This window comes from Hyalella azteca, unplaced genomic scaffold, assembly GCF_000764305.2.
Source record: "Hyalella azteca isolate HAZT.00-mixed unplaced genomic scaffold, Hazt_2.0.2 contig15610, whole genome shotgun sequence".
Classification (NCBI taxonomy): Eukaryota; Metazoa; Arthropoda; class Malacostraca; order Amphipoda; family Hyalellidae; genus Hyalella; species Hyalella azteca.
The window spans coordinates 74145-214217 of record NW_025945453.1 but is presented as its reverse complement, the minus strand read 5'-3'; the positions used below and the strand labels follow the sequence as shown (position 1 = coordinate 214217).

General features: G+C 36.2%; 5 protein-coding genes across 5 annotated transcripts; 3 read left to right on the top strand and 2 right to left on the bottom strand.

Moving 5' to 3' along the window:
- Positions 1-24477: 24477 nt before the first annotated feature.
- Positions 24478-37103, top strand: LOC108679206. Its single transcript, XM_018167806.2, has 12 exons — positions 24478-25914; positions 26058-26224; positions 28222-28401; positions 28704-28858; positions 30761-30892; positions 31660-31827; positions 32205-32291; positions 32716-32793; positions 32946-33011; positions 33809-33897; positions 35698-36793; positions 36975-37103. The coding sequence occupies exons 1-12, from the start codon at positions 24551-24553 to the stop codon at positions 37101-37103; spliced, it is 3711 nt and encodes a 1236-aa protein (XP_018023295.1). The 5' UTR covers positions 24478-24550.
- A 12161-nt stretch (positions 37104-49264) lies between these two features.
- On the bottom strand, positions 49265-51904 carry LOC108679205. The gene is made up of 4 exons (XM_018167805.2): positions 51758-51904; positions 50980-51156; positions 50392-50571; positions 49265-49630 (listed from the first exon to the last, which is right to left on the bottom strand). The coding sequence occupies exons 1-4, from the start codon at positions 51891-51893 to the stop codon at positions 49389-49391; spliced, it is 735 nt and encodes a 244-aa protein (XP_018023294.2). The 5' UTR covers positions 51894-51904; the 3' UTR covers positions 49265-49388.
- Positions 51905-71794: 19890 nt separating this feature from the next.
- Positions 71795-82178, top strand: LOC108679208. The gene is made up of 13 exons (XM_018167808.2): positions 71795-72342; positions 73032-73220; positions 73358-73490; positions 74104-74312; positions 74770-75132; positions 75316-75426; positions 75954-77554; positions 77909-77997; positions 78111-78864; positions 79328-79434; positions 80174-80300; positions 80917-81090; positions 81711-82178. Exons 1-13 carry the CDS (start codon positions 71819-71821, stop codon positions 81890-81892), a joined length of 4563 nt encoding a protein of 1520 aa, XP_018023297.1. The 5' UTR covers positions 71795-71818; the 3' UTR covers positions 81893-82178.
- A 495-nt stretch (positions 82179-82673) lies between these two features.
- LOC108679209 (CSC1-like protein 2) lies at positions 82674-110050 on the bottom strand. The gene is made up of 18 exons (XM_047884562.1): positions 109708-110050; positions 108319-108401; positions 105341-105379; positions 100813-100956; positions 99661-99852; positions 98511-98741; positions 97730-97810; positions 96492-96618; positions 95550-95716; positions 94532-94627; positions 93284-93434; positions 92602-92795; positions 91588-91779; positions 90632-90768; positions 89423-89706; positions 88940-89111; positions 88380-88510; positions 82674-85619 (listed from the first exon to the last, which is right to left on the bottom strand). Exons 1-18 carry the CDS (start codon positions 109933-109935, stop codon positions 85188-85190), a joined length of 3081 nt encoding a protein of 1026 aa, XP_047740518.1. The 5' UTR covers positions 109936-110050; the 3' UTR covers positions 82674-85187.
- A 26493-nt stretch (positions 110051-136543) lies between these two features.
- Positions 136544-139319, top strand: LOC108679207 (E3 ubiquitin-protein ligase TRIM31). Its single transcript, XM_018167807.2, has 2 exons — positions 136544-137414; positions 137894-139319. Exons 1-2 carry the CDS (start codon positions 136686-136688, stop codon positions 137894-137896), a joined length of 732 nt encoding a protein of 243 aa, XP_018023296.1. The 5' UTR covers positions 136544-136685; the 3' UTR covers positions 137897-139319.
- The last annotated feature ends 754 nt before the right edge of the window (positions 139320-140073 follow it).

The following is a 140073-nucleotide window of genomic DNA, read 5'->3' as shown; positions in this document are numbered from 1 at the left end:
GCCCCGAGTTCCGGCATATGGTTATGAGCCCCGAGTTCCGGTATATAGTTATGAGCCCCGAGTTCCGGTATATGGTTATGAGCCCCGAGTTCCGGAATATGATTATGAGCCTCGACTGACAAGAATAGCCCCGGTAACTATCACCCTGTCAGTCCGACAATTGATGTTCGTAAGCTAATGGAATCTGTTGTGATGGATAAGATTATCGATCACTTAACTGTTAACCATCTTCTACCAGACTGTCAACATGGTTTTATTGCCGGTAGATCCTGCACCACTAACTTATTGTCTACGTTGAACGATTAGACTCGCCTGCTGGACGAAAGGGAGTCTAATCGTTTGTACCTCGATTTTGCCAAAACATGTGACAGTGTTCCGTACGAGCGGCTGTTGCATAAAGTGAAGATTTTGGGAATAAAGAAAAACTTACTCAAATGTATTAGAGATTTTCTAGTAGGTAGACGACAATGTGGCAGTATTAACAGAACTCTATCAGTTAATCATCATCAGTGGCATCAGTGCGCTGTGTTGTACCACCAGGAAGCGTTCTTGGGCCTGTTTTGATCGTTGTTTTAATAAACGATCTGCCAGAAATTGCAAGATGATCTTAATAGTTTAGTATCAGACTAGAAAAAGCTATGGAGAATTATATGTTCAGACTTTCAATGCGTAACACCATCCGAACTCGGTGGAAGTCTAATAGATACGTATTTCAAATTTATCGTCAGTTTTGAAAAAATCCGGTCAAAGGACCTGTTTTTAGATCTCTTGTGAACAAGTCACAAAAAGCACAAGAATCTGCGACAGGCGACATCAGGCCTATTCTTCAGAGCCGACAACACTATGATGTGATATGATATGATATGATATGACATGATATGATATGATATGATATGATATGATATATGATATGATATGATATGATATGATATGACATGATATGATATGATATGATATGATATGATATGATATGATATGATATGATATGATATGATATGATATGATATGATATGATTTTCAGCACCAAGTGCACCTGCTGTACCTGATATAGCAGCTACACGTGCAACATGTTACAATATTTTAGAACATGCCATGAAAAATAGTTTCTGTATTCAATTAACCACTGAAGTAATAAAAGTAAATCATCTCAAATTTGTACACATCATTATAAAGAACCTAATTGTGGCGAATGAATACATAATTAAGTTAAAATTAAGGATTTTCCACCAATATCTTTTTGCGTAATCTATTTTCAGGCGTTCTAATTAAGAAGCAAGTCAAGTCAGCAATTGGTGGTCGTTAAGAAGTACGCGTAATAGATCTCTAACAGGCGCAGTTCTGGCACTCTAATTAAGAACTGAGTGCCGTATATTGCCTCTGGGAAGCTTGCTCTCCATTTACAAAGCTCGAACTCTGATTGCTGAAACAACGCAGCGCCCGTTCAAGTTACACACAAATTGCCTGCAATTATGAGAATGATGATTATGTCTTGGGTTGTTGTCCGCTAATTTTTCACAACTCTTAGGTCGGAGGAAAGTTTTTCCTAGCTCGAGATGTCATGTAAGTAAGATTTCATGGATTAATTAATCGTGCTGTCACGTTTGCAATGATATAACGTATTAATTGTGTTTTCATGCTTCTTGCACATTTGTAGACGCGAAAAACTTTCATCGTTATCCCTAGAAGTTCGAGATGAGTTTGACTGATTCAGTGAGCTCCATTTTGAGATGGAATGCAATAGAGAAATGAATCGTATCCGTTGAAGCACTGATGTCATGATGTTTAAAATATTTCAGTGTAATTTCAACAGTCTTGAAAGTGCAAACATTGCAAAAAACATTGTTCCCCATAATAAACGAGTGACTTAAGATTTCGAATTAAAATAATCCTAATCCTAAAAATTAAATTAGTTATACCTAGAATAATAAGCTATAAAAGACTCTTTAAAAACCTTTAGTACCTACCTTAATTTCATTTTGGTGATTGCGTGTCATTATCTATGTTTCGTATTATTTGCACTAATCATGCACGGCTTCAATTAATCAGAAACATTAAAGTAGTGCCACTTATAATCATGATTATACGTAAGTAAAGACATAAATTTCAAATCTGAAGGATTGTCAGCCACAAAGGATTGTCATCTACAACCACTCCTATAGGAAAACATTAATAGGGTTCAAATGGTAAATAGAAAATCGTTATTGTAATTCCCGTAATTTGTCCGTCACGAAGTCACGATTTTGTCAAGTTTTGTCGTTACCTGGACACTCGAAGCTGCCACGGCCTTCATCTCGCAGAAGCGCTTAGCAAATGTGAACGCATCTGCTGGAATGGCGGCAGTTTCGCATCTGCCGAGATTCTCCAACTCATTATATAGAGAACGGTTTGCTAAGCCTTTAGGTCACGAATAATTGATATTAAGACAGAACATGAAACAAAAGGCAATAGATATATCGTTTCTGAAATTTCGGGCAAAAAAGTAATGTTCAAGCAAAAGTGTTTATATACTGTACATATAATTATTTCAGAATCTGGATTAGAGATTTATTTTGGTTTGACATAAAAAGGAAAAGAAACGTAAACCTCCAAGTTATTGACTTCCTAAGGTATAAATCATCTATACATTCAAGGCTAAATCTCAACTGTCTGCCAAATAGCGGAATGTGCATCTCATCAAAAAGCTGACTCACACAAAAATCAAAATTAATTTGAACTTTTATTAATAATACTATTTCTACAATATACTTTTAATTTCACTTCATGCCAGAATGAAATAATCTAATAACTAAAAGTTTTGCTCAAGTTTTGACCAATATAATGGAAGTAAATCGACATTTACTGTCACTTCTCGCTCTGTGGACACTGCAAATTAAATCAACATCCTAGAAGTTCTTGTGAAAAAGTCTTCATTTTATTTCAAACTCGAAATTAAAAGTTCTATTAACAAGCGCTTCCCTAGTTTTTATGATTTGTTTGAGATATAAAATGCACCAAGAGTTCGAAAAAAAGAAAACGGTATGTATATTCACTATATCGTTAGTAAAAATATTTTTAGACCAGCTCCATCATCTTTACAAAAATTTATAACTTAGAAAAAAATTATGATATACGTAGAATTTTTAGTCAAATTGCAAATTAGGCAGTTTAATAATATTGATAGTTATCTACAATGCAATTACTAATTATCTCGATTCGAAAATCTTGTATAATATCGTATAAAACAAACTGTACGGATAAATGAAATGAATAGAAACAGAATCAACAGATGTGCTGCTCTATAATAAAGATGCGAATTCTGCAACGGCAGCCTTGAGAATCTGCTGAAATCCTTTGACGCAGAATTCAGTATAAATTTTCATCAACGGAAATCCCAAACTCGTAAAAAGTTTACAGCTTTTAAGACGCGCTAAATCCTCACGGAATTCATTTTTAGCGCATTTTCTCATTTATTGAAAAAAATGCGCTATTTTGCTCGTCATGTCCGTCCGTCCGTCTGTCTGTCCGTGACTTCACGGACGGACGAGAAAATGCGCTCTCTGTCACTCACTGTAGTGAGTACTGATTTGCATTTTGTATTTCAATCTTCGGCATGATAGGTCACAATTTCATTGAAATAAGAGCTACATCGAAAAACTGAAAATGAAAATTATCTATTCAACAAACAATTATATTTGTCATTGGGATCGAAATTGTCTTGCAATCAGAAAATAATTTTCAAGTCTAGCTAATAAAAAATTAATTATTTGCTTCGAATTAAGCAAAATTTGCTGATTGAAACAATCCCCGTTTCAATCTAAAATTTTTTTCTAAAAAAATTCCTGAAAATGAAGAAATGAGACAATGGCAAATATTAACATATTCCTTAAATTTGTTTACCCGAAGTGCCAACTCTACACAAAAATATAGGCAGGGAATATTCCTAGAAATAGTACATAGTTTAATGCCTGGATTATTCCGAATTTTAAATTGTATACAAAGTTGTGAACGGCTACGCATCGATGCACGCTAACGTTCATTTCATTAATCATTGCTGGCAACGTGTCTACCGAACGCATCATTTGCTGCCTCTGCATCAGGGAACGCAACTTCCAGAAGAAAATATAAGTTTACTGAAATTTTCAGCTATTTTAAAATTTATTATTCATCTTTTAGTGAAAAATTTCATATTCTGCTCGACAGAATAAATGTTACTGAGTAAAAATATTTACATATCTATTAATTCTACCCGAAAAATTTTTCACTCATCTGCAAGATAAAATGAAATAATAACATTTAACATTCTTCTATAAGGCATGAGAGAAAACATAGTAATTGTGTTGTTGCGCAGAATGTCGACACGTGAACTAGAATCCTTATCAAATTGATAATTTATCCAGATAGATCATGGAAAATAAATCTCCGGAGTCTGACGCCGGAGTTCGAAGTCCGTACAAGGAGATCGCAATGGGACCAGCTTCAATTTATTGACGTGGAATCAAGGACCAAAATAAAATCATGAGAATAATTTATGTAATAAATACAACCGATTGGTTTCTGTATAAGCGATTCATGCTTTTTATTTCAAATGTTTTTATTATACTGGAAATGAAATGAGTATAATTTTAATTTGTTTGGTGGTCTTGTAAAAAGAAAGTTTAGAAAATACATTGTAAATTATATTCTAAGTAATTATATAATACATTTTTAATTAGACTTGAAAAATTTCTTAATGTCCATACATAATTTTAGTTCCGGATATATTTAAAGTCAAAGTTTCCAAAGCCATGCTTACTTTTTTCTTGAAATTTCAAAGTAAAACGATTCTTTTTAAGCAAAAAAATGATTTATTATTTAAAGCTATTATATACAGTTATTTTATTAATACAGAATTATACTATTCACTTTAGTGGTAAAGAAATTAATAAATTGTCTCAAGTTTGTAACAACATTGTTTTGCTTATTAAAGAAATTCCTGTTATATATCGTTCACCATGAGTAATAAATTTTCATAATTTGGAACAAATGCTCTTCTATGTGCCCTTTAGAAAATTTTTGGAATTGCTTAATTCTAATATTTAGTGATTAGAAATTTCGTATTTATGTATAAATGACTTGAGATTCTCAGTTTATTCAAATAATCTATATTCAGATTCTTCTTATTAGTATTGGTCCGGCATCCATGGCTACATTAAGCGCCAGGCGGTTACATATTTTTCCAACCTCTGTGAAAACAAATAGACTTCGTGGGACCTTAAAAACCTGAATTTACGTTGAGCTCTCAGCCGTTTTATGTTATTTTTCAATTTATTTTTAGCGATGGTTGTCGGCACTTCAAGGTCTTTACTTGCAGCGGACAGTTCTTCTTGTGTAGAAAATAAGACAAATGCGAGACTCAAAATGTAAGTAAATTCGAATAAGAAAGACACGTTCACCGCGCCTGAACGATATTGGGTCTGAGATCAATGGAAGACAAGATTTTATTTCAACAGGCAAAATATTATGATATGGACGATCTCTCTTAAAGGGAAATAATAATTCAACAAAATACTCTCTCAAAGAGGGATGTTCTATGAAAAGAAACAATTTGATTTCTACCGAAGTTTTCTCAAACTAAATTACAAACGAAGATATCTTGTAAATCGGGTGTTATTTCATAACAATATGAATATTGATTTGAAGCGGTCAAAATTGAACACGACCAAGCGTTTTCTTTTCACTTGGTCATTAAAAAGTTAACGTACTGATCTTTATTTTGTCTGAACTGGATATTTCCGTCAATTGCATTGGATTTTGAAAAGATGAAGTTGATTTTTTCGAACAGAAAAAGTCATATTGTTCATTTACTGCGCGGAAATGCAGAATGCACAATTAAACAAAGAATATTGATACAAAAAACTTCCCTGAAGAAAATCCCTAATTTTCTTCAGGGTCAAATTATAAAGTTAAATTTTTCAACTAAAAGGCCACACTTGTTATTATGCTGATCTTCTTCCAGCCAAGCTCGATAATAAGCCGACACAATCTTGAGCTCAAGGGTATAAAAACTTAAGATGATTTGAATAATTTTCATGGAGGTGGCGAATATTCACCACGGGCGCGTCAATCTCACCCTATAAGGCGATTTGTTCTTAAGGGAGGCAACGCTGCGAGCGAAGAGTCAATATTTTTGTGGAATGCTTTCAGCGGCGGAGGCTGAGATAGCCTTCAGCGACATCAATTAGCAGTTTATTTATATATTGTAATTATTATAATATAAAATTAATGAACATCTAATTATTTCTTTTGATACATTTTCTCATATGTAAAATCCCTGCGCTGGTGCGGACATATGCTGGCATAATTACTATATATTATACATGACAGAGTTCCACAAATTAGCGCACTGTTCTAACGAGTTGCTCTGAGTAGCTGCTCCGCTTATTTTGTTCTCGTTAATCAGAGGAGATCTTGAAAACTATTTCACAAATAACGCTTTTTAAATCCTAAAAAATTATAACTAATGCACTTTCGAACAAAATCGCTGCATGTAAATGCAAGTAAATTTCATGCAATTTATTTTGAAAGCTTATAAAATTTTAACGTTAGCTGATGACCGATTCAAGTTCAGATTTGTGCCACCATTGAAACGCACCGGAAAGATGAGGTGTAGAAGCTGAATGAAAAAGTGAACGAGGAGGCTACATTGTTTGGTTCTATTAAAAAATTCCGTGGGTTCAAATTTAAGATCTCTATCAACTTTCCAAACTATTAACGCTTTGTAAAATTCGTCATTTCATATCCAGTATGAGCCTAACATAGAACCTGACTCTTAAGTCCGAAGACAAAACCTAGGAAACTAACTAGGTCCAACTTTTACATATTCAGTTAAAAGAACTGCAGTTAAAAAACTCGATCTCTTTGGCGAACTCTTAAAATTTTATAATTTTTATTTATTTTATTTATATAATTTATAAACAAGGGAAATGAGAATGTATGTGAAAAAAGTCAATTACTTGATATTTCATTCGTTATTTCATTCGCACTAAGTTTTTTTTGTATTTTTGTCCTTTAGAAAATAATCATTGAACTTTTCCTGTGTATCGAGAGTGAATTGTCTGTACTAAGCTTATTTTTGTATTTCTGTCCTTTGAAAAATACGCATCATTATTATCAGACGCAACAGTGCGTACTGAATTGATAATTTGCATGCAAAATGAGCTTTGCAGTTATCCTTGGTGTTTATTGGTGAACAATATCCACTGAACTCATTGAGTGCGCGCACAAACGAGCGGAGTGCATCTAACTGATCCATTGCTTCAGAAAGTAAACTGCATTCATCAAATTTGCCGATGCATCACAAAAAATGTAAAGCGCAATAAGGCATAAAAAATATAACTCAGTACTCACTGCAGTGAGTGACAGAGAGCGCATTTTCTCGTCGACGAAAACGTGAAGTCACGGACGGACAGACAGACGGACGGACATGACGAGCAAAATAGCGCTTTTTTCCATAAATGAGAAAATGCGCTAAAAGAGACACTTTCTCAACAACTCAATTGCTTTTGCGCATGAGTAAGCCTGGCTTACCGAAGAGAACCTAGGAAAGATGACACTTTGTTAGAATGCTCTTATTCGTGATGGTTTACTTATTTCTGGTGTCGCATTGCTGGTCAGCAATAGGCTTTGCAATTATTTCTCTCTCTATGCTCTATTTCTGTAACCTTAGTTACAGTTTGTCTAGAAGATGTTTGTCTTGAAATTTTTGCCGAATGCAGCGAGCCGTTGACCTCCAAAAATTCTGTGCTATCCTGGAATTTATTTTAGTTTAATGAATGAGTCCAACAAAAAACCAAAATAATTTCCATTGATTTGAAGATGAAAGTGGAATTTTGGTTTCAAAATTATTTTATCGTGAAGAGCAAGCTATTTCTACCTGGCATCTAGAATTTTCTCTTTTTATGAAGAAAGTAAAAAGTATTCAGGAAAATTTTAAAAGTCGATTTAGTAGAATTAACCTATTTGTTTAGTTTTCATTCAAGCATTAAATTAGGATCAGCACAATAACAATAATCTGATCACTGTGATTATAAGTGAAATATTTTGTGGGCACTTTAATTTGAATTATCACTTTCATTTCATCTGATAATTGTTCCCCCAATACTGCGACATCACTTTTATATTTAGCCTATTCCATGTTAGGCACTCAGTTACTTCTAATTGAAAAAGCAAACGATTTATGCCTGAAAATAAAAACTTTCGTTGGTGTAGTTCGTATTACTCTCTCGCTTCGCGCATTTTTCACTTTACTACGCGTTCTAAACCAAACGAATTTATTGGATTTAAAATTGCTGCATTGTTAGTCATAATCGATTTATTGCAGACATCAACGGTAAATTTCTCGGCCCTCCCACCAGTTCCAAAATCTATTGGACTAGAACAGCTGCGAATAATTCTGTGCAGCTGCCTCATAAATTTAGTGTTTGCTCTAGAAAAGTGATGAAATTCTCGAGGTTTCGGTCTCTTGGGCTTCAAGATTTTTTGGCCTTTGCTCGGGATTACGAGGCACAGTCAGATTACCAGTAACCGCAAGGGAGGCGTTCTCCGTTGTAGAAGCAATCAAAATATTCATGTCATGAAAAGAACGTGACCCGTTCTGAATATAATTTTTAAAAGAAAGCTTTGTCATCATGAATGTTTGGACGGTGGAAATTCATATGTGTAAATCATGTTAACCCTTCATACGAACCTTTGCCCTCTACCAAATTTTGCGCAACGTTTGCGTGGTAAACCAACATTGCATCTTAGAAGAAAATTTTACAGTGACCAATAAATTCTGAAGCAGCTAAAAGCAGCGACTGTTCTGTTTGTGAAAATGTATGCAAATGATATTAGCATAGTCGCAAATTCGGCCCAAATTGCACCATACAATGCGACGCCATAAATATGCCAACAAACTTAATGAGATGAAGTAGCGGTTTCAATGAAATTAATTGTGAACAGACATTGCAGTTCTCATCCACACCATGTCATTGCAGCCAGTCTTGTTGAAATAAGCTCTTGTTTTCATGTAATCCCTGCAAATGTACTAATTTTGTATTCATTTTGTTTGGGTTTGAGAAGTCGAGTGCTCCTGAAAATTATGATTGATTAAACTTTTTAATCAAGTTGAAAATTGTAACTCACAATAAACTCTGGTAAGGCTAAACGCAGTGAAGTTTGAGTTTTGATCTGTGATACATTTTGTGCAGCCGACATTGTTTCACTTGACGCAAAATATCACCTAAAAATCTAACTGTTTAAAGCCGAAATTCCACCGGCAATAAAAAACGTAAGAGGATTAACTTTCAGCTCGTTACAAACCGTTTTCGCCAGCTGCAGTTCCCACAACTTTCAGGCAAATATTTCGCTCCCAGAACTGTTCATATTCATAATAAAAATGCATATATCCTCGACATTTTTTTCAAGAATCGGAAGGCGTAAAAATATTCGCTATTTGTGTAACCGTCCAAAATCTTATGGCAAGATACTGGTTCCGGCAGCAGAATTCTTACAACGATTTTAAATCACGCGATGCAATTGAATTACATATTAACTCCACAAATTGTTAATAAATCATTGCTTGACTCACTGCAACTCTTTTTTACGTAAGATTTACCGATATTTTGCTTAACAATATTCCAAGATTATTTATTTGTTCAACACAGAATCGTTCTTTGCTTCTCTTGCCGTGGTTGACATCATTCGGCATGATCGTGGTCCTGGATGTGGTCTACATCCCTTACTCCTTCTACTTCATTCTCGTGAGTATTTTAATATTCACTATATATACTCTTGTGAGTATACTGCTTATTCTAATTATTTAGAATATATATAAAATTCACATTTGTATTCTAAGTATTTAGAATACATATTATACTCAAATTTGTATTCTAATTATTTTAATACATATAATATTGACAATTGTATTCTAATTATTAATGATGCATATTGTTCTCACATTTGTATTCTAATTATTTTGAGCACATATTATACTCTCATATGTTTTATAAGTATTTAGAATAAATATTATAATCACATTTGTATTCTACTTTTTACAATACATTTTGTGACATAAAATGTTATATATACACACTAAAATAAATTGTAATCTTGTGACCTTCTAATTGGAAGAGAAAAGATGAGTGCATCTGAAATTGCAAATACCAAACAAATAAAAGTAGCCTTAGTTAATTTTAATTTTCAATTTTTTTACTGACACAAAATTAATTCCAGCAGAAAGTTTTCATGTTATCATGCGTAATAAGCTCAGCGAAATATTAATTTATTCGAACATTTTACGAGCAATTCAGGAAGGCACTGTTCGACTTCGTGTTTTATGTTAACCTTTCCAATCATTTAAAATAGTACCGGTTTAATACTGTAGGATATCTACTGCTAAAAATCAGAACCGCAACTTGATCGAAAAAACTTTTGAAACTTTCCATATCGATGCAAAACAAGCAATCGAAATACGAAATAGAAAGCGAAAACTCAGAACAGATAAAAGTGTGGTGCTAAAAAATCCTTGCAAACAAGTCCCCACGGACGAGTTTGCTGCACAAATTCCAGAGTTTGGAGCGCCCACTCGATTGAATGCAAAACTTGCGTCCTTTAAAGCAGAGCTAAAATTCTCTGGAGAAGAACTCGAGTCAACAGATCGTTCCGCTCGCAAAAAACAGAAGACTGTAAATTTGTATTACTTTGTGGAATTTATTTTTACATAGATGCTAAATTGAATTTTTATTATCGTTTAAATATTATAAAGTACGTCAGGAATACCTGAGTTCTACTATTCGTAAATTCTGGATTTATCTGCACTAGATTACCACAAAGAGCCAATAATTGTTACGACGAGAAAAACTTGAACTACTATACGAGATTTGTTAATAAATATAGCCATATTAATATCGAATAGTTAAAAACACATGCAATTTATCCTCTGGCTGGCAAGTAAATATTTAACTTGACTTATATTTTTCGACCAGTAAGATCCACGCGGTGTCTGATTACAGTTACGTTATTCTGACGCTGCCATTTTCCAGTCACCGAGTCATCGTTCTATATATAGCAGCAATAGGTTTATGTAAGGAATTTGTTATGACAAAATAGTGGTTATCCCGACTTTACAACTAGATTGCGGACCGAAGTTGACTAGGAACAGAATATTATAGTTAGTATAGGGTTGTTGACTCTCAGCTCCTCGATCGACGAACGTCTTTCTCTGCTGTGTACCTTATTGGTACTGGATAAATGCTGTTGTTGTAGTGAACTATATCACGGAAGGGAGTTATATGTACCTAATAATGTACCCTGTGGAGTGAAGAAAGCTGACTTAGAGAATATTATTACAGTCTACAAAGAGCATTAAAAAAATAAGAATAGTCAAAAGAGTATTTAAAAAAATTGTATCTCAGACGCCAAAATTTTACGATTTTTTAATCCAGGATGTAGCAATATCTCATCAGTCAATTTTAATAACATGATATATTGGTTATAGATAATTTCTAGTCATATTTGTCATTTCTCTTTAAATAATAGGAACTTTTTAAGCATAGTAAGCGTATTTGACAAATTATTAAAAAAAATTGGCTCATTCAATGTTGTGATTTTGAATAATTCTCGTGAGTATGCATATTATATCTCTGGTCATACGTTCTTGTTCTTTTCTCTGAAATTCGAATTGTTTTACTCACGTCCTCTTGCCAAAATATGGCTACGTCATATGGTTACAGATAAGGATTTTTATATATATATATACCATTGACGTCTGTTTGATCTGAATTATCTATTCATTTGCCTAGTTCAGGTCAAATAGAGATGCAAATTTCGGCCAAAAATATATGCATTACGGTTGTTTTCATAGATACAGCTTGCTAGTGTGGTTTAAGCGTATACAATTTAACTTGAAACGCTATGTTATTTAGCATCGTTAACTCATTACCCCATCGTATACGTAGCATCAAAAGTCCCTATGACACGTTTTTCTGTAAACACAAATTTGTCAACTTCTAAAAAAAAAATTTCTTGTAGTTGTAAGAAATTAAACCCAATTTTGCTTCAAAAATTTTTTATTTCATATATTATTGATTTATATTTTCATTAAATGTTTTTTACCTTCAAGTGTGTGTTTGGTTACGTGCAAAAAAAATTTATCGGCTTGTTTTTATAAGCGGTTTTATGACTACATAAGACGGTCTCAGATACTAACGGATGCAAGGTATAGAAGAATTTAACAAATAATCGTCAATGTGATCAACAAATTTTAAATTCTTGATTAATTCGATAACAATTACGTAAAAGGAACTACTATTAAATGCGCGTGAGCAAGACTGCCCTCGGACTGAGGGTCTAGCCGCGGTAAATCTGATAGTTGCTTCAACATTTATCTTCATTACCCTCAGTATGATATATTAAACTCATTTATCATGAGCTTCCTCTCATGTTGAGTGACATTTAAAGATAAAAACAACAATTGTTTTGTCATTGCAATGAGACAGCGGGATGTTAAACTTAGACCTTGCCAGCACAACTTATCACGGCCATTGCCCATTATTTTTTGGGACCAGACAGTAAAGATAAGAACTTTTGACGTTGAGTGCTGTTAAAGTTTCCGGTGTCTGACTGAAGAAGTTAAAATCGCAAATGAAAGCATCAAGTTCCTCTATGTAATGTATAGTTATTACTTACTTTTACTTTGTTTGTAGTAAACAATATTATTATCCGAATTCGTTATTGTTTCAAAGAATTTATAGCCTCGTATAAGTCCCGAGCTGTATTTTCCAATCGGAGAATTTATTTTGGTAAATTCTTTTCATAAAATGTTATTTCCAGTCCATATTCATTAAAATAAAATTTAATTAATGCATTTTGATCTAATTGATATGGATGAAATATTGTTTTTACTTCCACAGTTTTATGAGGAAATAAATATGAAGTATATGCCAATGATGAATTCAATTCTTTACTGGATTTGAACAAAAATCACATCTCAGCATATTTCCTATGCACGAAAACAACATGAAATTGCACAATATTGGAATTCAATGCCGACTTTCCTTCGCGAGAAGATTGGTAGACATTCCTGGATAATGAATCAAAATAAAATGTCAATATTTCATCCCAAAAGTAATATTTTGAAACTTTAACTCGCATTGCAAACTTCAAGTCTGATAATTGAAAAGCTGCTCGCAACCTAACGCCGTGTCTTCTGGCAAAAACTTCGATATTTTCTGAAGCAAAAGTTTCCAATGAGTTCAGAAAAACTACAAACTGAAGTTTGAAAGAACATTCGCCTCGCAGAAGCCAAATTAAAAAAAAAACATAATAATGTCAATTGAATTAAACTTCCCCCACTAACAGAGAACTTCATAAGAAAATTAGAGTTACATTAAAATAAAACAGAGACTTAGACAGCTGTTCGTTCAGAAAAATAATATTGAGCTCTGCTGTAAAAGTCATTTGCTTTAGTCTCAAGTAGAAAATGTGGGAAACGTAGAAGAATAAAGCCGTATTTTGTTCGATGTTCTCGCTAATGGACGACATTTTTAAGTTACGGCCGCAATTCAATTATGCTTGTCATTTTGCAAATGGAAGCAAGATTTAAAAGTAAAGGCATGGTCGCCGGCATTGACATGTGCCCGAAAGTCTTTTAAGCGTCACCAATTCAGCCAAACTCGCGATTCGTTCATACGCTATTTTAATATGATGCAGATTTGTTCGATTCAGCCTTCTTGATATTTAGATCTGTATGGAAAACAAAATTTGAAATTAATCGTCTGGGATTGGTATTTTATTCCAAGTACTTAGGATTAATAATAGATTTTTTTCTGCAGAATCTGCGCCAGTTGACTCGTGATGTGCTCGTTGTTCAACTATTGAACCTTCTTGGTCTTGCCTTAAACGTAAGTCAGTTGAATTGTTGTTGCATGAACAAAATTAATAATTTGATCCGAAAGTCCAAATTGTTTTTCCTCCAGAAAATTTACATGTTTAGAATTAAAATTAATTAGAGCTTGTTCTTCTGCAAATTGTTAGTGAAGGTTAAACAAACAAGCTTTAAAAAAAATTGTTAGTGAAGGTTTAAGTATGTGATATTATAAGTCTGAAATTATATTATAATATTATAACATTATGCATGTGTCAGCTATGGTTAAGCTTGATAAATGCTTTTGTTTATGACTTGAGTCTTACTAATCGTTTAAAGTGATGAATAATATCACTAGTGGAATGTAATTGATACTTTCGATACTTGGATTGTTGCACAGGTATTTTATCATAATACTAACACTCATTATTACCGTGAATTAGAATCACGTGTTGTCACGTGATATAATTTATTTTGATATAATTTAAGGCTAATAAAATCACATACTTTAACCTTCACTAACAATTTTTCAGATCACAGCTTTCGTGCAAACGAACAAGTTGTAATAAATTTTAGTTCTAAAAATCCAAATTTTCAGAATTGGAAAAACAATTTATCTGTTAATTGTTGTTATTTATAATTGTTGGCAGATAAATACTTTTGTAGGTGATATTCCTTCATTTTACTCATCAAAAAGTACTAAACATACCCGAAAAAGTCTGTTTAATTTCCGCAGAACTTTATTATATTTTCATAGGCATATCAGTGTGATGCAAGGACAGGCATTTCACAACTAATAACCTATTGCAAATAAAACATTAATGACCCTAATAACAAATATAAGAATATTTATTACCAATAAATAACTTATCGTTTTCGGCTTATCTCCACCACAGAGCTTGAGCATCTCTTGCGTTGGTCTGCAGTTCAGAAATTTCTGGCGATCAGAGAGCAATCAAGAAGATGATGAGGTGAGGATAATTTATTGCAAAATATTAACCCGAGTACCTAATTTAAATGATAATATATTACTATTTAAACCCAACCTTAACATATTATTATACCCAATTTTAAAGTTATGTTGTTTCCTTGTCATGTTATAATGAAATTTTTCTTACCTTCAGTTTGAGGAAATGAAAATTGCAGATTTAGTATTGCTTAAATGTATTGTATTGATATTTGAATTCAAAGTGAAAATGCATGTGTCAACTTTTTCCGGATTTCTTGCTATGTTAAATAAGCGACAAAATTTTCATAAGACATAATAATAATATCATAATAAGATATTCATAATAATAATAATAATTCATAATAATTCGTTTCATAATAAGACATAATTTTTAGTTTCTCTCCGTTCAGATAACTTTTAGAATCAGACGTTTTTTTTCATGCAAAGTGTGTTCCGAAAACAGTTTTAAGCTAAGCTTCACTCGGCAGGATTTAGTGAATAATTTCTAAGCTTCATTCATTTTTTCCGTTAAATAAAGCGTCGGCAATCAGACGATGACTTGGGAGCCTGTACTATTAAGTGTAAAGAACAGGAACTACGGTTTAAATAAAAAATACTGCAACAGAATTTGATTTCTAACATTTTATTATCGAATTATAACGCGGATACAAATTATTGATTGCACAATCAAACAAAACCTTTCATTTTTAACATTTATTTTATTTAGCTTTCACATGACATGTTTAAGGAAAACATTGCCTGAACATTAATATATTATATTATTTCTCATTCATAGATATTCTCTACGTATGCATACAAATTATTAGCATTTATCAGCTTTAATCATTGTTTCTGGCCGTACTGTATTTGTTCCAGGTTAGGCAATCTCCTGACCAGCCGGAGACCGCAGTACATGAAAAATTGTGTGCCGACAACGGCCGTGCAATCTCCGTAGACTTGTGCGACGACGACGACATTCCTAACAGGCGGACGCAGCGAAAAAAATTGGATGGCGCTAATAAAACAATTGAAGTTAACCGAGAATTTTATGTGCATGAAAAAGAAAATTTGCGAAAAGATTTGATTGGTGATTGTGAAAATCGAATAATTGGGGAATGCGATGAGAGTCGAAGTAATGGTTTGATAAATCAAGATGGTAGTATGAGTAGGTTGATCAATGATGGCAGAGGTGATACTGCTTGTTTATCAGTTAATAAAAATGCACCTGATATCGCAAATGGTGTTAAATCTAAAGTTAACAATAGTTCGGGAAATTCAGTGGGTCAAATAAATTGTGATCAGCTAAACAGAGGTTTTTATCAAGTAAAACATGGCGGAACATTCAGTGGTCGATCTGATTTCAAAACTGTTCAAGAAATCATTTTAATGCATCCTAGTAAAGAAGATAGAGGAAGCGATGCAACTGATGGTGGCTTGGATAGTTTAAGGGGAGAGGAAGCTTTAGGAGAAAAAAGAAGCAAAGGTGAAGCTGAAGACAATTTTTATGGGAAGTATCCTCTATTGCAAGATGTGGAGTATCACGAGAATGGGAGTCGTGGCAATACAATGGAAGATAATATTCATGGTTATGCGTGTAATAAAGAAATTAATTCCGATCATTGCACTCTTAGGATGCAGGGTGATGAGGCAATTGTACTGCCCGATGTAGAGAAAGCAGAACAATTGTTGCATAACAACGCAACATTATCTTCAAATGAGAATGATGCTGAGAAAGATAATTTTAATAATTTTCACACAACTTGCCTTGATCTTGAAATTAAAACAAATTCTAGTAATAAGTTCGGAGAAGAACGCTTCATCGGCACCAGAAGTGTTGACGTTGCCATTAATCTTCCCGCTAAAATATATAGCGAAACTCGAGATAATTATGACGGTACAGCGAATAAATTGATGTTAAACAGAAAACCTTATTCAACTGATATATTCTAGAACATATAACCTTCTCTTAATGCCTTTGGGGAGGAGGTAAGCGCTTTTGGACTTAAAACTTTCATGGGCCCTTGAAAGATACGATAAATTCAATTAAATGTCTGTACTGAAAATTTTGCTACTGCATTATTCGAAGGCAAATTTTTGCGCTGGATTATTCTTATTTAATTTGAAACATAGGAAATGAAAACAGTATATATCTAACATACTCTTTTAAAATAGTTACTGGCATTTGTTCTAAGTTAAGATCTAACCTAGAGGTTTTTCTCAGTCAATTGATTTGTCAAATAGTTAAATAAATTTTCTATAATTTTTTCTCAAAAAAAAATTATTTTCTGAAATGTACCGAGAAATGGTCTCGATGTATAATCCAGGTGTCTGATTTACAATAGACCACGCAACAGTAAACGAATGTATTTCTGTTACCTGTGATTTACAAAGTTATTATCCACAAACGCTGTGAAAACGATCGTGTTTGGACAACTGAAGCACCCACTTAACAGGCACAAGGCATCTTCATTTACATTTTTCTGCAGCATCCCACAAAATTGAGACATCAGAAGATCATAAAAGTGTCGTCATAAATTCTTTCCGCTTCGACAGAGAGGCTTTTTATTGTCATATCGTTCCCTTTTCTAGTCAATATTCAGGATGGAAATGCCCATGGTGATGATAATCATTATACGCGAATGTTATACTGAGCGCACGTTACTATTCATGTGTCGTGAATATTGTAGCAACAACAACCATGTTTAGTATTGAATAGCCAAGGAGTAAATGGATGAAAACTATGGATTGAATGATGTTAAAAGAAGGTAATGTAAAAAAAAACCTATTCGATCTGGCAGACAAAGCATTTGTTTCTACCCATGGCCCGTTCAACTCCCATCTGCTGGTTCATTAATTAATGACCCAAAGGCAATTCATTTCATGAGTAAAAATCATCATTTGTCAATTGATCCATCTACGATAATAAAAAATATTTGGTGTTACAATATTCAAGAGGCTTAAAATTGCTGCCTGAAACTTAAAACTAATTGTGCTGCAAGATTAACTTGAGTGATCACATGTACAAATTAGAACGAACAGCGAATTAAAAATGTAGAAAATTTGCTAAAAATGAACCACAAGCAAAGATTATCCTCAAACGAATATTTAACTTGACTGAAACACTCGAGTACTCTACCTGATGGAGCATGACTATTCAGCCCCTATTAATTAAGATGAGTTTTACTCGAATAATTTAGGAGCCTATATTGGCATGAATGAAATCATACGCAAGAGAAATAAAATTCACGTTCAAAGGAATGTCGGCAATATTATAGACGGTTAAAACGTGGTTCCTGAATTTTAATCTCCATTTGCAGTTTTTCTAGATTAAATCAAACATAATAAAATACGAACAAAAAATGGTTATTGGTTTTGTCACTTTTGATTAAACTTTTCGATAATTTTAGTGTAACGACTAAAAATGTGCGCGCCGCTTGACGTATTGAATACAAATCTAATTTAATCTTTCTTTTTATTTCCCTCACAATTTTTTCATTCTATCCACAATTTTTACCAATGTATTTTTCGAATTTCTGGCTGTCTATTGCCTAAAAAATATTCTACCTCACCATAAAATATTTGTCAACTCGTCCATCGAGTTGCAGATGGCGGAATCCTCGAGCCACCTGCTGTCTTCCATCTTTCTTTATTGACGAGCCATCTGTTCACACGTGGCTCCATCTAAAAAAAGTGTGGCGTCATGAAACTTAACAATTTCGAAAAATTCTATTTAACAAAAAATTCTCTAAAATTGGTTGAGAATGCAGACATGCACACCTTCCCATTTACTGCTTTCGTCTTTTAATATGCCAATGTGGAAGGTGCTATTTAATAATTTAATATGCCATCAAATTTGCAGCATGTAATATGGAAATTTGATAATATTTCGCAATAAACAATTTCTGCTGAGGCGTGAAGAAATTATTTGAAAGAGCAAGCTTGGAACCGTAGGATACATTTTAGTTTCACATAAAACACATAAAAAATACAATCATAATATAAATGTAATAGTTTTTAATAACATAAAATTTCATAATGAGTGAAATCTTACACATTCTGTTCAATCAGCTGATACAGATTAAGTGTCGAAAGAACAACAGTGTTGTATAACAAGGTTTCATCAGACAACTATGTTTTAATGTCAAGCGAAATTTCAAGGTTTTACAGCCTTCTTCATTAGTAATAAAAAGCAAATGAGAAAGCGCAACGAAAAAAAAATCCCCCCTTTGCCCTGTATTCATTCGAGGATGAAGAAGAAAAAATTGACGCCTGCCACACTCTCTTTTCTTCATTATAATAATAAGAGACTTTTAAATCAGTTTTTCAAAACGTCGCAACATTTCACCATGAAATGACAAAAGGGCATTTTCCCGGAAATAGCTGCTGGGAGGTTATTTATTTCCAAGTATGAAACTCGCGATGGTCGAACTTCGAGTGTTTTTCCCTTTGATCTCAGAACTTTTAGTCATAATAAAGTCAAAAAAATTGTACATTGCCATTTACTTCTGCAAGCAATTTCCGTTGCATGCAGCAGGCACCTGAGTGAGCATTCAGAATTACACGGGAAGTTTTCACTGGAACTTTTCACGACGCATGCAAACAGCAAAGTTTGTCATGCGCTCGTTGCAACTTCGCCGGAGACGAAGATAATACTGGCATGAGCTCCATACCCAACATTATTATGTGAAAATTTGCCTCCTACTGAATTAATAATATTTCGGGATTGGGATATTATTCCTAAAGTGAAGTTGAAGTTTCGACACTTGCGAAACTTCACGATACCCCCATGACATAACGATAATTCCGTCTCACCTCGATGCTTAAACGGCATAACAATACTTACATAACATTATTATGCCTGCTTTCATACTTACTTTCATAGCATGGGGGCACTTCCATAACATTAGTATATTTCCATACATAAGGATTATGAACAATGAATTGTGCTTTAAAAACTCAGATATCATATGCGGAGAGAAGCAATTCAGAGAAATACAGAGCAACGCAATGCAACATAATGCAGTTGACTGCGTGGCAGAGTAATATTAAAGAGCATTATCATTTCTTACAATACTTCTCAATGCTGCGCAAAAATGCAAGTTGTTTAGATGCATCGCAACGTGATGAAATAAAGTGAAATTTATTGCAATATATTCTAAAGCGGTGCAATATTGCGCAAATTGCAATAGATTTCTTTATACCTTAAACGCTTGTCACTCTTCCACAATACGCAACGCAATTAATGCTGAGCAATATAGCGCAAAATACTGCATCAGTGTGCAACAGTGTGCAACAGTGTGCAACAGTGTGCAACAGAGTGCAAGTGCAACTAAGTGCAACAGAATGCAACAGAGTGCAACAGAGTGCAACAGAGTGCAACAGAATGCAACAGAGTGCAACAGAATGGAGCAGTGTGCAACAGAGTGCAGCAGAGTGCAACAGAGTGCAACAGAGTGCAACAGAGTGCAACAGAGTGCAACAGAGAAACAACAGAGTGCAACACAATGCAACAGAGTGCATATGTAGTGCTGTGTAATTAGTGCAATTAGTTTGTTATCGAATTCCGCACTGATAGCTGAAGAAAACTGAGCTTGTCAGACACACGAATATTTAAGTTTATTTAATATGCATAATGTTCATGTGCCCATATCCCTCCGCGAACATTTTTCGGCTCTATATGAACTTTTTAATTGCAAGTCTCAATTCGTTTTCCATAGAATTTTTTTTTCTACAAACGGCGAACGAGCATTTGTTAGCTAAATAATATTTTAGAGCAGTTCTATAATTTATTCGAAATTAAACTTGCATCTGCATTTTCACAGTCATTATGAGGATACCTTAGATTTTGTCATAACAACAGCAAAGAAATATATTGAGTATATTGACTTCCACGTAAACACGTAAACAGCCTCGTTAACGCATCGTTAGCATCATTAAAAATTGTTACAGAAAGCTGTGATAGATTTTTAATTTCGGTGATAAGTTTAACGCCAGATCGGTACTTGTATAAGTATCCGCAAATATATTGCTGATGCTAATATTTGTTAACTCGACCTAAATTCCAACTGATTTAAACTTTATTTTTATGACATAATTATTTTTTATGAGCGCAAGCGCATTCGTACATAAGAAGTTTTGATAATTTCACAAATGAAGTTCGATATAAATTCCAGCACAAAATTTTACGAGTCATTGCTGAAGCGAAATTATTATTTCAGCTGTCTCATTTTGAATTTGTCTGGGAATATTACTATTCAAATTACATCTGATTGTAAATATGTTTTTGGTTTTCATGTAATGCAATTCAACTTATTACTGTATTTGTGCTGTGATTTGTCAAGCATTCATCATGGCTCCTCAAATCATTTCAGAAATCGCAACGGTTTTTCCCATTTGAAGATACAGCATGCAGATATACTTTTTTCTGAATGGAAAACCCGAAAAAAATTCTGTGCGAAAAAAAAACACGTGCATGAATCCCTCTTCACGCCATGAAAATCTCAAATTCTGGACATCGCTGGACTGAAAATCATCAATTTCTGGACATGGTGTTTCAAATTCGGAGCAGCAACTCGGGTGCGGGTCTCCGGATTGGCATAAACCGCGAATTTTGTGTGTGGGTAGCTTCGCAGAAGCTGGCTATATCGTTCCTTATTTTTGGCTAACTCGAGACTTTTGTTCATTGTATTATATCACTATAACATTTGCAAAGAAGAACTGTTGATGTGTAAAATATTTCTTTAATGTAATATTTGAAATGTTCTTGCTAAAATTAGAGTTTTTTTTCCATACCGCAAAAATTTATTTTTTGTACGTTGTTGTTCATTGCAGTAGTTTTTATGCATTTTTGTCAATTTACTTCAAACTTTCAAAGTTACAATAGTTAGAGTATGTCAACACAATTCTAAGATAATTAATTGTTTTTCACTCAACTGCTATAAAAAAGTCTTTAATTAGTAACTTATTGATCATTAAAAATAATTGGGCGAAATTTTGCAGACTATAATACACGGATGCTGCTTCTTAATCGCGATTGTAAAATGATAAGGATTGACTGTATATAATTTAAATTAATTGCATTATTCCTTGAAAATAATATAGTCTCTGGGCACCAAAAATTAATGATAATTTACAATTCGTCGCGGGCAGAGCCGAGTTCAGTCTCGGCATCAGCGTGCAGGCTGTTGGAACCTCGATGGTTGCCAATAGGATGGTCAATAGTTTTCAATTTGAAGGAGCGTGTTTTGTTCATATTTTCTATTAACATTTTCTTATTATTAGATGTTTAAAGAGTAAATTAGTCATCGTAAACTTGTATGAAGAACTCATTTTGAAAACTTGTATATTAATCTGTAACGGTGCGAAATGGGTGCGAAAATTAATACGAAATGCATGCTAAATCCATGTCAAAAAGAGGAAGTTTTTTAATAAAATATAGAACGATTTAAAAATTTTGCAACAAATATCCAGGTTTCCGTGGGCTGAACAGAACAAGAATTTGTTTTAATCTTTTGGTGGCTTTTAAAAAACACGCGAGGACTCAAAACTTTGTATACGTCACGAGTCTCATCAAGTTTGAGACGCAGCTAATTAGCTAATTACATTGCAACCTCAACTAAATGCACCCCATAAAAACTGATATGTTAACAATATTTTTTTTTTACATGTGTCCTCGTTTTATATCTGGATAATTTAATCTGCTATTAAGCAAATTAAAAATTTTAACAATTGAAAGGCAATCTGATTAGAATAATATTTACTGTTCTGGGCCCATACTTTCTAAAAAAGTTAAGATATCGTAAGTTCATCAGCCAATCATTGGCGGCCTTTCGAGCAAAATCCACCAATCATAGACAAGAAAATAGAGCGTAAGTACTTACGTTCACTTAGCGAGTTTTGAAAGTATGGCCCCTGGACTTTATGCTAAACTTTGTCGAATCAACTAATAAAATAAGTGTCTTTAATAAGTCTTAATATCAATAAAATATTACTTGAACACAATCGACATGCACGAGCTAAAATATCTGAGGGGCTAGCTGAGAAGAAAATTTCGTTTTCATAAGACAACAAAAATTTACTGCCTTGCCATAATTAAAATTACACATATAAAGTAATTATATAGGAAATAATTGCATTTATTTAAATACAAGTGGTTAAAATATAGGAACCAATGATTTAAGAATTAAAATTAATTTTCTAGTAATGAAGATGAAATCGTCTGCAATTAGATTTTTCAAAGATCAGAATGAATTACATTTATGTATAAAAAACGACTATTTTAGTTTGGTGTTGCTGAACATTGCCCGGCATGACTTAAAAGAATCGATGCTATTAATTCACCTGTTATTTCACTTTTTGAATCTATAGAATAATTAAGTAGTTTTCACAACTTTATATAAGGTTCAATAGTTCATATAAAGATAGTTCATAAATAAATAAAAAGTACACCTCTACCTTAGTTTCAACTCACCAGAGGGCGCTGTTAAGGATTTTCTTGTCAAAATGTACAGCCCAATTGTTAAGACGACAGTAAGCCTAGTAAGCCATAGCTAATGATCTGAGCAGTAGCGAATTACCCCTAGCAGAGATCAGGCTTGAAGATGATTGTAACGCCAAAAGTTTTGAAACCGATTAAAAAATTTTTAAATTAAATGAAAATTGCCTTCACAGAGCCACCATTCCTGTTGACCTATCGATGTCAGCTGCCCACGCAAATGAAACACGACGGAAAATACTGTTGAGTGACTCGTGAAATCTCAGCCTACGCAAGCGAAATTGGACAGCGATATTGTACCGACATCTCTTGTTAGCCGAATATTTTTTCGAGCATTCCATAGTTATGCAGCGATCTGATAACAAGGATAATGGTGCTTCAGGTTACAAGGGGATCGTGAGCTATCGATAATTTCAGTGAGCCATAATGTTTCGCGTTCTTTGAATTTTGTTCAATTTAGTTGCGTGTGGTCTCCACTCTTGACAATTCAATTTAGTCTGTGTTGGATTGAAAATGTATAACTCTAGCAATCTACACGTCGCCCATGATACAAGAATGCATGTAATGAAAATCCCCTACTTGAAATTTACAAATTTGCTGATATATGAACAGTCTAAACGAGGATTAATCCGCTGAGAAGAGAACGACTGAAAATAAAATCCTATAATGAAAATTTCTCGCACCTTATTGTGCTTTGCTGCTAATTGAAATGACAACCTGAATATCTAGAACGTTATTTCACAAAGAATATTTGATTTGTGACTAATGCAGGATACAGCCTCTAAGCTGCAATGCAAGGCTTATTTGTTCGTTAATTTTATTTGTGCATAGTTAGCGTCGTGTGGTCAAAGAGATCTGAGGCTAAGCTAGCCTAATTTTATAATTTCTTCAAATGGGCTCTAATAGAAATTTCCGGCTTATAATGCAAATTTAGTCATTTTGCCATAATTAATTTAGCGTCTTTGACTACAAATAGGTACATGAATATGAGAGGATTTTGTATTTTCGATTTGAATGATTTCTATATTGGCCTACATTTATGCTATTTCCATCATCGTAATCTCGAATCCACTTGCAAAAAGCTTCATTGTACTTGTATCGTATGAATTCGATGTTCCGATGATGGGTTTATATTTTACTTCTATCTTGCATGATATTTTTGACGAATTTTTCAGATTTCGTGAGCTTAATGGAACTCTGAATAATTGAACATTTTTCTTAAACAAGTTTTCAGCCCTGAGAAGATATGACTTTCGAGTATTTTTTGGCGATAATTGCCGGATTTGCTCTAGTGTTCAACGAAGGAAGAGGACAAGCCTTTAATAACTTCGAACATGTCAACTCGGAAAATTTACGTTTTGGGATCATAGACCATGACAATAAGCTTTCGGACCACCCTGGAGAAGTGAAAAATACAAACATAGTACAATTTTTAGAGGCATTCTCGAATCCTGAACATATAGTTTTCCGTGGATCCAACGCTGGATTTGAACCTTCGTTTCGGGGTGCATTTGGAAGCAACACGTACGACGAAAATTTGAATAGAAACGACGAAGAAGCATTAACAGATGACGATTATTTCATTAGGTCTGAAGGTGAGCCTTCTAGACCCAATTTTGTTTACCCAAATACAGACCAAGCTTATGGAAACGCAGATTTTGAACTTTCAAGTTACGACGAGGGGTCCATGCTTGATGATCCAGTTTTTTCAGAGCTTCACCTTTATGATGACGTCCAGCCTAGGGAGATCTTGTATGCGAGCGAGCTCTCCACTTCTAAAAATGGTATGGATCAGCGCGAAAAGAAAGTTACGCCCTCCAATCTGGACCCGACGACGGATAATGTACCTGTTCTTTGCCGCCCTGCCATTGAGGTCCGTGAGCCTCTTTCACTTGCACCAAGCAATGTTTTTTGTACGAAGAACGGTAACCCAAAAACACAGATCACGCGTACGATTGGAAATTTTAATTCATTTGATACAAATTTTGCAACGCGCATTCCGGTAGTAAGTGTACTGAATGAAATGGAAAACTTTCCATCTGAAAATGGGCCATTGCCAACAACCGTCTCGCAACTCGGAAAAAGCACGGTTCTGAAAGAATTTGTATTCCCCGAGTCGGTTGAAAAGATAGTGGAAGTCTCCCGGTTAGTTACTACTAAGAAGTCTGAAGGAGAATTTCTATTGGTACCCACTCCAGGAGATTTCAAGTTGGTAAATGCCAACTTTCATGCCAATGCTGGAGAGACTGTTCATCTTGATACCGAACCCAATAGATCGAGTACAAGTGAAATAAAACGAGGTAGAAAAGCTCCAGCTTTCAACCAAGAAGAAGACATTTTCAAACCACCTCTACAAGAGGATTACTCCGTTTCATTAGATGAAGATGAAATTAAAACTTGTAGTAAAGGGTTGGAACCTTCTAATGAGAGATATTCTGAACTTGGTGGAGTAAATGATTTGGCGAAACTTGACTGTGATAATTCAAAAATTACTGAAATGCCATTGCCGCTGATGCTGCATAAAGTCGATTTCGTCTTCAATACTTTGGAAGCCATTTTACGAAACATTTTTGGAAGAAGACGTTTGGATTTGGATAAACAAAGTGAATTGTGAGTATGCATTCTCCACCGTGACTATATATTACCAATTAAAAATGTTTGTTACATGCTTGGCGTTGTCGTCAGGTTGTTTGTACAAGTATAAAAACCTTTTAAAAGTGGCACACTAATAGGTTTTGTTTATTTTGTAACAGTGACATAGCGAAGAAGTGTTGGCTGGAGCTTCTAGAAGAGAAGTTGTTGAAGAAGAGGACTAAGCATCGTCCAGATATCATGGATACCGTCGGTAACTTCCTGTCGGTGTCGAGGTTGAACAGGTGCTACGCCAGCGTTGTGGGTCTGCTTAGGTCGCAACCTCATGGTAAGTGAGGAATGGTATATTTTCACATGGAATAACTTAGAATCTGAGGCGAACGGCGAATTTTTCTTTGTTGCTCCTAGCGTCCTCCTAAACGCCATTCGGAAGAATTTGTGCTTTTTTTTTGTAACGTGATTCAGTGTATTTATTTTCTATTTATTGCCCAATCGGCATTTTGTTCTCTGCTCGTTGCTATGGACATGAATCATTTATCAGCACACTGATTTAAACTTAAATTGATGTTTAATCATCAGTTATTCATGTGCACTTATAGGCGAGTTTTCTCTTTGCTCTTATTTTCTGCGAAAAATTAAAGTCCACTCAATGTTTTTACGTTACTGTTTCAGTCTAAACTCCGGTGCTTACCATACAGTGTTAACTCGTTTCATTTATTCATAATTGAGACTCGTCGATTATAAGCTTAAATTTACTTATTCATCGTACGTCGCTCCCGCGGTGAGTGGAGAATCGATGTTCGAGTTTTCTTCCGATATCTGGCGCTTTTCAAATATTGCTAGCAGCGGCTTTGTTAAGATATTAATTCTCAGCCGTGGCTAAGATATTAAGTGCATTAGGCACATTAAAGTTTCTCTAGATTCCCTAGAGTGACCACTTTGTGGCGCAGGATATTGGGGACATTGTTTCTCTTATTTCCCTGGAGTGACCATTTTGTGGCGCAGGATGTAAAACTGTGCTGAGAGAGATGACATGTCTGTATCCTAGTGAACGTGTGAGAATAATGCATTACATGTTGCGCTTCGTTCGTTTAAAAATTCAAAACGGGTTGAACGCACATTATGCGTTCAATACAAAACATGCCCTGCTAACTCAAGTTTAGCTCGTCGGTACTAAGTTGATTTGTCTGAAAAATTTGTCAATTAATTTTGGAGAGAAGGGTTAGGCTTGAATTTCTCACCCCCACTTTTTTAGAGTGACATTTTATTTATTCATCATTAACTTTAGAGTGAATTTCTATTAACACGTATGGGTTTATTATCATTTTATTTTTTTCACATTTGCCACTGGCTTTTATGCAAGTTATTTTTCTCCAAGGATACCGAAGAATATGTACGTTTTGTTACAATATTTATGTTTCGTGACAATATTTACGTTTTGTGACGATATTTACGTTATACGATATCAATTTCCAACGGAAATGATGCAGGTTTCAAAGTAATTCGCATAATTTCCGGCACTTATTCATACTTTGAATTATTGATGATTTTTAATGGTTTTGAATGCATAAAATTAAACACTAACTACAATTATAATATTATTTTGTCAAAGATGTATCAAATTTAATGCGTATAACTAAATTTATTATAATAGAACAAATGAGAAAATTTTGACCTCATTAGCTAATATGGAAAATGTGTGCTGCAAATTTCAGCCCACGATTTTTGAAATTTTATATTAAATTAAAGCTGCCGCGTGAATGCGTTCTGAATCGAGCGAATTTTATCAATGATGGAAGTTTATTGCGTTTGAATCTGTATATATGAGATTAGCTTATTTTAATTGTGATGGTGTATTTTTAAAGCCTTTGATTTCTGTGGGAACTGGTTCGTTGAGCTTTCTTTCGTAAATAAGTTTATATTACCACTCCAGTGAATAAATCTTAAATTTTGAGTACTTGATCCATGTCATCGTTTATAAAATATTGAAAGCGTTCAATGGATGTAATAAAATATTTTGCGAGTATCTTATCTTGAAGATTTGCATTTAAGAAAGAAAAAAAGTGCTCCGCAGATTTCATAAATGTGAATGACAATCAATACAATCAATGAATATACAATCAATGTTGTATATTCATTTATAAAGGATACATAATCAGTTGAATGATGGAAAAAATTTTACGTGATTGTGAAATTGTGGGTGAGCGGTTTTACTATGATAGACATTTTACAATGAACTTAATGCAAGCATTAATGATTACATAGAGGCTCACGACGACTGAAATTTAGTTTAGTAATGACCTTAATATTTTGCTCTATGTGCAGCCAATAAATATGCCGATTACATGAAATTTCTAGACTCTGCATCATCATTTATTTCTTTCACCAATAAAGTTGAAAACGTCCTCGCTAAAGCGGTCATTAACGAACAAAAAATTTACAAATTTGAACCTCACCAAATGAACGGAGTTCGTCGTGTCAAGTCTGGGTTGACATCATCCAACGGTGAGTTATATGATGTAATAAAAAAATCAGATTGTTTTTTATGTATTTAGTCTATGGTGCAAATTTGCATGCGATTCAAGGCTACTGTTCTATTGAATAACCTGCATTTAATTTACCGTCAGATGAATTTGCGTCACGTAAAAAGTAATTAAAGAGTTTGCTTTTGAACACTAATTGACCGGTATTGACGAATGGCACTCTCAGCTTTCGTTGTCTCGCTTTAGCTGCTGTCTTATTCAACGTTAGGGGGTTGCCAGGGAAATATTTATCATGTCATGTATTTCCGAACCTTCGCCTCACAGCTTGGCAAGCCAAGCATATGCTACCCGTGGCCTTGGTTGCTCTAAAATCTGGAGATTTGGCCTCAGCGTTTCTCTGGCTCTCATACATCGACCAAGTTTACCCACTGCAACAAGATGACAAGTACAAGAACCTTCTGGAGCACATTATTCATCAGGTATTGTATTCAGTATTTTGTTTTTATTTGTTCGCTGGGCTTGATTATCAGCAGACATTTGTGTCATTTTTCCGAGTTCGGGCGACAAAATGAAGAACTGACTGAGATTTGTTGAGCGTTGGTTCATTAAAACTTTTTATTTATAGAATCCGCCTACCTTGAGACTCTTGAAAAAAGGTTCACATCGAAGTACATCTCATAAGCTTTGTTCTTGGCAATGATTGCACATCGCTTGTTCGTGGTTAAAAATTTTGACTATGTAAATATAAATGATCATAAGACTTTGTTTAAGTAGGCGCTAAATAATTTGAAGTTTCCGCAAAATCAGGTATTGGATACGTTTGAATGCGTTTCGATACATGAAATTGTATTGATGACACAAGTACAGTATTAGGGGAGAATGAAGCCTGGAAATGCGATCTCTGGCTCCGATCATGAGGAAATGCAGATAACTCAGAATATTTTTTTATTCCTCTTCATCGATTATTTTGTATATTCTTGCATAATATGCTGAAAAACAATAAAAAATGAAAAATATAATTATTTATTCAACAAAGAATAATTGGAGCTTGACTTCAATTGAATTTCTTGGATATTCTAGCGCGTTAATATTATTGCAAACTGCCTTATGAATAATAGCATAAGCTTATGTTAGCCAGGCGTTGCAAGGGCAAGATAATCCCTGGACTTCCAGAATCCCATTATTCAGAATCCCGTCATTCAGAACATTGCTAATAATTGTGAAACTACAGTAATTTAAGCAAAGACAACTCCGTTAAACCCATGTTCACCACAAAATTTCCAGGCAATTCGCGCTTGAAATTTAAGGGAAACTTTAGCTTTTTAGCGCAAGTCTTCAACACGGAAACAAACAAACTGTCGAAAATATATAACATATTACTAAATTATTTGTTAAAGTTTCGGTCGACAGTGTGACATCCGATGGCTTTGGGAAAAGATGCGATGATTTTGGGAAAACTCGTAGCCAGGAACAAACAACCGGTCACATTTATAAAATAGATTACTAAATTATTTTTTAAAACTCCGGTCGATATCCGATGGCTTTGGTTTGGTTGAAACTCGTAGCCGGGATAAAGCAGTAGGGGATTCTGAATTGAACCACGGCTATCGTAGAATCTCCAGTGGAAACTCACCAGATAACTTGAACCCGTTGAGGCGAGAAACATGATAACCAAGCTTGAGGAATGTCTCGAATATCTCTTCTCTCTGTGCCAGCCTTGGGCTGAACACTGAATAGTGGATGGCCTTTCAACGAAAACTGATTTTCATTTGTGTACATTTAGAATTTAATTCTGTGTGACAACCACTAGTGAACAGTGAGAAAATTATGTGTAATTTATGAAAAATTGCACATTTTTATCTTGCATCCAAATTCTATTAAAGCGAAGAGATCAAATGAAGACGAAATCTTTCGCAACTCTGAAATGATACCATAGTTCATTTTCACGAATGCAATTGCTTCAATATTAAGTAGTTTCTTAAAAATTTTTTTATCAAAGCGGCCAATTTTCATCGAGTCTTTAAGAGAAATATTTGGACACGATGAACAAGCATCAGTTCAGAAATATATTTTTCACGCATAGTGCATATTGACTAGCAAAGAGGCATGGTAATTTGGATTTGTTGGTAATTGAAATTTAAACGAAGGCCCCGTATGTCCTCACGCTTTGGGATTTAGTACATTGAATATTTTAAGCCACAGTTATTGGATACTTTAAATCCAGATACCTTTAGAATTCTAAAAAAGAGCACAGCAACACTGGTAGGGAAACAAAAATTAGATAGTCTGGGGTTAAATGGCTTCATCAATCAGAAAATTTTCACAAAGGCTGCTCGAAAATGTTGTTAATTAATAGTCCATGATTTTTTCCCACTGAACAGCATGATCACGCACTGCTGCACGGAGACGTTCAGAACACCTTCACTGTCCCTCTGATGTCGCAGCGGCTGCAAGTCAGACAGCACCTCAGAGACAGTCATTACAATGCGCTATGTCGAGGACATGGTAATCAGGTATCTAATTTCGGACTCGACATAACCGAAAGGACTTGGAATACGACATTTTAATTAAAGCAGATATGAACAATCCACTTTACAAAATTTGTGTGTCCATAGCGTTTACAGTAACACAGTGAACTAGCTCTAACTTTGCACCTTTTGTGTCAAAATTGTTTCGCATTCATTAATTATATTGTCTTTCCATAACAATTTTTCAGAAGATTCTTGAATAAATTCAAGAGCGTTTCGAATGTTTTCGGAGGATCACCCGCTTGTTTTTTGTTCCAAAAATCTATCACCAGAAGTAAGGTTTTATCTGCCTCCTCTTTATTTTAATTTATGAGACGAGCGTGCAAGAGTATGCGACTTGCATAAAAATGTTTGGACATCGACGACTTTTCCGAGTACTCGCCTTGTTCATTTGAATGTGACTAGTGATATCGAAAATTAGTTGATACCTTTCCATAATGTTCGTTTGGTGAAAGGGTGGCTGCAGAAATAATTGTACTGATACTTAATTATGTACTGAGATTTTATGCTCATTATTGAGGTCTTATTTTGCTTGGATTCATTTGACGGACGTGGTGTTATTATGCAATATTGTGCCATCTCTAGTGTAAAAGTCGCAAGGAAAGTTGTTTAAGTACAAGTACGTTCAATCAACAGTTTGCATTATCTTTTGGAACGGTCTATCACCCTAAATTTATCTGTTCTATTTTCACAATATTTTCTCTAAAGTTGAGACAATGATTGATAAATAAAAATTCTTCCTCCTCGCACAGGCTGCAGAAGAAAATAATTTCAGGGTTTGTCGATATTTGTCGGTGCGGCCACATTTCTTGCTGGCGCCACTGAAGATGGAAATTCTAAACGCCAACCCTCGCATCGTTCTCTACCACGACATCGCTACTGCCGGCGACTTCCTGAGCGGCACCGAATCTGCTGTCAAGGTTTGTCGCAATATCAGTGACGTTCTAACTTAACATTAGTGTAAATGTATTGCAGCAATAAAAAGCGATGAATGAATAAATTTATTCTGATTTTTAACTTTTTTTTTTGTTTTGTAACTGATGCACCTTTTTTTATTGGTTCAATATTTTATTCAAATGGAGTAATAACTATGAAACTATCTATGAGAATGGTATCACAAGTTCCGCTAGTGGCAAAAATGGAAATAAAAATGGCCGAGCCTTGGGACGATGCATGAAGAATTTTCAGAACATCTGAACAATTTAGACGTGGATGTACAAAATAAAGTTATGAATTTTCTATGCAGCGAGGTCGATGTTAATCTTGTTGTGGAAATCTATGAATATATTACTGGCAGGTTCGTTCCCGTTACGCTGGGAAGCTCGTCAACCAGAAGATGTGCAATGCCAGTAATTGCATTTTGTCGGGGTACATACGTGATCAGGTAATTGAGTTATAAAAGTAAAGGAAGATTATTTGTATTGTATCCATGTAGTTTAGAGGGCTTCTAGATGGCACATGGCCATTTGACATTAATTTAGTTCATTCACCGTACGTAACGAATAAATCGTTTGACCGCTAGTTATGGCTGCTTCTCGGCAACCGTGAAATTAAGATCACGCGTGATAGCTTGTTCAATGGAGATCGAATGCTACTGGTATTCGGCATTTGCTTTTTACATTTTCAATGAACATCGGTAATTCAGTAATTGAATTAATTTCATCTAGAATTTTGTACTTATCTCTTAATCAGATTAAGAAGTCAGTGTCAGACATGACCGACGCATGCAGGCTTGAATTTATAAAACAAGCTCACTACTTAGCTGTCACTACTACTAGTAGCTTTGACTACGTCAACTTGATTTTCAGATGCCAAGGATAAGCCTCGCTGTGGCATCTCGACTCGCTGCAATTTCCAACGGAAGACTGAAAATCAACGACTTTGAGGTAAAATCTGGAAATTAAAATAATATCAATTGATGGAAATATTTTCCTGTCTTTGTTTATTCTTTAGTGTCATTTGGTTGCTTTCATGATGGATTGTCACTGAAATTGATTTTTTTTACCTCTGTGCTGAATCGTTCATTTTTCATTCGCAGTTCGAGTTGATATCTCCAGGTTTCAACAGAACTCTTCCATCCATCGCTAACGGAACGATATTGCAGGTAATAACTAATGTCGCAGTGTATTTTAATTCCCTGAAAGCAACTTTTACTTCTTGCTCACATAACGCTAGTTAAGTATAGATTTATCGCGTGGGAATTGGAAAAGATTCATCGTCTTGCAAATTTAATTATGTACCTGCACTCCTATTAAAATGAGTTGCTTATTAAAGTTTGATAAATAAGTAGTTCTTTCACATATATCATTTGTTGATGCAATGATCAATTGTTGGCTGACTATAAAACGTTATAAATCTATTCTTAAAATAAAAGTTGTTTACCCAGTTTAGTTACACCAGGTTATTCAGTTATGTTTCATTTGAAATTTAAAGCGTTTTATCTATTGAAATTTTAAAGCGCTAGAACGAGTAACAGTTGTAAACGAGTACTTAATTAGTGAACAAAATTAGAGAGACACATTTCCTCTCCAGGGCCCATACTTTCAAAAAAAGTTAAGAGATCGTAAGTTCATGAGTCAATCATTGACGGCCTATCAAGCAAAATCCACCAATCATAGACAAGAAAATAGAGCGTAACTACTTACGTTCACTTAGCGAGTTTTGAAAGTATGGCCCCTGGTGTCTTCTCCGTAGTCTATGACAGTATACATTATAAATCTTGAAAATTTTTATTTCGATCTCAACGTGTTTCTCCATTTAACCCAAATAATTTCATATCTCGAGTTTAATTTTGACTAGGATGTTTATTGTACAACTGTCGTAATTAGTAATTATTTATATAACTGGATAACTTTCATATTTTTCACTGGCACCAATTTTCCAATTTTTTGTGAATTTCAGTGCCAAAACTCGACTACTTATGGAAAAAATGGAGACGACGTATCTTTTTGGACGATCTTTGTGAGTACGTCCAAGTTTGAGCGACCTTCGTAAGTTACGTCCAAGTTTGGCCGGTCTTCGTAAGTTACGTCGAAGTTTGGGTGGTCTTCGTAAGTTACGTCCAAGTTTGGGCGGTCTTCGTAAGTTACGTCCAAGTTTGGGCGACCTTCGTAAGTTACGTCCAAGTTTGGGCGACCTTCGTAAGTTACGTCCAAGTTTGGGCGACCTTCGTAAGTTACTTCCAAGTTTGGGCGAGGTCGCAAGTTACGTCCAAGTTTGGGCGACCTTCGTAAGTTACGTCAAAGTTTGGTCGACCTTCGTAAGTTACGTCAAAGTTTTGGCGACCTTTGTAAGTTGCGTCAAAGTTTGGTCGACCTTCGTAAGTTACGTCAAAGTTTTGGCGACCTTTTGCAAGTACCAGACACTGGTAGTACCGTGTACTGCAAGTACCAGACACTGGTAGTACCGTGTACTGCAAGTACCAGACACTGGTAGTACCGTGTATACACTACATCCCTCCATCCCCGCATCTCTCAATCAATTAATCATTACCCCTGCTCGCCCTCCAAACCATCATGTTAATCTTCAACATGAGCTTTGAGATTTTATCCATTTTAACATCAGTTTGTGCAATTTTGACCTCCGCTCCCAATGAATCATCTCCCGTCAAAATGCTGACAACTGTATAGTTATTGTACAATAGATTATTAAATAACCTCTAACTTATTGACTCAAATGTACCATATTTCATTAGCTGCCATCCATATGATTTGTAATCGGTTGGTTACCTTTCCAGAAGTCGAACCTATATTTTGTCTCCATGTGCCATCATAGTTGTAAAACCATATTATTAAACGTTAGTAAACTGCATGAATTTGAATTTGTTGCTTCTCCTAAATTACTTATAAAGCATCATTTCTTAGTTTCTTGCTATTGATGGTCAGTAGGGCCGTTTTACTGTATATAATACCGTCACTTTGGTTAAAAAGTGAACGTTTTTGATGAAATTTAACCCGAAATAATGTTGAAAATTAATTGCAAAAAACGTCGTTTATTGTCCTTCCCCAAGAACGATTTCATTGTGCATTGTGTGTTTGCTCGCTAAGTTCACCAAGCCTTATAGCAAGCTTTATACCAATCCTCATTCAAAACTATTATTAATTTGTTTCTTATATTTCTTCAGTTTTACAACAGAAAGATGCCTCTTTCGAGAATATCTGCCAGCGAGCGAACAAGTCCTCTGCACTCGACAATCGACATGTTCGAACCGTGACGTCCACTCGTCCTAGTGACACCGAGGTAATCACGCCAACTTCAACAACCATTTCAACGGCCATTACTGCAGAAAAGGAATCCATGCCGACGAAAGAAGTTAATTTGGGATCAAAAAGTTCTTATGGAGCCGTTCCTGAAAATTTGGGACGCTCATACCTAACTTTTTCCACCGTTACCGTAGATCACATTTATCAAAGTGTATTGGGAATGCGTGTTCCACCTATCGCAAAGACGATTCAAGCCTCTTCCTCAGTGGAAAATGATTCCAGTTACTCCAGAATTCGGGATACAATTAACACTCCTAGACTTACCATGACTCCTAGTTTTAATCAACCGCTAACCTCTCACGAGTCTTCATCATCTCATGGCGAAGAAAGATACATCTCGTATGAGAATAAACTTTCTCTATTAATGAATCCTGCGACAGTTAAAAAAAGTGAAAATAGTTACTTGAGTGTGGCTTCATCTCGTTTGTTGAAGCGTCCTATGTTACCATCAATGGACACTGGAGTTACCAACATGATTCATTCCACGATTTCAAATAAGTTCACACCCTTGATTGCATTCATTGATAGGACACAACTGCTTATTGAACCTACTTCATTAGACAGTGGAGCTGGTGACCATCTGCCTCCAAAGGATGCAGTGAAAACGGAGACTTCGACGGCCAACAGCAGGTTGGGATCAAGTATAGTGGATGTGAATAAATTCTACATGCTGGCAAGTGACACTGAACGATCTACCACAACGCAGATCAAAAATAATGATTTAGGAGGTTCTATAACTACGCGATTAGTGTTAGATTCAGTATCCGGCCACATCAACACCCCCGCGAAAGTTTCACTGTTGAACCCAACACCCGTTTTCTTACACGGAAGAGCGGTCGAGTCTCATTTCCAAACGACTCCCATTCCCCCGTCTTTGGGTTCAACCAGTGTGCCATCAACATCAACTCAGCGCACGGGTTCAAAGTCTAAAGATAATTTCATGCCGTTAAGCCCTGTTACAGAGAGGAACAAATTCTCTACTGTAACCGTGCTTGAATCTCGAAACGTCAGCAACGAAAATGAAAGCTCATCTAATCTTTTGGATGAGGGGACAATGAGCGTAAGTAATCAAAATCGTAGCATTCCGGACTCGTTTCGAGAGCAAACCTTAAGTCGTATGGGTGAAAAGACTGTGAGCGCAAATAATCATAAGCAGAGCACTCTGGACTCGTTCCGAGAGCAATCCTCAAGTCGCATGAATGAAGAAACTGCGAGCGAAGATAATCACAAACAGCGCATTCTGGACCGATTTCCCGTTTACGACCATAACGGCAATGATGGTACGACTGCAAAAGGAGAAAACTCCGTTGAACAAGACGTCAAAGAAAGTACGGATTACACGCAAGTTTTGAAGGGCAATTACGATATAAAAGTATCATTCGATGCTTTTGATTCTGCAACATCTATAAATGACTTATATTTTAGGATTTCTGTTAGGGATGGCGGTAATATAATGGTGTCTGTTGCTGAAGACTTGTGTGAAGAGATGAGCGCTCGGGATGACGATCATGATGAACAGAAGCATCAGGCTACTGCTAACATTGCCACCAAGACCTGTTATGAGGATGTCAAAAGAAGCAACAGATTTCACGACGGCTACATGAATGGGCACCTATTGCAAAAGGTCGGTGGTGATGGCCCGAATGACGTCGGAGAGGGGCTCCAATTTAGAATGGTAGATGGAGAAGGCCCGAACGATTTTAATAGCGGGCTCAAATTTAAAAGGGTATTTGGTGATGGCCCGAATGATTTCAGTAGAGGGATCCAATGCAAAAAGGTTATTTGTGATGCACCGAATGATTTAGGAAGCGGGCTTCAATATAAAAAGAAAGTTGATGATGGCCCAAATCATTTCCGAAGTGGGATCCAATATGAAAAAGGAGATGGTGATGGCCCTAATGACGTCGGAAACGGGCTCCAATTTAAAAAGGTAGATGGTGATGGCCCGAATAATGTCGGAAGCCGGATCCTATCTAGAAGAGTTGAAGCTTCCCAACATGAATTTGCGCATGAAAATCGAAAAGCTCATGTTGAGCCACCAACAATTGGTCCCTCGAAGAAAATGAACTTATTGGCATGTTATTTGGTTTCTGCTGATCTTAACTGGTGTGTCGAAGCATCATCTATAACAGTTACTCCTGAAGTTCCGCAGTCACCAAATAGTGACAGCAAATTTTTATTTGAAGGTTGAAGATTATCGCGGGAAGATGCATATCATCAAGAATTTAAAATTTTGTTAATATTATTTCTTATTGATACAATTACGAGTTTATCTGGTCGTGGGCTCTTCCGATACTTTTTTCGAGTAATTTCTGCATAGATATTTTCACTTCAGTTCCTTCGGATTCCGATCTACAAGACCATTTTAACCAGCCGCACAAACAATTCATTTTTCAGTCGTATCTAATTTTCGAGGAAATATTCGCTTTGCTTACCATCAATACTAAATTTATTGATGGGGATTGGAAGAAATAAATTTTCGTACTGAAATACTTGCTTGATGAATGCGAAACTGATTTTATATTGTGTTTTCTCGGCGCTCGTCCAATTTCAATAAAAAATAAAATCCATGCAGAATGTATATTTTTTTACCCATTTCGTTAATAACGTATTATGAGCGGCTCAATCTTGTATAATAATTATAAACTATCGAGAAAGTTCAGCCTCAATTTTTTTTGCAAAGCTATCGTATTTCATAGTTGCTGTATCACCGCTCCACCGATTAGCCAAAAATTTTCTAAAACTTTTTCACTTAAACAATTTTAATAACCCAAACAACGACTAATCCATGCTCCTTGTTAGAAGTAATGTTTAATTTCACATAGCCATTGGCAGTGCTGGGCAGCGCTACTTTGAAATGTAGCGGCCGCTACCGCTACCGCTACATGCTCTAAATGTAGCGCAGCTACCGCTACCGCTACTGAAAATGTAGCGGCCGCTGCATGTAGCGCGCTACTACATGTACTACGCTACATGTAGCGCGCTTAGTTGTTACCTCTGGTAACAACTAACATGTTGACACTAGTAACAGGCTGAGGTTGACAACATTAGACCAAAATCTTTCGTACCGTTTTATTCTGTAATTTATATTATATTATGTATGTATCATGCTGGTTTTTAAATAATATTTAATACTATTAAGTTAAATCTAGAAGCTTTATCTATAAATGTAGCGGTAGCGCTGTAGCGGCAAAACCTCGTATCGCTACTTAAATATGTAGCGGGCGCTTTGCTGGTTTTTAAATAATATTTAATACTATTAAGTAAAATCTAGAAGCTTTGTCTATAAATGTAGCGGTAGCGCTGTAGCGGCAAAACCTCGTATCGCTACTTAAATATGTAGCGGGCGCTGCCGCTACCGCTACAATTACTTAAATGTAGCGCCGCTACCGCTACTAAAAATGTAGCGGACGCTACATGCAGCGCGCTCATGCCCACCTCTGTATTGGAAAGAAGAGCTTAGATCAACGTCCATGAGGCCGAAGTCTGTAATTGACTTGTAGTTGAGTCTAGCCTGCAGGCTTGCTGGAGGTGGATGAGGGGTCTGTAGTAGCACATGGGTCTGTCCCATGTTTGAAATTCGCTTAGTTCAACCATGGATCTGTTCCACTAATCGACGATTGAATGATGTTGTCATTTGTCCATGCCACATTCGTGCCCGTCCGACCAAACCTAACTCAAAAGTTTACCTCAGCTCCGGCCAGCTCTACTAGGTGAAAAAGCTCGAAAAATGTTTCCCTTGAAGGTTGTTAAAAGTAGGGGTTTGTAAGGCATGTAATGGTTAAGGAACATTTATATGCTATATATTTATAAGTGTTTGTTCACTGCTATACCTAAGATAAAAGTGCACAGAGTAAAGTATTTTCTCCATTTGATGTTTCGATATTCAGCCAAGTTTTAGCCTCAGTTGGTCCTAGTTGAATATAATTTAAATTAAGTTATCGCGATTCGACAATTTTATCGCGACTGTCGTCTAAGTAAAATTTCCATAATTTTGATAGAATTATCTCATTTGTCTAAATGATTTTTGGCTGTAATTAATGATTGATGTCAAGTCATCGTTCAGTGGATCACTTGTGAATCAAGTTCTGACAAGTACGTGAATCAGCATCAGGCCATGGGCTTACTTCTTCAGTGCAGACACTTCAATTCTATTCTAATAAGGAGATAATTCCAATTGGGAGATTCTTTGGATCTGGAGATTCTTTCATAACCTGATTGTTTCAATGACCTTCTTCTGGACTTAAGATAGAGGCGTTCGAGGTAGGCTTTCAGTTGATATTTGAAGTCTTTGCCAGGGGTAAAGAGCTGCGAGCCAAAAGGGCACGCATGTAAGTTAATTATTAAGTTAGTAAGTTAGCTCGTCTCTGTTGACGGCGAGGCTACCTAGACCTGGCACCGCCTCAATAGGTGCCTTACTCATGCTCTGCAAAAATTTAGGTTTAAACTTTTCATTCTTGAATCACTGCTGCAAAATAATTCGTCGGGAATGTAAAATTATCATTAGGGGTTTGTTAGTTTTGATTAGAAAAGGTGAACGGTATTATATCTAATTGATAACTTTTTTGGAAAAGGATGCATAGTGAATTATTAGGTAAGACAACTAGTTCTCTGCTCCGAAAAAATAATTAACTGTGTAATATACAGTATGTTGTAATGTATTAAACAAATAATGTTTGTGGATTTTGAAAGCGAGACCGAGAAGTTTGGAAGCTGGAAACGAATTATACAAGTAAGTTGACACCTTTAGAATTGCTAACTTAACTGGCTGCATCCACGATAATATTCAGTGGAAAAACATTGTATGTGTATTTTACTTCTGATAAGAGTGATTGCCATGTCAAAAGAGGAGTCTGCAGTCATTTGATTTTCGTAGAGGACAGATTTAGTGGAGAATGAACAGTCGTAATTGACTGCTATTCTTATTCTTCTTTGAGAGCTGAAAGAGCTCTGGAGACTCGTCCAAGGTGGCCCCCTGACAGAATAGTGCTCAGGATTCACGCAACTGTGAGCAAAAAGCCAGAGATAAGACATTGCAAAGAGCAGCCATGTTAAGAGACTGGAGCTGTTAGACGGTAAAATCAATGAAAAATATTGCAAGAGATTTCTTTGAGCGATATATGCATATTTCATCCCAGGTTAATGACTACTAACATGCCCTGCACTGTGCCTTACATGAGTATTGTGGACTCGAGTGAAGGTCCAGCCTGGACAGCACAGCCTGGAGCTTCTTGTTGTTGACTGTAGTTGGGTTTTGTTCTTTGACTGTAGTTGTAGTTGACTTTTGTTGGGTTTGGTTCTCCGACTGTTTGTCAACTTGGGGTGAAAGTTTTACTCCCGGCTGTGTTTTTTTTTCTGGCCACAAGGAAACTGCTGAAGCAAGTTTAGTTGACGAGACACTGTTGCCTGCAGAAGCCTACAAGAAAAACAAAATTACTTCTAACAACTTTTCTTAGAATTATAGTTTCCATAGCTTTTTTATAAAAAGATACAAGTCACTGATGTTTCAAACCTATGAGTTTCAATTCTACTATTCTTGGCCCATCACAGGGCTTTGATTTTGTATTTTATTTGTTGATAGAAATTAGAAAAACAGGATATGCTGACTATTTCTTAAATCAAATTTTGCAATTCAAACAAAATGCCTGAAAATTCACCATATTGTCAATGGAAACGTTTAAAATCCTATTATCAGTTTAGAAGCGCCGTGAATAAAATAATAGTATAAATTTTCGACATTTCGAAATTCATCAGTAATTTGCGACTCCATCAATGAAGCATTTAGACCAGTACTTAATTTGTAATTCCATCAATTAAATGATATTAATGCTTTATTGCTTTTGTCGAGTCTTAATTACATGGACAGAAATCATGACGTTTTTGAGTGCACAAACCAAACTTTCATTATAAATAAATCAAATGAGTACTCAACATCAGTTTACATTTTATACAATTTACACTTAACAAATATTTAACTATCCCAAAGTCCTCATCGTCGCAAATTGGGGCTGACAATTCATTAAGTATATATATATAGTGTTCAATTAAGGCAGCTTATTCGCAAATACATAGTTCATGCGCTTAAAAAATTTTCATTTCCCTCTGCTGTTATAAATTTACGCGTCGTGAAGATACTATTTTTGAAGCTTAGGAAAATTTCCAAGTTCACATAGGAATTTGCTATTTTTTTCGTTTGCGGAAGACAATAAAAAAGTTAATTTAGTACTAGAAATTTGTATTCTATTTAAGTTCTTCATGGTTATAGATCGTATTTTCCATATCTATACACTAAATACCGACGAGGTTTATTGCTGAATATTACTATATATCATTTCAGAATTCTTAATTCACGCAATTACGTATACAAATTATCAAAACTTTATGCTTAATTAAAATTTCCTTTTCAGCTACCAAATTGGCAATTTGGATTTCCCGTGACCAATCATATTCCTGCAATGACTTGGACTTCTAAGTAACATCATATTATTGCAATGACTTGGAATTCCACGCGACCAATCATATTCCTGCAATGACTTGGACTTTCAAGTAACATCATATTCCTGCAATGACTTGGACTTTCAAGTAACATCATATTCCTGCAATGACTTGGATTTTTAAGTGACTTATAAAATTCTTGCAAATACCTGGACTTCCACGCGATCAATCATATTCTTGCAATGACTTGGATTTCCACGAGACCTATGTTTATGTAATACTTACGCGATGACTTGCTTAAAACCGTGACGCTGGCATCCTGCTCATGAATTTTATGATCCATCAATACGTGGGACAAAGATACGCTGGCAACCGCGACGATAAATAAACATTTTTGAGTTGTGTCTGGTTCATTTGGTTATATAGTGTTTTAGGTGTGGGGTTAGAATAGATTAGATTAGAATTGTTCGTCATTAGAAATTATTCGTAAATTAATTTTCACAATCATTCTATAGTTTACTACAGCTTGTTTAACTCTTTACCGCCTGACATGAGTAACTGTAGCAAAATTGTCACAAGCCTACTTTCCAAAAAGGATAGCCGTTCGCGAGTTATACGTTAATATGTGCACAAATTCCAGTGAGCCGAAAATGCAACACAAAACAGTGAACAATTCTTGATGGAACTTTGCACATGCACTCATAAACGCTTTCCGGTGATGGTTGAAATTTTTAGATTTCGAATTCGCACACAAGTTACAGAGCTATGAAATACTTTTCTTTAAACAAAAACCAACTCAATGGCGTGGACATATCAGTAGAGCTGAAGGTAATTAAATGTAATTTAATTTTCTTTTCAATGCAAATAATTTGCCTATGAGTTGCTCGCATAGCAGTAAACCTCGCAAATGAAGTCGAAATCAGAAAAGTACTCACAACCTAACCACGATTGGTAGGTTGCTATGAGTACGTTTCGAAGTTTCATTAAAAATTGTTACGTATTTTGTGAATATTTTATTTTACTATGGGCTCACATATAATTTGAAAACCGGCTGCTATACCTGCCTAACTTAATCATTTTATAATCATATATTTTCAATTAACATTTTCTGTATTAACTTAAATATGAAGATATTTTTGTTGAATTCATTAATTTTGTTTTATGGTACTTAACACTAGTACTTATAGTCTTGTTACATCGCACACAATAATTTTTATTAAGCAAAAACATGACCACTAAGAATTTGCTCAATCCAATTAAAGTACGTGAACTGCATTACGACCAATAAACATGTCAAGGAGTTCAGTAAAACTACTGCACAGTAACACGCCAATTAAAAGTTTCAGTAAAAAATATCAACATTTCTCCATGAAAACCATGTGCACAGAAATGCAAGTTTCGACAAAACTGACAATTACGAAATAACAGTGCAGCAAAAGTCACGAAAAAACCCAATCGTGTTTGATGGTCATTCGAACAATATTGTATATTATAGTTTGGACAATACGTTTAAATAATACTCCTACAATCTAACTGGTAATGAGACCAGATGTCACGTTTGGTGACCTCATGTAACGGTGATGGCTGCAAGAGGCACGCGACACATTGGTAAGATCTAGCTGACGTTCCATTCAAGTAATGCGCAAATAGTGAAGAAGTAAAAAATGAGTGAAAAAAGACATGAAATTTAGTGAAAAACTGATGCTATAAATATTTATGTGCATCTTATTCACTAATTTTATTAGCCCTTTTTTCGCAGCGTCAAAAAAAAAAACGTAAATATCATGATTGTGCATCGGGACATGGATCGCTCGCTCGGCCGTCTACGTACATGAGTACTTAATTACTAAAATATCAGAACATCAAAATATTCTCCTTAACTTCATTGATCTCGAGCTCAACATTTCCAGAAATTTCTCCCGGCAAGAAGTAGGGCAAGTAAATGTTTCACAGAGGTCCATATACCTCGACCTCATTTATCTCCAAGAATCTCTGCCCCGTAGTGGCAGTGCGTTGTACGGATACAAAGCGAGCACAAATCGGCGTAGGTAAGTCTGGCACTGCAGCGGTCCCGCCACGAATCTGGACAGGGATAAGCGATCGTTGCCTTCTTATCATCCAATTATTATACTTATTTCACGTATAACATATTTTAGATGCTGCTGTCTCATTACTTAATAAAAAATTTAAACAATTTATTTTCATGTAAATCAGATGAGTACGACTGAGAAAACCACAACATTTTTATTAATTAATAGTTTAATTACAAATTGTAATCTATTATTTTGTATGCAGTTATAAACAAATTGTAATTATAACTTCTTCCGCGACGCAAGCGATAAGAATAACAAAATGAATGGAGTTCGCACTCTATAGCTACCGACCGAGATGTTGATGAACCTCGTAGGGTCGAAAAAGTTTCTTCGAGGCATAATCCGCAGTCTCTGGATCAACATTTCTTGCTCGAGATCTATAACAATGAAGGGTGGGAGCGGATCGCCAGTTGCCGAGTGAAAAAGGTCATCGACAGTTGAATTTCCATTAGTCACGTGTTCTGGTCCTCTGTAAAATATAAATTTTACAAATCACCCTTATCTAAATTTTGAAAGAATTCATACAAAATGACAAGCGTTCTATTCTACTCTTCTGCCAGGTTATTTAAAAAAATTGCAGCTTGGTTTGGTAAAAAAAAGATTAAAGATTATGAAGCCTCCAAGCCTCTGTTATTGACGTCTGAGTGGTGACCTCATTGAAGTATTTAAGTATTATCATGGTTTACACGAGGTCCCAGAAGGGGTCCTAAAATTAGAAACAAGGAGCAACACCAGGGGCCACAGCTATAAACTAAAAAAACTGCGATGGAACACATCCATGCGACAACATTTATTCTCGCTTCGAGTCACCGACATGTGGAACAGCCTCCCTGATAGCATCGTTGACGCTCCGAGTATGAACGCCTTTAAGAACAGACTAGACGAAGCTATGCAGGAGCATATGTTCAGTCTTAAAATGCCTAGCAAATTACGGACCAGGCAATAAGACTAGACGAAGCTATGCAGGAGCATATGTTCAGTCTTAAAATGCCTAGCATATTACGGACCAGGCATGAAGTCCAGCAGCTATCTCAATAAATCGTCAGTTATAGAAAGATCGGGTTCAAAAGGCCGGATCCCTTGTGGAATCAAGTCATTAAAAGTACAAGAATCGGCAACAGGCCATGGGCCTATTTCTTCAGTGCCGACACTTCTATTCTGTTCTAACAAACCAATTAAATGCTCCACTTTTGTCATTAAACATTATTTTACGCTCACTCAGTCGACTTGTGCACAGACGAAGCGATCACGGACTTCATGAGAGCGACATTCTTGCGGACGACAGTTTCATTGCGGCGGAATATGTGCGAGCGTTGCTGACCATTCCCTGCTTTGGGGTCTTGAACACCTGAGACGCCGGCCAGCAGGAAGAAGTGTAGTGCTGGGAAAGCCACACTGGCTCGTTCTCGTAATACTGGGCGTCGCACACCAGAGACACCAACAAAAGGGTCGCAAGGATTAACATTCTTGGAAGGAACTCAGTTAATGTTCGTAGTCTTCAATCTTCTGTAGCCTTCACACTCGAGGTCCTACGCAAAGGCAAAAAATAATGCATTGCGAGATAATATACGTAATATTTATGCTCATAGCACACATACAAAGTATTCATACATAGTCACTCATTTATATATATGTGTTGTACACACAGTATGATCGCGCACAGTATATATGTCAGCAGGTGATTCGGAAGTGTACAGTAGTATGGAATTCCAATCATATGAATAATTCATTTATGGATTAATAAAGTTATTTCTTTTAAAACTTCAATTTCGATATCTACATATATTAAACCAAAGTTATTAATATTGTATAAATTCTTAAGCTGGCATCAGGAGTAATACCTCTTCACTCCGTACTGGCCAGTGAAGTAATAAATATATTCGATCACTGCAGGCCAATGCTCGTCAAGAAAGGCAGACTCCATCATTACCGTAGTTTGTACCGAAAGGCTGCAGCAATAAACCTGAAAACTTGAACTTTAATCACGAATTTCTGCTGAAGCCAAATGGAACCCTCCATCAATATCGTCGATATCATCGGATTCTTGTAAAGTTATCATCGATTCTTGTAAAGTTATCATCGATTCTTGTAAAGTTATCATCGATTCTTGTAAAGTAGGGCTAAATTATATCAAGTCCATGAAGTTTATTTCTAATAATAAACTCGTGGGTTTACTAGTCATTTCTTTCTGAGTCATAATTGTGAATGTGAAATGATTTATCTGACCACTCATACTTGCATATACCTGAATATTTTCATGATCATATTCAAGTTGAAAATGACTGATTGTATAATTATTTATTATTATCATATTCAGGCCGTATTATTTTGAATTTGTCGGCAGTTTTTATCAATGCTTTATTTTAAAACATTTTATTTGTTTGCATTTGTATGTAAAAAATTGATACATCGAAACAAAATGGCTTAGTTGAGCCCACTGCATGACGCCACAGTGCGAGTATCCAACATTTTTGTACATCTGACCTCTTAGCCCTCTACCGCCTGACATGAGCTGACCTCCTAATCCTGGTTCTTAGTCACATTATTTAATTTTAGTCCTATTTATTTATTTATTATATTCTCATTATGGGTATGTTCAAACATTGAAGCTTCTTACGGAGATCTTAGTAAGAATATACATAAAATACTTTTTATTTCCAAGACAGAAGATTTGATTCTCGTTTTCTATCATTCAAATGAAAACAATGGCATCAGCGATGAAAATTCTATTTAGCTCACTCTTCCCTGCACTATCACTGATGTACATGGTCTGTATTATGATTACAATATGTATAATTATATAATGCATGACTTTGAGTCTCTGTGTAGATTTTACTGGCATGCGCGTCCGCTCATGCCCCATGCGCGTCCGCTCATGCCCAAGGTTTCTATGAGAGCTTAAGTTTGAATTATTTTGTATGCTAGATCTAAAAAATGTCACGCATGAAGTAGTTGAATTAATTCATCCATGCAAAGTTCATAAAGGAATTAAACCGCTGAATTATCTCATTAGTACACGTTTGATAACTTAACGAATAAATTCCTTATTCGGAACACAAATTTAGCAACGGTAAGGCCTATCATGACTGCAATTCGACACATGTTCCATGCGCATATTCTGAAGCATATAGAATAGAATAGAAGTGTCGGCACTGAAGAAATAGGCCCATGGCCTGTTGCCGATTCTTGAACTTTTCGTGACTTGATTCACAAAGGATCCGGCCTTTGGAACCCTCGTTCACACTCGGAGCGTCAACGATGCTATCAGGGAGGCTGTTCCACATGTCGGTGACTCGAAGCGAGAAGAATATGAAGCTATGCGTGTCATTTGTGACATGCGGGTATATGGAGAACCGAAAAACGCATAACGAAAATCTTTTCCTGATCGTTTTTCGTACCGATTAATTTTTATTCAAGGTAATAGGATTTTTCCTCCGGATTTTTCATTCGATTGGGTATAAATGAGTTCAACATTGATTGCATCCAATTATTGCAAATTTATTAACATGGGCCGTGAATATGTAACAGAAATAAGTGTTGTTAATTTGATCAGTAACTACCTCTATTAGAGTATAATATAATAATATAATAGCGGTTTCAGCGTTTAGTAGGCCGTAGGCCTGTCGCTGATTCTTAACATCGCAGAACATTCACAGCTTGTTGCGGGCTTGAACTCGCAACTCACTGCTACAATTCCGCTGTGCTTAACCGCTCGGCCTCCTCGCCGATTCTGACCAGAAACTGGCGCACAGAGCTGGGATCGAACCCGCGCCTCTCTGCTCCAATCCTGGTACTCTGAACTGTAACCACTGGGCCACCGGGTAAAACGGGTAAATAGTAGGTGGCCGTATGAATAGTGAAGAATACATTTTTTAAGTATTTATGTGCTCTTTTACACACTGAATTATTTATGGTAATAATGCGCCCCAATTAGAGATGATCACCAATTATTTTCGTCCGTAAAACCAATGATGAATAATGAAATTATAAATGTGAACCTTCTGAAAATGATAGGACTTTGGTCAATGTTACTTCAAATTACAGAGAAAGAAACTAGATTCCTTAATTAAAATCTCGAAATTCCACAAATTATCTAGATTGAATGTAAATATAAACAAAATGAAGTTCAGGTAATTGTGAAATTGATGAACAGTTTACAACTCATCTCTCTCGACTAACCAATTTACAGAGGGACATGAACAAAAGCTGAGTTATTAGTATTTCGTAGTCACAAGGCTTACGATCCGGTACTAAATAAATGTAAATAAATGGATACGGACGCTATCTTTACATTTATACCCTAACGTGCACATCTTACGGAAATGCTCAGTACCGACATCTTTCCGTAGCTATTGTATGTTGTTTATTCAAGACAGGAATATTTCTGGGTAATACTGTATCTGCAATTAATGATCGAATAGTACCAGAATTACATATTTATATAGTACCGGAATTACATATTTATATTGCATTTGGTGCGTGTCTATAATACAGAGCAATGAAAATATTAAATCTGACAAATCGCTCAAGATAGATTAACCATGATTATATAATTATTATAGATTGCACACATCACACAGAAAATAAGTCATATTGACATATTATTATACTGGGCAGATGAATTTTGCCCTCATTTCAACATACATACGTCGATTCAACAAAAATTGTGTCCATAAGTTTTTGCTTGGTCAACCAATTATTACATTTAAATTGAGTTTTTTGTCATGACAACTATTTTTACATACTTTATTATTGATGTGAAATTATTTACAACTGATCAAAATTCAATAGGTCAAGTTACTTAGTGCTTCGAAAGTTCTAGTTACTGTGGGTAAATTAATAATTAAATCTATTATTTGATTATTAATTAAAATCTGTTATCTATTAAGCACTTTCCGTCATAAATGAATTACCTCTTGAAATAGCATTTAATAACTCATTAAAACTTGATTTAAACCCTGAATTCGTTGTTGTAGACCAATTTTTTATTCAATTTCTCACTTCATTTATATTCTGACTGTACAAACGCCAAAGAAAGATTTTCGCCAAAAGAAACTGTACAAACGCCAAAGAAAGAAAGAAAGATATGTTGTGACCTTATGAATTAATGATGAGTTTAGGACTCCGTAGTTCAAGGCCAAGCTGATGCCCCGCCTTCGTCGTCCTCAGATTTCCTCTTCACGAGAATAATTCAATTTGAGTGTTGCGTCCACAGATATATTTTTACTTCACACGATTGATCCGCTACAAATAATGTTCCTACGGATACACTTCCACTTCACACGACTTTTTCAGCACAAATGTTGAGCCTATATATAGATTATCATTTAACACGATCAAAGCTTAACCCTTTACCGCCTGACATGAGTAACCGGAGCAATATTGTCAGAAGCCTACTTCCCAAAAAGGATACGTTCTAGTGAGCGCAACATGACTTGCACTGATGGTTGCCGCCACGTACGACAACTTTAAAATGTTCTCGGTTGCGTACAAACGTCCTCAGTTTGCTACACTCAATAGTTATCGTATAATTTAAGTTGGGAGTTTTATTCCCGGAGAGTGACATACGGCAGTGGAGGGTTAAATGTTGTGCTCATTGATAGATATCTACTTCACACGCATAGTTCAGCGTGAATGTTGTACCTACGAATGGATTAGACTTCGCACGATTGGTCCAACACAAATGTTAGCCTAGGGATGGCTATTCATTTGACACACAGACGAGTAGCGGCTACTACATGGATTGTCTTTCATGCCTGTTTCAGCTCCATTTCCAAAGAGACGCGCACATTCGGTTCCAGTTCCATCAGGTTCGTATTTTGTCCAGTACCAAGAACCGGTGGTAGAGGACACGATGCGGCCATCGAACCAAGCCCAGGTCTGGTTTTGAGCGTTTCCGAAGTTCTTGAAGCCAAGCCAGAAATCCATTCGTCCTGGTGTAAATCATAGATAACATGGTTATTTTGTAAAAGATAATCAAAATACCAATCAATTGTTTCAAAGTCAGAAATGTAGGTATTTCATTCATCGTGACGATGCGGAGATTCGTGAGTGCTTGGGACAGCATTTGAAATCAAACATGACTCTACGAATCCAGCTAAAAATGGTCAACTCCGATTAAAACAGTGATAAACAATGCATACCGGTATCTAATATAATATTCAGGTTATGATCAAATGAACGTGCACATAAAATTGTTATCTTAATAGTCATCTTTATAACATTGTAATCTCTATTGTTTCGTCGTTTTGCACGGAGCAGCTTACGAATTTTGAGGTTGAAAGGAATTAAAGTTACTCGAAACTGTAAATTTTACTATATTATTATTACATTATTATTACTATATTATTACTATATTATTACTATATTACCGTATACTATATATTATTATTATTTACTATATTATTATCACATTTCATGCTGATATTATAGGCATTATTATGTTTTTTCGCTACGGACAATGAATATATAAAATTAAGTATGAGTATCAATAACTTCTGTAGAAAGCTCGCTGTGGGAAAACTAAATTTGCCATGATGTGACCAGCAAGCCTTCATACCAAATATTTTTACAAGGTTGAATTTTTACAATGTCATCGTCAGAACAAGTGAAGGCGTTGTCTTCACGTAGACTATGCTGTGATGTCAGCGAATTTGAAATAATTAACGTGGAAACAAAAGAGTGTGTTATTTACCCAAGGTTTTCAGCTTCATGTATTCTATGAAGTTGTGGAAAATTACGTCATCTTCAGGAGTGTACAAGGCAGATCCAGGAGGGCAATTCTCAGTTGCATTTTCAAAATCTAACTTCTCCTCTACCACCAAAATGCATCCAACGCCAAAGATGAGTTTGAAAGGTGCGTCACACTTGAAGTCTGCGGTAAAAAAAATTTGTTTCATCAGTACAAATGAAAATTTTAAGTATCTATTGCGATTTTGAGGCATAACGGGCTTTAACAACATTAATTCTTAATGTGAATTGGAATTACAGTTACATATTGTCTACAAATTGCATCCCGCAAAAAAAACACAGTCAAATGACTTAATTCTATTTTACAGCAATTGTGGCTAAAGTCACCGTTTGATTTTGTCCTTCTAATCTTAGTTAAAACACGTATACTCGACCTTCAATTGTAGTGATTGCTTGGCTCGACGTAGCGTTGATTTTGTCCTTCTAATCTTAGTTAAAACACATTTACTTGACCTTTAATTGGAGTGATTGCTTGGCTCGACGTGGCGTTGATTTTGTCCTACCAATCTTGGTTAAAACACGTTTACCCGACCTTTAATTGAAGTGATTGCTTGACTCGACGTAGCGTTGATGAGACGGGCCGCGTCGACCACATTGACACGAGCAAAAGTGCACAGGAACATTCCGGTTGGGTTCGACATCACGATTTCCGGAGCGGTGGACACTGCAGCGCATGCGGGGTTCACTAAACACGCCATCCTGCATTGACCTACGGCAAACAAAACTGCGGAATTGACTATACAATGAAATCGTACAAGGCAATAAGGAAACAATTACTGATTGATAAAATTTCATATCATGTGATGATATGAATAATGTTAGAATGTAGAAAGCATTAATGTTTTTTAAGAAAACCACAACTTTATTTACGGCTTTTGAACCTGAACGATAAATAAAATTTCGAAGCAGGCGTGAAAAAATTCGTCTGACAAAGACAATGAACGGAACTTGAACTAGTGGCTGACAGTCGTTTAAAGGACTCATCAATAATCAATAAGTATATGAATTCATGATTTGCTTCAATAGCACGGCAAATAGAATCTAAATTAACGTTCGCTACAGTAAAAATATAATATAATCAGAATACGTTTTGGTCTTCAGCAGCCAATGGAAAATAAAGTCCACAAAATAATGTCATAAATTAACGTGGTTTTCCAATTCAGCCTTATTAGAAAATGCCGGCGTACTCTATCAGTAACATATAAGGGGGTCTTAATTTTGGACTGTGCAATAAATGCATTGTGTAGATTTTAATAAACTCAACTTACCATAATTTTCAACACAACATCAAAACATTATAGTTTACTTACAGGCAGTTGCAAAAGTGGTATTCACTTGGGAATACCGGGGCGGTAAAGCCTTCCCAGCGAACGAAGCCATGAATCCGAGCGACGTAGCTGGGGCAGCCATCGCAGCAAGGCAGAGCAGGGCCCATGTGGCGGCCATATGCCACTAAATTGAGAATTACTGCTACTCAAACTGATGATAAGAAAATTAAATCATCAAATGAATATTCTGCTGGTAAATTTTTTTCAATTTTATGTTTCTATTTAAATTGAATTTCCATGAGAAAATAATTAAAACCATTATTGAAATAAATGTACTCATAAATATTGATGACGCCTTTAAGGTTGCTTATAATGAATAGGATTTCACTTAGTTGTTGTGGATTTAACCTTTGAATTCACTTTGAGGATGACAGAACGATCGAGGATTTGCTCAATCTTTCTGTCACCTTCACTCGTGGTCAAAATTATCGATCGAGTTCGGACGCAATCATGAAATAAATAAATTAAATGGTCAATTTTCAAGACAAAAACCCACGAGCACGTTAAATCATGAAACAAATAAATTAAATGGTCAATCTCAGGTCAAAGACCCACGAAAACGTTAAATTGGTACCCACTTTATATTTTAGCAAAGGTCTCAATCAACGATGAAATCGAGGTACGTACGTTTCGTCAAAATAAATAGTAAGTCAATTTTTTTTTCCTGGCAGGAAAAAACTTTTCCTGACCAATGAGTTTTTGAAACTCTATAATTTGTTCGTGCAAAACAAAATTGTCAAGCCCTTGTATTCACGGTGACTAGTCGCCGGAGACTAAAGCTCTGGTGATACTCAAGTAATGATTAGCCAAGCCAGATCCTTGATAAAAATTTCATCAAACTGTATTCCGAGTCAAGTGAACTGAAACGTGTGTGAAAGAAAATTATAGCTTTGAAATGGCCAAAACTAGACTCTTTCTGTCCTGCAATTTCAACAAAATCTATAATGCCTCACTGCTAATGTTCAAAATCATTATTGAAACGAAAAATTTTATTGCCGATTGAGGGTTTATTTCGTGACCTCACTTTGATGATCACATGCAGAGCATTAGAGCTGAGTAGACTCTCAAGGACGTGGTCGTTGTAGTAAAAGCATTTGTTCATGTCACGCCACCTCATCACGCAATTTTCTGTTTTGTGGTCTAGATATTCTCCATTTACACGTGACGCACACTTCATATCTATTAGGTTTATTTCAGTTATATTATTTTCATCCACAGATATATTTCGGGTCACAAAATTTCCCAGTAGATATTCGAGTTTTTATTGTAATGTGTTGTTATGTGTATAGATTCATTCCTCTCATTTTTATCATCGTTATAAAAGTACATTAAATGTCACGATTGTGTATTATGTGCGTCATTTGGGGATGAATTTATGACTTTGAAATGTTCTTAGAACATTTCCATGAAGATTCCAGTTCTTCTTGAGTGCGTTTTAAATGATTTCGAATGATTGTAAAGTTTAACCCGAGAATTCTTTTAAGATAAATGACTAATCGATTCTTTCTTACTATTCACTAAGTAACTTCGGAGCTTAACCGACGTAAAAGGTTTTCCGATATTCCATGATATTTCAATTCATATTTCTCATTCGTCGTTCGGAACTTAATTGTACATGTCGGTATATATCTGGACGTGCGTCATGCAGTTACGTCCAGATATATTTACCCAGTGAAAATTTACAGTCGCGGCAGCTTCTGATTTGGCTTACCAGAAGCTGGGGCGACTCTAAATTTTGTTACCCAGTGAAAATTTACAGTCGCGGCAGCTTCTGATTTGGATTACCAGAAGCTGGGGCGACTCTAAATTTTGTTACCCAGTGAAAATTTACAGTCGCGGCAGCTTCTGATTTGGATTACCAGAAGCTGGGGCGACTCTAAATTTTGTTATGGTACTGTATATACCGACAAAAATTATATCGTGACTTGGTATTATTTTATACCGAGTCACGTCCAGCAGAAAATTATATGCCTGATATTCAACTATTTTCGCTCAGAACGAAAACATGTTCTCATAAAAGTATAACTAATACAAGATCATTCTACCAACAAATGCATATTTCAAAGAATAAAAATCTGCCTTTTACGTCACATGAAGTCATCGCTCTGTCGCATTTTCAAGAAGTGTTATTGAACAGGTGATGGTAAATTGTCATTGTAATACTGAAATATAACTATTAATTTGTTTACGGGAATCCTATGTGACTTGATTTATAATTTATTAATTTATTTAATTTATAAAGACAATCAGTGAGTTTATAAAGCCAAATAGACAATAAAAAAAGCACGTATTCTGATTACGTGTATTATCATTTCATTTTCGTCAATGCATGAAATTTGAGTCGCCTTCTCACTAGAGTTATGCAGTGGTCATATTTAATGTGTGATATTAAAATTTACAAATTTTCAAATAGATAAGATAAATCTTACGCACTAGTTTTTCGTTTCTTCATGAAAATCAAATTGTCACAAAAAATACAAGAAAAGAAGAATGTCATAGGTATTAGGTGTTGCAATGAGGGAACTTAATTCAAGTGATATTGAATATCCTTTACATATGACAAACTTGATATGTTCTGGAATGGTTAGTTCAATAATAGAAATAAACTTCTACCTTTCATTGTTCAATAATGCATTCATAGCGTTCATCATTTAAAAGTAAGCATTTATTGGTACTGCATCAATGGGGTAAAGGCTGATGGCATTTGCTAGAATTTATGAAATTAAGAAATTATCAATGCAACAATCCATTATTATTTTGAAAAGTGTAATAGTGTATTCTTATTTTATTTTCGACCTTTTCCGCCAGTACATTCACACCACGAGTCTCCATAGATGCCAATTTACAACCAATATAAAAAATTTTATTAAGCACGTACACAAAAATTTGTCTGTACTAAAATTACGAATACTTATATGCTGTAGACGATTCCAAAGCCATATCAATATATTGAGACAAATTGGAATTAGCATCCAATTAATATTTATTTCAAAGCAGAAGTTCGGTTGTATTTCTTAGTGACCGTCACAGGAGTTGAAATAAATATACAAAATTAACGGATCAGATTTTTTTAATGGTCGATTTATTGGAGCGCAGATAGCGGTTCGTTAGCTCAGAACATCAGATTTCATAAGCTTAATAAGGTCTATATCTGAAATGATAGAGTAGCTTTCAGTTGTAATTATTTGCCACGACATCGCGTTATCGTAAATTTAATTGAGAGTAAAGGTCACCGAAGTATAAATAAACTCTGTAGATTAAATTAACGATCCCCACAAATAACGCAATAACAACAAGTCCTGTATGTCATCACCCACAATACTACTGCCTGTGCTTCCTGCGTACACCAGTGAACGCTAGGAAATAATGGAGTACTCAGGCACAGTAGAGCTGCTCCCCGCAGGGTTGCAAAAAAAAAAGTTTTTTTTTTTCAAGTTGCCCAACCGACCCGGGTTTTATTAAAAAAACCAGGGTTTTATTAAAAACCAGGGGTTTTATTAAAAAACCCAGAGTTTTATTAAAAAACCCAGATTTTTATTTAAAAACCCGTTTCTTTTTAAACCGACTCCTCCGCATTGTATAGGCTTGTTCCAACTTTCGCAATCAGTAAGGCTTTAACGCACTTAATTGCAGGAACTTGAGAGCTTTACAATAGATAGCAATATTTGAGCATCCATCTAAATTTTTGTTACCATGAAAAAGAACATAAAAATGCCTAAATTCTCTTACTTTCTAGCAGAGAGATGTCTTTCATCATGAGCACAGAGTTTTTGAAATGTATTCTATGCGATTCAATCATCGACATTGTCTTCAGATTAAGCGTTAGTAATAAATTATACCAGGTGTTCATTGTTCATTATACAATTGTTCATTAGTCATTAGATGATTACATTCTTCTCGTAGGGCTGAAATAGAAGATGAGAAAATTATACAGATTGCGAATCATCGATTGTATAACCCAGATAATACATTGACATCATAATTATACCATAGAATAGATGAATGAAGACATTCAAACCCTCTGCTCACTCAAAAGAATTCGTCGCATTATGACAGCAAGAGTACTATATTATGGTTCTCATTATAATATAATAATATAGCGGTTTCAGCGTTTAGTAGGCCATAGGCCTGTCACCGATTCTCAACATCGCAGAATATTCACAGCTTAATGTGGTCTCGAACTCGTAACTCACTGCTACAATTCTGCTGTGCAACCGACGGCCTCTTTGCTGATTCTGACCAGAAACTGACGCACAGAGCTGGGATCGAACCCGCGCCTCTCTGCTCCAATCCTGATACTCTAAACTGTAACCACTGGGCCACCCTGCCACAAATACCATAGAGACCATACTGCACATCAACTGCCACCTCTAAATTTGCCAATGACGGAGTACAGTTGAAATTCACTTTCCTCGCACGAAGAAATAATTCATATTGTAATTCATTTTTTTCGATCCACTTTGCAGTAAAAATCGAAAAATGAGCTGTTTCGTAGCATTCTATCACACCCCACCCATGCATCTTTGTAACGACTCTCATCTCGTGCTTGTCTGCTTGAACATCCTGATGCGAGTGTCTGTGGTCAATGCCTAGGTCGCGAGTTCGACCCACATCATTTCGCCAGAAAAAATCCCTGTTTCTAAATTTTCCCTCGCTCCTTTTACCATATTGTTCATAGCTATATATTGATTAAATATGATTTTATGATCTCTCAAAACCAAACTACAACCTTATCTTATTGAGCTTTGTCCGTGGGAAATTTAGTGAATCGTTCGAAAGCCATTTGTTAAGATCTTGAAATAGGGGAATTGCGTTAATAGGGGAATTATTATTGTCGTCACTGAGTGAGAAGGACCTTTCCGTCTGCGCTTCTACACGGTGATTGACGGACACTTCCTGATTTGAAAGCTCATTAAAAACAAGACTAGTAAAGGTATCATTACAATATAAATCTTATTGAAAAATACATGACCGAATATTTTTATCACCACTAAGTTTTAAAGATGAAATCCGACAAATGCCGGTCCCCATTTTCAATGGGACCGACAGTTAGTCGATTTTTTTTTTCAATCGACAGTTGTCGATTTTTGAAGTTGCGTTAGACTCGCTGGAGCACGGGTATGTTGCCGATGGCTTAGCGTATATTGTTCTTCAAATGTGGTAGAGTACTCGGACAGTCATTATAACAATTGGTTTGAGATAAACACCTTAAAAATAGCACGGAGCCAAATCAGGGGATCGCGCCGGCCAAAGGAGGTCACTTCTCCAGGAGATGAGGTGATCTGCAAAATGTTGTATCAGAAGGTGTGGAGAACGTACAAACGCCTAACTCTTTCTATGTTTTCGGCAGTCTTGTAGCAGTCCGCTGACATCCAGAACCTCTTGCATTCACATGTCCACTTGCCCTAAATGTGTGTGTTCCATTTCCGATCAGGACCCGACCTGGAACGACCAATAACAAAGTACCCCTCGGCAGGAAACGTACGCTACTCACTCGTTCAATGTATAGTTGCAGCTGACTATGTGGGACACAAAACTTCATAGTCGTGCCTATAATATGAAATATTTTTTGCTATTTTCCAACATCTGGCTGCTTGACGCAAAATACAAAACAGGAAGTTTTTGTGAATCACCCTGTATTATTCCTAGCTTTTTGATACCTTTGAAAATTTAAACTGATCACTGTTACAGAGCCTAAAATAGTAAGCACACTCTGATTGCGTACTCCAGTTAAACTCGCAAAGAAGAACTAAAAGTATCTTCGGATCGTTAAAGTGATTTAACTCTTGTGCATGGATCTGAAAGTGGAGTTTCCTTTATTTATAGTGGAATGGTATTAGTTATCATAACGCAAATATGGCGCAAAAATCTAAAAGATTCAAGAGATCTAAGTACATGTAGGATATGCACTCGGTACGACGTTTTTGGGTTTAGCAATATTCCGACTCACCGACAAAAACGCGGCCTGTCTCACGGACCTCTCTGACAAAAACGCGGCCTTATTCCATGTACGATGAATTTCTTGAGGCACGGCCGTAAGACCGGCCGTGAGACAGGCCGCGTTTTTGTCCTAGAAGTATATTCCGAGCGGTGGTTCCAAAAATTCTCAACCGCACAGAGGTTGAAGAGATTTCGGCCGAAAAAAAAGAATTATTTCCGACGGCACGCTGACTATGATTGAGAAAGTGTTATCGGCGATTCGGATGAAGAGAAGAAATGATGTCCGACAGTACGCTGATTATGATTGAGAAAGTAGTTTTTACATTCTAAAATATCCTAACGAACGCGAATAATGTGCTGAAACCTTAACATATATGTGCATTGGGTAATGCAAATTAGTGGCTAAAATAGGTTTATATTTAAGTACGATGCAATATAAATAAATTATTATTTAATATTTACCACTTCCAAATCCTATTCAGCACGGAATTAGCGGATCATGAAAGAAAGATCAGATTTTGGGTAATTACCCAAAATCTGATCTTTCATGAAAATCTGATCATGAAAGAAAGATTAGATTTTGGGTAATTACCCAAAATCTGATCTTTCTTTCATGATCCGCTAATTCCGTGTTGAATAGGATTTTGAAGTGGTAAATATTAAATAATAATTTATTTATATTGCATCGTACTTAAATATAAACCCATTTTAGCCACTAATTTGCATTACCTAATGCACATATAGGATAAGGTTTCAGCACATTATTCGCGTTCGTTAGGATATTGGTGTCTAATAGCTTCCTTGCGGCATAGACACCAAGCGGCAGACATTTGGTAATTTTCTAATCTACTAGCCGCTAGTACTATCCCCGTGTACAAGCACCTAAGCACGGAACATGAATAAAAATTAACAGTACTGGAAAATTTCCATCAATTTTTATCCTAATTTAATTTGAATCATCGATATGTATATTACAATAAGATTTTTTCAGATAGAAGCGAGAAAACGTCCAAAAATTCGATTAGTAAATGTGATGAAATTTTATAAATATTCATTTTATTCGAAATAAGCATGATATTCCTGATCTTTTTGAGTAACTTGGCAGAAAAGCTTTCATAATTATTATGAATTGAACGATGTTAGAGTTTAAATCGATTTTCATTCTGGTACCCTTCTGTAAGGGCTAGTTTATACAAAGTTGCAAGCTCTAATGATATTCTTTGTGCGTTGCGTGTTGGCAACACTCATCACGGTTAATATTTCAAATGTGGTTTACATGTCTTGGTACTCTGGAACGCAAGTTCGTTAAATTTAATTTTTCTGTGATTATTTTTCTTATCTCTGATGCATTCAAGTGCCATATAGTCTTTATTACGCATTTTAATCATTCGATGTTTTTATATTATCAGGATCAGTTCGATTTTTAAATAAGAACCAAAACACTACCAGTGTACCTCAGACTCAGTAACCTCACCGGCTCATGTCAGCTGAACGTGAACTGTGGTTACCTACAGGCTACTGGGCTACTTAGCTTGTTAGCAGCTACAACCATCAGTCCATCACCATGCATTTCTGGAATGGTAGAAATCACTGTCGGAATAGCTGCAGTTGCAGAGCTCTCAAATTTTGAGAGTATGCTCCATAGTGACAAACCAGAGATTTTTTAGAATCAGTTCATTTTTAATTACCTCATTGACTCAAGACTTAAACCAATTTCTTATGTAAGATAATGCTGGTATCCATGATACTTTACTGGTCTACTTATAGGACTCAAAAATGAACTTAAGGCAGAGTCTAAAAAACTCTCTGCTTTGCCACTATGGACTATGCTCTTAGAACTGTCATCTTGATTTAAGATTATCTTCCAATAACTTCCATTAATTTGAAAATACAAAATCAAGTTTTATTTTTACTTTTTTTAGCACAAAGTGTTAGCCTACTCTTTGTCTTTGTGCATCTCATGATCCCAGATTCCCAGCGCCAGCTAAGAAATTAATTATAGAAATTTCTCAAAAAACAAGATGGTGCCAATGTGACTGTGTCATCATAGCCTAGTTCAAGTTTCCTTAGTTTATTCCCAAACACAATTAAGCTAACATTTGAGCAGGTCAGCAGTACTTTTAAGGGGGAGGTCTCCATAAAATTTTCGGATTTGGCATTTTTCGGTTTTTAGTAGGTATCATCTTAAAGCTGACATTCTGCCCTATCCAACTGTACCACTGCGATCTCTGTACGTGAATTTATACGCTCATGACGGCTCTTTAGAGGGGGGCGGGTGGGGGGGTTCCTTCACTAATTAGGTAGATAGCTACAAGGTAATTAGCTGCTGAGCATTATAAATATAGTGTCTGATTGAGTTGCGCTTTAGTTACTACTTACTTGTTTAGTCTCATCTTAAAGCTGACATTCTGACTTCTGAAAATCTGACCTACCTATTCAACGGTAGTCGGTAGGTACTAGGTAGGTACCACTAACCACTGCTGTATGTGTACCTACATCAACATACCTAAGCATACATGACTGCTCTTTAAAGGGGGCCGGGGGGGGGGGGGGTTTCTTCAGTAATTAGATGAGGCAAAATTGGCTGGCCAGCACTAGATATATCACTGGTGTTTTCTGGCATCAAGGCTTAGTTACCCGCCTCACTTTGTACGGAGAGGTGTACCTACTGCATGTCCCTGCTATGTAGCTTGAAAACCCTAGGAGATTGATTTTTACAGTACCCCCTTTCTGACCGTTTTCTATGAATTTCATGTTTTCTATCAATTTTTCCAAAAAAATCACAAGAACAAAATGTGATTCTTTTGTGGTTTTACACCTATGTGTGAAGTTTCAGATAGATCCGTCCATAAACAAAAAAGTTTTTCTGGAAGGTAGGGTGGTAGACCTCCCCCTTAAAATTGAATAGGCCTACCTTGCGCACTGGCGCACAGCCGCACACTGATGCTAAAAGTGGCTGTCTGCCATTTTGCCAGCATTGTTTACATTTGAGCATACCTATCTAGTTTGTGCACATACCTAGGCTACCTAGCTGAGCTGCTGAGGTACTTTTGTTTAATGGGAATATGTTTTTCAATTTCAAATTGCCCATTGAAATTTTAATATCGTCAAATTACCACAATTGATAGCTAGCCTCCTCTTTATTGCTAATTGGAAGAAGAATCTAGAGCAGGCTGGAATTCTAAGAATGGAAGTTCACTTATTAAAAAGCTTTCCACCCAAGCTGAAAAGCTTTCCCATTCCCAGTCCACAGTGCTCTTCCAGGTGAATGACTAAAGTGACTATAAATGAAAAGGTGGATCAAAAGTGGACTGTGGACAAAATGTTTCAATTTTATACTAGTACCTGTACATTAAATTTGTAAAAGAATTAATTAGATGTCACTTGTTTGATAGATATTTTTTATTTGTCTTTTATTTATTTTTTTTTTAAATTTTCCAGGCCCTTTGTTTGTAATGATCAAGTTTCAGTCAAGTATTTAGTTAACTAGTACTGTAGACTTACATATACCATACTTGGGGGCGGGGCTTATGGGCACAACCAATCACAGCTTGAAAGCATCCCCAACAACCAATCACAGCTTGAAAGCATCCCTATCAAGTATCAAGTATCAACCAATCACAGCTAGAAAGCAGATAACATTACAATTCCATTTATCCAACTACAGCTGGAAAGCTGAAAGGGGCTAAAATCACAATCCTATCAACCAATCACAGCTGGAATTCTGGAAAGGGATAGGATATGTAAATAATGGACTGAAAGTGTAAAGTTCCTGGCCTTTCCAAGCTTTCAGGTCCTGCTTTCTAATATGCTATGTGTACTAGTTAATTTATTATCCCTCTAGAATTCCACACTGAATTCTAGAGGGCCAATGGCCAATAAACTGATAGTAATACTAATATGTGAAAAAAATCAAAATACCATTGATTGTATCATTTGTATGACTCAATTCACCTACTAGTGGCAAACCAATGATTTTTTAGAATCTGTTCATTTTTTATTCTCTCATTTACTCAAGACCAATGAGTCATGACACTTGTGCCAAGACTTTAATGACATAGAACTAATGCCTTATGTGTGAATAAAGACAATGCTGGTAATGTATCCATGATGATGGTACTTTGCTCAGTTTGCTGGTCTACCTATCCTATACTCATAAGCATGGTGGCAGGGAATTATTGTGAGTACTTATCGGTCCACCGCCGTGCGGCGGTCTTAACCCTTCACAAGGCCCCATGCCCTTGGCCCTTGGGCCCCTCTTGCAAGTTGCAATGGTCTAAACTCAACAGTTCGACCCCATGGTCTCATCACAACTCCCTTTAGAAATATGTGGAGTTTCGAAATTGATAGTAATAAATCAATAAATATTTGAGCTGGGAAATTCCTTAGTTACTTACGTTGGTTCCACAATGATATCAATGACGTAAAAAATGACAATGACATTGGTTAAGCCTCGGCCATGATTCTAGCTCTGCTCAGTCCTTACACTCTTACCTCGTAATTCATGATGTTAGAACTTCAATATTCAAATGTTGACACCACTGTCAAGTGTCAATATCACAATCAAAATTATTTCACAATCAGAAATATGTTATTATATCACAATCGAAAATATTATTCACAAATAACCATCCATTTAAATGCCAAACTGGTCCCATCTTCACGCTAGCCATATGGCTAGCGGTGACGTCACATTCAAGAACACGTGGTAGCTACATTGACTGAGACCAAAAAAAAGCAATATTTCGCTGTACCACAAACAAATAAATGTAAATAATTAGTAATGGAAAATGTGTTTCTGCAACATTTTGAGAGACTGTGCCTAAGCAGAATAATATATTGTTATTATTATAGTTATATAGTAAATATACTAACAATAAAATAGTTCCTTTGATGGCCATGTGTGTTTCACAGCATTCCAGATGTATGGCTTATGAAATAGTTTCTGTTTTGATCGGTAGTCTGCAATCTCTCCAAAAAGTTTGCCACCATTAACACATGGCATGCTAGTTGCAATTTCATCTAGGACTTGGAATGCATCAACCTGTGGAGTCAAGGGTGATATGAGTCTCACACTCTCACTATGATGCAATATGCAAGGACGATTTAACAAGCCGCGCGGGACGCGGCGCCGCCTGGCAGCCTGCACCTGCTACGTTTATTGAAAGATGATGCAATAGGCAAGTAGCTATGATGCAATACAAATGACTTTGCTGTCATTCAATGATATTAGGAATTTTAAGATACAGCATAGACCTGTCACCCATCATCCTGTGGCCCTCAGGTAAAGTTTTTCTAAAAAAAACAATAAAAAACATGTTTTTTTTAGGCTGATGTTTTTTATTAAAAAAACTTGTTTTTTATTAAAAAAAACATGAGTACGTCGCATCTCAAGTTCAGACCCATCATAAAATTATTGTACTGGATTTTAAAATGTTCATACTAGATTTTTCTTTTGCCTCAAGCTGATATTTTGGAACTGATTAAGGAATCACTTTTACTAGTCATACCAACAGCCAGCCTGCCTGGGCAGCCAGGCATGGCTGCCAATCAGAATTTTTTATTGACCTTCACTAACTCCTAGTCCTAAGACTAAGAGCTGTGTTCAGCTGGCATTTAGCCATTTACTTACATAGGAGATTGGGAACAAAATTTTTAACAATATCAAATGAACTGAATTGTGCCTATTGTGCTGTGTCAATGCTAGTATCAATTATTTATACTACTATCACTAACATAGCTCAGCTACCAAGTGTCAAATTGCAAAGTAAAATTGATTTTCATCATCCTTTGAATTTTGAGTAAGTACTATAGGTTATGGGTATGAGTTGACCAGCAAATAGTTTCTAAACTAGTTTCTAGTTTCTAAAAAATTTAGAAACTAGAAACTTCTAGTGAACTAGTTTCTAAAAAATTTCCAAGTTTGACACTACATCATTGCCTTGGGCTACTTATACTTAATAGTACCTACTCAATATCAATAAGAAACTTGAAAAGGTGAACTTTTTAATTTAGTTTGCCTACAGTTACTGAATAGTCCTCTGAGCGTGGCTAGAGCTTTTCCACCAGTCATTATAAGCTGCAAGACTCCTGCTGACTGTTGGAGTAGTATCATGAATTCATAAGTTACCTCCTTCATAATTGACAATGGTGAACAATTGTCATTTTTGAAAATTGGTTGGAAGCTATCCATGAAGGCAGCAAAAATGCCTGTGCTTGCTGCTTGGTTAATTTTACCCATGTTGATGGCCTGTGTTGAATTTCCTTCATTGAGATGTGAAAAATGGCACAGTTTCACCCAGGGTTGGCAATGATTAAATCAAAATGATTAAATCATGTGATTAAATCACTTGATTTTTTGTAAAAAAATCATGATTTTTTTTATTTTTTTTATTTTTTCGTATATTTAAGTATTTTGAGTCAATTGAGTGGCAGTCTTTAATTTAAATTGAGGTATTGTTATTCATGGTTTAGTATAAATGTACTATGAATGGCAAATTGGTATATAAACTTGTTGCCTTTAGTGTGCATTAGGTTCCAATAAATTGAATGTTTTTGGTACAGAGGCATCAAGTGTGCAATACATTTTACGTAGCTAGCAGCTTAGCTAATTCTTAATATACAATTTAAATGTGTTAGCTAGCTTATACAGGGTGGGGCAGAACTGATTAAACAGTTTGGGGCAAAATAAAAGAGTAATGGAATTACATAAAGAAGAAAGTTTATTTTCCTCAACATTAGCAGAACATACCATTTAAAATACTTATGTTTTGAAAACAATATCAGGAAAATGGGGTTTGTTAGCTGCATCACACTGTTGTAGTCGTTCTCAGAATTTCCTACAGCACGTTCACACATAAGGCGAGGTATGGCCATAAACTCTGCTACAATAATCTGTCCCCTTAGCTGTGGTAGGGTGTGAGGGCAACTTCTGAACACCCTTTCTTTTAGATGTCCCCAAAGAAAGAAATCGCAAATGCTCAAATCAGGTGACCTTGCAGGCCACTGCAAATCACCCCTAAGAGACACCAGACCTCCGGCCCTCCGGGAAACATGCATTTCAAAACATTGAGTGACATTCAGGCTGTGTGAACTGTAGCCCCATCCTGCTGGAACCACATGCCTCCCAATGCTTCATTTTCATCAATGTTTTCCATCATAGGCTGCAAGAAATTTTGCAACATTGCAGCATAGCGATCGGAATTCACTATCACGGTTACTCCCTCCTCCGAGAATGACTCGCACAGTGTGTTGCAGCTAACAGCCCCCATCTTCCTGATATTGTTTTCAAAACATAAGTATTCTAAATGGTATGTTATGCTAACCTCTAGGAGAATAAACTTTCTTCTTTATGTACCTCCATTACTCTTTCGTTTTACCTCAAAACTAATCAATCGGTTTTCCCCCACCCTGTATCTTGAGAGGTTGAGATTGTATTGACCTTTTTGGCAATTAGAAAGATTTTCCACCCTAATACAAGTATTCAAATTAAAATATTTAATTTCAATCTTTAAATATGTGAATTTAAAACTAGAAACAAAACAATTACAATTATTAGACTATGTATAAAATAATTTGAATGCAGTGAATGGATATAAAATATTTGAATTGTGCACATGTTTATTTCAAACAGTATTAGATTTTCTCACAACTTAAGTCTTGTTTCAAGTCATATGAGGTTTGTTTGGTTATCGTTCAGTTTATGTTTAGTATTGGTTTATTGGTCTGAATTAAATGGGAACCACGCAGTCAGTCATTACTAGTCGGTGTGTATAGAGGGTAGAGTCTGGACATAAAACTAGTAGATCTATTGATAGTGCTGTGCACTGTGCTATCAGCTACCTATCTGTTATGTGACTCTTCAATGTTTAGAAAATCTGCATTCCTGAAGTGTTTTTGTATATTGAAGCCAGTTAAATGGTCAATATTTAGCTCATTACCTTGCTCCATACAAACTTTACAGAGCTAATGAATAGAATTACCAATAATTGTTTACCCAACAATCCCTAAGTGGTAAACACCACCTTGGCCTGTTGGCCATTATTGAAGGCAATGAGTGCCCTTTTTAGCCATCCATTATGATCCATATTTTTTTATTCTTAGTAGACTAATTGCAACATAAAAATATAACACTTCAAAAACACAAAAAAGTTGAAAAAATAAAAAAATCGAATAAATGAAAAAATCATGTAAAAATCATTGATTTTTTATTTTTTTGATTTAAAAAAAATAAATAAAAAAATCACCAACCCTGGTTTCACCTGCAATTTTTTCTGAATACTGCTGCATAATACTGATACTTGGTGTGCAATGTTAAAAATTAATTGATAAAGTCATCTTATAGTCATGAAATATAAGTAAGGAGTAGGGAAATTCCAGTCTTATTGCCATTAATGCCCTCAGTTTCATTATTAGTTTTTTGACTTTTAAAAAGTATTGAATAAATTTATTTTAAACATGTGTGAAGATGTTATTGGGGGTCAGCCCAACAACATTATTTATTTTTTATTCAACAACATCTATTCATTATTTTCTAACGTATTTCATTGAATTTATTTTGACCTACAGGCTAATTTGAGATATATGGCTATGTTTTAGTTGACTGTATGCATGATTGCTTGTGAGCATGGAAAATTCATACTTATTTCTACAATAACACAAGATCAGAATCGATGGCATTTAATGTTATGTACCATAAAACTGAGTGACATGGACTGTTGATGAGGTGACTTGGACCATTTTGATTTCAAGAAAAGAAAACCCTCTAGCTGGAAAATTTCTTGCATTTGAAAAATTATGTTAATGGCTCAAGAAGTACTGTAAGATAACCTACAAATGTAAAGAAGGTGAATTTTATATATTGTGTGAATATTTTTGTCATAAAAAGTACCAGCTCTAAAAATTGCCCCAGTCATCCCCTCAATGGTTCAAGGCTCAATTCTGATGGCTCAATTATGCACTCATGTGAATAATAAGATAGGAATAATTCATCTAGCCTGCATCTTGTGGCTCTAAAAAGGGCAGAAAAACTCCTGTCATGGCTGCAAATATCCTACTGTTTTGTTAAGTATGTTGATATTTGAGTGGTAAAGGAGCCTAAATATGGACTGGACTGGCTACATGACCAAAGTCAATTGCCTTGGCTCTTAACTGTTTTTATCCCTGTGATATCATAAATGATAAGAAATTGAGTTAAAGGTCCTTAATTTTATTGTAAAATGCACATGTTTTTTTTAGTAAAAATGTAACAACACTTCTCAGAGGTCAGCACCATACAAAGTACAGGTTACGTGGGTCAATATTGTCTTGATGTGTTGCACAAGCATCAATTCCTAGGATAAATTGATTGAGCTTAAAAAAATGGCCTAGTTTTGTAAGTATGAAAGAATATTTCCTGAAAACTAGTTTCTATATAGTCAGATGGGGTAAGACAGGACTGAAATCACTAACAAGCCTTTAGCATCTATACCATGAATAACTAAAAAACCCTAAACCTATCACAAGGTGTAGTAAGAAAGGACCAACTGGTAATTCTTATGTTACAAGGTTTTTAATAAAAGTACAAATCTGATATTCAATATTATCTATCTAGAAACACATTATTTGATTAAACAACCACTTGTTACTGTTTTGTGTTGCGGGAAGTCAACTCTAATATCAGTCACATTGAAGTTTTTGTCACGAGAAAACTTTGTTAAGCATAATAATAGTGGGTTGGCTTTGGTTCATTGTAGAGCACTGCTAAATGCTTCATGTATATTCCATTTGTGTCATTGTCTGAAAATTGTATCAAATTGATAATAAAACCAATGGATAATAACTTGAGTGTCAGACGTCATGTGTTTTCTTGCTAACTGCATTTGTGGTGCACTTCTTCAAACATAGCTCACGTCCTCTCACAGAGTTGTGATCATAATTATTTTTCATGTTTCACACAAGGATTTTTCCCCCAGCCAATCTTGCACATAGTTCTGCAGCTCACTAATGGGAATTGACATCCCTATTTTCTATATCCCTTTGAGGCAATTTGAAATAGTGCACAAAATTTCTCGAATTAAAAAAGCTAACAAGTTATAATGAAGTTTGAGCAAAGAATAAAAATGTTGACCAAAATACTCCATGTACTACACAATGATATATTCATTTAAAAAACTATTTTTGATAAACTGTAGGGTAATAGAGGACCATTTGTGGGGTAAGACAGGACCATTTGTGGGGTAAGACAGGACCACTTGTGGGTAAAACAGGACCACTTGTGGGTAAAACAGGACCATTTGTAGGGTAAGATAGGACCACTTGTGGGTAAAACAGGACCATTTGTAGGGTGAGATATGACCACTTGTGGGTAAAACAGGATCATTTAGTGATCCCATCTTACCCCATGTCCAGTCCTTTTTACGCCATTTTAGAATACATGTCAGGCAGTGATGGTAGCAGGTAGAAATGCCTAGTATGTCTCAAAAGTTGCTTATTACTTGAGGTTACCTGCCTACATCCACAAACCCGACCAAAAATTTTTTTATTTGACAGAGCTTATTTCCCAAACAGGGTTAACTATTTGTGACCCTTATTTACATAGGTTTTCTTTAAAAATTAGCCAGAAATTCATTATTTGCAGAAGAGAATTGCCACAAACACTGAAATGACAGGCAATGATTGTTCTAACATATTCCTTTGTCAAATTGAATTCAGTGCATTTAGAATGCATGCCATGGGCTGGTCCTTTCTTACCCCATGAAGGCTGCAATCCTGTCTTACCCCATTTGACTATATGTGCCTTCTTTGGAAGTTGATATTGACATCCCAATTTCTAGCAGATTAATTTTTACCAATCATTTCGCATTTAAATTGTAGAATGCTATAAATTTAAATTTGTTACCAGTTGGCTATTTATACAAGTGTATCAGGCAAATTTACAAGTGTAAATTTGTTACCAGGCTATTTATACAAGTGTAGAGTGTTGATGATCACCAAATTATTCAGATATATATTGCTATAACAATGTCCTTTAAAATCAATTGCATATATAATTTGAGCAAAGATTACATAGAAGCAATATTTTTTATTACAGGGATGATTATTGGAGAAAAAACTGTTGAATTAATTTTGTAATTTTTTCTCCACAAGCTACTCCAATATTTACTTTCAGTATCCTTAACATCAAACCCTCTTGCCTACAAGCTAGTTTATTCACATGTTCAACCTTACTCTTAGTCTGATCTGAGCCATGCTTATGGCAGCAGTCCTCCAATAATTTCTCCTTTGCTAGTTATTTACTCCAGTAAATTTTCATTAGGGTTTTCAAAAACCAGCAATAAATACATTTTAACATATATATACTTTGGCAATAAATTGGGTAGATTTGGCCAAATTATCTGCAAGGACAATCTTTGGTTGCAGAAGGACACACACGTGTCTATGCTATACATATGAAATTATGCCATTTTCAAAATATTTTAAGTATTGTGCTATTAAATAAGTCACTATATTGCCTGCTGACAGAAATGATATATTGCTGTCTGAATGATAAGAAATGTATTTTGAGGTCAAGAAATTTTGCAGTGCCATTTTAAGTGTCTGTTTCTAACAGGGTTGGCGATTTTTTTGATTTTTTAAAAAAAAATCAAAAATCAATGATTTATTTGATTTTTTCATGATTTTTTTGATTTATTTTATTTTTTTTTTTTATTTTTTCAACTTTTTTGTCGTTTTGAAGTGTTTTTTTATGTTGCAATTAGCCTACTAACAATAACAGTATATGGATCATAATGGATGGCTAAAAAGGGCACTTATTGCCTTCAATAATGGCCAACAGGCCAAGGTGGTGGGATTTTTGGTGGCCTGTTAGGGATTTTTGGCCAAGGTGGTGGGCCACTTAGGGATTTTTGGGTAAACAATTATTGGTAAGTCTATTCATTAGCTTTGTAAAGTTTGTCTGGAGCAAGGTAATGACCTAAATATTTACCAATTAACTGGCTAATATATAAAAACACTTCAGGAATGCAGATCTTCTAAACATTGAAGAGTCGTATAACAGATAGGTAGCTGATAGCACAGTGCACAGCACTATCAATAGATCTACTAGTTTTTTATGTCCTATAAATCTACCAGACTCTACCCTCTATACACACCGACTAGTAATGACTGACTGCGTGGTTCCCATTTAATTCAGACCAATAAACCAATACTAAACATAAACTGAACGATAACCAAACAAACCTCATATGACTTGAAACAAGACTTAAGTTGTGAGAAAATCTAATACTGTTTGAAATAAACATGTGCACAATTCAAATATTTTATATCCATTCACTGCATTCAAATTATTTTATACATAGTCTAATAATTGTAATTGTTTTGTTTCTAGTTTTAAATTCACATATTTAAAGATTGAAATTAAATATTTTAATTTGAATACTTGTATTAGGGTGGAAAATCTTTCTAATTGCCAAAAAGGTCAATACAATCTCAACCTCTCAAGATACAGGGTGGGGGAAAACCGATTGAGAAGTTTTGAGGTAAAATGAAAGAGTAATGGAGGTACATAAAGAAGAAAGTTTATTCTCCTAGAGGTTAGCATAACATACCATTTAGAATACTTATGTTTTGAAAACAATATCAGGAAGATGGGGGCTGTTAGCTGCAACACACTGTGCGAGTCATTCTCGGAGGAGGGAGTAACCGTGATAGTGAATTCCGATCGCTATGCTGCAATGTTGCAAAATTTCTTGCAGCCTATGATGGAAAACATTGATGAAAATGAAGCATTGGGAGGCGTGTGGTTCCAGCAGGATGGGGCTACAGTTCACACAGCCTGAATGTCACTCAATGTTTTGAAATGCATGTTTCCCGGAGGGCCGGAGGTCTGGTGTCTCTTAGGGGTGATTTGCAGTGGCCTGCAAGGTCACCTGATTTGAGCATTTGCGATTTCTTTCTTTGGGGACATCTAAAAGAAAGGGTGTTCAGAAGTTGCCCTCACACCCTACCACAGCTAAGGGGACAGATTATTGCAGCAGAGGTTATGGCCATACCTTGCCATATGTGTGAACGTGCTGTAGAAAACTTCCGAGAACAACTCCAACAGTGTGATGCAGCTAACAAACCCCATTTTCCTGATATTGTTTTCAAATCATAAGTATTTTAAATGGTATGTTATGCTAATGTTGAGGAAAATAAACTTTTTTCTTTATGTACCTGCATTACTCTTTTATTTCACCCCAAAACTGTTCAATCAGTTCTGCCCCACCCTGTATAAATAAGCTAACACATTTAAATTGTATATTGTAATCAATATGTAACAACTAGTCAAATAGTTAAAGACTACTCATAGCCTTATAAGAATTAGCTAAGCTGCTAGCTACATACAATGTACTGCACACTTGATGCCTCTGTACCAAAAACATTCAATTTATTTGAACCTAATACACACTAAAGGCAACAAGTTTATATACCAATTTGTCATTCATAGTACATTTATGCTAAACCATGAATAACAATACCTCAATATAAATTAAAGACTGCCACTCAATATTTTTAAATATATGAAAAAATCAAAAAATCAAAAAATCAAAAAAATCGTGATTTTTTTTATAAAAAAATCAAGTGATTTAATCACATGATTTAATCATTTTGATTTAATCATTGCCAACCCTGGTTTCTAACTTCAACAATGCTATTAATTTAGTACATATATATACTGATGAAATAGAAGAGTGCTATTTTATTATAATTCTCAGACCCAATCATTCAATTTTGCACATTTCTCATTGTTATCGTTACATGACAAGTAAATGCCATGATGATGGGTGTTGTTAATGGCTGCTATCTGTAGCAATGTTTGTTTGAAAACACATTGTAGTTCTGAAATTGCTGAACAATATCAAAAATTTGTTAGAGGTATTTGATTCTCAACTTTCAACTCCTTGCTCTGATATTAACCATAACCTATGTAATGAATTATCACCCAATAATCATCATTGCCTATTGCCCAAGAGCTCATGTCAGGAGCTTGAATACTCCCAGGTATGATATACTTCACCCATGGCTTTAAACTTTATTCTGATATATTTTTATGTTTTGCAGTCCACCTTCATATGTAGCATAATGTCACTCAAACCTTTTCCAATGCTGGATTCATCCAAAAAAGTTGACCCCTTTGGTCCTGCTGCTGAAGAAAAATCAACAAACATCCTGAAGAAGTGCACTAGTATGGACTCTGCAAAAAGTCTTTTGATAGCAGGAGACTCTGCCAAGAGACTTCCATTGCCAAGTGCTTCTCCATGTAGCACATTTGATGCCATTGGTTCTGGTAAAAGGTCACCCCATGTTGCTGTGAAGCGAGGGGCACTCTTTGGTGGTCTGCCATCAAGAACTGTAGGCAGGGGCTTTAGTAGCCAGAATAACAGGAGTGAATCTTTGCCCACCACATCTACTTCAGCTGAAGATAAGCTTGCTTTGGACCAAGCAAAAGGAAAGTTGGAAGTGCACAGAGCCACTGCTGGTGCTTCAGATGAAATGAATGGCTTTGATCCTCTTGCTGATGTCCAAGGCCCTAGCCTTGAAATGGTGGAGGCTGTGCACAATGTGGATGAGTCACCTTATGCTAACATGTCTCAGTCGTCTAACTTGTAAGCAACATTACTGTGTTGAATTCTTGTTAATATTACATCTGGTTTGTTAATATTACATGACGTTAAAGGTACCGTACTGGACATCTTTGAAATGCCTCATCATTTGAGTTGAAATTCATAGAGATAATATTGAAGCAACCATATGTTTATAAATATTGTTAATAAGAGAATAATTTATAGATATTTGTTAGTTCCTGTGTCATCAATAGAAACTACTGAAGTTTTATTGTTGCCATCTTTTATACTAAAAATTTCCTGAGATCTGATGCAAATGATATTACTGTAAGTAATTTAGCCTATATATCCCTTCAGTTTCTATACATTGACGAGATTGTTTGATGCTTAGAAAATAATAACATTCAACAAGATATATTAAAAATTTTGTAGTCTGAAATCTGATTCTTGTCATGATAAGATTTTTGGTCATTAATTCATTGCTGAGATAATTATTGTATCTTCGTCTTGCTGTCTGCTATGCAATTATATGATGCAATATTTGTATTAGTTTTGATCATAGTAATACCATTTTATCTATTATCAAAAATAACAAGGTACAATTTGAGTATTAAAATCTGACAAGTCGAGCTAAAAGTTAAAGTTGAAGTAATGCAAGTGTAATAGTTTAAGTAATGCAACCCTTGATTCATTGAAAAAATGCATTTCATTTAGGATGTTTCTTTTCTCAGAGCAAGAATGAAGCTTTCAGACAAGAAAGCTACAGGACTGTATGTACGAAATGTTCCTCTAGACATGAAGCAAGAAAGCTTGACCAACATCTTTCGTCAGCATGGCATGGTTCTCAGTGTCTTCATCAAAAATAATGCGAGCACAAACCATCCAACCACCTATGCTATTGTTAAAGTCCCATCAATGAAGTGAGTAATTTGGACTCTTATATGTGCGTTTTATCCCAATTTTTTTGTGGACAACCAAGCTGCAGTTCTTTGGCATCTAATTGCTTCATTTTAATTAAATGTTGTGTATACATGTTTCTAACTTGAGTTTTCTCCAGGGAAGCAATGACCATGTTGCAGAAACTGAATGGAACGCCTCCATTTAAATTCAAAGTAGAGCTGGCACTTACTGAGGAGGAAAAAAACTCCAGAAAAATGACGCAGTACTCGCTTATGACTGCTAACACACAGGTATTTATATGAATTTGCTCATGTCTCTATTCCGAAGCTTTGTATAAATGGTGGTATCTAAAATTTATGTTCATCTTGTAACTGTATCAAGTTTCTCATTAAGGTTGTAGAAAGAGAAATATTGTTTGAAATTCAAGCTCTTGTTTCTCACTTGTGAGAGTAGCCTTGAACGAATTTAAGTCTTGTTGGTTCTGTAGGTACTAGGTAGCGGTTGTAAGTGTGGCTCAAAATAATGAAGTCTGAAATGTTGTCACAATAAAAAGATTAGTTGCCCAGGAGTTTTCTTTTGAAACATTAGGTTTGATCTTGGTTGGACCTAGGAATGATCTTGGCTTATGAAATTAGTTGAGCAGATTGTTTGGATTAAAACTGTAGTTGTTGTGTTTTGGAATTCACTTTTTTAAAGGAACCATTCTTATATCATGATTAAGTAATGAAAATTTTATTTCCATTTTAGCGCACTTTCTCATTGATTGAAAAAAGGCGCTATTGTGCTCGTCATGTCCGTCCGTCCGTGACTTCACGTTTTCGTCGACGAGAAAATGCACTCTCTCTCACTCACTGCAGTGAGTAATGAGTTATATTTTTTAAAAATATAGTATTGTTTGTCCAGGTTGCAGCTGAAGTGACTGCCAGAGATGCATGCAGGCAGGAGTACCTGAAAACCATCCCCAAGCCTGAACCGAGTATCACTCCTGCTGGCGGTGTGGGCAGAGGCAAGAAACTTGCAGAAGTCGTGTCAGGAGGGTCTGTGAAGCCGCTTAATAGTGTGAGCAATCGCCAAGACGTATCAGAAGCCTCGATGTGCCTAGAAACCCCCAGGTGAGTTGAAGGATGATCACGTAATACCGCTCTTAATAAACCACGAAAAATTTGCTAATGAAGGTAAGTAAGAATATAAACGCTCTGACGTGAATCTAAAGTTTAAGTGTTGTGCGGATCACTATTTGTTGAAATTACAATGTAGCAAATACAAGCCGCAAGATCTTGCTAATGATGACAAAACGTATGTTAGGAAATACGATCATGAAGAGGAATGTGTTTTCAGGCTCTTTTGTGTTATATATTGTTGAATTTGGTTCATTTAGCGAAAAAATCTGTTTCTGTTTCACTTTCATTTGGTATTACATTTTCTTTGTCATTTGATGCTGGCTATTGGTAAGCATGAAATCTGTTTCCTCTTTCGTGTTGATTTTCTTAGTGAGAATTGTAGCGAATTCGAACTGAATGATTTTCAAGTTTGTATTTTTACTATCTGATTCAAGTTTTTTTATTACAGCTCTCAGAACTTCACTGATATTGAAGCGTCAGAAGCAAACGCTCAAAGAGAAATTTGTGTAGACGAAGATGATGCTTCAAAAACCGATACCGTGTCTCCTGAAAAAACGTCAAAGCAAGAACATCGAACAGCCACGCAAGCAGCTGCCTCAATGCCACCTTCTCCTGTGGATGCTGATGACAGTTTAATCTGTCGAGGTCGGGCCAGTCTGTCGGTCATCGCCGGAGCCGGGCTATCCGTGGAGAGGAGTGGCAAACACGCCACTAAAACTTGCTCGACTCCAGATGAGTCGTACCATGGATCTCGCGGCCACACTCCATGGCGGCGCAGAACTAGGATTTCACCTTCTAATCACTGCATCAGGTGAAAAATTAGGCGATGGATTATTTAATGGCGGTCTTAAATCGTTTTAGTATCATGGAATTATCAAGTAAAACTAATTATATATTATATAGTTTTTAAAACTATCGAGAGTAATTTTATTTGAAGAAAAATCTCAAGCTCCGAATTCTATTAAGTGGGTAAAGAATGTTGTCAACATTACAGGTGTGGAAGTTCAGCTACAATGCGCTGCTCTATTTGCAAAGGCAGCTACTGCTCGACGAGTTGCCAAGCTCAGGACTGGCGCCTCCACATGCGAGAATGCATTCCACCTCCGTGAGTCTAATTCATATAAAAGTGAAACTATTAAATTTCTTCTGGTGACCGTTAAGCCGATGAAACAAATGTGTGTAGAATTCGTGTTCTATCTATTCTGACTATGCCACAATTTGTGCAATTATAGTGTGTCACTTGACTGCAAAAGGTCACGCTAGGTGATGATGGGATGTATTATGTGTAGAAATTTCTATCGTTAGGTATATATATCTCGTATGCCCGTCATTCTACAATCAAATGACCACCCTTATAGTTGTCAAATTATTTCCCATTTTAATTGACAATTCTGCATTATAGCACTGATAGAGTATCATTTTTCTTTGTGATTTTTATTATATATCCGTAGAATGGTTGCAAATAAGCTCATATCGTTTATTTGCGTATATAACTGAATAACATTCATTCGATCGGTTAACCAAAAATAATCACTCTTTCATTTAATAGATTATATATTCGGCCAGTATATATATTTCAAAATTTGATGGGGTTATTACGGATACCGATTTTGATGCTGAATTCATCTGCAGACCTTTGGAGTGCATCGAAGATGACGATAGTGTTTTGAATCTTGGCTGCTATTCGCCTCAAGTGTACGGTTACTCAGGCCTCTACCAATCACCTTCGCCACAGCTGGTAGCATACGCCATGCAAGGGAATACAGTCAACCTTCGACCTCAGCTTAAGGAGTCGTCACTCAACAGCCTCCAAGAAGTGGAGCACACCAACGCTGTGAAATCATCTCCCTCTAAGGACGTCCAAGCGCATGTTAATCGCGATGTCACCATTGATCTACCCTTACCCACTTCCAACGCAGAAAAAGAACTTGCTGTACGCACTGAAGGTATCCAGAAGGCTAAGTTGTCTGGAATTAAGCAAGCTGCTGAAGCGCATGCGACAAAAACTGATGCGTTCAGAGCTGGAGTCGATAAATTTTCTCTAAAAAACGTTCTCAAGCCAGCGGATCAGAATCGTAATACCTCAACTCAGGCTATGAAAATTAGTCCTCACGATCCGCAATCAAGCTTGACCACAGTAGGAAGCCTATCAGCAGCTTCTGTTGATGACCTGCCATCAAAGTGCGTCGGCAATGATCTTAATGAGGTAACGGGACTGTCCATCCTGCAAGAAGAAACAGAAGAGGAAAAAATAAGTGTAGACGAACTTGACGAGCAAAGTGTGGAAGTCAATGACGAAGAGATGGCCTCTGAAATTGACAAGATTGCCGAATATCCGGGCTCCGTTCTCGATTCTCTTGTCGTTGACCAGGTGTACACTGGCATGGTCACCTTTTTGAAAGATGACGTTTTCTCGTTGATGATGCTGGATGACAATGAAGAAACTTTCCACAAGTTTTCCACGATGCTTAACTCGCTCCCCTCTCAAACCGGATTTTTACCGGAATTTGGTCGGTTGGTGGCTTCTAAAACCTCGTGTGAAGATGCTTGGTGTCGCTCTTTCATCTGCAGCGTTGATGCATCTCAAAAGTGCTACAAAGTTTGTCATGTTGACTTCGGATATCTTGACGTGGTTAGAACAGTAAAGCCGATCCCAGTTGCAGATTTCGTCACTATGCCGGCAACTGGAATCCTTGGCAAAATGGATCAACATGACCATGCTACTCGCGTTTCTGTTGGAGATTTGATTCAGTTTGTGGTGATTTCCAAGGCCGAAGAAAGCACCACTGTTAAAATTTTAGACAAGGACGGTAAATTGGCTTACCATTGCCAGTTTTTTTCTTGGTGGCACGTTATCAATTTGCTGGAACTAGAAGAATCGGGTTCCACACGCGCACCAGATGATCTCGACGCTAATGCGACTGTGCTTCCTGTTAATCAGGCTTCGTCTGCTACATCTGAAGGAGCTGACCAAGAAGTTGCTAGGGTCACTTCTCACTCAAATGCCAACATTTCACAGAATCTTTCTCCCTCTACCTCCTCTCTCGATTCTTCCAAGACAACCAATTTCACTCTATCGGATCTTCGATGCCTGTCGTTGGACATCGGAACTGAATACACTGTATTACCGGTGTGGTGTGAAGAACATTTTCTGTTCGTTCAACTCGTGGCTGAAGAATTACTCTCATTATTTGGGAATCTAATGGACTGGATGAATGGAGAATGTGAATTGGGTGAGTGTTGATATTTCTCATTGTTGGTTTACCATGATGGTTAAATAGTGTTGATATGTCTAATTGTTGATTTACTATGATGATTAAATGGGAATACTCTTTGAAGTATTGAGGCTTTTTATCATAATTCATGTCTTGAAATTCTTCATAAAACAATTTAAAAGTAAAATTTAATTATTTTCATTGGTAGTCGAATTAAATTTAATTCAGTCAAGCTAGAAGCCATATAAGTCATATTATAACCTCTGTAAAAAACATAATTTCAATTAAAAGTGTGAAATAAAATATTTTACTGGAGTTGATAGTTCAACTCGAAATTTTCTCTTACTTGCATCTCTTGTGTCTTTTATCCAGTTAGTGCGCCAGAAAAGGTGCGTGCAGGAGAACTGCTCTGCGCGTACGTTCCTGACGACAAGATGTGGTATCGTGCTCTTGTTCTCGAGGTAACCGATATCAAATTTGAATTGGTCTTGGAACAAATGCCTTAAAACGTGTGTTTTAGTCTTGTATGTTCAATTGATTTGCTTTCAAATTGCTTTTCTTATCACCTGTGCAGGCCAATTTGCCTGCCTCGAGTGTGGTGAGTGTGTATTTGGTAGACTTCGGCAGCTGCTCTGATGTGGATGTATCTTGCCTTCGACCTTCCACTCGACGAATTTTGGACCTACCAATAATGTGCATCAAAGTGGCTCTTTGTCATGAAAATGCGGTTGCGTCGAACCAGCCCGAGCGAGCTTTGGATGTTCGCTTGCATGTCTCGGACATTTTTAAGAACTTGGTGGAGTCCGCAGTGAAGCTGCGAATGGTTATTTTAGAGACAAAGGCTGGAAACTCGGGACATGCTGGACCTGCAGCGCGCTTCTCGCACACGTGGCATCTTGTCAAGCTATTCAATGAGGAAAATGGCACGCCCATTGTTGTAGCATCCGTGCAAGACGATGATGAAGTCGAAGATTCCGTGGATGAGAAAGATGGAATTTTCCAGGATGACATTGCTATCAAAGTCAAGCAGCAACGTGAATCCGATCTGGGAGGCTCTGTGGAAGCAGCTTCATCTGTAAATGAACCGGCAGATGTTGGTACCCCATCGGCACGAACCCCTCTAACGGTTGTCAAACACTCCGAAGCCGCAAATAATGGTATAAATGAGCCTGCTGTGAAAACGAGCCAGATTTCAGAAGCTGCTTTGGTGGACGTCAAATCTCAAGATCGTTCAATGCTGAAAGAACATTCAAAAACACCTGAAGATTGTTCTACGACGTCAGGTGTCCAAAGCAATGAAGTCAAGCATCTTTTAGCTCCTGGTGAAGGTACTGTTTATTTTCTCTCGTTTCTCTGTGATATAAGAGTAGTGTTCTGGACGATTTCTTGTTATTTTTTATTAGAGTGTTTGAGCAAATTATCATCTTACTTCGTCTTTGAAATGCTGTGCGTTTGCGCCATTAATTTGTCTTCATTTGGATTTGATCTGAAATGGTTAAATATTCAATACTTGCATGTCGATGAGGCAACCAAAGGGAAGTTCGTGGTTCAGAGTGAATTACATTTACGTATTTTAATGTCTCATGATAATTTATTCCTACATGTAGACGAGATCCCGAGTCGCTTGTGCTACCAAGGCTTTGAAGGAGCAAAATGAATCCTGATATTGACATTGCTTCATTCGTGCTCTGAAAGTTTCTTGTTTATGATTTTCGTTCAGGTAGTGCGATTGACCTGGCTAATGATTTATTTATACTTTCCTGTAAATTAATGTGTGCTATTTTGATGCAGTGTTTTTTTATGAAAATTGTCCCTGCGTGGCTATGGAGCCCGGCGAAAATGTCGAGTTGATCATTCTTTCTGCACTGAACACTCACACCATCATGGTGGTGCCTAAGGTAATATATCCTTGAAACATGGACAAAATTGTCTCACTTGATTAGATGTTTATCCTATTAGCAGAGTTGGGCAGCGCTACTTTGAAATGTAGCGGCCGCTACCGCTACATGCTCTAAATGTAGCGGGCTCTACCGCTACAATTACTTAAATGTAGCGCCGCTAACGCTTCTGAAAATGTAGCGGCCGCGACATGTAGCGCGATACTGCCCACCTCTGGTAACAACTAACATGTTGACACTAGTAACAGGCTGAGGTTGACAACATTACACTGAAATCTTTCGTACAGCTTTATTCTGTAATTTATATTGTGTATGTATCATGCTGGTTTTTAAATAATATTTAATACTATTAAGTTAAATCTAAAGGCTTTATCTATAAATGTAGCGGTAGCACTGTAGCGGCAAAACCTCGTATCGCTACTTAAATATGTAGCGGGCGCTACCGCTACAATTGCTTAAATGTAGCGCCGCTACCGCTACTGAAAATGTAGCGGCCGCTACATGTAGCGCGCTACTGCCCACCTCTGCCTATTAGTTAGTTTTGTTGAGTTCATAGTTGCGATGTTTCATAAGAGTAATAAGAGTTTTGGTTGCGCTGATAGAATATATGTACATGTCTGAATTGGATTATGGTCAAAATTTCCTCAATTGATTAGATTTAGATGTTCACTCTATTAGTCAGTTTAGTTGAGTTCAAAGTTGAGATGTTTTAGAAAGAATAAGAGATTTGGTCCCACAGAAAGAGATGCACCGCTTAGAAGAGATCGAAGAGTTGTCGACGAGCATGAACGAGTACTGCAACTCGCTGCGAGCTGTATACTACGAGCCTTTAGACGGCGAAGTGATACTCGCTAAATTCTCGCAAGGTTTGTGCGCTATTATTATCAGCTTTTATTATTCATATTATGAAGTTCGTTGTGCGTCTTCTGATTTTTATTGCCCACAAATTAAATTAATTAATTAAAAATTTTCATTCATCGAATGCGCATTAGTACAAGCTGTAGGCTAGGTTTAAAAGTTCTTATACCACCAACGAATTCAAGCGAAATTTATTTATTTGTTGCCGTCGAATTCGAGTTTTAAAAAGGCGTTTTTACCGAAGACATTGGGATTAATAATTTTAAATACACTATGGAACATGTTCTGTAAATTTAGTAGCACCCAAGACAACAGGTTAATAATGTGTTATTCGTTATTACATTGAAAGTGTTCTCTAAATTATTAGAATTCGAAAGCTAGCGACTCCTTATTTTGAGTAACTGTAAAACTGTTGGATTTTAATAATTTTTAAGGCGCATTTTCTTATTTATGGAAAAAATTCACTATTGTGCTCACCATGTCCGTCCGTCCGTCCGTCCGTAACTTCACGTTTTCGTCGACGAGAAAATGCGCTTTGTCACTCACTGCAATGAGTAATGAGTTATATTTGTGTGTTTTGGCAATTAGCATTACTTATATAACTCAGTGGGTACTGATCAACAGACGGGCTATGGTACCGCGCGGCGTGCCTAACAAGCGTGCCTCAGGAGGGGGCGGCAATCGTGCAATTCACGGACTACGGCAACATAGAGACTGTGCTCTTCGAGGCCATCGTACGAATGGAGGAGAGATTCGTGACGCCTATTCCGTTCCTTGCCGTGCAGTGTGCTCTTGAAGGTGTGGTAATACCGTCGGGAAATGATTTGTCGATAGAATTGAGAGATAATGTTGTTTCATGTTTTAACCGCGGGCAATTGTTATTGCTTTCATTTAGGTTTAGGTGCAGAATGATGAGACTATTCATGAAAAATTTCTGAACATGAGGGTAATTGCTATTGCTTTCATTTATGCTTAGGTACAGAATGCTGAGATTATTCATGAAAATTTCTGAACATGATGCAAGTGAGCATCTGGTTTATCTACCTGATGCCCTGCTCTATATCGCGCATAACATCGATGCGTACGGGCTAAGTCAAATTGAGCAAACGATTGTGTTCGTGTATGCCTTTTTTTCATCATCAATATACATCTTGGTCAGATGGAGCAAATGATTGTGTTAGTGTATGCCTTTTTTCATCATCAATACATATCTAAGTCAGATGGAACAAAACTTGCGCAGGAAAGGTGTCACCATCCTGACCACAGAGATGAAGGCATGCACCTTAAAAGATTGTGTTCGTGTATGCTATATTTCGTAATCAATATACATCTTAGTCAGATAGAGCAAAAGATTGTGTTCGTGTATGCTATATTTCATCATCAATACATCTTGAAAACAATATTTTCAAAATCCCCAGGTACCGGCGACCAACCAAGCAGCGACGTAACCGCCGCTCGCCTCGCCGAGCTGCTGCCGGCGTTCAGTCCCGTGACGGCGGCGCGCGTGCTGCCTCAGGACCCTGATTCGCTCGTGTACGTCATCAGCATCCCTGCCGTCCTTGAGGCCTTGAAATCTGAGGGCCTCTTGGCCACACCGTAAATGTCAATTGCTTTCATAAGAAAAGGATTTCTTTAGCAACCATGTCTTAGCTTGCTGTTTCATTTTGCTGTAGATTTGAAACGGTATTTCAATCATTATTTCATCATTTGCATAAGTTATATGCACTTCTGCGTTAGCGATGAAAAAATTTAATTTACTTGGAAAACACATTTTTATTTTTACACGTTGAGTGCTGCAAGACCTACCAGCGCTGTCAGATGACCTAAAGAAGGCCTAAAATTCAAATAATACTAGTAAATTTGTAGGTTCCGGTGCAAAAACTGAATTTTCCTTTTTTCCGTAATATTTACATTTTAATGCGAAAGTACTGCCATCATGAATTTTTGTTGATAAACGCAATCGAAAAACTCCAAATCGCGGAATAGTCTGGAAATGAAATTCCTACAACCCACAGGTTTGTCGTGCCGCACTCAACGTGTTAACCAAATGCTTTCTATGTGCAACGCTTGATAGTTGGCGCTGGTGACGCGCCTCTGAATGGATATTTTTTATTATTTTTTTTACTCTTGTCTTAGTTGTTCAGTTAACTTTAGTGTCAGTTTAGTTTTACTTGGCAAAAATGGTTGTTCATACCTCTTAAGTGTTGTCGCGGCGCTTGGATATTCTTGCCAACATTGAATATCGCTGGATATCATATATGTAGGTTATTATGCAAGTTTTGACGGAAATGTCGACGTTACATTTTGTTTTGCGTCAAGTTTCAATTAGAGGAATGCAAAAAACACCGATTTTTTTTAACCAATTTGGATAATGAAAGGAGTTGCGTAGCGTTGATGTATTTACGATTATGCGTGGCAAGTGTATCTTCGAGAGGAATAACGCGGATTTCTTACAGCCTGAACGAGGTTAGAAAAGAAAGGTTACATGGTAGTTAATTAATCAGAGCTATAGAGAGCGAGTTTCAAATTGTTGACGTCCATGTTAACGTTAATTCACGAAACAGACGCGGAATGATCAGGTTTGTCGAATATAAAAGAAGCACATACAATCTACTGTTGCAAATCGGGAAAATAAGGTCACTCTGAAAAATACATATTCGTCACAAAACGCCAGTTAATCCTAAATTTTTAACGCAATACTACTTATGAAAATGTTGACTACAAGCGCTATACTAGTTCTGCAAGTAAGGAACATTGAACGGGAGAGCGGAAGCAAATGCAGAAAGATAAAGTGCAACTAAGAGCGCCTTTTAACATAAAATATAGTGTCATTCAACATAGCATTGTACAGAAGCTCTGGAAGTAATTGTGTTATGAACGGTATTCCAACAACGCGCAGACGTGGCCAAATCCATTCATCTCCATATTTTTGCTCGCACTTGAATATGCTTAAACCTATTATTAACATAGCGTAACACTCAAGACCAAACAACATATGCATTAATAAATATATTAAATTGTTGATTAAACCGAGTTCCTCCAGAAAAGCCGGAAGTAGTCGTTTCATACACTATCTTTTGCAGGCTAACTGGGCAAGATAAGCTTATATATATATATATATTTGGTACTAAAGCATTGCAAAAAAGAGAACACACACTCAATCAACTTGTTATTTGTAAGCTATAAGACATCTTTCCTGAAGGAGTTCCCATGTGATCCAACGTTAAAAAAAATTAGGTACGATAGTGCAAGTATTTATGCCGCTTATAAGGTATCGTTGTCATGAGAAATTATTGATACAGTCTCTTGTTAAGAATGATTTCAGGTTTGAAACGATGTGCGCTCATATTTTAATTTGTACATTCAAATGGAAGGTGTAAAGGGAAAGGGACACATCATAAACTGACATTTATGATGATGAATATTTGAGCAGTTAACGAATTATTTTCACGCTAAATAGGCAAAATCAAGAATCAGGAATTACCTTTGTGTTAATCATGTAGAAGAATCATTGCTAAATTGATCAACCTCGACAGATACAAAGGAACAAGTTATTGAAACAAATATCAATCAAGGTACTACCTAAATAAACCCGTAATCAGCTCAACACGCAGGGCATTCTTCCTTCACGCAGTGACAAATTGAACAAAATTCCACTGCAAGAGGCTAGTTCAGAAATAAAGTCCTTAAGTGACGTTAACTACTGTATGCTGATGATAATAACGAGCGATTTTCTTCATAATATGACGGAAAAAGTTCAGGGGTTCATTATGACATTCGAAAGTAATTTTTACAAATTTGAATTTGGTGAAAAGAAACAATCTTTGCATGTATTGGGACACAACGAGTAGGATTTAAATATACATAATTAAGTCCAATATATATAATTTTCAGTCGCGTAGTACTAACTACATAAACATGAATTCCATTGTTAACTCGGCCAAGTAAGTTCTTATCTTTAAGTAAATATTTGGTCACTTTTTTTATTTAATTTTGATGATGGCATTAGGCCACATCATGATGCGCTAGAGTAGGATTTCCCTCCGGACAGTCTAATAAAAACCGGATGCTTATTAATTATGACAAGACGAATAAGGCTGACTTCTCAAGAAAAACACCCGAAAAGAAGTCTTATGTTAGAATCATCAGATCATCATGGATGGGAGAGCATAGAACGCAGCACTGTGAGCCATAAAATACGAGGCAACCAGGCACTTGAAGAACGTTTCTCAAGGTTCGCTGGAAAATTCTATCTCTCTGGAATATGTTCCGTGTATCAAATTTTTATAGAATAGAAGTTCGCAGCAAAGTCGTCAATTTATTTGATAAGCGTAGTTAAAATCTTCGTTCCAAGAGGTCAGATTAATAATAACTTTCGTGAGCGTCTTTATAGTGAATATAAGTTAAAATAATTCGAATCTAACAAAGATCGTGAAGACAAACTTTTTGATTCTACGAGAAAAAGGCAGATCAGGCCACAGCACTCTCTCTATAAAGAACGATACAGCCATGAAGTTAAATGCAAGATTCAAAAGCTACAGTTAACAGAATGGCAAGAATTGTTAGCTGCACTTTATGACCTACGGTAAGCGTCAAAGAACATGGATATACTATAGCGCGCACACACAGTTCATGTTGCAAATCGAGTTGAGTTCCTAAACTCTAGGGCATGGAAGAGGAAATTGTAGAATTAACTCTTTTGAATAAAGCTGTTTTAGATTAAAATGTTACTCCACGCATCAGTTTCAAACTGAGACTATAAATTTTCTAAAGCGAGCATTTCGTTCGAGCACACGCATTTATTTCACTTTATCCACTATATATTTCTAGCTCCGTGAGAGTACATAAACGATTATTTAAATTTGATTAGCTTTAGGAGTCACACATAACGTAAGCTACACGGGAAGATCGCCCTGTTCAGTTAAAATTACTTTTCGTCTCATAGGTTCATCACTTGCATCTTCAGCAAATACGTCTAAGATGCTTTGACCTTTACCAAGCAGCGCGGTTTTCATCGAAGCACGAGGATTGCCGGGAGGCTTAGGAAGACTAGGCAACGGTCCTACATCTTCGCCACCGGTATTTGTTTCAGAAGAAATAGGGGTGGTTTTAATGCCACGATAATTTTGTTCATTGGTTGATTTTGACTCTGGCTGAGAAGAAATTTTCTTAGCGTCCCGTGATTTTGGTTCCCGTTGGTTCATGCAATTAACACTTGGTGGCTGATGCCTGTGGTGTGGCTCACAGGTCGAGGATGAATGAATTACGGGATCATTGCTGGATTCAGACGAAGGGACGTGTGTTGGCTGATCTGACGACGAGAGCACCTGTTAAATGAAGAACAATTTCAGTTATATGATAGGGCATGCAGGCTTATTCTTAACCCTCTATCGCCTGACATGAGTAAGGGAGCAATATTGTCATAAGCCTACTTCCCAAAACGGATACGTTCTAGTGAGCGCACAATGACTTGCACTGATGTTTGCCGCCACGTACGACAACTTTAAAATGTTCTCTGTTGCGTATAAACGTCCTCAGGTTGCTACACTCAATAGTTTACGTATAATTTTAGTTGAAAGTTATGTTCCCGGAGATTGCGTACAAACGTCCTCAGGTTGCTACACTCAATAGTTTACGTATAATTTAAGTTGAAAGTCATGTTCCTGGAGAGAGACATACGGCGGTAGAGGGTTAATTCTGTGGGAAGTATTAGATCTTTAATTTGAGCTGTAAGCGACTTGTTTTAATTACATCCTATGTTTTATGAGAAAAACTGCATGAATACATGGGTCTAGATATTATTTTTTAATATTTATTTCTTCCTTTTGTTTTATCAATAGGTCCACCCAAAGGTGTACTCGCGAACAATATTCTCAGATAATTAAATTATAAAAAGGCTTTCATGTTTGTACAAGAAAGGGTATCAAAATAAACTTTACGCATCGGATTTTGAAAATATTAATATTGATAGGCGCCACGTGACTTAACAGCACGATGATTTAAGTAAAGTTTGATAACTCGGATTACAAATTAAGATTTTCTTCAGTCAAAGAAGAAGATATAGTTGTATTAAATTAGAATTGTAATACAAAAACTGTGAACGAAGTTTGAAGACTACATTTACAATGCAGTATAATGGTTTTAAAAGATGGCTGAAAGACTTTCTAATGCAGTGTAATGGTTTACAAAAATGAGTGTTAAATGTGGGCTGTAGATGATAACCAAACATGTATCAGGTTAACACGTAATGAGAATCAATATTATTGAATGTGAAGGAAAACGAAACATGTATCAAGTTTACCTTCAATAACGACGAGTATCACACGAGTGACATGATCACACCATGCCGGACATTGGTAACTGTTAAAAAATTAAAATAAAGCAAAACTGGAGAAAACAAGAAATGGTTCAGCAGGCAAATTCAGCACGAAAAAAATGCTATATAAATATGAAAAAGGAAATAAATTTTTTTATAAAAATAATAAAATGACAAATAATTGGATATGATATTGAAAAAGTTTCAGAAACGAAAATTTTCTGATATTGGTTAGATCGTAACATTGAATGGATCTGAAATTGCATACATCGGCAAACATGGAGAAAAGCGTCGATAAAGGCAAGGGTAAAAGCATGCAAACACAAGACACAGGTTGAGGTAGAAAAATAATGGCATAACAAGCAGGTTCACGAGTTTCAGGATTGAATTTAATTGTATACCAGAAAATACGAGAAAACCAGATGCGAGAAAAATTAAGTCAGGCTGAATACACTGTGAAATTTTCATACTTATAGCAATGGATTTTGCTACTGGGGGATTCTTAGAAGTAGCAATTACGTCTTTAGAACAGCAAAAAAATTTTTCATGCAATGATTTGAAGTTTTTAATGCCCGTCCAATGAACTCTAAATGTTATCACAGCACATTGGTTTTGGCAGGACCCAGAATTTTAGCTCCCAACACTTAGGTGGCAAAAAAAAAAGACGCAACAACTTTCTAGCAACATTAAACGGTAAAAAAAATAATATGAACTTCACACACCTAATATTACAAGCATTTGTATTAGGATCTTATGAGGCACGTTATTAAGTTAGTATTTAGACGTAGCACATTACGACACAACAAATAGCCCATAGTTTATTTTACTGCAGCAGCTACCCACCGCTAGAGGGAGAGTGGGGAGTAGAGGGGAGGGCAGTACGGGTGAACTAGAGGATCGTACGTACCTCCCCACGGGACGGGGAAAATTACGCTTCAGACTGAAAAAATTGTACAGGACAAGCAGGGTGAGGGAGAGGAAGGGTGAGGGGAGGGGGAAGGGTGAGGGGAGGAGAGGAAGGGTGAGGGGAGGAGAGGAAGGGTGAGGGGAGGAGAGGGAGGGTGCGTGTGGAAACTAATAACCAAAATTTGAATTTCGGCAGCCATTACTGAGGAACGAAATCAAGTGACTAAAAAATTTGTCTGTCAAATGAAAAACCGGAGGTTGGTTTACACTAGGCTAAGAATATAAGTAAATTAGACTTGGTTGGAAAGAACGTGGAAATAATCTTAATAAAATGAAAATAAATTCATATGCAGGAAATTTAAAAAGGTAAGCAAAACTAGTGAATAAATTAGTGAAGAAGAATTTCCACTGATAATCTACACTATGTAAGAGAATGTGCACGCCTTCTAGAGGAAGATGTAAAAAAATTTCAGAGGTGCAAATAAACAAGGGCGCGTAGCAGGCACTAAAATATGATGCCGATGTATAATAAATTCAAACTAGAAATAAAAATGTAGCAATCAGAAAAACTCGACCTTGACCTTTACCAAATAATAACGTTAGGTGCTAAAATATGATCTGTTAACTAGCGCTTACGATTACCGTGGTTAATTTAGCGATGAGAGTTCTATTTTAAAAATCGGCACACTAACATCGCTAATAGTTACATCTAACAAAAATTTGGAACGAACAAATCTGGTCAGATTTTGCACGCGATCACTGCAGGGTTAAATTCAATATAATCCAGGGCGATCACTGCAGGGTTAAATTCAATCCAGGGCGATCACTGCAGGGGTAAATTCAATACAGTATACATATAATTCACCTCGTTCCTGTTAACAGTAAGTCCAGCGTCTCCAGACGCAGGTTCGAAGTCAGTTTCTCCGCCGGTGCCGTAGGTGCGAGCGCCAAAGAAGAAGCGGTCTTCTTCGCACCCTGACGCTGCGGTAGCCGCTCCTGTATGTACATGCAAGGCTTACGACCAAATTACCAACGCAGATATAAAAATCGAACAGAAAATAAAGTGAGACCCGATAATATTTTTATTGCAGTGTTCGATTCAAATGGAGAGACTGAATAAAAAAATTCTTCTGGTATCAAAACCGTAGCCGCAAGTCTCCAAACCATGAGCTTGATATTCACGCTTAACCTCTGTCACATATTCAGAGACTAGACCACAATGTTTTGTTCTCCTAAAAACAGGAGAGCAAGTAAAATTCAATGACATATTGATCACAAAATGTCACAAAAATATGAAAACTGAAGCTTCAGTTCCAACAGTAAAAAATCTGAGATTTGGCTCGCCGTTGCTGACGCTGCAGGAGATCGTACATACGAGACTTGGTGTTTGCTGACGCAGCGACAGCTGATAAAGACGAGACTCACCGTTACTGGCGCTGCTGTTGGATATTTTGAGGACATCAGGCACGAAGATCCCTGACTCTGGTCTCGGTCTAGGCGATGATGCAGGCCCGGGAGAGTCTCCTGACGCGGCGGTAGTGGCGCTGTCGCCGGGTGTTGCCTCGTCGCCATCGGTACGACCATCGCACTCGGAGGTCTGCAGCAACAACGTCACTTTAGAACCTTGAATTATTCGAAATAAATCAATAATAATTGAAATTTTTTAGGTATGAATATCAGATTTACATGGTTTCTATGAGATAAGAGCTCGAGAAAATTTTCAAGCTTCAATTAAAACCTTTTCAAGCCTACAATACTGAGATCCTTGAACCAGAGGGAAGCTAAGATTCGTGATGACGACAAGCAGCGTTTTCGGAACATCATAATTTTTCACCTATTACCGCACTAGAATGTATTTTCTCTAACGATATTCATAATTCAGTGCCCAATAACCTATAATTCCATCACCTTATAGTCGATGGGGCTGAGATCCTTGAACCAATGGAACCCTAGATGCGTGATGACGATAAGCAGTGTGATGCAGAGCAGCACGAGGCTGTAGATGCTGCGTGGTTTATTGATGCCTTGGCGCACCACCGAAAAGAACAGCAAGCACAGCTGCAGCAACACGATCGACACCATCACGAAGTTGACGGCGGTCGCGTGAATGTTTTTACTGATACGCGATGGCCCGTACGCGAAGTAGATGTTGTATTTGTCAACAAAATGCTTGAAGATCATGTACAGCAAGCCTGGGGACAAGCAGACGATGTTAGTTCAAGATACAGAGGGAACAAAGTGCTTGAAGATAATTTGCTCACTGGTATTGACAATGAACAAGTTAGGATTTTAACTTTAGAAAATAATTTCTGTGACCGATATGAGTAAGCACACTAATTTTTGAAAACGCAATCGTTATTATGCTTGTAAATATTTTTAAATATTGTAATAGTGTATAATGGTTATTAGTGAATTTAGGCTGTGTTTGGAGATACATTACAATATTGTAATGATTATTTAAAATTTCAACAGTATAGGATCCTAGGTATATTTGAGCTTTGTTGCGAAATTCATTTCAATAGTGTAACTATTATTTAATAATCCAACAGTAATCAGTAAACTTAGGCCCTATTCGGAGGTTCACAACAATATTGTAATGATTATTCAATATTCAAACAATATTATAACTATCAGTAAATCAAAGCTTATATCGTTGGTCAGCTCAAATCGCAAGTTCACCAAAATTTAAAAACAGAGAAAACGCAAAGAAAATTCACTATATTTCCCATGGAAACGTTTGGGAAACCAGCTCCATTAACAGTTCCAACAACTTTATGGACTAACAAGTACAAATTGTTTGAACAGATGATGAAGTTGTTCTCTGAAACGTTTTCATTGGAGATATGATGTCACTTTGTGTTTTCTTTGCTTTTAAATTCTCGGTAACTTTAAGAAGGTTTTTATTCATGAGGTACCAAATCAATGTACTTGGCGTTTTCTTTGCTTATAAATTGTCGGTAACTATAAGCAGAATTTTATTCACGGCTTACCGAATGAATGAAATTTGTTTCAAATTGTTAGTAACATTAAGCTAAATTTCATTCATGAAGTACCGAATAAATGTACTTTGCTTTAAAATTTTCGGTAATTTTAAGCATAATTTCATTGATAAGGTACCAAAAGGCGTGACGAGAGGGCAGGAGATGGAGTATATGATGGTCATGGCGAAGATGAGCAGCATCCACGCGTACTGAACACCGAACTGAAACTCGTAGAGGATCGCGCGCCGTACACTCGCTGTCTCCGCTTCTGATCTGCAATATTGACATTATATAGTTATTTATAATATATACATCGAGATTATATAGAGTTACATATAATATATACATTGAGACTATATAGTTACATTATATGCAACATAGATTATAGTTATTCTATTCGAAACAACTAATAGTTTTGAAACGCATCATAAACAATAGTTTTGATATGCAAAAAAAAAAAAAAAGATTTGATATGCATCATAAAGAATAGTTTTGGCATACAATAAAATAGCTTTGATATCTAATAGTTTATTTGATATAATAATTCATTTGGAATTATAACTAAAATTTCAGATATCGAAACACACCACTTAACATTTATTATGAATAATAATATTCAAGGATCAAATGTTGGAATGAAAAATGCCTGCCTGACAAACTTTAGATCAATTTAACGCCTCTGATTCACAACACGAAAATAATATTGGATCCATATTTCAAGCTTAATAAAGGCTTTATGCATAAATGTTCCCTCTGATCCCTCTCACCTGGCGAGGGCAAGCCTGATGATGTACATGAAGAGTTCAGGGAAGCGTATGAGCTCAAGAGAGGTGCCTATGAAGACCTAGTATACCCAGCCTATTAAGATAGTTATGAACAAATGTTACTACCTCTGATCCCTCTTACCTCGCGAGGTCAAGTCTGAGTTATGAACAAATGTTACCTCTTATCCCTCTTACCTCGCGAAGTTATGAACAAATGTTACCTCTGTTCCCTCTCACCTCGCGAAGTTATGAACAAATGTTACCTCTGATCCCTCTCACCTCGCGAAGTTATGAATAAATAATAAATGTTCCCTTTGATCCCTCTTACCTGGCGAGGGCAAGCCTGATGATGTACATGAAGAGTTCAGGGAAGCGTATGAGCTCAAGAGACGTGCCGATGAAGGCAGACGTGATGATGTAGTTCACGAAGAACGCGCCGTTGTCGGGCAAGAAGACGCACTCCCAGCGGTACGTTGAGTTAGTCGTCGGGTCTGCAATCCATTCTACTAATGCTTTCGCACTGCAAGAAAAGTTTATCGGTTTAGAATTCAGTTTTTTGGGAATTTTTTGTTTATTTTGAAATTTTAGAACGGAAATTTCATACATTTTCATCAATTGCGGTCATTGAATCTAATTTTAATAAATTTAAAAATGTTTTTTCAGAGTATGATATTTGTCAATTTACAATTCAGTTTATTTGGTCATTTCATGAATATCTTGAACTTTTAGAACGGTAATTTCATACATTTTCACCAATTTCGGTCATTAAATCTATTTCAAATTAGTTCAGAGTACGATATTTTTCGTTAATATACGAAGGACCAAGGACGCTCTACAAAACGGAAGATACTGCCGCAAACTAGATGCTTATCCCTTGTGATGAAGTGTCGTGATATTAAAAGGGAAATAGATTGAAGGGTTAAACCGAAAAGCGAAAATAAGGAGACTGCATCATCAATAGCTTCTGGAACCATTTAAAAAAATATACACGAGTTGCCAATCTCTTCCTACGTCACACACTTGCGCTAAAAGCAATTCAAATTTCAATCCAAAGAAACATTCAATTGAGAATGGAAGAAAAAAAAATATTTATAGAGAACTGATTTTCAATTGGTTCCATAAAATATTCATTTCGATACGAGAACGGCGACTTAAACTACGCTAGCGAGACAAGCGTCATCGCCGGTGTGCGCATTTGCATTGAAGCAAATGCACACAAAAAACAAGAAGCAAACGTGCATGAAGATATGAGCATAAAACGAGAAGCAAACGCGCATGAAGATAAGTGTACGTGTAAAAAAAAAACAAGAAGCAAAGCGCAAAAAACAAGAAGCAAACGTGCCTGGTGAGGCCGAGAGAGGGCAGGATGATGACCATGAAGAGCAGGAAGCAGAAAGTTTTCCTCATGACGGCGTGGTTCTCAGCAGACCGCGTCCAGTGCGACATGAACTGGTCAGAGTACGCGACCAGAACTGGCATCAGAGCCGCCATCGTCCACAGCAGCAGAGTCGGGAAGAACTCTGACAGAACCGGACTCTGGAAAATAATTAAAATTGCAATAAAATCTTCAGCAGCTAAGTCGGAAAAAACTCTGACAGAACCAGACTCTGGAAACTAACTCGAATTACAATACATTCTTAAGCAGTAGAGTCGGAAAGAATCGGACTCTGGAAAATAACTTGAATTACAATACATTCTTGCTTGTCGGTTGAATACCAATGAACCAACCATCTGCTCGAGCTTGTCGGTTGAATACCAATGAACCAACCAACTGCTCGAGCTTGTCGGTTGAATTCCAATAAACTAACCATCTGCTCGAGCTTGTCGGTTGAATATATATCAGGATTCCGGTGGAAGTATAGTAGCTATTTTAAACTATTGTCAGTCCTGAGAAGATCCGGTCAAATGACACGATTTTAGATCTTCTGTGAACAAGGCACGAAAAGTAAGAATCGGCGACAGGCCACATCAGGCCTACACTTCAGCGCCGACATCACCATGTTATGTTATATCAATAAACTAACCATCTGCTCGAGCTTGTCTGTAAGGAAGACAAAGTCTAGAGAGTTGATGATGACAGCGGGTGTAGTTAAGAAGAACAGCACAACGAAGAGAATAGCGTTGATGATGAAAGCCTTGGCCCACCAATGCCGCGTTGTTACCGACAAATTCTTCCTGCACATATAACATATCTGGTTACTTCATCTTAGTAAATATAGAAATTTAGAAATAAAGAAAATTTTAAATTATTTTAATTCTGCTAGCTTGAATATACGTGAAAATAATCACAGTCTTGCGTAGTAGATAATTATAAATAATTACAAGCCTGAGCTAATATTACCCGTAATAGTGGACTTGATCTAATAATAGCATTAAATTATCAGATTTAAAGCGTGTTTAAATAATGCTAAGAATTTATAAGAAGCATCTATGAAAGCCATCGAGAAATGATTTAAAATTGAGGAATTCAAACCTAGACTAGAATATCAAATATGTCTAACAACCTTAATTCTACATGGATGCTACCTAATTATTGGTCATGTACCGATTAATATTATAGTATATGTACCAACCTTAATACCTCATTGGAGGCATTACGATTTAAACACAAGGATAGCAGTTGTATGAAGGTCTTAATGAGAAACTAAACTGAAGGTTGGTTAAAGCTGCCAATTCACGGAAGTTAAATAACTTTGTGGCATAATTCCTAATAATTTGTTTAAATTGTTATGCCTAAAAGAGATTCTTTAGCTACAACGAGCTTATAGTTTTTTTATTTATCAAACCACCTAAATAAAATCAATTCATAAATATTCAGTCTATCTATCAAGTTAATGTTGCCAAACAGCATTCACAACTGCCACTTTCACAACTGTTCACAACTGCCACTTTCACAACTGCTACTTTCACAACTGCCCCCTTCACAACTGCCACTTTCATAACTGCCACAACAACTGTTCACAACTGCCACTTTCTTGGTCTCTCGATTACTTATTTGATGAATGCAAAAAATGATCATGAGTTAGCTTATGTTTTATGTACCAATAAATATTATTGATCATGTACCGATGAATATTATAGTATAAGTACCAATAAATATTATTATATACCAGCAAATATTATTATATACCAATAAATATTGATAAATCGTGAGCTTATGTTTTTTTGTACCAATAAATATTCATAAATAGTGAGGCTTATATTTTATGTACCAATAAATATTATTATATACCAATAAATATTCATAAATGTTGAGCTTATGTTTTATGTACCAATAAATATTCGACGGCGAAGGAGCAGCGCGAACAATCCAGTTGTGGGGCTTCAGGTCCGCAGATACGGACGACCCTGCCGGTTCTCCCATACATCTGGCGAATTAAATTAAATTTCCAAAAAAACTTTATTACTTTATTCCTACTTCAGTTAAAATTATCACTGCAAATCTTGGAAAATCTTATCAAAAATCTTACCAGATAATCGTGAAAAATTATCAGAATCATGAACAGAATTTCATGTGCAAATAACATTATGATTTTTTTTTGAAAAAAAGATATTAACAAGGATTTCCTGTAGGAATGGAGGTTTAGTTTTTAGTAGAATGGAAAAACTTTTTCAGTCCTGACATGTTTAGTCACAAACTAAATGAACAATATAATGCTATATAATTCGTCAGAGACCTCAATATCAAACAAAATTTGTACAATGAAAACGCTTCGAATTTGAAAATAAATTTGAGAGGAAATATAGAATAAACCAAATTTTTACCGCTATTACATAAATAATAACAATCAATCAATACCTGAATTTGTCTTGTTCATTCAGCAGGCATCAGACGAAGGAATAATGTCAAATGAACGTTGTTTCAACAAAATAAAATCGTTAAATCAACGTCATTTGCTTGGAGGGGAAGGATGACTATAAAATAGACGAGATTTAGGGTCTGAGTGAACCAAATAAAGATCCCCCCACTACGTAACAGATCTGCAGTCAGATTTCAATCCCTGCGGAAAGGATCACTTTCCGTGGCAGGGCCAAGGCTGTTCAACATCCTACCAAAGGATCTAAGAGAGGGGGAGTTCACCCTGGAGACCTTCAAGAGACAACTAGACGTGTTCCTGAGCACAATCCCAGATAGACCTCCCCTGCAACACTGCCAGCGGCGAGAAGCAAGCAACAGCATCGTGCATCAGGTGGCCCAAATGAGGGCGGATGAACGATAATCAGAAGCGGCGATCCATCGTGGCCTGGGACTGCTACGTCCCAAACAAATACCAAGGAAACACCACGCACCTGCAAGGCACGGACTTGTGATCCTTCATAACTTTCATCGCACTTTCTCTGGAGTCGAGCGTTACGAAAGCGACTCCCGTAGGACGCTGCAGAGCTTTAACTTTCTCCGTCTCCACCCTGGCCTCGAGGCAGGTCTCCAGCTGCGAGTAATACTCCAGCGCATCCACCTGATGAAATACATAATTACTATTTGCTATAACATTAGCATTATGTATCAATAAATAGTTTGGTGCTAATACAAATAAAGGCGTAATATAGGTGCAGGTGAGAGTAATGCTCCAGCGCATCGAGCTGATGAAATGGACAATTAACAATTTGCTTTAACAATTAGCATAGGTCACAAAAAATAGATTGATGTTAATACAAAAAAGGAGTTATATAGGTACCAGGTGCGAGTAATATTCTAGCTTGTCCAACTAATAGGAAATACAATTTACAGTATGTTGATAAAATTAACGTCATATCATCTTCACTCGTATTTTACTACCAGAAGTTAAAGACTTTAGCTAAGTAAGTAGATAGATGCTATCAAAATTTAAAAGAGTCAACTGGAAAAGGAGTTTAATTTTATGGCATTAAATACCTAACACAAAAGAATTATAGTATACTTTAACTTACGATGGCCACACGTGAATCAATTCAATCGTTGAAAATCACAAAATAGTTCAATATAAACCCGGTTTAGACATCTTTGTAAAAAAAAATTTCACAAAATTCACCAAAAACTCGAATGACCTTTGCGTTTCTACTTAAATATATACTATATGAGGATGTGTACGTTGATTTAAATCCATGAAATATTATCTGAAAAATTATATTGTGACATACATACCTTAGGACAGCCGAACATATCACAGCAGCCACATACACTGCATGTTGTAACATACCTTAGGACAGCCGAACATATCACAGCAGCCACATACACTGCATGTTGCAACATACCTTAGGACAGCCGAACATATCACAGCAGCCACATACAACACCACATTTGTATGGCCGCATGAGTAGACGCTCTCCGGTGTCTTGTTCGTAGCCCTCGCAGTACAGCTTAGCTTGGTGCGCCAGCTCTCTGTATAATTAATTCAGTAATAAGTAATTAATTCTCTGGTAAATTCAATCAGTAATAGGTAATTTAATCTCTTCAATTAATTCAGTAATTTTATTCCTTATTAATTCAGTAATTTAGTCCTCCTTATTGATTAATTTTATTCCTATTTTTGTTGATGGGCTAGCACTCTGTTGAATTCAATCAGTAATTTTATGAGTCATTTGATTTCTGCCTAAAAATGTAGTTTCATAAGCCAATAAATTAAATTTCATATGCTTGATGGGCTAGCTTCCTGATAAATTAATTCAGTAATTTTATTACTCATTTGATTTGTGAGTAAAAATGAAGTTTCACAAGCTTGATGCGCTAGCTTCCTGTTAAATTCAGTAAATTCATTGCGATTCAGCTTGGCTTGGTATGCCAACTCCATGTTAAATTCATGCAGTCACTTTACTGTTTACTCCCCATTTGATCTCTGACTGTACGTGAAATTTCATTTCAGTCCAGCATTTCTTGTTAACTTCATATAATTTTATCAGCATTTGATTAGACATTTTTTATTAGAATTTTACACCCCAGCAGTGTAAGAATCGGAATATCTATAAAGAAGATCATTGGATTCTTCATAACTCAAATTCGAAGAACTGATTGATCATGGATATTATTAATGATCTTAAATTTGACTATCAGCTGCCCATTAGCGTACCTACTTTTTTTTAGTTGATGCCAAACACAATACAGTCAAAAGCTCATTAATGTAATGTAAGTTCAACAAATATTTAGTTGATTGGAGAAACGTTTTATCTAACTATCTTAATTTTATTTCATTATTAGCATGAAAAATAAATAACAAATTAAACAAATCTAACTATGAATTTATATGGCAACTGCATTTCTATATGGCTAACAAATTATTTTAATAAATAATGTATTATTTATACATTATTCATTAAATGAGGTGAATCAAGAGGTTCAACCAAGAAATCAATGTGGACTATACAACGAGATAGATATTAAATTAAAGAAAAAATCAAATTATTAAATTAAATTATAGAAACGTGAAGATATATATTATTTATTAAATATGGTGAATGACCATGAAATCAATGTGGAATATGCATGAGCAACTCACCTCTGGCTATCGTAGAGGATAAGTTCTTTTATCCCGTAAGCAAATTGCACATCCACGACCTCAACATCTGGGTAGGCCTCCCTGCAGAAGGAAAAAATTGAACAACGATCACTTTTTCAGTCATAGTTAAAATACTAATGAATAACGAAATTGTTAGCTGATACAAAGTCTAAGAGGAAGTGATTGAAATTATACACTTGAACTCAAATGATAATTTTCATTCATAGTTAGAATACTGATGAATTACAAAATTGTTAGCTGATACAAAGTCTGAAAAGAAGTTAACTTTGAGTGATTGAAATTATACACTGATTTTTCTTTATTCAGAACAAATAATGTAAAGCAGAAGTAGGTAAAGAAAGTGGTTTCGATTCAGAGGTCCAGCAATTGGGATTCCATCTCGATTGACCAGAAGGAGTTTAACTTCAAAATTCAATCAAATCAACTTTAACTTGGATCTTGCCAGATGATTGTTCAAGTTCATTAAAATTACTATTGTTTGAGTTACCGTACATAAAATGAGAGTTCAAGTCCTCTAAAATAATTGTTTATGTCCTCCAAAATAATTTTCCAAGTTCTCTAAAATAATATTTCAAATACTCTGAAACGTGACGGCAAAACCATCTCATGTCCTCACTGGAAGTGCCTGAGAATCATTTCTTTATGGCAGGATCGGTCCCATAAAATGATAGTTCGAGCATTTAAAAATGATTATTCCAAACATTAATACACATATTTCAAGTCCGTTAGAATACCACAACAAAACATGTCATGTTCTCACTGGAAGTGCCTAAGAAGCGTGTCTTTATGGCAGGAGCGGCGCGGAACGTGCGTGATCATGACGGTGCGAGAGACCGACGAGTTAGCGCCCTCATCCTCGGCCGGGGGGGCGTTGGGGTCCAGGTCTGTGGTCTCATTGATGTTCAGTAGGCGTGAGTGGTGGCGAGTGAACGCGATGCCCAGCGGCAGGAACAGGAACGCCAGGGTGATGTGCACCCACATGAACGGTGAGCTGTGACCAGGGTCATCACTTCATTATCATTACAATTTATGGCTAATGGTTATGGTTATAAGTTACGGCTAATGATCATGGTTACAAGTCATGACTAATGGTGATGATAATTATGGCTAATGTTTACAAATCGATAGAGATGCCTACTTGAAGACTCGACACGTATAGTCTAGTCTTGCTATAAAAGATCACATATTGAAGAGCATAAAGTGCTGTACCCACATGAGAAGATAACTGCACTGGGGGCAATAATAGGAAATGATAAAGATTATATGAGCATTTACAAAAAGGAAGCAATTGACTATTGTGTCTTCACTTGAATTATCATGGCCTAAATTGGTTATAATATTAAATATGTATTGTAAAAGTTAGAGATTCAGGCTAACGGAAAACAATTTTAAACTTGAACTTGCACAACTGATGGAGATGTATTCACCTATGGGACTGATCAATAAGCAAATATTTACACCAAAATTTGATGCATGTATTTTTATAGCTGAATTATTTGAAGTAATATTGAAAATATGAGCCGAAAATAGTAACTCTAAATATTGTAAAATTTCAGTAAGTACACAATCAAGTTTATCTCATAATTTAAGGTGAAACTTTTTTTAATGATGTAAATCATTGCACTTCAAGGAATTAGCAAGAGATACTGATGGAAATATATGATAATTTATTATTAACTTACCAAATGAAAGTATTTTTAAGCAGATCAGAAAAAGAGAGATGTAAATGAGAATACTGTGTTCAGAAATCAAGTCAGACAGATTACAATCACTTCACGAAAATCAAGAAGGATTTGTTAGAAGTAGACTGAGGTTCTAATGAATTAATTATTACAATTAATTCACACCAAAATCAAGAAATATGTTAGAAGTAGACCGAGTGTCAAACGCATTAATAATTAAGTAATTACGTAGGGCTGAGGTTGGAGATGGTGGTGTGTCCGAAATCCTTTTCAGCACCCTCTAGCGTGCCTTGGAAGTTGATGGGCAGCACAACAGAGATGCAGATGACGCACACCACAGCCACGTACACAATCATGTGTCTCTGGAAACTCAGGTAGTGCACCGCATCACAGCCTGACTTGCGCAGAATGTGCTCGTCTCTGCCCATTGTTGCTTTATATAAGTCACTTTCACACAAGAGATTATTTATAGGATTATTTGCTTTATAGTTCACTTCATTATAGTACAACTTGGGTAAAATGTGTTCATCAATGCAAAACCAGAATTACTACATACATACACTTCTTTACTTCATATACCACTTCTTTCAAGCATTATATATTGTGTCATGGTTTTTACTTTTACTACTTTCTATCAGTCCATAATTGCATTAGAGAAGTTGCTCTTTCATGTAGGAGGATGCGAGAGCTTCCTTGTTTCATCTGGACCTTACAGTCATATTCTAGATTTTTTATTGATGTGCCAAATATGCAGAGAGGAGATAGTGTTATTATTGATACTTAAAATTTTATCTTTGTGTGCCAGCAATCTCTAGGTTTGATGTTCTTTAATCCTTAAATCATTTATTAACAGAATGTTTGTCAGGCATTTTTTGACTTGTCTGTGTGACAGCCAGCCCTCATACTGACTACCACTGTAAAATTTACCCATTATACATTGCTAGTTCGTATCAAACAGACATAGGTATAAATAACAGGCAGCTTTACTATGAGATAATTGAGCATGGACAATTCATACATTAATGCTAAATAAAATAAAAAACAACGAAAGGTAATTTATGTTCCATTATTTTACACAGGCTTCATTTTCAAAAGAATATCCCTGAAAATTCATCACAAATAACCTTGAAATGTATACAAATTCATCAAATTAGTTACTGAAATTAAGTACAATATGTAATACTATAAACAGAATTTCTCAAGTCATCACTAACACCCATCAAGAATTTTTCTTAAATATGTTAAAATAATCATATTTCCTGGAAGCATTGAAACAATTTACACAAAAACAAAATTCAGAAAAACTATAATCACAACACATTGAAAATAAGACTTGACAAAAATGTCCCCAGTTTCCATAAGCCATCACACGCAACTGACTTGATCTTGAAGAGCGCTGGTATCCATGATAAGACCCCCTGGTCAAGACGCAGGTTAAAATCATAAGAGGTGTAGGAGTCGCTCTCACTGCCTGAAGGTGGCTGGTTGCCTTCTGTATCTGCACCATAGAAAAGCTGTGTCCACCTGCATAACGTGAAAATATGATGAATGTTTTGTTTTTACAAGCACGATTGATCATCTTCATCATGGGAAATCATATAGAACTTTATTTAGAATGCAGACAAAAAATTATTTTAATCCAACTAACCAGTTTCTGATACTAACTGATTGAAAAAATTTTTCAAAAAATTACTACACCTCCTGGTATAACTCAACAAACTTCAAGTTAAGAGTTTTAGTTATAATTCAATTTTGAAAGTAAAACCAAATAAATTCAATAATTACATTTGAATTAAATTCAAAATAAATTATTGTTGGCTAGACCATCTATTAATAAAGAAACAGAATTACCTGCCAACTACACTGAACAGATATTCCATGCATGTGAAACAGCTTACAACAGTTGAGTTTATAAGAAACAGACAAATACCGTAGGCTTCACATATTTACTTAAAAATTGCCAACAACATGAAAAGGTAATCAAGTAGCAAAGAAGTTAGGTCATAACAAAACTGGTTAAGAAAAAAAGCTGTGGCCACAGAAAAGTAATGATCATCAAAACAGAATAGTTCAGTGGTAACCCAACAAAGAATATTAGGCAAACATGTACCTATATATGTTAGTATAAGATGACAGAATTTTCTCATTAATACGAGTACAATTTATGACCAGACCAGAGAATGCATAAAGTATTTTCAAAGAGTCAAACAATTCCTTACATGACATTTGTAGATCAAAAGGCAGGTTAATGAAGCAATAATAATATATTAACGACTTCCTGAATGTAACAAATTTCATTTTCAAGTTAAGAGAAGCATTGAATATTGAAATTGTGTTGGACATAAGTACATAATACAAGTAAATAGGGTATAACACAAAAATTTTAAGCTAGAAAGTTGCTATGTGATCAATCTCAAAGTTTAGACAAATCTGGTAGTTTGGAAATAGATAACTAATGGGAGTCCAATCCAAAATGATGAAGGTTTCAGCAATCTTTGGTTGGTTGGTTAGTGCTGTGCACCTCTGCATGATGACGACTATGGTGGGTTTCTCCAGCACGGTGCAAGCGACAGTCTTGTGAGTTTGTCTCAGGTGGTTCCCCTGTACTCCTGACTGTTAGTGGCAGCCTGGCAGGTGAGAGTCTTGTGGTTGCTAGTACAATTACTCCAAAGGATGAAGAAGTATAAAACCTTTAAAGTAAATTTTATAGACTACACCGGGCTCTTGGAGAACTTTTGCTTTTTGGCAGGGGCCATTATTGTCAAGGGTGTTGTTACCGGGGGTTGTAAATACTATTTTTATCGCACAACCTACCTGCAGCCGAGATCTTTATTCCTGTTTTACTCATTTTGCATAACATATTGAGAGGGCATTAATTTTACTTTGTGTTAGTTATTATTGTATCATTTTCTTATTCTTTTACAGTAATACAGAATACAGCCAGCAAGTGCGAGTAATAGAGCAGAGCATTGCAAACATGTGCCCCATAGAATAGGCATCATCACCTGTCCATGTTCCTCATAATTCTCAATTTTTTAACTGCTTATCTCTTCACAATCCTAGAAGTCTCTCATAAACTCTGTTGATCCCTTGTAATAAACTATGTAACTTTTGTTTTCAATAAAACTCAGAAAAGACAAACTTTAATTCCCCATTGAATCAAGAATTGCAATAAGCTAGTACAAGCTGATGACCAGTTCATCACACCTGTGTAACAATAGGAACACTGCTACAGTGTCACCAAGCTTGTTGAATTTATAGACTACACGGGGCTCCTGCTTAGATGAAAGCTCCCGCATAATGGAGCTGAGGTTCTCCAAGAGCCCAGTGTAGTTTACAAATTATGTTTCAAAGATTTTAGATTTCTTCATCATTTGGACTACATTAGAGTATTGAAACAACATAGAGACTGTCTCAACAACATTGAGACTGTTTCACCTACCTGTCTGGAGTACAGGGGAACAGCTTGAGACACAACACGAGACCATCACTTGCACTGTGCTGGAGAAACCATCAGAATTGTCATCATGCCGAGGCACACAACATTAACCAACTAACAATTGCTGTAATCCTTGTCTCTTGGCATTGGACCCCAGCTATCTATTTCCAAACTACTGGATTTGTCTTAACTTTGTGATTATTCACAGAGAGACTTTCTGGTTAGAAATGTTTATGTTGTATCCTATTTATGTGTATTATGTACTTACGGCCAACAAAATTTCATTATTCAATGCTTATATTAACCTGAAAATAAATGTTCTAACATTCAAATGTTGTTAATAGTTTTTTATTGCCTCTCAAACCTGACTTTTGATCTTTCAACGTCATCTGAAAACTTAGGTATATATGTGCGAGTGTTTGTGTAGATGCTGCAGAAATAATATATGTTTAAAAATTACTTTTTAAAGACAACACTTCCAAAGAATCCAGTGTCTCCAGTCTTACAGATGTACAATGAATTTCTCATTAAATTTTCATATATTGAAAAAATTAAATTTTCAATTTTTTAATATATAGTAAATTTTTTTAATATAACACTTTCTTCAAAATTATTTATTCTATTAATTGATTCATGTACTCAATTAGACAGATCAATTAGACAGGTAAAAGTGTGTCAAATATCAGTTATAAGATTTGTAGCTGACAAAATTATTTTATCAATTTTTTTAATATTGAAAAAAATTTTTTTTTTAATTTTTAAAATCATTTATTTTTACATTTGATTCATGCATTGTCTCCAACTTTACACAAGTGTGCAAAATTTCAGATCGATAGGATAAGTAGAAGTGTATTAAATTTTGATTACAAGATTTGTAGCAGACAGACAAACAAACAGACAAGAAGTGAAGTTAGAGAGAAGTGTTGTAAAAAATCAAGACAAAGCTGTAGAAATTCACTAAAAATCAAGTCAATTAAAGTAAAAATAATCACAGCATCTATATCGTTCAAAATTAGGTAAATTGATGGATAATATATACAACATGATGAGGAATCCACTTGATCACACTGGATGTTTCAAAGAGAATAATTTCTGAATAATAATGGATCAAATAAACACCATTCACACTGAAAAAAATTGGGAGATAGTGACTCAAAGTGTAACTTGTGCAGAAATAAGATTTGTATATACATACCGTATTATTTATGTATCAATTAGGACTAGAGAATATGATGAAGAAAAGCACAATAATTAGTGGCTCAGCCAAATAAAAATATTTGCTTCATAGAAAGTTTAGTAGCATATTGAAAACAGGAAAAAGTGTTGGTTATTCTGCAGCTTTGTTGGCAAGAAGTAATTAAAATACATGGCACACAAAATTATGGACTGAATGTTTCTTTCACATGAACACACTAACCAAATTGACATGTAAAGAAAGGACACAAAAACAAATGAAGTAGAGGAAAAAAGGTTATTGCAGCCATATAATAGAATAACAAATAAAAAAAGGAATAACAAGTAATTGATATAAATAACAAGATTAAGATATTATCTAGCAAATGGTTCAAGAAAAAGTAACCAACTAGTTGATCCCATACCAAAAATGGAAAATGATAGCCTAATATTTTCACATGCTTATTTCTGATCATTGAGTGGTGTACAGTATATTAATATTAAATTAATTGGATCACTCAGTTTTTTCATTATTATTTTAAGATATTAATGGCACATAAAAAACTGTTTTTGCTTAATAGGCAGAACTAAATAAAAGCAAAAGGAAGTAAAATTTTAATTTGATATACATTTTCTCTATTTAATCCTTTACAGGACAAGTTACAGTGAAAGGTAACTTGAATCGCTACTCAAAAAAAGGTAATATGTAGGCCCTGGTTTAAGCTTGAGGTTATACAGTAGTACCACAACTGTGACAGTTGTCAATCATCTGGTTATTTTTTCATGAATAATTATGGTCGCTACAATAATATAATAGTCAAACACAAAAATCTATGCCCTTTCTGCAATTGTTTCAATCATGGAAGAAATGACATTGCTCTGAGTATTATTAGCACCTAGTACCGTACTCTGAACTGTAACCACAGGGCCATATAATCCAAAGCTATTATCATTTGATCCTCACAAATGTTTTAACTTTCATCATTACATATCATGAAAGTCTTTAGTCAGGAAGCAGAAACATCCAGACCCCAAGTATTAAAGTGAATGTAGTTCAAGTAAAGTGGCAAATTAAAGTCAGTTCCTAATGACCATTCCATCCCATTTAGAACAGTTGGCATTTAGAAGGGAAACTAATTGAGAATATTTAATGACATCTTTTGCATACAGAAAATAATTGAATCTTGAAGAAATTTGAGAAACGAGGAAAAGCCCACATAAATTCTTATCTTTTGTCAGTATGAGTTTAAGAAAGTTTTCCATAGGCAAGCAAAACTGTAAAAAATTTTGACCTACACATTGTATTCACTGTAACCTAGTAGTGGCCCCTTCTTTCTGAAAAATAAAAAAGTAAAAAAAAAAAAAGTAAATAAAATATGAGAAATTAAATACACATCTCACTTAAATAAAAAAGAAAATCTGTATTTAGGGAATTGCAGATGATAAATGCAGACACATTATAATTCAAATGTTAATAAATTGATGCAAAAAAACATGCCTACGGAAGAAATACCTATAGTAAATTTGGAAGGTTATGGAAAATTTTTCATGGAATATTTTTTGTACAGAAAAATTTATAATCTAAATAATTAATCTTAAATGAGCATCACATAATCTTTTTGCAGGGAGAAGCATAAATGTTAAATTTACTGCTAGAAGAACTTTTTGAATGTACTACATTAGGGTGAATGACATTGTTTTGATTTTATTTCAGAAACATTTTGCAACCCTAATCACTTGGTATCTGCATTTAGCCTCCACATGTCACAAAAAACATTCAAATAATAACAAGTAGAATATGCCATCAAACTTTGTTATAGTCCTAGAAATATTATGTTGATTATGGTAGTAAATGCACTACCCTCAACTGGGGTGAATTCGGCCACCGGGGTGACTTTGGCCAATGTTTATGATTTTGTTTTGGGGCCATCTGTTTCTGTTGTAGGTGTGTTGTGTGATTGGAACAAAATGGTATCCAATGTAGTTTTTTCTTACCTATCGCTTGGAAACTGTTTTGTTTCAATAATTTTATATCCTGCTTGACCAACACAATCTGAATGCCACAGTACCATAAAGGAAAAAAAAAGCTGAGTGCAAACTTCAATATTTTGAGATATGAAAAGAATTTTGGAATCAGATTTGTTTCACTTATTTTGGTATCTTGTATAATGATTATTTCAATGGCTATACATTTTTTACCAAATGTAATATATATGCTAGAAAAATTAGCTTGCCAAAGTCACCCCATAGTATATGGGCTAAATGGGGTGACTTCGGCCAGCCAATAAATGTTTAGAATAATAGATTTTTCTTCTTTTTTCAGACAATATGCACAGCTATAAATGTATATTAGATTCTGTGCCATATAGGATATATTATGTGGAGTTGTTTAAGAAAGCATTGCAATTGATAAAAGATGGTGTTAGGCTGTTAGCTTAAGAGAAGCTGCTAATATTAGCGAAGTCCCTCGTTCATTTTTGAGCGACCGATGTGCTGGCTGTAATGCAAAAAAATTTAGGACAGTCTACTCTTTCACCTAGGGAGGAGTCAGATTTAGTATCCTACATTATTCTGCTTTCAGACTGGGGCTTCCCATTAGATGGTATGGATCTGCCTTTTATGGTTAAAAATTACCTTGACAAACAGCACTTTACGTAAGTTCAAGGGTTGCACCTCTATCAAGCATCATCAGTTTTTTGAAGAATGCTCAAGATCCCATGGGGACTAGTTAGTTAGTTAGTTTAGTGGCCACATGTTTACTAGCGCTTCAGCTATTTAGCTATCTTGCACCGAAAGTCATGTTGAACATCACCAAAGAGGTGGAAGGTCTCAATTATCAAAAGTTTCTCAAATCAAAAATTGTTCATCACCCACAAGGGGTGGAAGGTCTCACATGTCCAGCCTGCTGAAGCTGGCTCAAAAGAAGCAGCGTTAGCATCTCAAAGAGACGAAGTGACAAGGAAGGACAGGTGAAAAGTAACAAACGAAGACACTCGAACAAGAGGTCGCTTACACGGGATGTTGGCCACCCGCACGAGAGAGACAGAGAAGGGAAATATAAGGAATCCTACCTTTATAATAACTTAACCCCACAACTGAGACCTGTAGTCAGACACCGCGAGCTCAGCGGTGGGGCGCTCAGGAACAATCCCCCTAGGAGCGCAAAATCCCATAGGACTTCTGACGCGCACAGACGCACGTCAGAAGTCCCCCCTGAGGAGCCCATGGGGACTAGATTTTTTCAAACTTTCACATCCAGCTACCATTGAAATTGACAGAAAGCAGCTTTAATGAAGCATATGATTTGCAAATGTGAGTTTTATCTTTGAGTTACAATTTTTATAATACACAGTGGCATTGATTATCATTTTTTTAAAAACCCTACATGGCCGATGTCACCCCGCTAATGGTTGAATTTGGCCATGAAATAATTTTACTACGTTTTTACTGTGTTTAGCACATGTGGCCGGAGTCACCCCATCGCGGGGTGACATCAGCCAACCAGCTAATTAAAAAAATAAAATTATTTTTTGATAAGAGTGACATCATTTAGACATGACATATTTAAAGAAGAACCTTCCAGTAATATATTTACAAATTTACAATAACCAGTAACGCTTCATTCCTATTTTGTAGGAATTTGATCAGCAGAAACTAGTGTAATTTGGCCGAAGTCACCCCCAGTTGACAGTTCCTAAATGTAAAAAAAACTGAAATTATTTACTTAAAAATTATCAAGTCAGCGCCAGGTTCTAGTTGTGCAAGGTAGACCGTTCTTTGTTCGATTAGAACATGTGAGATCATGTATATATTTTATGCATTGATTGAATCACTGGGAAGTTTAAACTTGAATAGTCCACATGAATGGGATAGGTGCCAGAATGAGGAAAAGAACTACTCTACCAAACAGTATGATTGCTCAGCCTAGTAATATATAATTACATATTTACCAAGAAGGAGAATAGAATACATAGAATACAAAGCAGTTCAATGATTCCAGAAAAACATTAATTAATTTAGAGGTGCTTTGCCAAATATCTCAGCTGTCATTACCTTAAGCAATATTGAGACAAGATTACATGGTGAAATGCCTTCAATTTGCTGCTCAGGAAATGACAAATAATTTGTAAGCAAGTGCTGAAAATAATATACATGCATCGGGCAGAACCAAAAAAAAACACACTAAACACTCAAGGTCCTAATGAATTTTACTGCTTGTAAAAAGGGTAGTATATACACTAAGAAGCAGACATGGATACCAAATCAAGTCATACCTGTTATCATACTTCTGGACAATTGCCAATCGGCCATAGTTCCAAGCTTTTTTCCTCAGTATAGTGAACAGAGAAAGCAGGCACTGTAAACAAAATTAACATGACATTAGAAAAAATATAACTCAGTACTCACTGCAGTGAGTGAAAGGGAGTGCATTTTCTCATCTGTCTCTCTGTGAAGTCACAGACAGACAGATGGATGGACAGACATGACGAGCACAATAGCACCTTTCTTTCCATAAATGAGAAAATGCACTAAAAATGGAAAACAACTGATGCTAAATTTCAGAGAAACATTTTACAATGTAGTGGTAAATTTATCATATAAAAATAAATCTTGATTGCTTGGTAACAATCTTACTTATATTTCATTTTTATGTCATTTACATTTCAAATTTAATATCATTAAAAAAATAAATAACGCTTTCACAGGCAAATGCTTATATCCATTAACTTTAAATCTTCAGTTAAAATTGCCATTAATATCCACTGCTTTGTGTGTGAAGATTATGCCAATCCCAATTCATCTCCAAATGGCATGCTGAATAATCAACAGCACCTCCTCTACCCCACCAGCACACATGAAAATTTATTGATCACTTAAAAATAAATAACAGACCAAACACTTGATGGTCTACACAACTTTTTAAATTGTACATGAAGAAACATTTTTTTGCAATTTTAGTTCATTCACTATTTTGAACATTGAACTAAGATACCATAGTTTTCATTTACATGCAAAAATTAAATTTCAGAAAACATAAAATATTTCAACTATGTGACTTCATAACGATCAAAAAACATTTCAGCAGTAAACATAACTTGAATTTAGTCACTGTTGACAGTAAAAAAAAAGTTTTTTTGAACTTTCAAGTCTACCTGCAAAATGGGTAACTCTAGAGTAATCCTTAAAGCTTGAAATTAATCGACGTTGTAAACACAAATTTAAAGTAGAAGTTGAACTTTGAACTGGAATAAATTGCAGAAACCACATAAATCACATGAAGTTTACTTTGATGATTAATTTACACAAAAGTAATTACAGTGTAGCTGCTATTATTGTGTACAATTATTTATTCATCACAAAATCAACTGCCTAAGGCTTGAAGAGAATTATTATATACTGGAGGGTAAACTACTTAGTATTATCAGTACAGTGACCTGTTTTTCACTCGGGTGTTGCAGGATTTATAACACATGATATGAACAACAAAAAAAAAGTTATACTATTTTACAAAAAAAAAGGTTAAAATTATGCAGGTCCTCTAGAACCAGGATATACTGCTCAGTACATAATGAGATTGAGAAATAAAGGAAAAATATTGGGAACATGGGGTTAAATACATCAATTCAATTAAGAACATTAAAACAACCAAGAACAGTACTTACAATCCACCCAATAAAATTGATGAGCAAGTTCTCAGGAATTCCTTCATAGCCACCATAGATAATGTGAGTTTTGTTCTTGACAACATATTGGTTGCATTTCACGGGATCCTCCGTGAATACTGATGTACTTGACTCCGTTGATTCTAACGGAGTAGCTGGCGGCCACATTGTGGGGAATAGTGTCACTGGTAACCCAGTGGGAAATAATTCATGAGATGAATCATCCATAACTAGTAGTTCTTAGGCAGAAACAAGAGCAGATAAATTAATATTCTAGTATCTAAAATTGTATTCCCAAAAATGAAAGTTGCCCGAGTCATCAAGGCATACTTCTGAAATTAATCATCTCTGCACATGCACAAGTATTTAATTTTTAAATCTTAGAAGCAAATAAAAAATAAATGCACAGTTTATTCAAAACAAAATAGCAACTGAAAATATGCTTATAAATTTGTCTATTCTCTAAAACAAATGACTTCGCCAACCAAATTAATTTATATTAATTTTGAATTTGAGCACATTCTTCAGTAGCTAACAATATTCTTCGACTATGAAAAAGCATTGATGATTATTTATCTAATGTTTTAATTTGGAGATGAACTTGGTAGGGAAGAGTACGTTAATGAAAATTTCCTTCTTGGAATTGAGACAAGGTAAGAGAAGCATATTCAGGCTAGATAGTGGATATCTGTCAAAAAGAAGAAGCAATGCACCAAAAAGTTTATATTGCACCCAATGAGAATGGAGTGATAGGCCATAGATATGTTTGATGATGTCTCTACAAAGTTACAACTATGAAAAGCCTTCCAGTCAAGGAAAATAAAAAATAAAAAATTGCACAATCAAGACACAAACACAAACAAAAAATATAACTCAGTACTCAATGCCTTAAGCGACAGAGAGCGCATTTTTTCGTCGACAAAAACATTGAAGAGGGCCGCAGAACATTAGCTATATTATACAGTAGAATCATTCATTTACAATTGTACCTTAATATATGTCATTTTTTATTTCATTATCTTTTGAGTGTCATGTGCATCTTATCAATCTTTTATCTTGTTCCCCTAGGTGTAATATTTAAGCAGAGTAAAAGTTAATGAGACGAAATTCTTGTAAGTCCATATTATGTGCACTTTTGATTAGTCTGCACCCCTGATTGCTGAATTGGAAATTCACTGGTTGCACCTGATTATTTTCTGACCTTCAAAAGCCTGCTTAAGACGCATTATTGCATGATTTGATCTACACCTCTGCTTGCTAATCCCATCCTGATGCTCTATTTTGGTGAGTTCAGTGCATTTCATCTCATGAAAATATCGCCATGCTACAATTTGTCATTACTGAGTTCTTAACAAATGTTTTCCAGTCATTCATGCCTGTTTATAAAGAATGAAGGATGGTTTTCACTGGTTCTCAAGTTAATCCTGTCCTTTTATTACACAATTTTCATTTTGCTTACTTGAACCATGTTGTGTCGACTCTTGAATAACTTTACTTCTGCAACTAATGCATTCATGACTTTGTGTGTGACAAAACAGTTTTAAACATCCTCCTGATGTCAATATTTCTAGAAGGCTAGTTCTTATGAATGCATTTATTTGACGTTAAGGAGCGGTTGGTGTGGAGCTACAGTCTTCTTGATGAGAGCCCAAGACCACTCGACCAACTCCTTGCCACCAGAAAGAAGATAAAGACATTTCATAGGTCAAGTAAAATTTTGTCTTAGATACCGTAAAATGGGGTTACTTTGACTCCCAGGGTAACTTTGACCACTATTAGTTTTTTTAACAAAAACCCCCAAAACTCAAAAACTATTTAACATAGAAAAATTTTGTCAATAGCCATTAAAGGCCTAATACTGAGGCTACGTGACACAATAGAAAGATTTAAAAAGTTTGCATATCTAATAGGTTAAAAAATTAAAAATGTAACCCACAACAATAAGCTATTATTTAAAACCTGTTGGAGTACCCCCTCAAATTCCTTTATTTTTTAGTGAAATAACTCCAGGTTTTGATGCATTGTAGTAGAACTCTTCTAGTTACATATGCAAATGACAAATTTTAGGAAAGTGTCATAGTTTGCAAATGGGGGGCGCCGCCCCCCAATGGGGGAACTTTGACCACCTAATGGCAGCCATGACGGGATAACATTGACCGGCTTGAAAATTAAGTTAAAATTACCATAGGTACCTATATAACATATTTTATGTTTGATACACCTATTAATGTTTTTTCTTTATTTTTCAGAATCTACAGAGTCTTATATTTGGTAATTTTAACATAATTTCCAAACCGGTCAATGTTACCCTGTCACGGCTGCCATTAGGTGGTCACATTTCACCCATTGGGGGGCGGCGCCCCCAATTTGCAAACTATCACACTTTCCTAAAATTTGTCATTTGCATATGTAACTAGAAGAGTTCTACTACAATGCACCAAAACCTAGAGTTATTTGGAGTTATTTTACCAAAAAATAAAATTGATTTTACCACCCAGTCAAAGAAACCACAAGAGCTGGGGTAACAAAGACCATCACTTTTTTTGAAATTGCAGCAAAACTATGAGAGGCAGGAGCCAGCAATTTATGGTGAGTAAAGCTGGAGTAGGTATAGACCTGTATTTTGCAAGTTTAAATTTAAGTTTAACTTATCTAGTAAAAAAATGGTATCATTTTGAAAAAAAATGTGGTCAAAGTTACCCCATTTTACGGTAGGTACTGGCTTGAAATTGAGGAGCCTTTTGCTGCTCCTAGATACTTTGGGCCCAGACTGATGTGACTTAGTCCAATTTTCTAGATGCCTCTAGTAGTACATTTACTGACTAGGATGATAGGAGTATATTTAATGACTTGTGCGACTTAGTAGGACCAGTTGTCTGTCATAAAATCAAGTTCCTGGCCTCCCTACCAGGCTACCTGCCTTCGCCTTCCCCCCTCTTCTGACTTCTGATGCCTCCCCACCGGCCACCATCGGATCCTCCTTCCACAGTCAGAGTCTGTCAGACCAGGTTTCATAAAGTGGCAAGAGTCGTTGGAATTTCAACGACTTTTTGTAAAGTTAACGACCATTTTTTGGCCATTACAACGACTCTAAACCTGGATTAATAGTAAATTTATATTTTTCAACGACAATGAATAATTTAATACACGCTATTTTTAAAAAATAATACACTGACTGCTATCACTCATGCATTTTTTTGGTTTCAGATGCCAGTCACGCCACTGCTGGAAACAGAAATATACAAGGCAGCATCTGCCGATTATCAGTCACAAGTTTACAAAATTTTGGTNTATAAGAGACAGTAGTAACTGTTGCTGATAAGTTGATAACTGGTCAGTCTGGACCAGGACTGGACCCTAAACTAAAGTTAACTAAACTTCTTGACTAAAGAAAGCCCTTTTAATAGCCAAAGAAGTTTGTTGTGGCTTGTTATACATTGCACAAGCTTCATTTGCCTATTCTGTGCTTCTTTTTAATTTCAAGTATTGCCGATTACTCTAACATATTGGAATGTGCTGCATTTATGTCTCTTATTTTATTGTCAGGTGCAGCTGACAACGCTGAAAATGAATAAATTCAATGCAATCTGCATAGGATAAAGAGTTGAAAATGAAACAAAATTAATATTTTAGTTTTTGTATTTAAAAATGAGTTCGCCATTCCGAGAAAGCTGTGCCCTCTGCATTTTAGGGATAGCTTGCGTTTGATTACGCGCAATATTTACGTATCACTATTAGAAGCGGTCAGACGTGTTCATTCAGGAGTAAAGAAGGCACGGTACCTGGTGTGAAGAAATTAAACCATTAATGCATTATACGTGTGGTTTGTTGCATATTAACAATCCAATGTACAAAAACTTGAGGTTATCTACCAATCTTCTTATTAACGATGATTTTTTCGTTGTTAAGTGACCTGTGACCAAACTAGCTACTAAGAAACCTACCGACCAACGACTGGAAAACCCACCAACCAACGACTGGAAAACCTACCGACCAACGAGTGGCATGTGGATTTTCAACGACCAGATGACCCCTGAGATACTATTACAACGACTCTTATGCCACACTATGAAACCTGGCTGTCAGACAGTCCCACACGAGTGAGTGTGACATTGGTGCAAGAACCAAGAAACAATAACAACCCCTAAATAAACTTGAGGCTTGAGCAAGTCAGCAAGGGCAACAAAAAATGTTTTCCCTTGCTAAATTCATACCTTGTGAAATAATATGATGTAGGCTTAAGAGCCATTATACTTCAGAAAAAAATAGGACTTTTCCTGACCTGCTTGCCAGTTGCCACTAATCCACTATCAGAGTATCAGTAGGTATTCAGATTTCAGAATCATACTGTCAGTCATTCTTATTTTTCAATAAAGAAAATGGACAAAGGCCATAACTTTTTTTTCATAAGATTAAGAGTGATTCAAGACCAGATGAATTTCAGTGGATTCAATGGCGTTTTTTCTGATTTTCATACGTATCTGCCAATTTTTCACTTAGGTTTAGGAGTAGAATGTAGTCAGTGTAGTGTTACAGTGTAGACTGTAGAGACAGACCGACAGTATCACTGGGGGACAGTGACACTACCCACCTTAACCTAGGTAAAAATTAATGAAAAGCGCGCCGAGGAGTGAATATTCAAACACATTTAAATTACCAATACATTAATAAATTAACCAACAAATTAGTAGGTAAAGTAACATAGTAACTCCGTTAATCAAAGTAAATAAGTTGCCCTTCGTGTTGCATAATTAAATGTTCGTACACAAAACAGCTGTTCAAAATTTCTGAGTAGACTTTCCTATCGCGCGAGTCACGTTAAACTGTACGTCACATGGACGAAAAGACCAACAACACCAACTCCCTCTTGCGGTCGATTTTCTTTGAAAACGCTTATTAGCTGGTATCAGCTGTACAGTAACGTCAACGCTACTGAAGTCGCCGCTACGCTAGTACAGGGAAAAGGAAATGTTTATTAAAACAGACAAAATACGAACATTACGTTATCATAGGTTATCATTGTTCAAAAAAGGTGACAAATGTAGCCCCGGTAACTATCGCCCTGTCAGTCTGACAAGTGTTGTTTGTAAGGTGATGGAATCTGTTGTGAGGGATAGGATTCTCGATCACTTCACTGTTCACCATCTCATATCAGATTGTCAACATGGTTTTATTGTCGGTAGATCCTGCACCACTAACTTATTGTCTACGTTGAACGATTGGACTCGTCTGCTGGACGAAAGGAAGCCAGTGGATGCATTGTACCTCGATTTTGCCAATTAATTTGACAGCGTCGAGGGGACTTCGCCCACATTTACGCAGAGCTGGGCAGCGCTACTTTGAAATGTAGCGGCCGCTACCGATACAATTGATTAAATGTAGCGCCGCTATCGCTACCGCTACTGAAAATGTAGCGGCCGCTACATGTAGCGCGCTACTGCACACCTCTGGTAACAACTAACATGTTGACACTAGTAACAGGCTGAGGTTGACAACATTATACCGAAATCTTTCGTACAGTTCTATTCTGTAATTTATATTATGTATGTATCATGCTGGTTTTAAATAATATTCAATGCTATTAAGTAAAATCTAAAGGCTTTATCTATAAATGTAGCGGTAGCGCTGTAGCGGCAACAACCTCGTATCGCTACTTAAATATGTAGCTTGCGCTACCGCTACCGCTACAATTGCTTAAATTTATGCCGCTACCGCTACTGAAAATGTAGAGGCCGCTAGTAGCTGCCGCTACATGTAGCGCGCTACTGCCCACCTCTGCCAATAATTATGAAATTAAATACATGGTCTCACATGTTTATTGTGCAGTGGCGACAATTTTTGTTACATTTTTACCTCATCTCCTTTGCAAATAAAACGGGAGCAAACGGGAGAATTCAGTCCCGTGGCTACGTTTTATTTAACTCATCGAGGGACCTCAAGGTTAGGTTAAGTCAGCTAAGTTCCTTTTTACTAAAAAAAAACTTGGCACACTTGACCTAATTAATTAACCTGCGAAGACTCTCGACTTCAAAATCGTCGTTTTATGTGTTTTTAATATCCGGGCGGGACGATCTGGTATTATTCTGGTACGGGCTATCTACGATTATACCAGAAATGAATGGGTTTGGTATGCACCCTTATGGGCATACCTTATGTAAAAATGTAAAAAAATGATCGCCACTGCGCAATAAGCATGTGAAACCATGTATTTAATTTTAAAATTATTGGTTACGATTTGAGGGAATAAAATGTGGCTACGCGACTAAATTCGCCCGTTTGCACCCGTTTTACCGTTTTATTTGCAAAGGAGATGAGGTAAAGATGTAACTAAAATCGTCGCCACTGCGCAGTAAGCATGTGAGACCATGTATGTGAGACTCAAGGAACCCGAAAGATCGGGTTCCAAAGGCCGGATCCCCTGTGAATCAAGTCACGAAAAGTTCAAGAATCGGCAACAGGCCATGGGCCTATTTCTTCAGCGCCGACACTTCTATTCTATTCTATTCTATTTAGTTTCATAATTGTTGATTACGAATTGGGGGAATAAAACGTGGCTCGGGAATAAGTCCACCCGTTTTACCGTTTTATTTGCAAAGGAGATGAGGTAAAATTGTAACAAAAATCGTCGCCACTGCGCAATAAGCTGTCCAAGTCCACTTTTCAGCGTGGATTGGAATTAATTAATGTATTGTCAATTTCTGATTAAGACCTGAAGGTTCAAGGGTCTTCTATTTGTTGGCTATAACAGGAGTGAAAGTCTAGTAATACAGAACAGTTTACTTGCTATAGACTTTACAATAGGCACTATGAGGATACAATCTCAGAGAGGGAAAGAATCGGCCTGCTCGATAGAGAAGCTTATCGACGGCCTGATCGTAGGACTTAGCTGTGGACGCTCGGAGGTCTCTCCTACAACTAACTCGTGTAGAGCTATCGCGGTCCACCGCGTAGAATCGCAAGCTACGTATGACAAGACGTACGATCCTTTAAAGCGTCACTGAGGGTGACGTTTGTTAGATAATTAGTCGCTGAAGACGACTGTCAAGCAATTGCTGACACGTCCCCCCTTGGAGGATGAGGTGTCCTTGCTTCAATAATGCTAAGAACGTTAACAACATCCGTTATGGTACTATTATTTCGTTACATTAAATTTTAGGAACAAGGCTCAAAACGACTTACATTGTAAGGTTTTAGCTAATTTAACTGACATCAGCAAATGGCAATTAACTACTATTAGCAGAATTAGCTACTAGGAAACTCCTTAATTATTAAAAGTTCTTCTTCCAACTTCTGGCTTCTGATGAACTTCTTTTTTCATATCTCGTGGCAAGAAAGTAGTAGATCATGTAATAGTCTTGTTCACAAACGTTTTTAATTTAACTCTGGTTGAGTGGATCATTTCAGATTGATATTGTATGTTTAATTTACTTTACTCGTATTGGGCAATTTTCAGCCAAATTGACGATTTTAGTCAAATCATTGAGACGTGGTTTACAATATTAATCCACTACACATATTATACATATGTCAAGTATCAGTTACAATTCCATATAAGAGTACAATGATATATGTCATGAATATTTATTTCATACTAATACCATTACAATTCAATGATTTAAATTCAAGTACAAAATTTATATCATGATCAAGGTTCACATACAATTTATATATTGATTGGTTCAAATAATGAGAAATGTGCTGAAAGAGAAACACATGGTAATAAGAATATTTTAGTCAGAATCAAAGTCTGACTCTAGGGTGACAACATCCCTAGATGATGATGGTGCCTCTCGCGTGACAGGCACGGGTTTTGGAGTGACACTCGACTCCTTTTTGGGCATCTGTTTAGGAAGACTTACAGGTTTTCCCGGTTTCAGTAGTGCCTCTAGTGGCGTTACCTCCCTTCCCCCCCGAGAAGAAGAGTCGCTTGTGCCGACACGACCAGTGTGTGTCCGAGGCACAGGAGTCGAAGGTTCAGGATTAGCAGGTACAGGAGCAAGAGTGTCAGGAGAAGTAACCGCAGCCACTGGGGGCATCGGGTTGCATGAGACAGGATGAGACGCGACCGAGTTCACCGAGTCAAGCACGATATGCTCAACGTGAGGCAACACACCAGCCGCCGTACTCATGCGTGACCGGCGGGTCCGTCTTAGTCCAGAAGTTCACGGAAAAAGGCTTGACACTTCAGGCGTACAAACAGCCGAGAAACCACACAGTATGAGCCCTAATACACAGCTGAGCATAACAAAATGGATAGCAAATGGTTCAGGAACTAGCAGCACCGAGGTGCCAACAACCAGCCACAAAGATTAGAGTTTCTAGCCCTATTACACTGAAAAGAATCACAAAGATGGATAGCAAATGGTACGTGAACTATCCGCACCGAGATGCCAACAACCAGACGCAGAGACTAGGGGTTTTACCCCTAATTGCGCCGCAATAATCACAAAACGGACAGCAAATGGTACGGGAGCCAGCCGCACCGAGATGCCAACAACCAGCCGAAGAGACTAGGTGTTCTAGACCTAATGCACTGCAAGAATCACTAAAACGGACAGCAAATGGTGTGGGAACTAACCGCAACGAGATGCCAACGACCAGACTCGCATGAATTATTTCCTAACCTAACCTAACATAACCTAACCTAACCGAACCTAACTCAATAATAAGTCACGTATAAATCTGTAATAATTCCTACCGCAGCGTATCAATTATAAGTACTTGTATTCCAAAATTCAAGCAAATCCGTTCAGTATTGTAGGAGTTACGAGTGTTTCGGTCGATCAAAAAATACGCTTATTAGTTTTAATTTAAAACTTATTTATCGAAAAATCTGTAATTATTCCTACCGCAGCGTATCGATAATAACTACTTATATTCCAAAATTCAAGCAAATCTGTTCGGTATTGTAGGATTTATGAGTGTTTCGGTTGAGCGTGTAGTTAGGTTTTGCGTTTGAGTCCGCAGGCGAGTTCGCAGGCGGGTCCGGAGAAGTGTCGATTGGGTCAACGACCAGCCGCAGAGAACTCGATCGACAATTCTACGGACTCGCCAGCGGACTCGCCTGCGGACTCGCGCAACTGGGCCGCTCATAATTCCTTCAATACTTAACGGATCTGCATGAATTTTGGAATGTGAGTATTAATTATCGATACGCTGCCGCAGGAATTATTACAGATTTTTACATGAATTATTTTTTAATTAAAACCAATAAACGTATATTTTGGGCAACTGGGCCGCTCATAATTCCTTCAATACTTAACGGATCTGCATGAATTTTGGAATATGAGTATTAATTATCGATTCGCTGCCGCAAGAATTATTACAGAATTTTACATGAATTATTTTTTAATAAAAACCATTAAACGTATTTTTTAAGCAACTGGGCCGCTCATAATTCGTTCAATACTTAACGGATCTGCCTGAATTTTGGAATGTGAGTATTAATTATCGATATGCCGCCGCAGGAATTATTACAGATTTTTGCATGAATTACTTCCTAACCTAACCTAACCTAACCCAATAATAAGTCATGTAAAAATCTGTAATAATTCCTGCGGCGGCGTATCGATAATTAATACTCACATTCCAAAATTCATGTAGATCCGTTAAGTATTGAACTAATTAGGAGCGGCCCAGTTGCTTAAAAAATACGTTTATTGGTTTTTATTAAAAAATAATTCATGCAAAATTCTGTAATAATTCCTGCGGCAGCGTATCGATAATTAATACTCACATTCCAAAATTCATATAGATCCGTTAAGTATTGAAGGAATTATGAGCGGCCCAGTTGCTTAAAAAATACGTTTATTGGTTTTAATTAAAAAATAATTCATGTAAAATTCTGTAATAATTCCTGCTTAGATATAGGTGTTTGCACTGCGCAAAGGAAATGGATATATTCGTATTAATTTGAAACGTGAAAATTATAGACTAACAGTAAGTCTTGACTATTCGCAAATATAGCTCACATGATAAGAGAGACGGATATGGACCAAGATTACTAAAGTATTAATGCATTAGCAATATATATGACATAGGACTTCCAATTTACACTTAATGAATATGGGCACGAGTGGAGGTCCTACCCTCCATATTGGAGGGACAAGGCACCATGAAGAGCTTTAAGCGAGCACTACGCGTTAGTTTTCGCAGCTCACCTCCGTGAATGCAGAACCAGCAAGTTCGGTGTCGTAGCGTAGCCAGATGGTCCGCTGGTCCGTGGGCGCCGTGACGACAGTTCTTCGTGCTGACGGGAAGTCGCTCATGGTACGGCCCAAGTCCCGGACGCGTCAGAGATATTACCAGTGTGGTCCGCCGTGACCTCATCACCGCCCGAAAGGTAGCCACCGCCGAACCCTGATCGCTCCACGGGTCTCTACTGTCGAATCGGTTTGCTTTTTCACGTCGACGTGTTAACGTCTCCGGGTTTCCGGGGTAAGCTGCTTAGCCGATCGATCAATTTTCCTTCTCGAAAATGAATTGTGTTCCTAATGCGCATTTATCATTTCGTGTCTACTCACAAAATGTATATTTGCATTGAGGGCACTCTGAGCCTGAGCGTTTTTCGTGCCTAGAGAACAACTTCGTTTAATATCCAAAGCCATTTAATTTAATGCCCAGCCTCACTGGCCAACAGTAATCGAATTGGGGATGATGTTCCCTAGTTAGCGAACTTCCTCTTCAAATAGTTTGTACTGCTAGCTTTTTATTCAAGAACTAATCAGAAAGAAATTGACAATTAGGGAAGTCATGCAACAGTGCAACTGAAAATTATGATGCAAATCCAATAGCTTTTTGAATTACAACATAATTAGCGGATAATAAATAGGTCTAGAATTCAATTAAGTATCTTTTCTTTAAAAACTTCTAACTGAAAAAATATATAAATCGTTAATTACAACTTTTGATGTAGCGACACTGACGTCCAATATACTATTTATAAACAATTTTGCAGATATTTTTTCTCATTTCTATAAGATGACTGATAAGCATTACTAATCTTTGATATCTATTAAATTAAATAAATCTTTAATATAATCAGAAGCAACTTCTCGATCATTCTACACTTTAAAAAATGTAAGAATGAAAACTTGGCTAATTCATTGATGCAGCAATTAAATGCTGACAAAAATAGCATTTGCGATTCGAAATGAAATTTTCTGAGTTTGAAAAAGTTAGTTTAAGTGTTGTGAAACTTGGGATATTTTAGAAGCACATGGTGTCTCAAACGCTGAGAATGACATTGGAACTCTTATAGCAAGGACTCAACTCCATTATTCGTTGCGGTGCAATCCGCGAGGAAAATCTAGAATCAAATTTTCAAATCACTGCAACTGCAGCCTGCAGGAGGAGGAGCTGAGGAGTGCAAGCCATCAACCATGAGTGCAAGGGGTCTGAAGGGGATGCATGCCAGAGGCCAGCATTGCCCAAGACCAGCATATCTTTCATCCTCCTTTCTGTGCGTAAGCCTGCTAAAGGGCAGAGTAGACTAAGGCCTCCAAGGGATTATATGTTAAAAGCCAATAGTACAAATCCCCTTCATGGAAATTAACCAGCGAGCTAATGAGAAGTAAGCCACCAATACAATCGCTCTACGCCGTATTGAAAACCGTCCAACAGCTCTATCCCATGCCGTGATTGCCGTCTAACCTAATCATGATTTTTGGTAAGCAACTCCCTACGCCATACCGCTGTCGATACACAGCCAGCACTCCAGCCCGTCCGTTCGTCGCAGCTGTTTTCCCCCGGCATAACTCTACCTCCAAACATACCCAGTCTCCCCGCCTTTTTTCACTGACTGCCGGATGGCTTTTCTTAGTTTCTGCTCACTTGACTGCATTACGCTATGAAAAGAGGATCTATAGGAGACTTAGGAGTTGTAAACTAACCTAACCTAATTCAGATAAGCATCAAAGGTCTGCAAGAAAAGCCTCCAGTTAGTCATGCGATAATGGTGGAGTCGGGGTATGTGTGGGGGGAAGAAGATGCTGGGGGATAGTAAGGCAGGGAAACAGTGACGCGGGGTTAACGTCTTTGTCTTGCGGATTAAGTAAGGTGATGACGCATTACCGTTTGGTACAGTTCACATTTGCGACAATGGTCAGCGGACACTTAGGATAACAGCATGTGTAAGAAGTGATGGTATGGGTTATAAAGCATTGGAGAACAACGTATTGACCGTTAACTATGTGGAGTAGCAGCTTGTGTGCTGAAGCAGTGTTGGTTTAAAGTTCGTGTGGTGAGATAGGTCAATTGACTACAGCTGCTTAGGTGCCGGGATGAAAATATCTATAGCATTTAGATGGTTGATATTGGTTCCAGGGCTGATTTGGGCGTTAATTTGCTGGTCTACGGCTGCGCACCCCTCAGAAACAATAGCCTTGGTAAGTAAACTACTGCAATTTGCAAGCGTGGCGCATGCAACAACTGACCAACTTAGCTCCAGCCTCCAAGGGCTAGGTTGAGGCTGTATTGAGAGAGTCTGACTCTTGACTGTCTGACAGTCTGCATCTGAGTCTGTAGACTTATACCACAAAAAAATCACTACAAACTTGTCTAAATTTTGGATATATATATATATACGGTGTGGTTGTTAACTTGTTCTTGTTAAGATGAGTGGAGCTTTACTGATAGTATACAATGTAACAATTGTAGAACTGTAGACAATTTAGGTATTAGCTACTGCCATCTGCCACTAGTTCAAATCATTTAGAATTTTTTTTAGGTCCTGAAATCAATATTTATTGAGAAAAGAAGGGATTCTGGGAAAAGAAAAGAGGATTTTCCATATGTGTTACCGTATACCTAGATGATTCCCAAAATATTAGTGTCCGCAATTGCAATATCATGTGTGTCTAAACTCTAAAGAATTGTGAATGGCTTCGTCATCACTCATCATGCTATATCTAAATTAATCAACAAAGCAAAGTTATCCTGTTGATACTTTGTAAATTGTAATGTAATATCATTGTATGTATTGAACTTTTGAAGTACTGTAAAATGGGGTAACTTTGACCACTTTCTTTTTTCAAAATGATGTCATTTTTTTACTAGATAAGTTAAACTTAAATTGAAACGTGTTAAATACAGGTCTATACTCTAGCTTCAATCACCATAAATTGCTGGCTCCTGCCTCTCATAGTTTTGATGTAATATCAAAAAAAGTGATTGTCTTTGTTACCCCAGCTCTTGGGGATTTCTTTGACTGGGTGGTAAAATCAATTTTAATTTTTGGTAAAATAACTCCAAATAACTCCAGGTTTTTGTACATTGTAGTAGAACTCTTCTAGTTACATATGCAATTGACAAATTTTAGGAAAGTGTCATAGTTTGCAAATTGGGGGTACCGCCCCCCAATGGGCAAAATGTGACCACCTAATGGCAGCCGTGATGGGGGTAACATTGACCGGCTTGGAAATAAAGTTAAAATTACCATATATAAGACTCTGTAGAGTCTGAAACTTGAAGAAAAAACATTAATAGGTGTATCAAACATAAAATATGTTATATAGGTACCTATGGCAATTTTAACTTAATTTCCAAGCCGGTCAATGTTACCCCATCACGGCTGCCTTTAGGTGGTGAAAGTTCCCCCATTGGGGGGCAGTGCCCCCCATTTGCAAACTATGACACTCTCCTAAAATTTGTCATTTGCATATGTAACTAGAAGAGTTCTACTAGTACAATGCATCAAAACCTGGAGTTATTTTACCAAAAAATAAAAAAAAAGTTGGAGGGGGTACTCCGACAAGCTTTAAATAATAGCTCTTTTTTGTAGGTCACATTTTTAATTTTTTAACCTATTAGATATGCAAACTTTTAAAATCTTTCTATTGTGTTACATAGCCTCAGTATTAGGCCTTTAATGGCCATTGACAAAATTTTTCTATGTCAAATAGTTTTTGAGTTTTGGGGGTTTTTGTTAAAAAAACAAAAAGTGGTCAAAGTTACCCTGGCAGTCAAAGTAACCCCATTTTACGGTATGTCTGAGTCTTGTGTCAAATCAACAAATCAAAATATTAGGTTATTATTTTAGTTTCAGTAATAGTCAATTGCATCCAATGACTACAAAATCTATTAAGTGGTTTTTAACATGCTGGAAAAATAAGGTTCAGCTTTGTTTGTTAAATATTTTTTTAAGGTTGTCTTACTCTAGTGATTTAGCCATTTAGATTTAGGTACTGTGGCAACTGGCAAAGTTAGTGTCATTGTCGTGGCTCCGGTAGATTTATCAGTTTTTGTGGCGTACCGTAGCTGCCTAATCGCGGGTCCGAGGACGGTAAGGATCAAAAAAGACAATCTTCGTTTCTTTCTTTACTATCCAGCTATCCTTTTGCCACGATGAAATCCTGCACATTAGAATTTCTATAAGATACATTGAATAAATTTCTGATTCTAAGAACGTTTAAATGGGTAAAGTTTACGAAATAAATTACATGAAAGTAATATTCGTAATGTACTAATGCATGAAATAACGACAAATCGAAACTACTTCAATGTTAAACGAGCTCGTAGGATGAGCATTTAACGATTCTCTATTTTTAATTTAAGGATTTATGAATTGCGTTCTGAACTCAGATACGAGGACATCGAATAAATCCCTGCACATCGGTCCCAAAATTCTCATCACTTGGATCTAAATATGAACACATGTACGACAAGTCATGATAACAATAAACGTGAGCCAGAACATTCTCAATGCCGATATTAGCAGACTAAGCTGAACTCAAAGGCACAAAGGCAATAAACACCGTGGTAGCTAGCAGCTTAGGCTTATTCAAATCAAACGTTCTTGAAGCAATCAGCAGCTTGAATATTTCTATTGCTAATAATACCAAATATCGAGTAATATCGAGTGCTATACTGGCCCAGATTACTCACATTTTCTTGACGACACATTAAGATGCGCTCAATGAAACTCTTATAAAACAACATGGTACTCGACTAAGTTACTTTGGTAGGTTACTTTACGACATCTGTGACGTGGCAAAGTAAAAAGGGAAATTAACGAATTATGTTGCAGCGCTAATAAATTAGGGCAGACACGGTTGAGACATTCGCTCGAATCTTTTTCCTATTCAGGCATACATTCACGGGCATTCTAGAACATTCATGGAGGGCACGCCGTTCTCAACGAGCGAGGCACCAACAACCAATCACACAAGGTTTAGGCAGGCGTCGGTTTTGAAAATCAGGCGTGGGTCGCCCGTCTTTGGCCGGGAAACATCTCACTCAAATTTGTTTACCGACTGCTTCTCGAGCAGACTTTCGTCACATTATTTATTCGAACAAACAATGCAAGCTCTCGTCATTTACAGGCACTATGATATTTAGAACAGTACAATGACATTTTCCATTCGACTTCAGGCAAATTCACTAAGAAGACAGTCCAACGCTGGCGTCGGAACGAGCTTCTCATTCAAACATCTTTAAAATTGATTGCTAAAAGTTGTGCTACAGCATTGTCACATTCGTGCATTCACTCGACACTGATCACTCTACTAATGACATAATTCATGACAATAATCGAGATAATCAGAATAAACACATAATCCAGAGAATTGAGAGCACGAGAACGCTTAATGAGAGAACCACACGCTACGAGCGCGGGGCTCGACTGAGTCGAGTGAGGCGTTAGCCAGCAGCGGCTACCTTGCCCAATGCTTTAACGGTCTGCCGCGGCAGAATACATTCAGCGTTTACATTTTAATTTAACACGTTCAAGTGAACGTGACAGTCATTGGCAGTTAGTATAGTGTACATTGCAGTATCACCCATATGTGGCCATGTCATCTGTGATAATTGTCTAGAGACTCCAAGCAACATGTGCATTTTTCATGTGTAGATATTTTTCCAATCAGGCAGGGTTGATGATTTTTTTTAAATCAAAAATTGATGATTTTTTTATTTTTCATGATTTATTTTTATTTACTTGATTTTTTTAATTTTTTCAGCTTTTTTGTCTTTTTGAAGTGTTATTTTTTCTGTTGCAATTAGCCTACTAACAATAACAGTATATGGATCATAATGGATGGCTAAAAAGGACACTTATTGCCTTCAATTATGCCATTAATGGCCAACAGGCCAAGTTAGTGTTTACCACTTAGGGATTTTTGGGTAAACCATTATTGATAAGTCTATTCATTAGCTTTGTAAAGTTTGTATGGAGCAAAGTAATGAGCTAAATATTGACCATTTAACTGGCTTCAATATACAAAAACACTTCAGGAATGCAGATCTTCTAAACATTGAAGAGTCGCATAACAAATAGGTAGCTGACAGCCAGGGTTGGCAATGATTAAATTAAAATGATTAAATCATGTGATTAAATCACTTGGTTTTTTATAAAAAATCATGATTTTTTTATTTTTTCCATTTTTTAAATTTTTTTTTTAATTTTTTCATATATTTAAATATATTGAGTGGCAACCTTTAATTTATATTGAGGTATTGTTATTCATGGTTTAGTATAAATGTAATATGAATGACAAATTGATATATAAACTTGTTGCCTTTAGTGTGTTTTTGGTTCCAATAAATTGAATGTTTTTGGTGCAGAGGCATCAAGTGTTGCAATACATTGTATGTAGCTAGCAGCTTAGCAAATTCTTGAAAGGCTATAAGTAGTCTTTAACTATTTGACTATTTGTTATATATTGATTACAATATACAATTTAATTGTGTTAGCTAGCTTATACAGGGTGGGGCAGAACTGATTGAACAGTTTTGAGGCGAAATAAAATAGTAACGGAGGTACATAAAGAAGAAAATTTATTTTCCTCAAGATTAGCATAACATACCATTTAAAATATTTATGTTTTGAAAACAATATCAGGAAGATGGGGTTTGTTAGCTGCATCACACTGTTGGAGGTGTTCTCGGAAGTTTTCTACAGCACATTCACACATATGGCGAGGTATGGCCATAGCCTCTGCTGCAATAATCCATTCCCTTAGCAGTGGTAGGGTGTGAGGACGACTTTTGAACACCCTTTCTTCTAGATGTCCCCAAAGAAAGAAATCGCAAATGCTCAGATCGGGTGACCTCGCAGGCTGCTGTAAATCACCCCTCAGAGTCTGGGAACATGCATTTCAAAACTTTGAGTGACATTCGGGCTGTGTGAGCTGTAGCCCCATCCTGCTGAAACCACACGTCTCCCAATGCTTCATTTTCAACAGTGTTTTCCATCATGGGCTGCAAGAAATTTTGCAACATTGCAGCATAGCAATTGGAATTCACTGTTATAGGGTTACTCCCTCCTCTGAGAATGACTCCAACAGTGTGTTGCAGCTAACAGCCCTCTTCTTCCAGATATTGTTTTCAAAACATAAGTACGGTACCGTAAAATGGGGTAACTTTGACCACTTTTTTTTTCAAAATGATGCCATTTTTTACTAGATAAGTTAAACTTGAAACATGCAAAATACAAGTCTATACTCTAGCTTTACTCACCATAAATTGCTGGCTCCTGCCTCTCATAGTTGTGATGTAATTTCAACAAAAGTGATGGTCTTTGTTACCCAGCTCTTGGGGTTTCTTTGACCGGGTGGTAAAATCAATTTTATTTTTTGGTAAAATAACTTCAGGTTGTGGTGCATTGTAGTAGAACTCTTATAGTTACATATGCAAATGAAAAATTTTAGGAAATTGTCATAGTTTGCAAATTGGGGCGCCACCCCGCAATGGGCGAAATGTGAACACCTAATGGCAGCCGTGATGGGGTAACATTGACCGGTTTGGAAATTAAGTTAAAATCATATATAACTCTGTAGAGTCTGAAACATAAAGAAAAAAACATTAATAGGTGTATCAAACATAAAATATGTTATATAGGTACCTATGGTAATTTTAACTTAATTTCCAAGCCGGTCAATGTTACCTCGTCACGGCTGCCATTAGGTGGTCAAAGTTCCCATATTGAGGGGCGGCGCCCCCATTTGCAAACTATGACACTTCCCTAAAATTTGTCTTTTGCATATGTAACTAGAAGAGTTCTACTACAATGCATCAAAACCTGGAGTTATTTTACCAAAAAATAGAAAAATTGGAGGGGGTACTCCGACAGGCTTTAAATAATAGCTCATTTTTGTGGGTCACATTATTAATTTTTTAACCTATTAGATATGCAAACTTTCTAAATCTTTCTATTGTGTAACGTAGCCTCAGTATTAGGCCTTTGATGGCCATTGACAAAATTTTTCTATGTCAAATTGTTTTTGAGTTTTGGGGGTTTTTGTTAGAAAAAAGAAAAGTGGTCAAAGTTACCCCGCCGGTCAAAGTAACGCCATTTTACGGTATTCTAAATGGTATATTATACAACCTCTAGGATATTAAACTTTCTTCTTTATGTACCTCCATTACTCTTTTATTTTACCTCAAAACTGCTTGATTGGCTCTGCCCCACCCTGTATATTGAGAGGTTGAGATTGTATTGACCTTTTAGGCAATTGAAAAGATTTTCCACCCTAATACGAGTATTCTAATTAAAATATTTAATTGCAATCTTTAAATATGTGAATTTAAAACTAGAAACAAAACAATTACAATTATAAGACTATTTATAAAATAATTAAATGCAGTGAATGGATGAAAAATATTTGAATTGTGCACATGTTTATTTCAAACAGTGTTAGCTTTTCTCATAACTTAAGTCTCATTTCAAGTTGTATGAGGTTTGTTTGGTCATCATTCAGTTTATGTTTAGTATTGGTTTATTGGTCTGAATTAAATGGAAACAGTGCAGTCAGTCACTCAGTCACTACTAGTCAGTGTACATAGAGGGTAGAGTCTGGTAGATTTATAGAACATAAAACTGGTAGATATATTGATAGTGCTGTGCACTGTGCTATCAGCTACCTATATGTTATGTGACTCTTCAGTGTTTAGAAGATCTGCATTCCTGAAGTGTTTTTGTATATTGAAGCCAGTTAAATGGTCAATATTTAGCTCATTACCTTGCTCCATACAAACTTTACATAGCTAATGAATAGACTTTTCAATAATCATTTACCCAAAAATCCCTAAGTGGTAAACACCACCTTTTTAATTGGCCTGTTGGCCATTATTGAAGGCAATAAGTGCCCTTTTTAGCCATCCATTATGATCCACATACTGTTATTGTTAGTAGGCTAATTGCAACATAAAAAATGACACTTCAAAGAGACAAAAAAGCTGAAAAAATAAAAAAAATCAAATAAATCAAAAAATCGTGAAAAAATAAAAAAAATAATTGATATTTGAATCTATTGATTTTAAAAAAATCAAAAAAATCGCCAACCCTGAAAGTAATTAACCTAAACTATGATTTTTTTCTCAAAAAATATGATGGTTGTCACTAAAATATTCCTTTGTGTTTCAGGTATGCTCTTTACAATCTGTTTTAGTTATAGTGAATTCACTTGACTCGATTAAAATTGTGCGAAATTACAAGCCATCCTATAAGCCTACGTACAGAAGAAGTGCTACATGGCTGCTGATATGAAGCTTGTAGTGGGCAAGGTTGTTGTCAATGCTCAATGGCATGTCCATGGATTATGAAATATCACTTATCACATCAATAATACAGTAATGTATGGATAAAGCAATATCATATCAATAAAGGAAAAACGAGTAAAAAATCACAGAAAATGTCATTTATTCTACATCTACCTACATCATTTATAAAGGATGAGGAAGACTTCAGAGTACTGTTAGTAATGGATGAGCACATTTTGCATGCTTCAAACACTTTAAAATTGAGTTTTATTTCAAGTGTCCCTTATAACCCTGTTCCCAGGGTTAGTTCAGGAGGCTTTTATTTTGCATCTGGCACCTTACAAATAGCATATGGAATTTTTTCAAAGATGCTATACAATAGCTCTTGCAAATTCCTTTAAAATGAGCCCAAACTCGTTTATGAAATGTTTCATGGTAAGAAGTTATTAAGGAAAAACGCTCAAAACCATCGCTTATTACCCTGTTTGACGGTATATAATATACAAAGCAAATAGGCACTAGTATCCAAAAACTATAATTTACTCCTACATATAAATATGCCAATATTTTTGAAGCAATCAAGTTGCTATTCTCTATCAATCTTCAATATGAACCACATATTCAATGAATTCTATCCTGTCATCTAGATTCTGCTGGTGGAGGAATAATAAGATTTAACATAACATAACATAGTGATGTCAGCACTGATGAGTAGGTCTGATGCAGCCTGTTGCTGATTCTTGTACTTACGTTGTTGCAGGGAGCATAATTAAGCTAGGTTTTAGCACATCCCTTACTGCCTTCTCCCATTTAGCTGATTTTAACCTATATCTGATGTAATCATTATTAACATTGCCATGTTTTCTCTTATCTCGTTCCAGCTTCAATTTATTTTCCATTACCAGTGTCATCAATATTTGTGTTATCAGTGCTCTCCATCTCATTCTCTTTGCCCTTTTTGCAGACCATTATTTCATGTGTCAGTGGTGATTAAAATTCCAAATCTCCTATCTGCCATTATATCGTACTCACACTACTGCCTGTGGTTGGTGAGTATTAGTTGCCAAAATATACCTTTGTAAATCACTGCTCGTATATTCAATGATGAAGATTTTCATGTCGTGTTTTGAGAATATCGTTATAGATGAGAAATATATTTATCTGTTATCCTGCTTGATAGTTTATTGTGTATATATGTTTTGAAGTTTGTATTGATTTTGTGTTTAATAATAGTGTGTTAGGTGTTGATAATGTAAATACAGCAATCCCTTGATTAACGTGGTTAATAAATCCCTGAGTTTTACCGTGTTGAGCAAAACTGCGCTAATCAAACTTAAGAATATATGGGAATAATTATAATGAATCCTCAAAAATAGCAAAGTTACATAATAATTTTTTTCCACTAAAATTCATCATATTTTGCTTAGTTCAATTCATCATTCAAGCTTAGCCTCCAAAGTGATATTTTTACGTTTAAGTGTTCCCTTTTTGTCCATAATTATGATGGTAATTTATCAAGGAAAATTATGTAGTTCGATAAAAGTGAGCAGTAGATATGGCAGCGATTTGACCAGTTGAAGGCTAACGAGTAACTAGAGCACCGGCATGGCGCACTTACTGGCGAACGTTGCCGAACTCGACCATTCTAGTTATGAACGAGACAAGGCGTGGTTAAACCGACTCTGTAGTCAGCACGAGTGCCTACGGAACGGGACCTTATTTAAAGAATTATTGGCTGAAATTCATAAAGTAACAACATCTGGCGAATTTTTCCAAAAGTTGTAACAAAAGTAACAACATAAGATCTAATAAGCAAAAAGTAACACTTTTGTTACGAACGTAACACCTCTGGCTAGAGGCGGGAAAATAATGCGTTGTGAAAAAAAAGTCGCGCTAATCAAAACTGGCACCGCGTAGATTGAGGGTAGGTCGCAAATTTTTTTTCTGCATTAATCAAAACCACGGTATTCAAAACCGTGCTAATCAAGGGATTGCTGTATTTTACAGAAGCATCTTCAAGTACTGTCATGAGCGACCCATGCCCCGTTTGTCTGGTTGTATGTTTGCCCGGTTGCCTAGTTGTCCAGTGTAGCAGTTATACTGTTATTTGGGAATACAGTTATCTGGTTACCCATTTCCCCAGTTAATGGTTGAACAGTCATCCAGTAGTTGGTTAGGTTTTTGACTTAGCACTCTCTCTCTCTTAGGTTTAAATTTTAAGTCCTTTTACAATGAAGTATTGTATTAGAATTAAATAAAGTTGAACAAAAAAAAAAAAAGAGAAAAACACCTGGTGGACAGGGATGGCTATAAGGGGAGTTGGGAGGCCATCTTTTATTTGGCCCTTTTGATTCTTAAAGAACCTTGAATACCTTCCCTCACTTAACCAGTAAAGACGACTTATTACAACAGAAGATCTAAAATTGTGTCATTTGACCAGATATTTTCAGGACTGACAATAGGTTGAAATAGCTACTAGACTTCCACCAGGTTTGATATGTTGCTAGGCATTTCAAGTCTGAATATATTTTTCAATAGCTTTATCTAGTCTGTTCTTGAACGCATTCATAACCAGAGCATCAACGATGTAATTGGGTATATTTAATTTGAAATGGTTTGAGGTAAAAGTGGTTAAATAATTTGTTTTCAATGTATTTCAGGTCAATAAATAATGACAATTACTACAAATTTAGGTCACTTCAAATGTGACCTTGCTGGATGAATATTGGACTTATGCTACTATTCCCAGAATTGCACCATCCAAATCAATTTACTGTATTTTGTATTGGATTGTACTGTTTTGATGACAATATGTAGTGTGAAAATTGAAAATGTTGATAAATAAGGAGTTTCTAATTTAAAATTTGTTTGTTGATAACAAGAAATGTTTAAGGGGACCGTCTACCCCTCCGGAAAAACGTCTACAGTTATTATCCAATCATCATGTAACTTCACATACATATGTAAAATGTAAAAAAATAACATTTTTCTCTTATGAATTTTTAGAAAAAATTGATAGAAAACGTGAAATTCATAGAAAACGGCCAAAAACGGGTACTTTAGAAAATCTATCTCCTATAAATATTGTCCTACAACATCGATACACAAATCCTTCGATTCGTAAAGACCATACCTATCGATTCAAACATGGGTTTTTTATTTTCCCCATAGTTTTTTTATGTGAGTTTTTCAAATTTTTCCACTTTTTTCTTCACTTTTTCCCTTCTCCCCCATATAAAAAACGAACCAGACAGAAATTAAAAAAAGTGATGTTCAAATCCATAGGTATGGTCTTTACAATTCGAATGGTATATGTCTCATTGCTGTAGCTTTAAAACTCTGTGAGATAGGTTTACCGTGAGAGCAGTAGGAGGTTTACAACAAGCTTAAAAAACTGCCGTGTGGGACGTAAACGGACGTAAAAGTTGTAACGTAGCCTAGATACTGTAATTAAGCCTCGAACCAAGTCAGCGAGGCATAGAGCGACTGGCAGCACACATCCCACCTCGCTGTCTTGATGGGCACTGAGTGTGTTGGCCGCTATACGCGATATTTGTAGTGCTACTCTCGAATTATCTCCCATTCAAATAGTGAAGGCTGCCCCCCACCGCCCCCATTCTGCGACGCGTCCTGTGCCTCAAAATGCAGGTAGAGAGATGGTTCTGATACCATTCGACGCGTCAGAAAGTAAGCTTTAAGATGAGTATAAGCACCAGAGGCCATACTTTCAAAACTAGCTAAGTGAACGTAAGTATTTACGCTCTATTTTCTTGTCTGTGACCGGTGGATTTTGCTTGAGAGGCCGTCAATGATTGGTAGATGAACTTACAATCTCTTAACTTTTTTGAAAGTATAGGCCCAGATAATGCCATAATTGGCCACTTTACGTCAGTCTTTCCTTTTTAGTGTGTCCAGCCTTTGAATTAATCCCATAGACTTTACTGAAGGGCCCTCAAAACCGCCCCCCTTAGGGAGCTGTCACGAAATGATTTTTCGACGTAGAGAGGATTCTGGTACCGTTCAATGCGTCAGAAAGTAAGCCTTGAGATGAGCACAAAAACCGGAAGACGCCAAAATTGAAAATTTAGGGGTAGACGGTCCCCTTAAACTAAGTAAGCCTGGGTGGAGAAAAGTTCAATCCCAGCTCAGAGCGCCAGTTTATTGTAAGAATTGGCAAGAGGCCAAGCTGTTAAGTAAAAGCAAAAATTGGAACTGTGAGTTGCATGTTTGAGACATCAACAAGCTGTGAATGTTCTGAGATGTTGAGAATTGGCAATAGACCTATGGCCTGATGAGTGCTGAAACCACTATTATTTTAAAATTATTAATCATTAACTTTCTCTGTGCATGTTACTGGCTCCTTTCAAGCCATTTATTAGCAAAATCCATCCCGAGTCTGCTCAGTCCATTTTTTATCTTTATTTTAATATCCACTCATAACAATGCATTATTTTCTACTTCTCAAACTTTTAAAATTTATACATGGCACTCATTAAGTTTGGCAATTATCAGAACTGTTATTGGGATTTTCCTAATTTTTAGAATTTTCAGAAAAGATCCTCCCCTTGGTAAAAAAATTTATACCACCATAAGCTTGAGCTTACATTAAAGGTGTGATAAGCTAATTTTTGTTTTGTAGGTCCAGCTCCACTGTGGCATTGTACCCAATTAGGGTAATCTGTATCAGGATCACTCGTAAGAGCCACGGGCCTATTTCTTCAACGCTGACACTTCTATTCTATTCTAAAAGAGTGCATTGCATATTGAAGTTTCATAATACATTTCTAAGTTGACAAAGCTTTATCGTACATTTGATTAATAGAAAAAATCCTGAGTTCAACTCCTAAGTCATTTTTTCAACAAGTTCTGGGTTTAATGCTCTTTTAGAAGAACTAGTTGATGTGTAGTTGGTTGGATATAGTAAATAATTATATGAACTTGGGAATTAATATATTTAATGTACCTAGTAGCTTGTCAAAAGGTTCAGGCACCAAATTGTGTAGTAGGACTTTAGTAAACAAAAACAAATATCCCAAACTGTGGCTACTCCCAAAATATTAACCTTTCTATTAAATGTGGACATGAAAGATTTGTATAAGGTGAGGAAATCTAACTAGAATAAATAAATATAAAAAACCATTCTTAAAAACCACATTTTTCTGGTGGTTACAAAACTAAAAACAATGAAATAATACAAATAAAAAAACTTGAAAACCACGTTGTTTTAAACTAAAAAGAAACGTTAACTTTTTCAGTGAGTTGTCCTAAATTTTATTCTTGACCTAAAATGAAGTCTAAACTTTATTTTTTCAAATCTTATGCTGAGAAAACACAAAAATGTTGGGTGGACTTTGAGACACGTTGGGCGGGCTCCTCATAATATGTGATATTTAGCTCTTCACAGGGCCCGCCTAACATTTTTTGTGTTTTCTCAGCATAGGATTTGAAAAAATAGAGTTAAGACTTCATTTTAGGTCAAGAATTATATTTAGGACATAACACTGAAAAAGTTGATGTTTTTTTTTGTCCATTAGGAAAACATGGTTTTTAAAATTTTTTTCATTTGTTTTATTTCATTGTTTTTAGTTATGTAACCACCAGAAAAATGTGGCTTTTAAAGTTGTTTTTCATATTTATTTATTTTCTTCTTTTTAGTTTAGCAATTTGAGCAATCCAAATCATTTTCCAGGGTTGGCAACTGTGGATGTTTGACAAAAAACGCAATTCACAACCATGAATTTTTAAGGTATTTTTTATTTAATTTTTTTAACTTATTCCTTCTGATGATCAAATCTTGAATTATTAGGCAGCATAAGCATGCATGCCAAATTTCAAGTTGCTAGGATCTTCAGAAGTGCTCTAAATAAAGGTTTGAATTTTTGATGACAGACAGATGGGCACAAAGCGAAAAGAAGAAAATGATGGATGGAGTTCCATTAATTTGAAGTAGATGAGGAGCTGGAATGTTGGTAATATTTTGTGTTACACTATAGTCAACTTGTACTGACCAATAGAAAGAAAGCCAAGCCATAAATGCTCATAAAATTGACCAGTGTAATATGCTATTCATCAATAAACAGTCAATATTACAAAATATTGAAAATTAATTTTCTAGTCATCAAATACATAATAGAATGCAATGATGTCATCTTTGATTACACTACATTGACTTGTTCCTAGTTCTTGGGCACACAGCCACCTCTCAAATTTTGACCTCTAGTTGCTGTCATGAAATCTCTAATTTACTGCTCATATTGTAGAAGCAATCAATGTATACACTTTTCTAGTCAAACACTTCCAACATTTGCAGTTGGATCTTGAAAAATTAATGACATGAATTCAATAACTCGTGCATTATAAACTCATTCTAGAATGACATCTGAAATTAATGAATAAAAAAAAATTGAATGCAGAAAATGTGCTGTTCTAGAAAAACTATCTGATGCCCTCAGGCAAGTATGATGTATCATAGTTTGAATATTTCTCCATGTAAAGCTTAGCAATAGATGTCCAAGTGCACTTAGCAGGGCAGCATTCCATCCCTTTACCAAGCAAGTGTATTTTTGTTGTGATATTGATACAGCACAATATATATAATAGTGCTTTTGGTACAATCAAATAGGATAATGATAATAATAGCGGTTTCAGCATTTAGTAGGCCGTAGGCCTGTTGCCGATTCTTAACATCGCAGAACATTCACAGCTTGTTGCAGTCTCGAACTCACAACTCACTGCTCCAATTCTGCTGTGCTTAACCGCCCGGCCTCCTCGCCGATTCTGACCAGAAACTGCCGCACAGAGCTGGGATCAAACCCGCGCCTCTCTGCTCCAATCTTGGCACTCTGAACTGTAGTAACCACTGGGCCATGGATGAAATGAATGATTGGCTGAATATATTTATTAAGAGTAGGAAATTATTCATTATTGAAGAAAAGGTCAGGAATTATGAGTGAAATTATTTAATAGAAAAGGATTTGCAGTATAAAGCAAAATCTCAGGTTAATGCTCTAGTCACGAATACATATACCATCATTAATATATATTGAATATAGAATCAATTTTTATTTTATTTACTTTAAATATAACATTTCTTCAGTACTTCCATTTATCTGTAGGTTCTTGAATTTTAAGATAGTCATTCAATGTGGGAACATTGAACCTGCATTAATGGGTGGAATGTCCAAATATTAAAAAAATATGGACACCCTGTTGGTGTCAATATTTTTAAAAATATTTTATTGATAACCCAGGGTACCTATAGGTTATTCCTACATTCTTTTGGATAATGGTACAGGCAAATGTAGGAATCGGTCCCATTAATATTATTTTTCAATTATTTCATTTACATTTTTATTTTCAGATTATCAATTGTTCATTGCATTCCATCAAATGTAAACTTGGAAGTTTGAAAAGATTAAATCAAAAATTTCTCGAACAGTTTGCTTTGATTGAATATTATTTTTGATTCAAATAAGAAGACTAATACTCCCCCATTGTTTAAAATGGCCACCGCAATGGCGGTGTGTGAAGTTTGCGATGAAGATTTTGACTCAAAAGACCACAAGCCACTTTGCTTGACTTGTGGTCATACCTTTTGTGTCTCCTGCATAAGAAGCTTACCTGCAGTTTATGGAGTCAAGAGCTGTCCTAAATGCAGGAAGAAAATTGATAAGCCTATTAATGGATTGTTAGTCAACTACATCGTGATTCCCTCGAAGAACAAGGCATGTAAAAGGAAACGATCCACAGAGTCCGAGTGTCTCTGCTCTCAACACAAGAGGCAGCTTAATTACCTGTGTGTAAACTGCACTGAATTCGTCTGTTTTACATGCACAAGAGACATTCATTCAACATGTACTATAGAAGTGTTGGATGAACTGCATCAGAATGCTAATGTGGACTCGATGGCCATAATACGGTCCTTACTGATGGACAAAATCTGCAAACTGCAGAAAAAGAAAAGGGTAACTGGGGATACTTTGACTTTGATGGATAATTTCATAGATCTGAAGACTGATGTAAAGAGATGGGATGATTCTCTTCAAGACCAAATAGTGTCTACCAATTCAGATCTCGAGGCTTGGGATGACTTGGCCTCCTGTGTTGACAAAGAAAATAGTGTCAAGGAAATTTTACATCGCCTGAAATCAGAAACTTCTGGCAATACCAGTATGTTACCTGAAATCACCAAGCTGCTGAATTCTGCAAACCAGATTATTAAGAGGCTGGAGGTGAGTGAATTACCTTGGATTGGATCCAATATCTGATTGGATTAGCTTATTGCTATGACAGATCAGGAACTTTTTCTTCTAATTTTAGCAATCAGGCTTCTTGCCAGAGAAATACTAAGATCTAGAAAAAAGGTTTAATCTGCAATACTGATAATACTCAAAACTTGGTAATATTTGGTCCAAAAGTAAAAATTATTCAATGAGGTGCATTTCTAATAACTGTGTGGTATTGAAAACCGTAATATCTTGTGTATCTTAGACAAATAACTGGTCATGAGCCAGTTAATCTGTACAATATATGTAATCAGTAAATCACTCTTTAGACTTTTAGAAAATATCAGAATTTTCATATTGTACCCACTGAACATAATTTGCGTCCTATCAATATTATGCTAGTGTTAAAATTTCAATTTTTGTATCTTAATAATACCATGTTCTGTCTGTATTTTCCTTTGTGCATCCCTTCTTTTTCTTTCCAGTGACGAGCAAAGAGCCAACTTGTCAACGAATGGTCAAAGATACCATCGAGGAGACGTCACTGTAACCGTGTAGAGGGTTCTACCTGGCAGTGGACTGCTGGGGGATGTTGAGGGAGGACCTGGCAGTGGACTGCTGGGGGATTGTGATGGAGGATCTGGCAGTGGACTGCTGGGGGATGTTGAGGGAGGACCTGTCAGTGGACTGCTGGGGGATTGTGATGGAGGACCTGGCAGTGGACTGCCCTGACAGTGGACGTTCATTTAATTCCTCTTTTTATTTAGAAGTGTTGGCATGATTCCCCTCTTGCTTGAATATTTTATTTTTGAATTATCCTTTTTTTGTGACGTGTTTTGGTTTGCACTGCGTAATTGCGGCAATTGGCTTTGGTCAGAAACGTAGTTGGGCCGAACCTTTCTTGGTGAAGATCTTTCCGTTGTTCGCCCAAGTGTCTTCCCTTCTTTTAACGTTATGTTTAGTCGGACAACGCAGGCATGACTTTTATGCCTTCGGAGAGACTTAAAGGATGTGTTCTGTTTGGGCTGCATAATTGCGGTAATTGGGCTTTGGTCAGGCACGTCGTTGAGGCCGAACCTTTCTTGGTGAAAATCTTTTCGTTGTTTGCTCAAGGGCATTCCTGTTTTTTTCTCTTAACGTTGTGTTTAGTCGGACAATGCAGGCATAACTTTTATGCATTCGGAGATATTTTTATCTTGCGTTTGGTTTGGGCTGCGTAATTGCACTTTTATGATTTTCTAGACATCAGTCGCTAATGGAGGGGTAAAGCGTGCGTGGTGAAAACGATATTTGATTTTGATGTTGGTTCTTGAGCTCTTTTTGTGGCTATAAGGACCTTGGTCAATGATGCGTTAGGTTGGGCTTTTGTGAAGTGATCTTCGTTTGCCGTCAGAGGGAGCGTTAATATTTTTCGTGTAATTAGTGTGGAAAGGACTCGCCTTCAGTACCGGAGGAATTCGACTTGTTTAGCTAACAGAGTTTTTTTCTTGTAACCCATGGGTAATTTATTTGGTTCAGAAACCGGCACCGTTTCTATAAAACTTCTGGAATATCACTTTGACCGATAATTAGATATAATTCTCACTTGTGGTAGAGACTACGAGTTTAGTTCACTTTCAACGAACGCTTATCACAGTTTCTCGTTTAATTTCTGCAAAAGTTATGAAGAGTTACATTTCAATTGATCTAGTATCAATAACTTACAGCCACGGGTAAATGTTCTTGAAATCATTTCTCAATCAACCAGAATTTTGAGAATTTTAAACTTGTTACTTCAAACCTCTGAATTCACTATTCATTACTAGGCTCGCGATGCGGGGCTCCAGGGTAACCTGGAATAAAGTTCAACTTTTGTGCCTTTAAATCTTTTATTTATTTGAGCCTTCAAATACAATGGATACTTATTTCTGACCTTGAAGTTCTTTTATCCCGCTATAGGTTCGATGCAGCTTATGGGCCTTGGTAGTTCACCCTGCACGCGATAACCTAAAAATTTTTAGTTCATTTTTTGTCGCGATGTCTTTGACTACTTGGTAGAGTGAAAGACTACTCTCCTCGTTACCGATCTTAACCTCAGTCTTCGGTCTAAAATTAGTCTTTATTCCAGCTTATCCGGATGAGAACACCGCGAAATACTGGTAATTGAAAGAGGTAATTATCTTCATAAAAAATGCTGAATTCGTTTAGTCGAATTTTTCGGAAATTAATGTGCGAACATTCCCTTAATTTCTTTAAATAATGAAGTGAATGGGAATACACTATTTTTAGGCAAACTCATTGTCGTGGCTTTTTTTAAATTAGGAACAATATTTGTCGTGTAGGTGCAAGCAATTGATGCTTTAAACATGAGATCACGTCTGATACAACAGTGATTTTAAATGTAGTAAAAAATGACCCTGTGGATTACCATTATAAACCATAAAGTTGCAGAAAGATTTTTCAATCATGTATTGCTAAAGGGGACGCCTGTCGGAGACCACCACTGCCGTGCTTCGAATGGACTATCATGATCCCTTCCGTGAACAACGTAGCCTACAACGCATCTTGCCTGTAACATTATCTGCCGCACGCCACCAGACAGATCACATCCATTGAATTAGATCAATCAGCCCACAGGAAAATAAGCCAGGCGTCGTATGGCCCAGCGTCATCTGCCAACACGCGA

What these genes read in the sequence shown, in the direction of transcription:
- LOC108679209 (XM_047884562.1), bottom strand. Translation starts at nt 109,935, where the DNA reads ATGGATGATTCATCTCATGAATTATTTCCCACTGGGTTACCAGTGACA. An exon ending in GTCCAGAAGTATGATAACAG is followed by an intron (nt 105,380 to 108,318) that starts GTATGACTTGAT and finishes TTTATTTTTCAG; the next exon opens with AAAGAAGGGGCCACTACTAG. An exon ending in CCCTCTCTCGGCCTCACCAG is followed by an intron (nt 91,780 to 92,601) that starts GCACGTTTGCTT and finishes CTTTTCTTGCAG; the next exon opens with TGCGAAAGCATTAGTAGAAT.
- LOC108679206 (XM_018167806.2), top strand. Translation starts at nt 24,551, where the DNA reads ATGACTTTCGAGTATTTTTTGGCGATAATTGCCGGATTTGCTCTAGTG. An exon ending in TGGAGCACATTATTCATCAG is followed by an intron (nt 28,859 to 30,760) that starts GTATTGTATTCA and finishes CCCACTGAACAG; the next exon opens with CATGATCACGCACTGCTGCA. An exon ending in CTAACGGAACGATATTGCAG is followed by an intron (nt 33,012 to 33,808) that starts GTAATAACTAAT and finishes TGTGAATTTCAG; the next exon opens with TGCCAAAACTCGACTACTTA.
- LOC108679208 (XM_018167808.2), top strand. Translation starts at nt 71,819, where the DNA reads ATGTCACTCAAACCTTTTCCAATGCTGGATTCATCCAAAAAAGTTGAC. An exon ending in CCTTCTAATCACTGCATCAG is followed by an intron (nt 75,133 to 75,315) that starts GTGAAAAATTAG and finishes TCAACATTACAG; the next exon opens with GTGTGGAAGTTCAGCTACAA. An exon ending in CCATCATGGTGGTGCCTAAG is followed by an intron (nt 79,435 to 80,173) that starts GTAATATATCCT and finishes TTGGTCCCACAG; the next exon opens with AAAGAGATGCACCGCTTAGA.
- LOC108679205 (XM_018167805.2), bottom strand. Translation starts at nt 51,893, where the DNA reads ATGGCCGCCACATGGGCCCTGCTCTGCCTTGCTGCGATGGCTGCCCCA. An exon ending in TACCACTTTTGCAACTGCCT is followed by an intron (nt 51,157 to 51,757) that starts GTAAGTAAACTA and finishes TGTTTGCCGTAG; the next exon opens with GTCAATGCAGGATGGCGTGT. An exon ending in AGCAATCACTTCAATTAAAG is followed by an intron (nt 50,572 to 50,979) that starts GTCGGGTAAACG and finishes TTTTTACCGCAG; the next exon opens with ACTTCAAGTGTGACGCACCT.
- LOC108679207 (XM_018167807.2), top strand. Translation starts at nt 136,686, where the DNA reads ATGGCCACCGCAATGGCGGTGTGTGAAGTTTGCGATGAAGATTTTGAC.